Source organism: Nuphar pumila, chromosome 11 (assembly GCF_984573655.1).
Source record: "Nuphar pumila chromosome 11, dmNupPumi1.hap1.1, whole genome shotgun sequence".
Classification (NCBI taxonomy): domain Eukaryota; kingdom Viridiplantae; phylum Streptophyta; class Magnoliopsida; order Nymphaeales; family Nymphaeaceae; genus Nuphar; species Nuphar pumila.
Genome location: NC_143259.1, coordinates 88833405 through 88977583, shown reverse-complemented (window position 1 = coordinate 88977583; position 144179 = coordinate 88833405). Strand labels below are relative to the sequence as shown.

The following is a 144179-nucleotide window of genomic DNA, read 5'->3' as shown; positions in this document are numbered from 1 at the left end:
TATATATATATGTGTGTGTGTGTGTATGTGTGTGTGTGTGTGTGTGTGTGTGCACATCCGGCATACGATCCTACATTGCTCCATGAAGCACCGGCTGACCTGCACACTGACTGTAGCATAGTTCAACTTGATGAGTTGTGAAGCCTGATTCAGAGTTTTTGCCCTTACAGTAGGGGGTCCGGGGGCTCCCCAGGTGCGGGTCCCAAGTATAAATTATTTCTTTTCTTTCCCTTTTGTAACTGTCGAAAAAGAGCAATAAAGTTTTTCCTCTGGGCGGCCATGGTTTTTTACTCCCTCTCGGATTTGAGGGAAGGTTTTTCCACGTAAAGCTGTGTGTTGTTGTGTTTTGTTTGATCATTGTTGTTTATTGTTTCCTTCGGTTGTTCCTTGCTCACGGTTTTCGTAACACCCTTTCCTGCGATTTTATGTTTCGCTACATGATTTTCGTAAATCGCTACTTGATTTAGTGATTTTTTATTGTTTTTTTTTTTTGCTACGCGATTTTCGTAAATCGCTACTCAATTTAGCGATTTGTCATTTTTTTTGCTACACGATTTTTATAAATCGCTACTCGATTTAGTGATTTGCCATTTTTTTTTGCTACACGATTTTCGTAAATCGCAACTCGATATAGCGATTTACAAAAATCGCGTAGCGATTTACAAAAATCGCGTAGCGATTTACAAAAATCGCGTAACGATTTGCCAAATTTTTTTTTCGCTACTCGATTTAGCAATTTGCCATTTTTTTTGCTACGCGATTTTTGTAAATCGTTACTGTGTGTAAATCATAAATCGTGATGCCAAACTCCATCCCCTTGAACACGATCTTCGCTGTGATCAGGACGTAATCGCCAGCTGTTCTGATGGCAATCTTGAGGTTCATGATGGGGAAGCCAAAGAGGAACGTGCCATTCTCGACGTTGGCAGGGAGGTGGGTAATGTCGGAGAGCACCACACCAGAGGTCAAGATGAGGACCTCGCGATGCCAAAACTCGACGAATGCTCGCCAGGACTTGAGGGTGCGAACGCCCGTATTAAGCAGCATCACTATGGTCGGGAAGGCATAGCCCTTATCAGAAGTATTGCCGATGTAGGGGTAGACGGATTGTACTTTGGAACACTTTGTTGTAGATGTACTGGAGGAAGATTCTGTTGTAGGTGTCCCTCAAAGCGGCGGAGGGGCCGCCGTAGTCGGTTGCCTGCTGGACGAGGACAAGATTTTGGCCACTGCTAGCAGAAACAGGACAATGATCGCCATCGAATCGCTGGCTCTTTGCCCCCCTTAATTTCTTCTCTAGAGACAGAGAGAGGGTTTTACAGTGTTTCACGGAGAAGGAAAAAGAAGATGATGACGATGAAAAGTTCAAACGAAAAAGAAAGAGAGAGTGCTTCAGGTTCGTTTCTTTGTTTGGACTTTGAAGAGTTAACATCATTCTCGATTTTCTGGATGGAGGATATTTTTGTGCTTTTTTCGAATCGTTGTTTCCCTTTTTTGAATGGAAGACGTTTTTTTCATTTTCTCGAACCGTCGTTTCATGGCGAGAATAGCAAGAAAGGGTACTTAAGTCTTTGCAACTGCACCAGACTCCGATGCTAAGTGATGCTGACACATACAAGAATATGAGCCTCATGTGCTTATATACGTGGTGCTCATTTAGACCCCCGAACACACACAGTAGCAAACAATGCATCTTCGGAGGAGAACACACAACACCCTCTCGTCTTCGAGGGGAACATATAACCTGCTTTGATCTATTGGTTCATATAATGTTACCAGTATCCAGAGCTATCAATGAGTTGGGTATGGCCTAATCCTAATGTGGATCAGATCTAAGTTAGGAACATTGTAAACAAGGGCGAAGTTAGAAATTTAAGCCAAGGTGGGCACAAATGCACAAGCTTCTGGATGTTGTAGTCGGTCAAGGTGCAGCCATCCTTGAGCTTTTTTTCGGCAAAGATCAGACGTTGCTGGTCTCAGGAGATGCCCTCCTTATCCTGAATTTTGGGTATGAAATTGTCGATCATGTAGGTACTCTCAACCTCGAGAGTGATCATCTTTTCAGTGAGTGTCTTAAAGAAGATCTGCATATGTTGATCACAACAAAAACAGCGATACACAAGACACTAAAATGGGTTGGGCATTTAAAAAGAAAAAAAAAGGATCAAAACAAAATATGGTGGTGGCGAATAAATAGAACAACAAATCGAAGATCAAGTAACAAAAGCCATGTTCATGTGAAACTAAAAAATCTAGAAGTTTGGTTGTTTCAAAGAAGAAGAAGAAACACTATTTAGAAAAGGAAATGCTAATCTACCCAAAAGAGAAACATCAATGAAATCCCAGCTCTGACAAGGAAATGAAAAAAGGCATAAGAAAGAACCAATAAATATCTGGTTGATTACATAAAAACAACCAGATTGGCATCTAGAAGATGAATTCTTTTGAAATAAAAAACTCTAATTAAACCAAATCATAAATCTACCTTTCAACCAAAACCACAAGAAAAAAGTGCAAAAAAAAAATAATGAAATATTCACCTACACCTAAAACCAAAAAAAAAAAACTGGGTAAACCTTTCAAGATCAGATCAACATTTCACAATATGGTAAAAGAAACTAGATTTCAGATCAACCTTTCAAGATCAGGTCAGGCTATCCCAAAATTTAAAGAAATTGATTGCTTGTCCACAAAACAAGTCACGTCACGCAGTTCTCAGACCTCACCGAGGTGGAGTTTCAGTAGAGGTACTTGGGTCTCTTGTCGTCAAACCCGTTAGGAGGCTTGGGCAAAGGTGAACAAGGCATTGATCCCCTCAATGAATAGCCTGCCAAAGGACTTCGACTGAACAAAAAAAATAGAACATGTTGATCCTCCCGACGAACGAACTTGCGAGATTATTCCTATGGAGGAAGCATTGTCACATGTTGGTTGTTGAAAGTAAGCAACGATATGATAAAGATAAGGATCAACAGTATAGGCACCCATGCGCAGCTCACGTCCAACTATGCAAATATAAAGTTTCAAAACAAGAAAATTATGTAAACGATTGTTAACAAAAACCAGAAAATCAGCAGCTGCCTAAAATCATGTTATCAGATCCTAAAATCATGGATCTAAAATTGTATCGGTGATTATATTTAGTGGAAGAACTATTCTCTCAGAAGATAGAGAGAATTGGTTAAAGAGTGGACGTAGACCATTGGTTGAACGACTATACACTGCGTGTCAACTTAATTTACATGATATCAGAGCCAGGTTGGCCTGATCTAGTGTTATTCCTTTAGTGTGGATTTCTGCTATCTATCTCCATGACCTCTTCAGCATCACAATCGTCATCAAGCTTGGCAAATGTCATGACTTCACTCATAACTCCTATCATGCAATGGAATACTTTTTCTAGTCGTGTTTCTATCAAGCTTGATGGGAACAACTATTTTCTCTGACGATCTCAAATATAATCGATAATGTTTTCTCAAGATCTTCTTAAATATGTTGATGGATCTTCCGTTCAGCCAGAAAGGTCTGAAACTCAAGGAACCAATGACTATATGCTATGGAATCATGTTAACCAACTCGCATTGAGTTGGATTAAGGTGACAGTCACAGAATTTGTTCTTAGTCGAATCATGTAAGCTCAGTCTGCTCGTGAAGCTTGGCTCAACCTTGAGCAGTCGTATGGGTCATCCTCAAGTATGAGGATTCTGCAAATGAAGAATTATCTTCAAAACATCAAGAAAAATGAGCGGTTAATGCTGAAATATCTAATTGAAATAAAGTTCTTGGCTGACTCCTTATGTGTTGTTAAAGAACCTATTGCAGATGGAGATCATGTCATGTTTGCTCTTAATGGTCTTCCCTCTCAATATGAGAGTTTTGTCACTACAGTTACTGCATTTAAATCGTTGCCTACATTTTCTGAATTATATGATTTACTCTTGAATAAAGAGAAACAAATTGAAATGTTCAAAGCTAAAGATATTTAGCAGAATGAAAATAATTTTGTAGCCTTTATAGCCCAACGTGCGCATGGTTAATAGAATTTTAATAGAGGTCATGGCAGAGGAAGATTCAACAATAATCAAAATTTTCAGAATACTTTTAAATCAGGAAATCAAAACAGTGCTTATGAAGAAAATTAAGTCATTTGTCAATTTTGTGGCCGAAAAAATCACACAGCCAAAACATGCTTTGATATACCTAAGGTGTTTGCTGCCTGAGCTTTAAATTTAAATCATTAGGATGCTTGGTATCTCGACACATGAAACTACCCATCACATGATGCCATAAGATTGAGGTATGATAAACAAATCTGAATATGAGAGAAATGAGAAGATAACGGTTGGTAATGGTGTTGCTCTTCCCATAGTGGGAACAGGTAATATCAAGTTGAATGCTTTTAATCAAAAAAAAAATTAAGGATGTGCTTCACATGCCTCTTATTAAAAAGAATTTGATATATGTTGCTAAGTTTGGGTCGTGATAATCATTGTTACTTTGAATTATATTCTCATTTATTTGTTGTTAAGGATATTCAGACAGGGACATATCGCATCAAGGAAAGATGTGCTTCACCGATCTTGCCAGATTATTTCCTACGGAGGAAGCACTGTCATGTGTTGGTCAAGGTCGTGGAGAAGTGGGTGAGGCAGATCCTGTTGGGCCTCCAATACCAGTACACCCACAAGCCCTACATCATCCACTAGGACCTTAACTGAAAAAACATCTTCGTCAACAAAAATGTCGACAAGGTCCCTTTATTTCTCGCCTTTCTTTATTTTGTTTTTTTTTCTTTTTCGAATTTGAGCATCCTCCTCAACTTCCGCCTCTCACAGCAGCACAAGGTGCAACAGACGAGCAACACTTCTCTGCGCACACAGAATTAGGCAATGATACCACTGATGAGTTCTAGACTGAGGTGTGCTCAATGAAGAAGAAGAACTAGAGAGAGGAGAAGAATGACAGAGAGGGAAATGGTCTGCTTCATGGGGGAATCAACTTTGATACAGTGATCGATGTCCACTCATGAGAGCAGGAAACTGAGAATTTAACCTTCCCTAAGTAATTGTTTCGCAGCCTAACTAACCCCTTGGATACACAGATGTTTGGGTATTCAATTACGAGCCCACCACATTCTTTAACCTACCAATGATGAATATGGTGGTTGTAACCTCTCATAACTCTAATGCATTTAGTGAGTCCTCCTAACTGTTGTGGCTCTTGGGTTCTTTTTGTGAAACCCTATAGCCACATTGGATCCAAATCCAAGATCCAACAGGTTCATCGGCAAAGCCAAGGCATCCCACCAAAAAAGTGACTATTTTTTGTGTTTGGAGGAAGCTCCCCGTAAAAAAAAATTGAGGATCTTCAACACCTCCTTCTCCATCTTACTCGGGATCAAGAAAACACTCATGAAATAAGATGAGATTGATGTAAGCACAAACCTGATCATTATGATCCAGCTTGATGACAATAAACTGCACATGAATCAAATCTAAGATTGGCTGCAATGCATTGATGAGCATGCACACATTGTCTGTCTAGGTAGGAGACTGGAAGGGAGATCACACATCCAAAAATAGTGGAGGTCATGGCTGTCATATACTACCTATTGACATTGAAGCTCTGAACCAAGCACTCAAGATCGTTAACACGAAGCCCGACCGGAGGTGAGAGCAAAGCACTTTATAAGAAAAGCAATGCACGCCATCTATTGCTAGATGGAAGCAACCACAATCACCAAAAGATCTTCGGCATGCTAAATCAGAGAAATGTTTTGTCCGTGAAGGGTCAAATTTTGCAGAAAACTCATATTCCGCTCTCTTAAAAAAAGATAGGGAATTCAATTAGTCCACCTTGTAGAGAAATGAGGGTAAAAAAAATTCGCGCGGAAGCAATATAAGATCTAACAAAGGCACAATCAAATTACAACATAAGGGTTTACGTGGTTCAATCAACATGACGTACATCCATGGGGCACAGAGAGAATAATTTACTATAATAAGAGTAGAGAGTACAATGTCCAATAGCTTGCCCAAAACTAAAGAGAATAACAACAAATGAATCACAAGAAGAGAGGGATACAAGATTACCTCTCGGGTGCACAACCCGAGTCAAAACCCACACCACACACTATAACAAATCAGTGGATTAGCGATGACTTAATTCCGTCGCAAACCGGCTTAGTGATGGATTAGCGACAGATATCTTTTATCGCGAATTTTTTGACGCTAATAAGCGATGGCGTATATCTGTCGCCAGTTCCGTTGCTAAGTTGTGACGGAATAACAAACGGCAAAGTCCATCGTTACTAAATGGTGACCTCAATTTGGCGACGGCTTTACAACTGTCGCTAATCCGTCGCTAACTTATACATCTAGCGACGGATATATACGTCACTAATCTGTCTCAAACAAGGAAAAAATTTTAAAAATATATTTGAAAATTAAATATCGAGAAAAAAAATTTCGCGCTACAATTTATATTTCCTGTGAATAAAAAACAAAGTACACATAAAAATACATATAAAAGGAAACTAAAATAATTAATCGTTCCACTTTAAAATTCATAAGTTTTAATTATTTACAATTCAACAATTACATTTTTTAAACAAAAAAAAAGTAAAACAAATTCAACACATTAATCTAATCATCGTCAAGATTTTGTGCGTCTTCTTGTTCATTGCCTAGATATGTCCCTTCAGCTCCGTTACGCTGATTATCGCCAACAACTTACATAAGAAAAGAAATGTCAGTATTGATAAACAAAATATATTGAAATGAAAAAAAACTCTATATGTGATTCTATCATGCTCATATGTGCTCTAAGGCAGGCAAAAAACTGTATATGTGATTCTATCATGAATGATGTGTTCTAAGGCAGTCAAAAAACTAAATATGTGATTATAGCATGCTCATATGTGTTCTAAGGCAGTCAGAAAAACTCTATATGTGATTCTACCATGCTCATATGTGCTTTAAGGCAGGCAAAAAGTTGTATATGTGATTTTATCATGCTCATATGTGTTCTAAGGCAGTCAAAAAACTGAATATGTGATTATAGCATGCTCATATGCATTCTAAAGCCGTCAAAAAAACTTTATATGTGATTCTATCATGCTCATATGTGTTCTAAGGTAGGCAAAAAACTTTATATGTGATTCTATCATGCTCATATGTGTTCTAAGGCAGTTAGAAAAACTCTATATGTGATATTACCATGCTCATATGTGCTCTAAGGCAGACAAAAAACTTTATATGTGATTATATCATGCTCATATGTGTTATAAGGCAGTCAGAAAAACTCTATATGTGATTCTACCATGCTCATATGTGCTCTAAGGCAGGCAAAAAACTTTATATGTGATTCTATCATGATCATATGTGTTCTAAGGCAGTCAGAAAAATTGAATATGTGATTATAGCATGCTCATATGTGTTCTAAGGCAGTCAAAAAACTTAATATGTGATTATAGCATGCTCATATGTGTTCTAAAGCAGTCAAAAAAACTCTATATGTGATTCTATTATGCTCATATGTGCTCTAAGGCAGGCCAAAAACTTTATATGTGATTCTATCATGCTCATATGTGTTCTAAGGCAGTCAGAAAAAACTCTATATGTGATTCTACCATGATCATATGTGTTCTAAGGCAGTCAGAAAAACTCTATATGTGATTCTATCATGCTCATATGTGTTCTAAGGCAGTTAAAAAACTGAATATGTGATTCTATCATGCTCATATGTGTTCTAAGGCAGTAAAAAAAATGTATATGTGATTCTATCATGCTCATATGTGCTCTAAGGCAGGCAAGAAACTCTATATGTGATTCTATCATGAATGATATGTGCTCTAAGGCAGGCAAAAAACTCTATATGTGATTCTATCATGAATGATATGTGTTCTAAGGCAGACAAAAAACTCTATATGTGATTATCATGCTCATATGTGTTCTAAGGCAGTCAGAAAAACTCTATATGTGATTCTACCATGCTCATATGTGCTCTAAGGCAGGCAAAAAACTGTATATGTGACTCTATCATGCTCATATGTGTTCTAAGGCAGTAAAAATATGATACTGAAATATTATATAAAAAGTCAGTAATGATAAACAAAATATACTGAAATAAATTATATCCAATGCACCTAAGTTAAAGCAATCCAAGTTATATGAAATCTAACGACATGCAATATATTACATGAAACTTTCATATCTGAGAGGCACCTGCAATCGAAGTTCCCATGTTCAGCAAAAAACTGTTGAACTTAGATCAGAGAACATTGGCGATGGTTTCATGGAAGTAGTCACGCATTGTGTCCTTAACGATGTGGCGTACATCATTACCGAAAAAAATAGGATGCTGCTTGGAGCTTATGTCAACGGAAGAAGTCTGTGAGTTGTGACTGAAGGAAGCAATGACAAGTGAGGTGTTCATATTACTCCCAAACCTGAACACACAACCCTTTTTTAGTTTATCTGCTGCAGTCATCCATACTGCAGGATCAAATGATGTGAGTAGAGTCATCAGCATATCGCTCTACCATTTGTTGCTCATATGCCTCCTACAAAATAATGTTTACAGTATACATTAATAATTAAGAATTACAAAGAAAATAGTAACTTGTATATTGCAATGATTATTAATAGATAAAATACATATCGTTGTCGTTCTCGACTTCTCTAATACGAAGTCTTTCGTGGTCTTCCGTTAATGTGTTTCAACAAACACATCCTTAAATGGTACAATGTCTCCTTTTCCTGCTTCCTGCGAAGTTAAATGATAAAAGATTTAGTTAACAGGTTTGCAACAATACTTATAAAATTGATATTATATATTAATGAGTTACCATTTTCTTCAGGTGGCTCCCAAAAGTCTTAGATCCACCTGTGTGTAGATGGGCTTCGGGCATTTTTGCTTGATTTTATGCAACCTTCACAGAGCGATTTTGAAATACATCCTTCGCCCATTTGACGTACATTCCCTCCCAATAATTTCTCCTGATAATAATAGGGTCATGGCCCTTCCACTATAGTGGATCATCTATTCCGTCAGATACTTTTTTTGCTGCAGTCTTCATATTGTGCAGCATGTCTGTAAATTGATTGACAGCCAACTTCTGTCACACATTCCTTGCATCATGTTCCTCCTCTGTAATCGCGAAGCAATTCAAAGCCTATATATATTTTCAAAAAGTTAGTAGACATGACTATAAAAAAAATTTAAATATGAAATACATTAACTATGACAAACAACTATATACCGTGAATAAGGACCAGAATTTGTATATCACCTCTTTTGGATACTCTTTCCATTGAGCGACCGGTCCTGGTAGATGTTGAAGAAGTGAATTCTTAATCTCGCGTACTACTTCTTGTGGCTCAAACCTCGTGTTGCACATGAATTGGTACACAGTAAATATCAATATAAAATATTTATAAGATATGCAATAAGTGAAAACGAAATACTTACGGTCGATTATCGATATACACTATTCGAATGAGTCTTCTTGTGCCAGACTAAGAAGACCTTGCATCCTGTGTTGGCTCCTGACTTGTATGATCAACTGGTGTAGGTGGGTCATGTACAGACAAAACATCATCTGTAAAAAAATACGTCAGAAATTCTCAGAATGCGCATTTCAACTAATCAAGCATCCAACTAGTTAAATGATATACCTATCACAGGAGCCCGTGAAGATAAAGGTTGGTCCTGGCTACTACTGGATGAACGACCATTGTAAGCTCCACGAACCATATTCTAACAAATAAAAAATGGCATACAATACATTCAAATAATTTGAATCAAGCATTACAATACATTCAAATAATTTAAATCATTCACATCAAGTATTGCAATACATTCAAATCATTCGCATCAAGTATTACAATATATTCAAATAATTCAAATCATTCACATCAAGTAATGCAATACATTCAAATCATTCGCATCAAGTATTACAATACATTCAAATCATTCGCATCAAGTATTGCAATACATTCAAATCATTCGCATCAAGTATTACAATACATTCAAATAATTCAAATCATTCACATCAAGTATTGTAATACATTCAAATCATTCGCATCAAGTATTACAATATATTCAAATAATTCAAATCATTCACAACAAGTATTGCAATACATTCAAATCATTCGCATCAGGTATTACGATATATTCAAATAATTCAAATCTTTCACAACAAGTATTGTAATATATTCAAATAGAGGTTTGTATTACAAGATTTTGCTCACTAGCTTGAGAATTCTTCCTCATCACTTGTTTGACTTTCATATTCTTCTTCTTCTTCTTCTTCATTGTTTGCCCATTCACTTGGTATATCATTTGGATCACAATCACAAGAATTATGAGGCATGCATTGATAACTTAATATTTTCATGTGCAAACTATTCATGACACAATACATTCATTTGAAGCATGCTTTCATTATACAATTTCACATGGAAGCCATAATTAAATTGAAAGTAACTACATGCAAGCATGGATACAATCACATCAAACATTGCAATACATCGAAATTATTCATATCAAACAAATGTCAAACATGTACCTGCAGCAAACACACTTCAATATCCCGCTAACTACTACCATGCCTAGCATGAAATCCGTACTCAAAAAATAAGAACACTTCTATTCTCATACATTAAAATCATGCTCAGCATGATTTTCAAACTCCAACAAAGTAGTCCTACATATCAACAATTAAGTGAGTGTGTGAACAATAAAGTGTTATATCCAATAAATTAAATAACATGCGATGCGCTTGCATCACTTACTCACCATGGGTATTTACCCGATTTGCATTGTTTTTGTCACTTACTTACTACGGGTGGCGGGGCACAAGCGAGTTTCGTTAAGAAATCTACATAAAGCATTGTGTTAAAATGAAGTCACCACCTGCCGAAAAAAAAAACTGAGGCAAATGAAAAAATCTTGCGTAGGCTTTTTATCTAAAAAATGTGGCCCTTCCAGAAGTCGGGCTTTGGTGCACGTATTAGCTCTAGCTTTACTAGAGTTATCCGAGTAGCAGGAACCATTAAACAAACTATAATTGATTTAATAAGTCATTCGCAGTTTCACAGAACGATGCAGTTTCACAAAACGCAACGGGCGACCCCCTACCGAAAATGCAGGGGGGCGACCCTCTGCCTGCCGGAAACGCAAAGGGGCGACCCCCTGCCTGCCGGAAACACAGGGGGCGGCCCCCTGCCGGAAATGCAGGGGGGTCAACCACCTGCCTGTCGAAAACATAGAGGGGCGACCCCCTGCCTGCCGAAAACGCAGGGGGGGCGACCCCTTGAGCCCTGCTGCAGGAAACGCAGAGGGTCGACCCCTGCCTGTCGGACCCCCTTGCCTACCGGAAACGCAAAGGGGGCGACCCTCTGCCTGCCGAAAACACAAAGGGGCGACCCCCTGCCTACCGAAAACGCAGAGGGGGCGACGCTCTGCTGCCGGAAATGCAGAGGGCGACCCCCTGCGCCCTGCTGCCGGAAACGCAGGGGGGTCAACCCTCTGTTGCCGGAAACGCAGGGGGTCGAGCCCCTGTCGGAAACGAGGGGGGTCGACCCCTTGCCGATGGAAATGCAGGGGGGTCAACCCCCTACCGAAAACACAGAGGGGTCGATCCCCTGCCAACGGAAAGGTTTACCTGCGCGTTGTCGAGCGGCGGTGGAAGGCTGACGGGGAGCGGTGGACGGTGGGGGTCGGAGAGAGAGGGCGGCAGACAGGAGCAGTGGAAGAGGCAACAAAATAGGAAAAGAGAAAGAGGGCTGAGATTAGGGATTTACGCGACATTTAGCGACAGAATAATTCTTTCGCTAAGCCGTCGTAAATCAAAAATATGAAAATAGCGACGAAATCTATTCTGTCGCCAAATTCATCATTGAATGGCGTGACTATTACGACAAAATACGAAAATAACAATGAAATCTATTCTGCCACCACATCCATCGCTAAATAGCGATGGCGTTTGCGACAGAACCTATGTCGTCGCTATTTTCGTAAATAGTATTCATTTTAGCGACGAATTTGTTTCTCTCGTTAATTCGTCGCTAACTTTCGTCGCTAATTCCATATTTTCTTGTAGTGACAACCAACACCTCTCTCTGAGGATCAATTCTTGGTGATGAACCTTCTTTCTTCATCTTCTTCTCTCCACTCTCTTTATTACTTTTTCTCTCTCTGCACGATGCACACAACCACTCTGCTCACAACACTCTGCTCTTCTCCCACCAGCACACAACCTCTGCACGCTTATTTATAGATGGTATAGAGTCTTCTAGACTCATTCCAGAAATCAAAGGGGTTTTTGTCCTTCAACTTCCTTTGCATTAATGGGAAGTGGGTTGCTATTTTACTTCCCCACATCATTAATAGAGGGATAGGTTTGGCCCTTTAACTTCTCCTGCATTAATGAGAAGTAGTGGGTGGCTATTCTACTTCCCCACATCATTAAAGAGGTATAGGGCTGAACCCAACAATCTTCCCCTCTAGCCCAAGGGGATACTCTAATTCAACTAATCAACTGAAGTCCATGTCGGCCAGATGTCGACATGTATTTTGTTTTTCCATCGATAAGGCCTTTGTTAGCATATCTGCACCATTATCATTTATGGAGATCTTTGCAAGATAAAGTAAATTTTTCTCAAACACATCTTCGATCCAACGGTACCTGATATCTATATGCTTTGAATTAAGTGAAAACTCATATTCTTAGCGAGATGGATGGCACTCTGACTGTCGCAGTACATCAAGTACTTGTCTTGCTCTAAACCCAACTCCTTCAAGAATCTTTTTATCCATAACATCTCTTTGCAAGCTTCTATAAGAGCAATGTACTCTGCCTCAGTAGTAGACAAAACAATACACCTTTACAATTTTGACTGTCATGATACAGCTCCCCCTGCAAAAGTGAGTACAAAACCTGATGTGGACTTTCTTGTATCAATATCTCCAGTCATATATGCATTTGTGTAACTTGTCAAGACAGGTGGTCCACCCCCAAAGCTTAAACAAATTTTGGATCTCCCTCTGAGATATCTAAAGATCCACTTTTCTACTGTCCAATGCTCTTTTTCTGGATTTGCAAGAAATCTGTTAGCAACACCTACTGCATATGCGATGTCTAGTCTCGTATATACCATCGTGTACATCAAGCTTTTGACTGCTAAAGCATAAGGAACTTTCTTCATTTTCTCCTTCTCCTCGTCACTTGATGGACTCTGCTCTGAGTTCAGCTTAAAGTGACCTGCAAAAGGAGAACCAACTGACTTTGCATTGTTTATATTGAACCTGTCCAACACCTTCTCGATGTACTTCTCCTGTGATTACCATAACTTCTTTGTTTTTCTATCACGAGAGGTCTGCATGCCTAATATTTTCTTTGTTGGCCCCATGTCCTTCATTACAAATTGTTGCTCATCTGCTGCATCGTCGTAGCTTGCTGGCCTACTACCTCGGCCAGGTTATTTAGCGTCTCCATAATGTCGTTGCAGCGGTTTGCCCAAGCCATCTATTTGAGCAATTAAAATCCATTATAACCTTAGCTATAATTTTGTGAAAGAATCGTACATACTTATATGTTTTTTATCTCTATATTACAAAAACCACATTCCTACATACTTACAGAGTCATCGCGGTCGTTGGAAGAGCCAAGATCTCAAATAATTCAGTTCGGCTCTGATACCAAAGCTGTAACGCCCCAACTTTTATAGTAAAAAATTTGGAGTAAATTTTTTTTTTAATAGCGAAAGTATGAAAACAAGAGGTGGGCGCATTATAGGGTAAAACAGAGAAGTACTAAAAGCATACCATTCATTAATTAAAGCATTAATGTCATTAATTATATCTCATAACAGAAATGTAAATCTACTAATCAGAGTTCAAACAGGAAACACTGAAAAACTTAGATCTCTTGACTACTTCCATACGCGCGACGCCCACGATGCTCTGATTTAGTTGCTTCTTGAAAAAGATTTAAAGCAGAAGGGTCAGACTCCCCTGTCTGCGTAAGAAGCATTATATTTATATGTGGTGCTCAGTGTCCTGTGTACAAATATGTGCAACAACTACAGATATAACTAGCATGGGAATTTCTATTATTCTAAGAAAATAATCATGCTTTCTAATTCGTGATACAGTGCAAAAAATAACTGAACTAAAATATATTAGCAGAAGCTGTAGATTCCACAAGTTTTACGAAAGTCATATCAACAATACACCTTTCTTCAGAATTAAATTTTCAGTCAACTTAAATTATCAAATGTTTATCTTACTCTTTCCCTGTTGGTACGCACAGGCATAGACCTCGTAGCGGACTGAGACCATACGGGGGTCTATTATTTAACAACCCGTATGACTAGCCGTATGGATATCCAAAGGGGATGGCCCGTGATCGAGAGAGAACTCCCCAGTGGCTAGAACAAGAAATTAGGATGCACCCTATGACACTTCTGCAGAAGACTTGGATCTACCACCTAGGACATACTGGTAGTCCTGGTCCCCTAACTTCGTGGACTGGGGACCCGATGAGACGCCTAGCTCTCACGAACACAAGAATGTCCACGAAACATGTACCACCTACCCTATCCAAGGTAGACCATGGGTCCAGTAACATACACCATATTTCAGGTGTACCCAAAGCCCGAAGAATCCGGTAACATACACCGTCTTTCAGGTGTACCAAGAATCTCGAATATTTTATGTTTTATGTTTCATTTCCCCTTTTCTGTATAACCATGTACGATCCATCGTACCATCTGGGGTCCGGTATCATACACCATGTTTCAGGCGTACCCAGAGCCTCACATCTTTATGATTTTACATACATTTTTACTCTTTGTCTATTTTTCGGTGTAAGTCATCGCACCTGAGGGGATTTCCAAAATACTGAACCCGACTCTGGGTTCACACCAATAATATGTATTTTTTTTTTTGAGCAGGGTTCTTTAAGCACCATCACAAAGTAACATTTCTCAAAATATGGCCTGACTCGAAACCCATATTTTAACATTTGTTTCCAGCTATGGTGTACGCATTTGCACCCATGAATTTTGGCCATTTACGTGATGTACAGTCTTGGTCCCTTACCGAAATGTATCTTTAAAAGACTCACCTCATGGTTTGGTGAAAGCACGTAATATGGGTATGAAACTAATATGCCATTTCAAAATTATTTTAGGCAAACTAATGAGACCATATTTCATCAAGACTTAAATAAAAACCAAAATCCATTTATAAACGACACCACTTTCTAAACCCATATATAATTGAAAACACATACGACTAATGTTGCTAATTTTTTTTTTTATATTTTTATTTTAACTCAAATTGGATTACTAGATAAACACAACATATAGGTTCTAATTTACCAAATTTTGTCATGATGCTTTTCATAAACAAATACTTAAATCGCAGATTCCAAATCTTGACAAGTGTGTCATGATTTATTTTACTTAAAAAAAACAATACCTTGGCTTAATTTACTAATTTCAAATAAACATTTGAATCCAAATCAGACTTCACGAATTGTGGCATTTTTTTTTTAGCCCATTTCAGAAATCTTGAATGTTTACACTTTTCTGTGTGACCCAGCCAACACCGACTGAACCATTCCATTGGAAATCCATATTCTAAAAAACTCATCTTATACTCTCGTTTCAAGTAAATCTGGCTTTTTTTTTTGAACTGTGAAATGGAACTAAGACCTACAGGCTTAAAAAAAAACACAAAACAAAATCCCAGCAAGGTAGATTAATGTATAGCTATGTTTTTTTTTCTACGTGAATCATTGTCCTCCAGCTGAAATCTAAATGAATCCCTGTGTGCTTACATTCAGCACAACCATACATATTTTTTTAAAGTACCCGTATAACTGAATTCATCACATAGTAATCACTTACCCGATTTCAATATGTTTGGATTATTATATAACGACTAACCAATGTAATTATCATTTTGTATATCTGATTTCACTTAAATAACCTAAGAGCCAATGCCCCAAATCATGTGTATATTCACTTACATACCTGGTACGGCTGTGACCGAATATAGCATAGGTTTCAATTCATATTTTTTTCTTTTTCTCATGTTACAGAGTCCTCAAAACGTTGCAAGCCATTTATAAACAGGAATCTATTACAGCCTGCCATTACTAAAAAAAAAAAAACTCCTAATCATGACTTGACAATGCAAATGAAGGCTAAGTTAATAAAATTTAGTATATGTTACTTAACAGGAACAAAAGGATATGAACGAATCAATTTTTCTAATGATGAACCAGACCCCCAACCAAAGATAGATCAAATAGTTAAATATTGTTTCATAATAGAGACCCATCAAATATATATATATATATATTTTTTCATAACCACTAACTGACTTATGCACTACATGCCAATAGTGTATATATATGCTTGGAAAAAAATATAACTTTGGTAAGTTGCTGCCTCACGATCACAGCATTTTCCATTTTTTTTTGTGTGTGTGTAGTTCCACAACATGCTGTGTACATGTTTGTAGCAGCGAGAGTGCGATCCCTACATCAATCACGAAGGGGTTGTTGACTGAGCCTCCATTGATCGTCATTGTCTAGATGAAGGGACGGTTCAGCCCATCACCGAGCATACCTCATAACACCAACTACCAATAAGGGTAGATGGTGTCGTCCATGACGAAGTCTATACCGCTGTAACATATTTGCGCAACAGAGCATCGATCACGTACATATAAACTACAACACCCCTTACCTCTTGTTGGAGCTTCAAGCGAGTGAGGCGACGTTTCTTCTTCGCGAAGGAGTTGCACGCCGTTGCGAGGAGAAGTAGCCACACCTTTCCAGCAATGGCAGCTGATCACCAAAGAGAGAGAGAGAGAGAAACATCTAGTGTGGTTGCATGTTTTTTTTTTATTCTTGAGCCCCTCATGTGACTCCTCTTAATTAAGGGGGTTACAATTTTTTTTAAACTTTCAAGCCCCACCAACATCCATGATTTTTTTATGGGTGGTCATGCTTCCACAATTGCCCTCTTTCTCCCATGACTAGAATCTCTCTAACTTCCATTTTCAGTTTACTTTATGGGTACCCCTTTTCCATGTCACATGGGATTCCCCTTATTTTTTGGAAAAGAGGAAAAAGTAGCCAAAAATGTAGGCTTAACCCAACTCCCACGTTTTTACCATTCCTATATATATTATTTATTTATTTAATTTTTTTTTAAATCCCCATCATCCTCTTTTTGTGCAAAAAGGAAAAAACCATGCACAAGGGGTTTTAAACTTGGGTTGTGGCTCCACACAACCATGCATCCTACCACTACACCACACCATCACTTGGTGTTTACTTTTGCAAGAAAATTTTATTTATGTCATATTTGGACGTTTTTCCTTGTTGATGGATTTCTTCCATTTTCAAGTGGATTTTTCACCCGTTGGTTTTAAACTTGCACTCTCTTACCTTAAATGTGTTTTGGATCTCACGCTATTTATCCGAAACCATTTAATTTACCATTGGGTCCCGTGAATTGGGTCGGATTATCGGATCTTGCCAAGATTCAGATCCAAATACCACTTTTGAGGGTTTGTTACTGGTTTCGTTTTAGAAACCCCAAATCATCAAAAATTGTATTGCTTAGCATAAAATCTCACTATTTCACATAAATGCTCCACTTTTATTCATTTAGAATTTTGTAAATTTCACGGATTTTACAAAAGTAGTCTTTACATCTAGCTGCTCAATCTCTAAGTCCAGACTAGTAGCAATACCTAGAGCAATACAAATATAAGATATTTTAACAACAGGAGAGAAAATCTCTTCAAAGTCAATACCTTGCTTTTGACCAAAGCCTTTCACAACCAATCTGGCTTTGTACTTTTGTTGAGAACATTGTTCTTGAGTCTTCAACCTGAAAACCCACTTGTTCTTCAAGGTCTTTCTGCCTTCTGATAGTTTCACCAAGTCATAAGTGTGGTTCTTTTGCAATGCATCAATCTCATCATGTATAGTTATTAGCCACTGGTCTTTCTACTCACACTCTTGTGCTTCCTGGTAACTCTCGGGTTCACCTACAACAGTAAGCATCACATACTCATGTAGAGAATACCTTATGGAAGGTTGCGGCTCTCTAAAAGATCTTCTCAGCTGGGGTTCTAAAGAAAGTTGTTTTTCAACTTCTTCCTACTCAACATGGCCTGCAAGTAAATCAACATCAGCATCTTCTTGCACTGTTCTTCCTTTAACTTGTACCACTGAAGGAGTAACTGGATCCAAGTGGATAGATCCACTTGCAGAAGTCTGAATTGGCACATCTTTCTTGATATCTTCAAGTGTCTGGTCTTCAAAGAATACCACATCTTTGGATCCGAATACCTTCTGCTTCTTTGGATCCCATAGCCTGTAGCCAAATCAGCATCACCATATCTTAGAAAAATGCATTGCCTCATCTTATCATCAAGCTTGGACCTCTCCTCATTGGGGATATGTGCAAATACTCTGCATCCAAATACCCTCAGGTACTTGTAGGACACATCCTTTACAGACCACACCCTATCTGCAACATCATTTACTAAGGCATGAGCAAGAGACAAGTTGATCACATCAACTGTTGTCCTTAAAGCCTCGCCCCATAATTTCTTTGGTAGCTTGGAATGCGCAAGCATACACCTGATTCTTTTTGCAATTGTACGGTTCATCCTTTCTGCAACTGCATTATGCTGAGGGGTATCTGGAACTGTCAACTCATAGTGAATTCCATGAATTTTATAATATTTATAAAATAGACCTGTGTACTCGCCACCATTATCTGACTTGATGCATTTCAACTGTTTTCCTATTTTTCTCTCAACCATGGCATGGAATTGCTTGAATATATTAAGAACCTGATCTTTGGTTTTCAGAGGGTATGCCCAAATTTTTCTGGAGAAGTCATCTATAAAAGTAACAAAATAAAGTGCACCACTGAAATTTTCACATCAGTAAAATCATTAACAATTTTTGTTCTCAGAGGACCACAAACATCAGTATAAACTCGCTCTAGAATGTGAGATTTTATATGAAAGGCATTTCTAACGAAAGATACTATATGTTGCTTATCAGCTAAGCAATAAACACACAAGTTTAGATATGTACCTTTTAACTCTAGAAGTTGCTCCCCCTTAGCAAGAATCTGCAAGCCTTTCTCACTCATGTGGCTTAATCGACTGTGCCACAAATCAATAGAAGAGTCCTCAGCCTTAGCCTCAGCTATATTCAATTATCTCTTGCATACCTTGCCTTGCATCTTATAAAAAGTACAACATCTCTTTCCTCTGGCCTGAACCAATGACCCGTTGCTAAGTTTCGACTATCCTTAGCTAAAAACATTGTTTCTGCTCTCTTCATCAAGCTTTTTTACTGAAAGCAAATTCAACCTTAAGTCTGGAAGATGCCTGACATCCTTGAGCAACAACATGTACCCAAGACTGGTCTGGAGATGAAAATCTTTAATCCCTACAATTTCTGATGTTCCTGTGTTTCCCATTTGGACAACACCAAAATTTATCGGTCATGTATGTACTGAAATACTCTCTCTGTGGTGTGGCATGATACGAGGCTCTTATGTCTATGACCCAATCTGTATCCTGACACACACAGATACATGGATCATTGGTAGTAGACAAAATCACAAGCTCACCTTCAACTGTGGTTGTGGTATCTTCTTTGGTTTTTGATGATTCTGTCTCTTTCTCTTTTTTCTGATTTTTCTTTGGCTCTTTGCACTGATTCTGGAAGTGCTCTTTCTTTCCACAATTGTAGCAAGTGATGTCCTTCATTGATCTGGACTTGCTCCTATATCTGCGGTCATTTTTTCTGTCCTTTGATCGACCCCTGCCTTTGGATGAACTCACCATCAATCATTCACTAGAATCCTTATTTGGTGATGGTCTTCTCCTAATTTTATTTGAAATTAACGTACCTGTGACCTCTTCCATATCCAATATTTTTTTTCATAAATTATGGTTGTCACAAGATACTCATAGGACGGGGACAATGAAGTTAGTAACAACAAAGCTTTATCCTCATCTTCAAGTTTAACATCCAAACTAAACAGATCAGCAATAATCTTATTAAACACACTAAGATGGTCAGGAATGAGAGTTTCTTCCTTCATACAAAGACTATAAAGTTTTTTCTTGAGGTGTAACTTGTTGGACAAGTTCTTGGTCATATAGAGGTTCTCTAGCCGCAACCACAATTTTGTCGTTGTCCTCTCTTCCATCACGTTACACATGACTTCATCTGATAGACACAACTCAATCGCACCAGCAGCCCTCAAGTCAAAATCATTACATTCATCATCGGTCATGGTCTTTGGCTTATTCGCCTTCCCGACAATGCCTTATGCAACCCTTGTTGTGCAAGTAGAGCTTTCACCATTTTTTGCCATAAGGAGAAGTTTCTTTTACCATCAAACATCTTCACCTCAAATTTAGAGTTAACTGACTTAGGAGACATGACTTTCCACGAACCTAGCTCTGATACCACTTGTAGAGAAATGATGGTAACAAAAATTCGTGCGGAAGCAATATAGGATCTAACAAAGACACAATCAAATCACAACACAGGGGTTTACGTGGTTCGGTCAACACGACCTACATCCAAGGGGCACGAAGAGAATAATCCACTATAATAAGAGTAGAGAGTACAATGTATATAGTACAACATCCAATAATTTGCCCAAAGCTAAAGAGAATAACAACAAAGAAATCACAGGAAGAGAGGGATACAAGATTACCTCTCAGGTGCACAACCCGAGTCAAAACTCACACCACAACCAACACCTCTCTCTGAGGATCAATGCTTGGTGACAAACCTTCTTTTTTCCTCTTCTTCTCTCAACTCTCTCTCTTACTTTTTCTCTCTTTGCATGATGCACACAACCACTTTGCTCACAACACTTTGCTCTTCTCCCACCAGCACACAGCCTCTGCACGCCTATATATAGATGGCATAGAGTCTTTTATACTCATTTCAGAAACCGAAGATGTTTTGACCCTTCAACTTTCTCTGCATTAATGGGAAGTGAGTTGCTATTTTACTTCCTCACATCATTAATAGAGGGATAGGGCCGACCCTTCAACTTCTTTTGCATTAATGTGAAGTAGTGGGTGGCTATTTAACTTACCCGCATCATTAATGAGGGATAGAGCTGGACCCAAGACACCTTTCTCCGAAACCCATGTCTTTAGAGAGTCAAAAATGAACTTGTGAGACACCCAATAGAAAGCCTGTGAGAAATCCATCCACCTTGAGCAAAAATGCAAGAGATCTTGAGGTGGAAATGCTCTGTACAACCTCAGAGGTCATGCCCACACAAGATTAAAACCAACCATTAATTTCTCAAAAAGCTGGAACTTTATTCAGTTAAACTCGATCGTATTAATTCTGGGCCTTGAATATTTAACGACAAGCTAAAAATGGGGGTTCTAGTTTGTTATTCAAAATAGGTAGCTTGTCGTTAAACCGACCTATCTTATTAATATGTTTTGATATTTTAGCCCTTTTGAACTTGATTTAAGCCTAAATCAATACACAAAAACTTGTTTCTAACATAGTTTCTTTAAAATATTTTATTATTTCGCACCCTTTTAGGTTATTTTTGAAATCAAACGGGTTGAGCAGTGGCAAAAGCAAGATTTTTGTCGTTTGTGGATAACTCTGATAAATGCAGTAACCCCCGAGAATGGGGTAACCTATAATTGATTAATACACAGATCTGCGCAAGGGGCAGCTCCATCTTAATCATAAAATATTTCCACACTTAGTATCAACACTCACCTGGATGGGCCATTGTTTTTGCTCATTTAGTCCAAATTGGTCCATTAGGAGTGGACTCACTCTCTACAAGCCATTTTATCTCATTTAAGAGCAAGTCATTTTTAACTCATTTAGCTACGTCAATGAATCAGATTTCATCTGATATCTGACCAAAGACAATCCCATTTAGTTGCATTTGGTAATCTGAAACCATATCAGCTTATAATTGGATGAGGATATGGATTTTAGTTTTTGACAAATATCCGAATTTGCCAGACATTTGAATCTGTTTGCATGTACAAACTGGATCTGGTATGAGCTTTTTACGATCCCAATCTGAATCAGAATTCAAATCCGTTTAGCTATTATCTGATTAGTCGGATATGGTATTGGCCACGTCTAATCCAAACTTTTACTCGTTTACATCCCTAAAACAAGCCACATTTAGCTTCTCTAATAAAAAAGACACATTTAGTAAGGAGCGAGCAGTTTTGACTCGTTTCCTATTGCGTAGTAGATAGACGTGCCCCATCAAGTGAGATTTAGGCATCTACAAGGGCTAGTTTTAGTGGTGTCGATGGTCGGACCTTCACCAGACCCATACCAAGAACCAACTCTAAGGTGCTGGTACTGGGTTCATTCCCAGGTCTGATTGAGTCTACCATGAGCAAAATCATACCCAGATCCTACAAGGATAAACATAAATGGGATTCAGACCAAACCCGTTAGAGTATTGAACTTTTTTGTATCTTAACATTAAAAATGTTGCAGATCTTAATCAAAACTAAGGTCGAACCTGGGTCTGGTATGAAATTTCATAAACTTCTTTTGCTAATCAGACTCTAAGGGTTTGCCAAGTAGTTTTTTTTTTTTGAAAGAAAAGGTAATTAATTAATGAATAGGGAAATGAGTTAATCGGGTCTTTTTATTTATTACTAAACTTGAATCCTAGCAAATCAGATACAGGTCGAGATTAGGTCATAGGTAACCAATTGACCGCCCTAGCTAGTGAGAATGAAATAGTGAGGCATGAAGCAATTCCGATAAGTCGCAGGGTTCAAGGAAGAGAAACTTTGACGAGAACCCGAAGCAGGGACATGCAAAGGCAGTAGATAGGGATACTGATAGGCAGGTATGGTTGGATATCCTATCCAAATCCAACAATGTTAATTCTGGATTGGGTCCTCAAAGTAAGATTAATATGTGAAATCAAATTGGCTTCGGATTTGATAAATCAAATTATTTTTATATTCAAAAAAATATTTTAGTAGGATCTAGTTAGATTATGATAAAAAACTAATCTGATTGGATTATTTTCAAGGAGCTTATTATTATTATTATTATTACTATTATTATTTGGCTTGACCCAAGGAAAACCCTGCCATCACCACCCAGTTGAGATGCTAAGTGTCATGATTATGTGACACTAGCCAATCACATGTCAGCATTGCATGGGGCCCACACGGTTACATAGTAGACATGTGAACACTTAGCCGCTCTCTCGATCCCAGATCGTCATCACCAGCTGAACGTTGACAGACCACTTGTTAAAATCCTTGAGGTTTCCCAAGACTAGAGGGGATTTCACCTATCTTTGGCACAACAAGAAATCCCTCCATGGGTTTTGTGATGTCCTGTCAACTTAGTGAGGAACTATGAGATGCTCTTATTTATAGAGCATGACATATGGGTTTTTTTTTTACAACAATACATATTTCCTTAATACAGTAAGGAAACTAACATACTAAGGCATATTTCCTTATACAAGAAAGAAATTGAAAAATAAAAGAAACATTAATAATTAATAATAAGGAAACTATACAAATTAGGAAACAACAATAACAAGGAGACTACACAAACTACGAAACATGATTTTTTATTCATGCTGGATCTGAGTATTGGATTTGGATCTAATCTGAATTTGTATCCAATATCCAGACCCAAACATTATCTTTTGTTAATATATATATATATATATATATATATATATATATATATATATATATATATATAATCTATTTTATTTTTATTCTGCTACGACAATATCTCTGTGTTGACTGACTAGAGCGGGGTCTCGCTTGGATTTGGGTCATTCTCTCTCGAATCATGACCCAAAAGAGGAAGAAGGCAGAAATCCTAAGTTTTCAGGGCAATAATCCATACTCGGGGCAAAAATCTAATTTGAGATCCATATTTGGGGCAAAAAATCATATTTGAGGCAAAAAATCAATTTGAGATCCATATTCAGAGCAAAAATCCATATTCAGGGCAAAAATCCAATTCGAGATCTATATTCAGAGTAAAAATCCAATTCTAAATCCATATTCAAGGCAAAAAAATCATGATTTTAGACATAATTTTGTAATTTGATCTATATCCAAGCAAAGAATTATAATAAAAATGTTAAAACATGTAAAATGGTGGGCGGATCGGGTCATACGATCCAAAACAAAGTAATTTGACCCATTATCCATGACTGTCCAAGTTGTCCACACATCGTCATCAAACAATGAACATTTAGAACAGAGCAACGGAACAGTTGTTACGGAACAAACATAACCAATGTTTTGTTTTGTTTTTTTGTTCATTTCGTCCAACCCTCGACAAGCCATCAAGCATACCCTTATAATCATCCCTACCAGATGATTGGAACCTTTATGGGATTTTAATCACTTTTTTACTAGATCCAATGTTAAAACACATATTTTGGATCTGCATTCATCCCTAATTCCTTGAAATTGTTTGGAACCAAACTCAGATTCTGATCTACTGATTGAATTTTGACTTAGATTCAGATTCATGCACATAAATCACTTTATTTGGACCAATATCCATGTGCTTCTGACATTTGAATTAGGATATATTTTATCCAAGTCAAAATTAATTCAAATTATAAGTTAGCTCTAACAAAAGTTTTTATTGGATTTATCAATATGGTGTGTTGGCACTAGATTATATTGCCCAATAACAACTCTGACTAAGAGAGCTTTTTATGCAATTACGAACTTGTGAGTTTTACAGTGGTCTACTGCATAATAAAAAGGGTCTCATTCATGTGCACAACTTCTTGGCTTTTGGTCCATTGCATGTCTAAGGCCCATTTAATTTGGATATACTTGTTCAGAAATCAGGTTATTCATGCATGAACATTATGCCCAACTCTACATTCGCAGTCTCCTTGAATCAACTTCTCAACAAACCTACAAAAAGACCTCCTTATTGTTATAAAGACGGTCAACTTATTGGTAAAAAAAAAATTAATGACATGTGACACTAATTTTTGGCATTGACAGCAAATTAAAAAATGTGACAGACATGAGCAAATTATTTTTTGCTTGATAGTTTTGCCTTTTGGTCACCTGAAAAGTAAGGCACCTTAGTCAAAATCAGTGCTTGATTTTTCTTCATATGACAATTTACATGGTGCCTAATTTTTCAGGTAATAACTTACATATTGCTTGATTTTTTCATGCAAGAAATAACTTACACAAGTGGTTTTGATCTAAGGTGCCTAATTTTTTAGGTGATAAAAAAGAAAGTTCATAAAAAAAAGCATCAATTATCTAAATTTGTTGTAACGACCCCAAATGACTCCTAAAAAACAATAAATTTTGTTTTTTTAAACAATTGCAGAAAACCTCCCAAAGACCCAGGTACATCATAGATTTAACATAACCAAACCACGAGCCATTTCATGCAATGAATCAATTTAAAGTAATAAATTGAACTTCATATGATTAATCAATAAGTAGAATGTCAAAATATAAAAATTGACTTTCTCAAAAATCCTGCGCACAATTCAGAACCCAAGCACCAAGTCACAAGCCTTGAGTCCTGCAATCAGTCAGTCCTACGCATCATTGAGCACCTGTGTGTGTAAAATAGTTTTAGAAAATGGGTAAGAACCAAAGTTTTTGTACGAATTCTTCTAAAAACTTAATGGTAAAGGAAATAACATACGTTAACTCATGCATAAATTTAAGAGAAAATTACAAGCAATAACTTATCACAATTAACTTACCATTCAAGCATTCAACAAATATCATTTCAAATTAAATATACAGAAATGCATGAAACTAATGTTGAACAGTAAAATATGCATAATTCAATGAACATGAACTTATTAAGTTATTTATTAAAGTTGTTTTTGCATGCATATCTCTATTAAATGCATACCAATTTAATTTCCATCTTTCCTTAAACCTGTTCATACTCAAAACGGGCACAATTCAAAAAGTTCAAGTTAGTTTCCAAATATAACTTAACACAATTTGTATTTTAATTATTAGGTTCCACAGTTGTTTCTTGACCAAAACCAAGAATCAACACCGTTAATTGGAACATTAGAAATCAACACCTAGTGCTGAGACGTCAAGAAAATCAATATTCATTGATGTCATTTTATTGGTATACCAATAACTACAATTGAGTCAACAACACCATCCACAGGCAAAGTGACTGAAAGCTTCCTAAAACCATAGTAAAAAAGTAAACCTCACATCGGGTTCTGGGAACACAATTGCACACAGAGTTTTAGAATCCTTACGATCTCCTATAGCCGTCATCCAAGATTTTTTACACTTTTGAAATGACATCAAAGAAAAGCTTAATTACATCGTTTTGGACTTTTTTTATTATTTAATTCAATTTCAAGTTCCTTATACGAGAACTATTTTATAAATCAACATGCAATAATAATTTTGAACCTCGGCCCTCACAATTTAACAATGTAATTAATTTTGAAAAACTAATAATGTTTATAAATCAGTTTGCAATGCATAAATAATTCAATAACACGTGAGCAACACATGCCCCTAGCTTACATAGGACCACAATGGTTCATATACAACCACTTACATATTGTCAAAAAGTGATTCATGTTATTGTAAAATCATAGTGAACATAAAATACACACAACTTCACAATTTATGTTCACAATGCACATTCACAAAAAAAAATGCACATTTAGCCAACCACATACACATGCATATAGAAAGCTTGCAAATTACACTATTCAAGATCAAATTTATGCATATGATCACAATTATGCAAACATTTAATTATATTTATATTCATGTGTATGTTAAAAAAATTACAAACTGGTCTATATAGGATTAGATTCATATGCCATTTCGGCTAACAAGAATTCAGTTGACAACAAATATATATACCGATCAGATTCATGTTCATGATCAGTTGACTGCAAACTGCACATGATCAACTTCATGAACATGAGTCAGCTGACAAAAATAAGCAGATATTTTCTGAATAGATTCATGTTACACATGATCAGCTTCATGTACATGAATTGGCTAACAAAGATATTGATATAAATTTGATCAAATTCATGTACATGATTAGCTAAATGCAAATTGTATAAGATCAGCTTCAAAAACATGCTCAACTAGCTGAAATTTAACATATGCATGATCATATTTAAATAGAGGAATCAATTAACAAGAAATACATATATGTACAAATCAGATTCATATACATGATCAACCTCATGTACATGAATCAGATTACTGAAAAATATGTATATATTGATCAGATTCATATACATGATCAACTTCATGTGCATGAATCAGCTAATCAGAAAAACATGAGTGCTAATCAAATCCATGCACATGATCAAATTCATGTACATGAATCGGCTAATATAAAAATATAAATGTGTTGATCAGATTCATGTACATGATCAACTAACATGGAAATGAAAATGTGTTGATCAGCTTCATGTACATGATCAGCTATAAAAAAAAATACAAGTGCTTATAAGATTCATGTACATGAATCGGTTAAGCAAGAAATGTATAATTGTTGATCAGATTCATGTACATAACTAGCTTCATGTACGTGAATCGACTACTCATAAAATACTTATGTGTGCTGGTCATATTCATGTACATGATCAACTTCATATACATTAATCGACTGACACAAAAATGCATGTGCTGATCAGATTCATATGCAAGATCAACTTCCTTTACATGAATCAGTTGATCAGAAAAATATGTATATTCATTAATCATGATCGACAAACAAGTAAAACACAAACTCATTATCATCACACGTATAGAGCCAATCTATCCAGATTACGTACATGATCAGTAGACATCTAGAATATGTTTGTCCATATCATATATATAGTCTGCAGCCTGATATATATACATATATCATATTCCAATGTTTGATTTGAAATATATATCATATTCAAAAACAGGATCTCATACATATATGTAGATCATATTCATCATTGAATCAGCTGTCTGAAACACACACACACACACACACACACACACACATATATATATATAATCTAAATTCATGAAATCGACACACTGAAATTTAAATACATAAAGGATTCATGCTTATAAAATCAACATAACAAAAAATGATAATATCATGTTTATGCAATGAAATCAGCAGACTAAAATACATGTTTCAAATGCATATAATTGGCAGAATATATATATATATATATATATATATATATATATATATATATATATATATATATATATATATATATATATATTGGATGCATGAGCATGAAATTGGCAAATGAGAAATACATATATATACTTTAGATACACGTGCATGAAATTGGCAAATAAAAAATACATATACATGAACATGAAATCGATAAAAACTAATATATATATATTTTTATTTATTAGATTCATATAATTGGCAAACCTGAACATATATATATATATATATATATATATTAGATTTCTCGTTTTTTCCCTATAAACCCCTATTTGAATTGATTTATACAAGTCCTTTCCTGTGTGGATCAAGAGATAAACCTGTACCTTGATTCGAAGATTGAAAACAAATAGAAGAATAATGAAAAATCATAGGTGAGGCTCCTCTTCTTCTTCTTCTTCTCTTTTTCTTTATTTTTTTTCATTATCCAAACCTTATGATTTTCTATCTCCTATATTTATTTCTCAACTCTCTCTCTCTTTAGAAGTCGACTTTTAGAGAGAGAGAGAGTTCTAAGCCTCTTTTGTAATTTTTAAAAGTTTCTAGAGAGGGGTGACGCCCCCTTCTAGTCTACTTTTGAGGTAGAGTTCTACTATGTATAGAACTCTACTTCCAAGTCCCTTATCTCATTTAGATTTTTTTTAATTTTATTTTATTATTTGTATATTTCAAAGAAATATTATAGGTTCTAGGTGTTTATATAGGGTATAACTCTACCTCATCCTTAGTCCTAATTTAAAAGTTTATTTTTAAAACTTTAAATTCATTTTAGTTTTAAAATTGATATGGGTGGATTATGAATTCATGATTAAAATCTACATTCAATCCAAATGGATCTCAACTTGGACTATATCTTAGTCAATATGGATTCTGAACTGAGTTCAGATCCATACTAACATGGGTCCAACAGAGCAGGTTAAGTTCGATCCAAACCCCAAAAAGGCTAAAAAACAGAGGCTGGTTATTTTAGAAAAATACATTCTTTGGGTCAACTGTAATATGATTTTGAGAAAACAGATATCCTATAAGATCTACGTTTCGAGATGGATCTAATGATGGTCTTAGTTGAATTTTGCTTGAATTTAACCTGAATTTAATTTGAATTTTGCTTAAATTTAAAGGTTAAAAACAATAAATTTCAGAAATTTTACTTAACAAAATTAGATCTTGTCAATGGGTTTTGAACCAAGTCGAGACCGTGTCACCCCATATATCAATATTTCCATGATTTTTATCAATTAAATATAAATATTTAATTAAAAAATTATATATTTAAGCTTAGAAATCATGAAAAATTTACTAGATATTACATTTGTCATATTTGCTATTTTATGGTCACTATCCGTATTAGGGATGGCAGTGGACCGGGGGAAAGCGGGGCCCCGCCCTGCCTTGCCTCGCCCCGTTTGGACCGGGGATGAAGGTTATGAAACGGGGATGGAGGCGAGGATGAAGGTTAAAATCCATCCCCGTCCGGGGGTGGAGGCGGGGATGGACGTGCACTTTTCTCCGCCCCGCCCCGTCCCCACCACGATCCCCGCCTCATCCCGGCCCCAACCACTTTTCCCCGCAATATCCCCGCCCCGCCTCATCCCCGTTTAAACCGGGGATGGAGGACATGAAACCGGGATGAAGGCGGGGGTGGAGGATAAAATCTTGAGGCGGGGCGGGGGTGGAGACCTTGTCCCCCCCCCCCACTGCCATCCCTAAACCGTATTGTGCTTAGAAGCTAGTACCACGTGCGTCTTTATTGAAAAAAGTTAACACAGAGTCAAGAATTGGGTGAAGTGAAACAAAACCTTAAAGTAACTTGTATGGTCATACGAGGAATTTTATAAATAATGGCCCTTACCGAAATATCTGAATCGGAGGCGTTTCAAGAAAATTCGTCATACCTCGGACGCTACGGTCCCTCTTTATCCCCTTCCGTTTTTTAACGCATTTTTTGTTGGGCAAGACGATTCCAATGGCCTAAGCCTCAGGCTGTTGAGTTCTCCCAGTGAACGAGAGAGAGAGAGACGCCATCATCATGCCAGCGAGCGCTTCATTGGTGTTTCTGTGCACCCGCGTGTCCTTATTCCCTTCGCTGGGGCGCGGCCTTCTCTCTTTCTTCCACGCCCGTCGTGGCGACCGACGCGTGCGCCCTCTCTGTCTCTTCTCTTCCAACTCCCAACAAGGTAAACTAACGCCTTCCCGTTTTCCCATCTGGTTTGGTTTCCTGTTTCACGGGGATGATCTAATCCCTGCTTGCCCACAAGACATCATCTTCACTACTCATCGGTGCTCCTAATTACAACAACTAGTAGAACTGTTTTTCTCTTTTTTTTTGTTATTTTTTTCGATACCGTGGGGAAAGCACCGGTTTTGTTTGGACCTCCCATTGCCGTGATGACTACAAGCGTGGAAAGACCAAGTTCAGTGACTACGTCACTTCAATTTTAGAATTACAATAATGGGCTGCTTTTGAAATGGCGGAAGATGGAGAGTCAGTCCTCTAGATCACTTTGTGTGGTGGAGTGTGAGCGTTGAAATTCCTTGTACCAACCACTCGTTGTTCGTAGAATTATGAGATGTGATGGGTCTGCTTAAACATCATTGATTTTGTATCCGACTGGCGATCCTTAAAGGCCTGTTTGGAATGGATAAATCATAAGACAATTCTTTCTGTCCCATAAGTTTGACAATCTTTATGCTTAAAAGTTCTCTGCGGAGATTTCATTTCACCTTAATAGCATCTTGAGGACCAGAAGTTCGTAAACAAGTATCTAACTTCATGGGAATGATGCTTGAACTTACAATGCCAACACAGATGCAGAATATAAATCTGGACATCTTTCAATAAAGAGAAGAAACAGAAAATGATAAATTCCTAAATGGAATTTCGGTTTTGTTTTTGTATCCATCTGATGCTGCCCCATTTCTGCACTCAGTGAGGGCACACGACAATGTTAGCTAACAAACAGAATATTATATTGATTGCGTTGAGCTGCATCCTGCGGTCAATCGACTAAAAAGAGGATGCAACTGTTCAAATAAAAGATCGTAGTAATGAGCATGACAACATACTAATCTAATAGTGGTGGAGTAGCGATACTTAATACCAAACATCATGTCTCCATCATTTCATTCTGCGAAGTTTACAAACATCGGGGTACTATTCTTATTAGAGAACGCCGAGGTGATTTTAGAACAAAATTTCTTACACTGCATGTGGCAGCAGTCAGCTTCAGGACTTCCAACAGCTGGGTCAAGCTCACTTTAATAGCTCGAATTCGAAACTGAGTTTTTTAAGAACAATTAAAAGTAGGAAATGAGAAACAATCATTGTTAACGTAATCCAACTTTTCTAAGAATACTCTTGGATTTATGGAATCCAAAGGAACATGTTTATCTAAAAAAACTGAAGAACATTATGAAAATACTAGATTTATTGAACACGTAGAGTTGTGTTTGAACCTTGAAGGCAAGCTTATGTCACATCAAGACCTTGTGTTTATTCAACGTGAGCTGTCTATCCACATTGTACATATATTATTGCTTCAAAAAAAATCATAAACATTTCTTGAATCTTTCGGTGTTATGTTGTTCCCATGGTGATTGTTAACTTATTTCAGCTTTGCCACAGATACAGCCCTATGTAATTCCAGTTCTTACAGTGATGGAGGTGCTTCAATCATCGATATAGAAAATGTAAGGCGAGGAGACTCAGTCCCACCTACTACAGAGAATCTTACAATTGATGTTAATCCACCACGTGGGACCCGGGATTTTCCTCCAGAAGAAATGCGCATCCACAGCTGGCTTTTTCAAAATTTCCGGGAGGTAGGTAATCTTATCAGTTTCTTTCTAAAACTTGATTCGTGTTATTCATCTTTGCACTCATTCATTGATTGTTCTTCGGGCAGGTTTCTAGGCTCTTTGCATTTGAAGAAGTTGATTTTCCTGTTCTGGAGTCTGAAGCCCTTTTCATTAGAAAGGCAGGAGAGGAGATCACTGAACAGGTATTATTTGACTACCTAGAGGAGGTTGCTGATCTTATGGAAAGTAATAAACTTTCAGCTGAACCTTAACGCAATTTAGTGTACAATGATGTACTATGACTGTGCATATGCTTAGATCAGCTTATTTTGTGGATAAGGTTATTACTTACAGTACATGTTCCAATCTAATGTTATATATATTTTTAAAGTAAAAAAGTGCCAAGCTGTCACCTCAAAAGAAGTAATCAATAGAAAATAAGAAATACAAAGGATCAAGAGATCTATAGAAAATCACAAACACGAGGAGGAAGCTGGTTCACACTAAGCATGATCTAGTCTTGAGTCTTATCATCTCCTGGCCTCTTCATCTCTACCTAGGTCTCCATTTTTTGGAGAAAGAACGGTTAGAGGCTATGTGCTTGCATTTTCCTTCAAGATATTCTTCTCCTTCTACTCTTCTAGACTTCCCACCAGCCAAGAATTGGCATTTGGATCTCTTGTGATCATTTCTCTACATCCATTCATATGGATTAGAAAGTTTGCACAAAAAAGAAAAAGTGGTATCAAAAGATCGCTGTAACAAATTATAAGAGAGGAAAGCCACATAGCTATTAAAATGATATTCATCTCCCCTATATTTGGATATCAACTACAAAGTCCTACTGCTTCTTTACCTTCATGAAATGCCTCTCCGCCTCAACTTTGCCAAATATAACATCTGCAAATCCCATCGTGGCTTCTTATGAAACTTCATATCCTCCTTTCTCTTTATGGACACAACTGATTGACTCCATTCAAATGACATTGCCGTTTAGGGAGTTTGTGTCACCAATGATTCTTGCATGCTCATCTACATGTCCATTGATGTGTTGATCACCATAACACACTTTCTTTTTGACAAACTAAAAGTCATGGTTTTGCTTCTTCGCAAAGTTTGAGGTTGGAGAATACCTTGTTCTTGTATTCCTTTCATGTTAATGTAGATATCCATTTGTTGGCACCCTTCTGGTACAATGTAGTTAGATTTACCAATATAAGGATTTTGTCTATATTAATGCTCAGTTCAATGTTTGAGGAGCTTTGGTGTCACTTACCAAGTTTGAGGTTGGGAAAGAGATTTTATGGATACCTTGTTCTTGTATTCCTTTTATGTTAACGTCGATCTCCAATTCTCCATTTGTTGGCGCCCTTCTGGTACAATGGAGTTAGATTTACCCATATAAGGATTTTGTCTATGTTAATGTTCAGTCCAAGGGTTGAGGAGTTTTGGTGTCACTTTCCAAGACTGAGGTTGGGAGTTGAAGTGCGTTCTCCTGCACATTATATGCCATAAATTTCAGAAGTTATTTTAAGTACATGTGATCCTATTCTATGACTTGAGTCAGACTACTGTATACTTAAGTGTGTAAACTAGTTCAGTGGCACTGTAATGGTTGAAAAATATGATTGTGGAGGCCATGAGCATGCATGGAATATGAGATAATCATCGAGCACTTACTACTCTAGCTCCATTTTAGCATCTGACAGGGGTTCATTTTGTCTTTCGATTTGTTTTTTTGTATCAAATAACAAGGAAAAACGGCTAGTGGAACAGGTGGCTGCTGTTTTATTGATCCTACATGTTTGTCACACAGAGCTGAGCACTTATCTGTAGAAAGTAGAAATCTTTCCACCCTGGGTTTTTGTTACAAATGATGGATTAGTATGTGTCACATGCAATTTACTGGCTGGTTGCTTAGTGTTATCTCGGTATACTTAAAGAGTTAGACTTTATATGTTCAGGTCTGGGATTACTTTTTTATATTGTCTATTGAACTCTCCATGTAGATCATCTTGTAATATTTCTTGGATCATCAGCTATAGCTTATTATTATGTTTTTGAAGTTCGTGCAAACTTCAAATGTGGTAGCAAAATTTCTTGCTTATTTTCAAAGAAATCACGTAAATAACATTCAACTAATAAGTATGCAGAATGAATAATATTTAATGCCACAGTTATCTTGTAGCTACTTGTCAGCATGTTTACTGAGCTTTTTAAGCATGCAAATCACACTAAAAGTTGCTAAACTTTTAGTGCCACAATTATTTTGTAGCTTATTATGGTTATCACATTTTTAGCTTGAAATGGGGATATATCTTTTAGATTTTCAATTTCTTTTATCAACAGAACTAGAAAATCCGTAAAGGAATTTTGATATGAACTTTTAGAAGTCGCTTGCATTTGTTCCTTTGCAGCTGTACAGTTTTGAGGACAAGGGTGGCCGCCGTGTTGCCTTGAGGCCTGAGCTCACTCCTTCTTTGGCACGCCTTGTCATACAAAAGGGGTATCTATTAATAGTGTTGTTTTTGCCTTTTCTATATTGTTAGGGATCTAAAAATCAATTATATTTTCCTTTTCTTCTTTATTTATTTCAACTTTGCTTCCAGGAAATCAGTCTCATATCCCTTAAAATGGTTTACCATAGGGCAGTGTTGGCGTTATGAACGCATGACCAGAGGACGACGTCGTGAGCACTACCAATGGAATATGGACATCATTGGGATATCTGAAGTCACGGTAAGCTTCTAGTAAATGATGCATTATTAAATATCATAAAAAGGTCAATATTGCCATTTCTCTTCCATTCCACGGTCGTCATTCAATACATTGAAACACCTACTTGGGCCATCTTTTAGTTAAGATTACTGATGATTCACAATGATACAGGATTTATGTATATTCTACCTATTTCATGTAGTTGTTCAGGATCCTATTTTTCTATTCATGAGCTTTGTTATTTTGTGAGTTCTGCAGCCAATACCTTCTCTAGTTGAGAATGGCTCTTAATCAAGTAGGGGCCATGGCATCTATGTTAAGGCAGTCATTCTTCATAACTATTCCTGAAACATAGAACTGTAGTTAATTTGTTAGATGATCAGTGTTTTAAATTTTTAAATGTTTGCGATTTAAGGTAAAAAATGTTTATCCTTCGCACACGTTTGCCAATTAATTGTGTTTTGTTTCCTGATTTTTTACCACTTCTCATTTCACATGGGCTTAAGGCGCATCATTGCATTAACAACTTTCCAAAGGAGAAAATTGTCTAACACTTTTCTCGTTAGTCTTTTTTCTTCTAGAAAAATTCATCAGGGAATGGATATCATAATTGCTGAATAACAGTACCATCATAATGTATCAAAAAATTGACAAATTTAAACTGAAAAAACTTCAATGATTTCATATTCTAAGAGTTTTTTGTAGGCAAGTTGGGGGATAATCCTCGTGGAATTGAAATCCTGTCAAATATGATAGTATGACCTAACCACCCAATTCGATCCATTTTGCGCTACTAACTACAAGATAAATATATTTTGATAGCAATAATTTTTTATGAAGTGAAACAGTGGCAAGTTATCACCAGATACAACAACAGAGGAGGGCTATATATGTTTCCAATCCTAGGTTTTCTTAGCTAAGATAGGTCCTTTGGAGGCCAGTTCCTTACAGCATACACATGGATTTTTTTTGAGTAGCACAATGTATGATTTTCAGTTTCGAATACTTACCTCTAAACACCCTATTGTTCTGTTCTATATGTTTCCAATCCTAGGTTTTCCTAACCAAGGTAGGTCCTTTGGAGGCCAGTTCCTTACAGCATACACATGGATTTTTTTTTGAGTAGCACAATGTATGATTTTCAGTTTCGAATACTTACCTCTAAATACCCTATTGTTCTGTTCTAGCCATATATACTACCAAGTGTTGAGCAGCCACTATTTCTAGATGAATTTCTGTTCTCTACTCATGCATGGACCTCGGGCCAATCAACAACTCAAGTAGACAACTTTCATGGTATAAGGTAAGAGTTTGTCCCAGCCAAGCAGTCTTAAACAACCATTGAAGCTGTGGCAGTTTTGTAGTAGGTGCTCTGAGGGTTCCTCATTGTTATGACACTGGAAGCATATACTTGCTAGTTGAAACCCAATATTTTCCAAATTGTTTTGGGTGCTGATCTTGTCAGTGAACACTAGCAAAGCAAAAAATTTTGCTCTAGGTGAACGCCTGAATTTTCAAATAGGGTATTTTGAGACAACGCAATACCTGATGGATCAAATGCATGGTAGAAAGTAGTAAACAGCTCAGACTTATCATATGCCCAAACAAATGTGCCAACCTTCTTAGGTTTCCAATTGGCTAACCTGTTTACTAGATGCAATTAGTCATCAAGCTCTGAATCTTCAAAATTTCTTCTGAATTTCAAGCGCCATCCTTCATTTTCTTGCCAGCTATGTCATACTGATACTCCATTTTGGCCAATGTATCATGTCCCCTTACATAGTAGTCATATTGAAAACTTCATAAAAATGACCGTATCCTTGTGTCGGCAGCTGTATCCATGTGACATAGCTTATCTGCAGTCCCAAATCAACAGCTGTTCATGTTTGATGATAGTGAAAAAGGCTGGGTAAGGCTCAAAATGAGGAGCCCAATCATACCATTGGTCCAACCAGAAGACTGCTTTATCAATTATCACACTTTCATAACTTGATGTCCACAAAAGAGAGAAAATCACTGAAAATAGTCAACCAGCCTTTCCGCGATGCAATATGTGTTTCTTCATTTTGTATGAATCTTCCATATCCAAGGGATGGCACTAAAGGCCAGTGAATATGTGGGGATAGTTGTGATCACGTACTTGGTTAGCGTGATTCTTCCCACCAAGGAAAGTAACGACTTGTCCATCTTTGAACTTGTATTGTGAGTCTGTGACATAGTCTTCAACCCTTTTCCATAAGCCTTCTTTGCCACCAGAGGTAAACAAAAACATGGCATGCTAAAGAATGGGCTGCTGCTCTTGTTTACAGCCAAACATGCATTCAGGTACACTGCTTATGCTGGGATCAGTGTTTAATAGAACTAAACTGAACTTGTACTCATTGACCACCATTCCTGAAATAGTGGAGAATGCTTTGAGAATGAGTCATGTTTCACATATTTGCACAGTACATATGGCGCAAGGCGATTCCACAGTTCTAGGTAATGGGGGTCATGTTAAATCCCAATGTCATCTGTGTTGCAAAATCATCACTGATTCGGAACCTTTACTTTAATGTCTTCAATAAATCCTTTGGCTTCTGCTTTCTTCAGAATCATAATTACTCCTTTGTTGGCAAGGCACTAACTACAAGATAGATTTAAAAAATGATGAATGACAAAAAATAATCAACACATAAAACATCAATATCCAAGGATCAAGATAAGATTCATGACTAAAAATATCCAAGTGACAAAACAAATAAGGCAAATTCATAATTCACAGGTTACATATCTAAATACAAAGAGCCTAGTACCTAAGTTAATTAGAATCTATATTTTTAAATAAAAGAAAATGCTTTATCATATCATATTAATTATTGTCATCATCGTCACCATCATCATTTTCACCTTCTTTACGTTCATATATATTGTATTTTGTGTAACACAAACTCTTCTAACAGGGCATCACATCCGTGTCACACCCGCACTCATGCGGGTGCGATATTTAGACACGGCTTCCTTTGTGTCAGGTGAAGTCAACCACACTGAGGTCCATTTCTGTCCAAAAGTATGTTCATTTAACCCTAACCAAGTCCAGTTTTATCTATATTATATATAAATACATAAATGCACACACATACACGTAGTGTTAACTTAATACTGTTAAAATTTTTATATGTATATACCCTCTCCGCACCCCCGCGCCCAAGTTTCTTTAAAGTGCTGTATCGCCACATCCGCAACCGTATCCGCATCCGCATCCGCACCTATGTGACATAGATTGTACTCATCAACATCATGACGTACATATTGGGCCTCTTCATTATCAACCTCTATAGTTTTTCCTACATTAATTCACTGCACATCTTCTTTAGTCAACAAACTAGAGTCTTCTTGAGCCCATTCATGTAATATATTAAAATCTTTTAAGGTAATGGGATCAAACTGTTTCTTATGCCTTCATGCTAATATACTTATTGAGTTGAAGTTTCTCCTCACTCTTTAAGCATTGTGATGTTTGAACGACCCATAAATCTTCCCAAAACAGTTCCTTTGCTTTATGCATTTTGATCTAGGCTTTTCCTTTCTGTTTCTCTTCACAAACAATAAAGCTATTAGTATAGGTGACATGTTACTATAGTGTTAATGAACAATTTTCCAATAACCAATTTACTGTCTATTTTACAATATCTCACATGGGCTTTGGGTGTGCATAATTTCTCCAGCAAGTTGTGTTTCTATTGCTCATGCATCTTGATATTATTTTCCAGCAAACTCCAAAATTGTGAATCAACTAGTGTTTCGAAACATTGTCATATTTTCATGAGTTGCCCAACTTATGCTCTTGTTTCACTAGCAGGCTGAAGCAGAACTCATTTTTGCCATTGTGACTTTATTCAAGCAGCTCAGAATAACATCATCACATGTTGGATTCAAAGTCTCCAGTCGCAAGGTATACATTCTAATGTCTTTACCTATGATTTAGGCTGAATACACTTGTCATGTGCACATGCTACAGAGTGTGCATGTGTGTGTGTGTGTGCATATTTGCATAAAGCATCAATGAACAGGTGATTATCAGTCTATGCAGGGAGTCACTATTTGTTTTGATTTGTTAAAGATAAAAGATATTTTGCATTCTAGTGAAAGTCATTGATGGTTTTGGAAAGTGTCAATATGGAGATAAAAACTATACATGTAACATGCATTGATATTTGTTCATGCATCATATATGCCTTGATACATGCATTGTGCATGCATTGATTATGCAAGTATGTTGAATACATTGTATGCAAGTATATCTGGATTGTTATGTCATATCTGAATTGTTATGTATACGTAACTGTTTTTTGAATTACATGTTTGGTTGAATTATGCTTTATCCTTTACTATTGGATAATTTAAAATTTCGTACGAGAACTGTGAGTTCTCACCCGTTATATTTAACATTTTCAGATAATGAGGCTCAGGTTTAGCCTAGCGGCGTGATGGCGAAACTGGTTTGCTGGGAGTGGCGATGTTTATGAATTAGTAGTTGAGTTCTAAACGTTTGTGATGAATTGAATTTTAAACTAGTGAATTTAAAGTTTAAGTTAATTATGGTTTGAATCATTTCATTTTAAATTATGGTTTGAAATGTATAGTTGGTGTGGTAGATATTAATCTCTGATGGACCTAAGATCCGTGGGATGATTTCTGCATTTAATTAAAAAGTTGTATTTCTGTTTTTGACAAAGAGTTCTTGTCTTTGGTAGTTCCGTACTAGACCTGGTACTTGGAGGCTAAGACATGCTCGCGCTTGCGCTCAAGCTGGTCGTCTAGTACTTGGTATGGTTGGAGTAGGACCATAGATTAGTTTTGGAGTCGGTTCACTTCCTTTAAAAACAATTTATGTATTTTCTAGGGTGAATTTGGGGTCAATATAGAGTTGGTATCAGAGCAAGGTTTAGAAACAACCTTGTGATTCATAAATTCGTACTTCATAAGCAGTTTTTGCATCACCATTAAGAGGTATTTTGTGACTTATATACTTGCAATTGTGTCCTTGTTGATATACTATACGTAGTGTAACCTATTCGTAGATTTGATTTTCAATATGGGATCAAGCCTAAGGGGCTAGGTTTGACTCAATGATATATCGTAATAAACTGTTTGCTAGGTTGATCTGTAGATGTCGTGTCGTGTGAATGCGGATCCATGGTAGAAACAGAGGGACTTCATAATGAATACCCTCAACACCCTGGCTCAAACGGTCAATACTCATATACAAAACCAGAATGGCTAACACTTGCCTGCAAGTGTGAACCATAACCCTAGTGTAGCGACCTATAAGAACTTTTTGAAACTTGACCCACCGACATTTTTTGGGAAGGTTGACCCTGAAGCCACAGAAAGCTGGATCAAAGAGATCGAGCGTGCTTTTTGATTGTTGCCCATACCCGAGGAGAGGCAAACTGATTTTGACACCTACCGCCTGAAAGGGGATGCCAAAAAGTGGTGGGATACTGTTCGGGAGGTGAGATTCACCGGGGTTGATCACATTACTTGGGAAGCCTTTCGAGAAGTATTTTTAGAGACATATTTGAAATGAAACAAGGAGTGCACAGTCACAATGCCAACAAAGGGCTACACAAGTGCACAATCACAATATGGCCTCTAATGGACTATACAATCCCACAAAGAGAATAAATCTCACAAGAATACAAGAAAAATAAGTCTTTTTATATACACAACTCATATGCTAAAAAGCATACTTTACACTTTACAAACATGCTCTATTTATAGAGCAATCCATACAACATAAAGGAGGAAACAAGGAGGCTGTAACGCTCCAAAAATCCAGGACTTGTAACTTTTTATGAAAAGTTTGGAAGCTTTGTAATCAATCATTAATCAAAGTTTTTAAATAATAATTCAGCAAAAAATAGTGTTTGAAATAGCAAGTCAATGGACCTTCGCCGCATTACAACGCAAACTTTACTTGAGAAATAGATTTGAAACTTCGTAGATTTTAAGAAACCAAAGAGATTATGAAAATGCAGTTTAAGACTTGTACAAAAGAGAGATTTCTAGGAAAACCTTTATGCAAATTTATCGAAATATCCTCGGGAGCGAAACGTCAGAGAAAGAGTCTCATCTTGATTTCATCATGCTATCGTGCCATCGCATGCTGTATTACCTGTACACCACCTGTCTATGAAATGGGTCAGTTTCATGAAAACAGGTAGTTACGCAAGAGAGTCAATATAGAACTAATATAAGTCATGAGTTATATTTAACATATGCAATAGACTATGCAAATGAGTAAGCATTTTTAACATGAACAATCGAGTATGCAAACAAATAAAGGTTTACAAGGTGAGCAATTATCCATAAAATCAAGTGAGCTACACAAGGTATACACGATTTTATGATAAGTAACTACCTAACTCATAAGGTGTAAGCAATTGCACAACAAGCAGTTTATAAGTTGCACGCGGTAAGCAATCATACGACAACATTTATACTAATCAAAAGATGTAAGCAACTTATAAGACAAGCAGCTACATTAGTCCTAGTTGTAAACAGTTCATGGATTACGAGCTGTAAGCAGTCACATTAGTCTTAAGATGCAACCAGTTCATAGATTACGAGCTGTAAGCAATCACATGACAAGCCAAAATAGTTCGACCAAGTAGTAAAGCATGTCACATGTGTCATATTGTCACCAGCATAATGCCATTATCATAAACATTTAACTAGTACGAGCAACCAGTTATTACTAGCAAAGAACTAGTGTAACGCTACAACAAGCGTGCATAATTCAACGAGTAGTATGCTGAACTAAGCAAGTCATGTCATAGCACACATATCTCAATAAAGTGAATAGTTTAACTTATGTTTCGATATTAGCTGGCCAGGCGGGAACGTGCAAGACACGAATCATAGAAACAACTGAGACTAGTTCGGGGATCTATTATGCCATGTATTTCAATACCCTGAATAGCTAGTTGAGTCCGCTCCTAAGGGGACGGTCGGTGACCGAGAGAGAATTTTCCAAAGGCCACTCGTTCCACTTGTTCCAAAGGATGCATCCAACTTCTGCAGAAGTGCTTGAAAGCTATCTTTTGTAGCCCTTTTCCCCTAACTCCGATGACTGGGGAAACCGAGTTTTTTGCCAGTAATTGCCATTAATGGCCTGTCCATAAGAGTTTTGTACCATCCATCCCCTCTTTTGACAAACCGTGTCGAACGAGTATGACGAAGGTTTCTTAACTGTCGTCTCGTTTTACATGCTCTGGTCTTTCGACCCACTCGAGCATCTTGCCTGTGAAGGCAAAACCATCACCATTATGTGAGTTATACGCGCTATTGCACGTTTAAGGTAAACGTGAACCTCTCATCTTACTCATCGTAAGACGTAACGTACCTGTTCAAAAGTACAACCACGATGAGAGAATAATGGATTTCTCATATGAAATCCCCAATACATCTGCTTTGTAAAAGTATACAATGCAATTATTCAAGTTCATATTTGTCATGCTTTGGTCCCTTAAGACCCTCACGAGCCTCTTGCCTGTTAGGCGATCATCAACATTACATGATTACAATAAGGTGACAAAACACGTTTCGAGGTTACCACAGACCTCTCATCCGATCATCGTAACACCAATGTGACGTACCTGTCCAAACTTGTGTGGCACTTGCAAGAAACTTGTGTGGCACGTTTCCCAATGCACCAAAATAACTTATCTTAATTGTTTCAACCTTACTTTGATACCATATAAGAAAATGAAATCCTCAAACAGACTTCAAATGCTTCCTCACGAATAAACTCTCTCAAGAACCATAAAGGTTAACACACAAGGCAAACACTTAAAGAACCACTAGGGTTCACACACAAAATACTCAAAAGAGAGATTCCAAATGAAAAAGTGAAGAATTGATTTCATTTAAGCGGGACAAAACTCACATACACAAGATGAAATACAATGGGGTAACTCCCCATATATATACACAAAAAGAGAGGGCAAGAGAGAGTTGTTGGACATTCCAACAGCTCTAAATAGAGCCGTTGGAGTGTCCAACCACTCTCACAACTTTTGCTTTTTGACTTGGTCAAAAAGCAAAAGGTTTATATTATGTCCAGTTTTTGCTTTTTGACTTAGTCAAAAAGCAAAAGCTGTATATTATGTCCAAAAATGAAAAATAAACTAAAAAGTAAAAACCTAACTAATCTATGCTATTGTAACTAAACTAAAAAAAAGATTACATATTATGGGATATTTACATATGAGATTATCTATGGGATTACAATTTTTAACCCTCTATACAATGTGTTGGTAGAGGGAAGAAGACCACTTTGCATTTCATTCTTTTTTTTGTTGATTGGTTGACAAGGTAAGGTCCTTTACCACTTCCATAGGAATTGCTTACTTAGAACATTCATCAAAAAAAATAAAATTTGTTTAATCATGCTGTCGTTGTTTAGTGCTATTATGATTTGAAATTTTTTCTTTTATGTATGTTGGTTGAATCGGAAATAATATGCATAGTTTTCCACCTATGTTTTCTTTTTAATAGTTTCCATTTGAGAGCTGGACGTTGAGACCTACTCAAAGCTGTCGTTATTTTTATTTTCCATAAATGTGAGACCTACCCAAGGTCTGTTATTGACTTATTTTCAACCACGTTGATATTATTTTATTTATTTTCAACACTCTTAGCCCAAGCACTTTGACTAGCCATGAGTCACTCACGGGCTTTATATCCCTAACCATAACATGGGGTTTTATATTTTTTTAGACATTTATTTTTGCAGGCACGTTGATGTTATTCTATGTCGTTTTAACATTCTAACCTAAGCACCATGACTTTCTTTTTTTTGCCATGACTCTTACTTTTAACTCCCTAACCGTTACATGTGTTTTTTAGCCATGTATTTGCAACCATAATGTGAGTTTGGCAATGTATATGGCAGCCAGCGCACATAATGTGAGTTTGGCAATGTATATGGCACCCAGCGCCATATGCAGTTTGCATTTTATGCGCAGACTGCATAGGTGCAAGTCCACCGCTTGGGCACTCAAGTTTGGGTGGTGGGGTTCTATATTACCGCCTAGGCTGCGACCGCCTAAGTTTTTATTTTTTTTTTTGAAGACATCATTTGTTTTCTTCTTCGAGGAGAAGAAGAAGAAGAAGAAGAAGGAGGAGAAAACATGTTATTTGTTCATTACTTGTATTATATCTATTGTTGAGAAGAAGAAGAAGAAGACATATTATGTGTCTATTGCTTGTATTATATCTATTGTTGAGAAGAAGAAGAAGAAGAAGAAGAAGAAGAAGAAGAAGAAGAAGACTTTACATTGTTAGTTGTATTGTTTGTTTATTCAATTGTTAATTTATTCTTAATTTGTTTGAGCAAGTTAAGGTTATCTAATATAATTGCTTTATAGTGTTCAACAACATATTATGTCTATTGTTTATTGTTGATTGATTTTTTGTTGTATACATGTTTCTTATTATGTTTTTTATGTTTTTTTTATTTGGGGTATCACCCTGTTAAAAATAAAATTGTATTCAAATACCCGATAAGGGTATTTCTATCTTTTATCATATAGTACAATCCACTAGGGATTGAAATATAATTTAGCATTGTAATAAATCACCTTAGGCACAACAGTCATAATATAATTGTTGGGCACAACAGTCATGACTGTTGGGAGGCAGTCATAATAATGACTGTTGGAAGGCGGTCCAAAGAGCTGGACTGCTCCCTTGTTATTCTTTAATGCTCTTAGAAGCATTTGAGGGTTTTCTCTAGAGTTCTTTTCCATCTTATAGGCTTGTATGCCTCTTGTGTTGTTTGCTATGTTTATCTCTTTTAAGATAGTATGTGTTTGTTTCACTATTGTTTCATTGTACCTTGTTTCATTACGTATAAGAGCTAGGCTCTTGAAAGAAGGAGAATCTCACGAGGGAGGTGTTCTTTGATCATTGATCATTCCCTATCTCCTCTATTCTAAACTCAAGCATTCATTATGGGGGAAAGAGAGTCCGCCATCGTCATCACCTACAATGTAACGCCCCAAAATTTCGACTTGTGATTTCGAAAACATTATCGAAAAACCTTTCAAAGATTTAAAGTTTTCACTTTTAAAAGCGACAGCGGAAGATATTTAGAAAGAAGCACAAGTCAACAATCCTGGGTACGTTAGCTGAAAAACCATCATTCACATGAACAACAACTTAAAGAGATTGAGGAAATAAGACAATAGATTAAAAATCTGTAGTTTATTACAAAATGAGCATTTTCCCAAAGTTCAATAATCTAAAGAAAACCTGAAAAAGACTCAGAGCCAAGCCCCCAGTAGAAAGAAAATAAATCTTGAGCCATGTTGCACCACGCCATCGGCCGCTTGAGAAGTCCTACTCATCACCTGCCCATGAAATGGGCAGTTTCATAACAAACCAGTAGGTGCACGAATAGATAAGTAGAATGAAAATAAACAGGACATTCATGAGATAAGAGTTGTTATATTAAAACAATAAATACAGTTGTAATATATTCTAACAAGTGTAATATGTGCAAAGAGCTATTGTTTGAAACATTTCAAGCAATGCAAGTCTCAATTAGCTACAACTATTCAAAAAGATATTCTTTAAATTCTGATATTAACTGGCTTGTGGGTACGCACAGACGCGAAACGTAGAAACAACCGAGACCGATCCGGGGGTTTGTTATGTCAGGTGTTTTCATTAACCCGGATGGCTGACTGAGTCCGCTCCTAAGGGGATGGTCAGTGACCAAGAGAGTAAATCCCTAAAGGCTTTCGTGGCCCATGGATGCATCCAACTTCTGCAGAAGTACCTGCGAGTTACCACCTAGGATAATTTATGATAATCCCAATTCCCCTAACTCCGATGACTGGGGAAGCCGAGTCTTTTGCCCGTGGAGTGGTTGTTAACAACCTGTCCATCGGAGTTTTTGTACCATCCATCATCTCCCTTGATGAACCGTGAAGGTCGAATGGGTACGATATGGGTTTTTTAACCGCCTCCTCATTCTACATGCTCTGGTCTATTAGACCCACTCGAGCATCTTGCCTATGAAGGCGAGTTGTCACCATTTATGTGATCTCAGCATTGTGCTAAATGCACGCATCGAGGTTGCTACAACCTCATCACTCAACCATCGTAACACACATGGGATGTACTTGTCCAAAAGTTCGATCGTACCCACCTAGAGGTACGACTACGATGAGAGGGCAACATATCATGTTTTATGATTCTTTTGGTTCATACATGACATGTATTGCTCTTTGAGCAATTGGCTTGTGGAGGCCGGTATTATCTCATTGATATCAATAAAGTGTTGATGGTTCACTTCGAGGTACTCAATGACCTCCCATACTATTTGTATCATACCTGTCTTAAGGTCTGATTACGATAGTAAGTTCGTGGGTTTCTCGATAGATAACCCATCACAGTGTTTCATAAAATCAGTATTATACTTGGCATGCTCGAATACTAAGAAGCAAGAAGTCTCATACAAGATTCATCAGGCTATGACCAGTAAGGCATCTACAGTAACTTACAACAGTGAGCAAGGCGGAAATACAGTAATAAGATATTTCTAGCAACGAGTCTACTCGTAGAGCTCACAATAAGCATGTAATTTCAAAAGAATACGGATGCGGAAACACAACACAGACAATCACCAGTTAAGTAATCCTATAGGTAAGCATGTATGCCAAAATAAACCATTCGATCATAAAATCCTTATATCTTATTTCATTTATACAAACTGTTCGTGCGACTTTCCCCTACCTTGGGATGTCGTGCAGCTGCGTGCGTCTACGGGTGTAGATGACACGAGACTCAGGCCGCGGAGCGAGAGCGGGGTTCGATGCGAAGTCTGCAAAAGTGTGAGTATTCAGCGCTACATTATTTATCATGCGGAGAAATAAAAAGTCAGGCCGTCGATCAAAAAAGAGAGAGGCAACAGGGGTGTGCCCCTGGTGGCCGAAATCAGGAAGGCGACAGGGGGCGAGCCCCTGCCTGCCGACAACAGCGGGGCGATAGGGGATGAGCCCTTGTCGAAAACAGCTAGGCGGCAGGGGGGCCAGCCCCTGTCGACAGCAGCGAAGCGGCAAGGGGCCAACCCCTGCCGACAACAATGAAGCGACAGGAGTTGAGCCCCTGCCAACAGCTGAGAGGCGGCAAGGGCCAACCCCTGCCGAGAGAGAGAGAGAGAGAGAGAGAGAGAGAGAGAGAGAGAGAGAGAGAGAGAGAGAGAGAGAGAGAGAGAGAGATCGGGATGGGTTGACAGGGGGGCAAGCCCCTGCGTCGGGACGGGGTGACAGGGGGGCAAGCCCCTGCGTGCCGAGAACCAAGGGGGCAACAGGGGGATATTCCCTGTCTTCCCAGAAACCAAGAGGCGGCATGGGGCGGGCCCCTGCCTACCCAACAAAACAAAGGACAACATGGGGCATCGCCCCTGCCAGCCGAGATAGGAAGGCGGCAGGGGCATTACCCCTACGTGCCAAAACCCTAGAGGCAGCGGGGGGGGGGGGGGGGGGGGGGAGGGGGGGGGAGCCCCTGCCTGCCGGGGAAACAGGAAGCGGCAGGGGCACTGCCCCTGCCTACCGGAGATCGAGAGGCGGCAGGGGGACTAACCCCTGCCAGAGAGAGAGAGACCGGGGCGACAGGAGCCACCAACCTCCTGCCGACCCCTTCGCAGGCCGCAGAGGAGAGGGGTGGGGGGGGGGCAGGGGCTGTTCGCCGCTTGTCGGTCTCCCGGCGAGGTGACAGAGAAGGGGGGGGGGGGAAGACAGAGAAGAAGAGGGAGGAGAACGGCGTACCTGGGAATAGGATCGCCGACGTTGTCGGTCGGCAGTGGTTGTCGCTGCGGCGGCGACGTCGGCGGCGTGCGCAGCAAAGGAGGAGGGGGGTCGTCGCGAGGGGAGCGAAGGGCTTCGAGAGGGAGGCGTGCCTCCCCTCACCCTCCCTACAGTGCTCTTAAAGAGCTCGAGGGGCGAAAAATCGGGGAATCCTCGTTTGGCTTCCCTTATCGGGTCGCAGGCGCGGGAGGGGTTGCGGCGCACAGTGGAAAGGGTTTTCTCAAAACCCTTTCTCCTGTGTCGGGTTATTAAAACCCTATTGATGACGGGCCCAGCTCGGGTCTGGACCCGACCCGGCTCCAGTCCGATACAATTAAATTTTAAAAAAAAAACTGTGGGTTTTACATCCTATCCCTCTTAAAAGAATTTCGTCCGCGAAATATTTATTGCCTTGAAGAGTCAAAATACAGGTCATGATATTTTTCCCTGATATCGCTCTCAGGATCCCAAGTACATTCGTCAATTCCATGATGTTGCCACCGAACCTTTACAAAGGAAATGGTCTTTGATCTTAGCACTTGGTCACGACGATCGACGATCTCCATAGGTCTTTCTTCGAATGTAAAGTCCCCTCTAATGTCCACATCATCATAATGAATGATGTGCGAAGGATCGTGAACGTACTTCCACAACATGGATACGTGAAAAACGTTATGGATCTGAGCATACTGAGGAGGTAACGCCACGCGATAAGCTGCTTCTCCAATTCGCTCCAGGATTTCGAACGGTCCGACGTATCTAGGACTTAGCTTTCCCTTCTTCCCGAACCGAAATACACTCTTCGTTGGGGATACCTTAACAAAAACCATCTCGCCAATTTCGAAGGTAAGCTCTCGTCGGCGTCTATCTGCATAACTTTTCTGCCGACTCTGAGCGGTACAGAGTCGTTCACAAATCATTTGCACTTGTTGAGTATAGTGTTGCAAAACTATAGGTGCCTCCAATATTCGTTCGCCAACCTCGTCCCAGTAGACAGGTGATCGGCACGACCTCCCATACAAAGCTTCGTATGGGGCCATCCCGATGCTCGCATGATAGCTGTTGTTATACGCGAATTCCGCCAGACTGAGGTGAGAATCCCACTCCCCCTTCCAGTCCATCATACAAGCTCGAAGCATGTCTTCCAAGGTCTGAATCGTACGTTCCGACTGCCCGTCAGTCTGAGGGTGAAATGCGGTACTGAACTTCAACTTTGTGCCCAAAACCAGCTGAAGTTCTCCCCAAAACCTTGAAGTGAATCTAGGATCACGATTGGAGATAATCGAGACCGGAACACCGTGCAGTCTCACAATCTTTCTAACATAGAGATCAACGAGACTATCTAACGATTGGTTGAGGCGGATAGGTAGGAAGTGAGTAGACTTGGTGAGTCTATCGACGATCACCCAAATCGCATCATGCTTCCTCCACGTCCTCAGTAGGTCAACTATGAAGTCCATAGTAACATCTTCTCACTTCCATAGAGGGATCTCTATCTGCTGCATGACCCCACCGGGTCACTGGTGCTCGATCTTGATCTGCTGACACGTCAAACACTTCGAGACATACTCAGCCACGTCTCGCTTCATACCGTTCCACCAATAACTCCGCTGTAGGTCCTTGAACATCTTCGTGCCGCCAGGGTGAATGGTGTATCTAGACTTGTGGGCTTCCGCAAGAATTTCATTTCGTAAGACCGGGTCATCAGGAACCCAAAGGCGCTCCTTCAACCATATACTTCCATCCTTCTTCAGACGAAAATGTGTATCTGCCAGTATCGCTTGAGCCTTCAACTTCTCGTAGCGTGCATCCGTTTTCTGCCCATTGATGATCCTCGCTAGTAGCTCAGGTTGAGCAACAAGGTGGGATAAACCGATTGAACCTTGAGTGATTGCGAAAGGTTCCCAAGAGGCTAGGTCTTCGACCAACCTCCATCCAGCAAATAAGACATTAATCGAAACTTTCGGTGCTTTGCGGCTGAGTGCGTCAGCCACGACGTTCGCCTTTCCTAGGTGGTAGGAGAGGGTGAAGTCGTAATCTTTGAGGAATTCTAGCCAACGCCGCTGCCTCATGTTCAATTCTTTCTGCGAAAATAGATACTTAAGGCTCTTATGATCGGTGAATGCTTCAAACTGCTCCCCATACAAGTAGTGTCGCCATATCTTTAGTGCGAACACCACCGCAGCTAACTCTAAATCGTGAGTTGGGTAGTTCTTCTCGTGAATTTTAAGTTGCCGAGAGGCGTAAGCGATCACTTTCTCATTCTGCATCAGCACGACCCCTAGGCTTGACCCAGAAGCATCAGTATAAATCACAAATCCGCTTTTACCAGAAGGTAAGGTCAAAATAGGAGCACTGGTAAGTCGCTCCTTCAATAAATGAAAACTCGCCTCGCACTTCTCGTCCCATAAGAATCTAGCCTCTTTCTTCAGCAACTTCGTCAGGGGTAACACAATTTTTGAAAAATCCTGAATGAATCTTCTGTAGTAACCCGCTAGTCCAAGAAAACTCCTGATATCACGTGCATTCTTTGGTTGCTGCCAATTGAGTACAGCCTCAACCTTTGCAGGGTCCACAGACACTCCTTCCTTAGAAATAACGTGTCCCAGAAACACGACTTCCTCGAGCCAGAATTCACATTTAGTGAACTTGGCATACAAACGTTCCTTTCGCAGGGTCTCCAACACGATGGTTAGATGTTCCCGATGTTGCTCTCGACTTTCTGAGTACACTAAGATGTCGTCGATGAACACGATCACGAAGGTGTCCAAAAATGACTTGAACACCCTATTCATTAAGTCCATGAAAGTTGCTGGGGCATTGGTCAATCCGAACGGCATGACTATGAACTCGTAATGTCCGTATCTCGTCCGAAAAGCAGTCTTAGGGATATCATCATTTCTAATTCTGAGTTGATGGTATCCAGATCTAAGGTCGATCTTCGAGAAAACCTTAGCCTTCTGTAACTGATCGAACAAGTCTTCGATACGCGACAATGGTTACTTGTTTTTTATTGTGGCCTGGTTGAGTATTCGATAGTCGATGCACAGACGCAAGGTCCCGTCCTTCTTCACGAAAAGCACAGGAGCTCCCCAAGGAGATACGCTGGGGCGAATGAATCCCTGTTCCAACAACTCCTGCAACTGCTTCTTCAGCTCCTCAAGCTCAGCTGACGCCATTCTGTAAGGTGCTTTAGAGATTGACGTCGTACCTGGTAGCAATTCAATATTGAATTCTACCTCACGAGACGGTGGAAGTCCTGACAGCTCTTTAGGAAGAACGTCAGGATAATCACGAACAACATCTAGCTCACCAATGGGAATAGGCATTGGATCTGATTGGATAACACTAACCAAAAAGGCAGTGTATCCCTTCCGCAAGAAGTTTTGCGCCTTAAGCGCCGAGATCATCCGGCTTGCTAGTACATGTCTGGGAATTCTGAATTCTACTCTCGGAGAGCCTGGAGGTGATAAAACGATCTTGCCATCATGGCAAAATATCTTGGCATGATACTTGTGCAACCAATCCATGCCTAGGATGACGTCAAATTCTGTCATCTCAAGCAAGATAGCACAAGCAGGCAAGTGCCGCTCTGCCACAACTACGTCCAATTCGAGTATGCAAGCGGTGTAAACTGTGTTCTTCCCAATGGGGTTATACACGTCTAAAACGTTGTCAAGTGGTTTTACAGTTATATGCAATTGTTTTACGATTTTTTCTGAAACAAACGAGTGTGTAGCACCACAATCAAAGAGTGCAAAAGCTGCTTGACTAGCAACAAGAATGGTACCTTGAACGAGATCCCCTTTTGTCAATTGATCGACCGTGGCTGCATAAACTCGACCCGGCTCCCTGACACTGCTTGGTTGTGCTCGCTGTTGTTGCTGATGAGGTGGTCGAGGAGGCTGAGATACGTTGCCGGTTCGCTTAAGGTCGTCTGCTGCTTTCTTTCGGCAGTCACGTATGAAATGACCCATCTTGCCACAGTACAGGCATCCGCCAGTGTCCCGCGGACAAGATTGTCCTACGTGAGGCCTCTTGCACTTGGGGCAGTTATCCCCAGACGGCTGTCTGGGCGGTGGATGGCCCTGCTGTCGTTGGCGCTTTGCCGGAGGGAACTGTTTCTTCCCTCCCTCAGTCTTCACGGGTAGTGGTCGCCGCTGCCCTGGGCCGCCGGAATAGGTCCTCTTTTGATCACCACTTGTCACAGGTGGCTTTTTCGCCTGAACACTCTTTGAACGCTCCCAATCTTCGTTCAGTAGGGTGGCTGCTGCTACAGCCGCAAAAAAAGTCGCGGGCATGCTGGTGAGAACCCTATGCCTGAGTCCCTCCTTCAAACCACGAATGAACTTCCCAGCCCGCTCATGATCATCCTCGAACAGGTGAGGACAGTAGCGCTCCAACCGTTGAAATTTGGAAATATACTCATTCAAACTTAAGCTGCCTTGGCACAGCTCCAGAAATTCCACTTTCTTCTTTTCCCTCGCATGAGGAGGAAAATAGTTTCCGAGAAAAATTCTCCGAAAGGCCTCCCAAGGAATCACCTCAGCACCTGGGAACTAAACCTCTCGGGTAGTGTCCCACCACTCGCGAGCGTCTTCCTTTAATCGAAAGGACCCGAACATCGTCTTCTTATCATCTGGAACAGACAACACTTGGAACACCCGTTCCACCTCTTTGACCCAACTCTTCGCCAAGTCAGGGTCAACCTTGTCAGAGAAGGTAGGAGGGTCAAGCTTCAGAAATTTTTCATATGTAGCGGTTGTTGTATTCCCAACAAGAGAAATCGGATCCTGCTGGGGGCTACCCTGGTTACGAATTGCCTCTACCAAGGAGTTGAGGGTATCCATCATGAATCTCCTCTGCTCACGCAACTCATCAGCCATGCTGTTGCTTGAGTTTCCCGTCATCCTTAAAAAGCAATCAAGGTTAAGAGTAAAAAATACAGAAGAAGTACAAGAAGACATAAGTATAGGAGCAAAGGTAAAAATATAGATCTTTATTACGAAAGTCATTTATTTTGAATCCAGCCGTGCTGGTACATAAACCAAAAGTTCTATTCGTGTAATGATAAATGCGTTCACAGACTCCAACAAAACGTGTTAAGTGCTATCTCCTCTTAGGGACGGCTAGATTACTTCCTAAGATATTCCCTTCTATTGCCTGTGCGCCTGAATCTGCGCTTAGGGGTGAAGGGAAGTGGCTACCCGTAGGAGGTCTCCTGCCCGTAGAGGGGCGTCGCCGGAGTATATTCCGGTGAGCCAAGACTATAACTTGACGAATCAGTTGCAGGCGTGTATGTGGGTGATACACCGCCCACTGGGTCAGCTGGAGGTGGTGGTTGCTCGCCTGCAGTCGAAATTGCGATCCTGCCATCATGCTCGGCCTTGCGGAGGCAAGCATCCATGGTGTGTCCTGATTCTCCGCAGAATACACACTCCTCTGCTAACTCAGGGGGAACAAAATCTCTCGATGACTCCTGTGGTGTTTGATGGTGCATCCGAACATGCGAAGGCGAGAATCCACCTTCTCGAACATACACCTCAGCCCACGTTGCTGCCAAGGGTATTTGGTAAGCGATCGGTAGTGGGGAGCCTTGCTCATCCGTAAAAATGGGTAGAGGAGGGCGGTTAGCCCAGTAACCAACCTTGAACATCCCATGTCCGCCCCACTCCCTTACGGAACGGCCACGCACCCTACGCGTGCCCTTACGGTGACTACCACTATAACCAGCAAACGGATCCATCTTTCGAACGATACTACGAATAGAAGCAAGAATATAATCTAGTCTAAACATGCTATAAAATATCAAAGACTTACTTACAGCGCGATGGGGTGCTCAATAGTCAAGATTCACCTCTTTCTGATCTGGCTATGATACCAAGTTGTAACGCCCCAAAATTTCGACTTGTGATTTCGAAAACATTATCGAAAAACCTTTCAAAGATTTAAAGTTTTCACTTTTAAAAGCGACAGCGGAAGATATTTAGAAATGAGCACAAGTCAACAATCCTGGGTACGTTAGCTGAAAAACCATCATTCACATGAACAACAACTTAAAGAGATTGAGGAAATAAGACAATAGATTAAAAATTTGCAGTTTATTACAAAATGAGCATTTTCCCAAAGTTCAATAATCTAAAGAAAACCTGAAAAAGACTCAGAGCCAAGCGCCCAGTAGAAAGAAAATAAATCTTGAGCCATGTTGCACCACGCCATCGGCCGCTTGAGAAGTCCTACTCATCACCTGCCCATGAAATGGGCAGTTTCATAACAAACCAGTAGGTGCACGAATAGATAAGTAAAATGAAAATAAACAGGACATTCATGAGATAAGAGTTGTTATATTAAAATAATCAATACAGTTGTAATATATTCTAACAAGTGTAATATGTGCAAAGGGCTATTGTTTGAAACATTTCAAGCAGTGCAAGTCTCAATTAGCTACAACTATTCAAAAAGATATTCTTTAAATTCTGATATTAACTAGCTTGTGGGTACGCATAGACGCGAAACGTAGAAACAACCGAGACCGATCCGGGGGTTTGTTATGTCAGGTGTTTTCATTAACCCGGATGGCTGACTGAGTCCGCTCCTAAGGGGACGGTCAGTGACCAAGAGAGTAAATCCCTAAAGGCATTCGTGGCCCATGGATGCATCCAACTTCTGCAGAAGTACCTGGGAGCAAGGTTTTAAAACCCGTGACTCGGAACTCGACTCGTTCTTTATTGACTCATGACTCGGCGGGTCAACTCGGTGACTCGGACCGAGTTTTGTTAACTTTTGATTTTAAAACAAAGACAATATATAAATTGTCATTTAAACATATAAAAGTTTGTAGAATGACTTAATTACTAGTTTAATTGATTAATAAGTAAAATAACATCAAGTAAATATGCTCTTAATTCAAATCTCACATTTACTTAAGAAACTACACAAGCAGGAGCAAGTCTTTAAGACAATATATAAAGAATGACTTAATTACTAGCTTCAAGAACTTTAATAGCCATGCTCGATCATGGTTTACATCCTGAATATATGGACATAGCTGTTGTGTTGCAGGGCCTCAGAAAATCCTTGCAAATTTTTGGGGCCTCAGAAAATCCTTGCAAATTTTTGGGAACATCGAACTTGATCTTGATATTTGTAAGTGTGTTTCTGATGTAGAGTTGATTGGACCATGCCTTATATATCTGCACATAAATGCATATAAGCTTTGGATAATGAGAATGCTATGATGTATATATATTATAATGATAAATGTGGGCATTTTATGCTGTTGGTTTTGAATAGGCTGACTGCCAACTATTGTGTAGGTCTCAGAGATGGTTGCATGAGGGATCAATTATGTTAGCTGGATTAGTGGATTCACTCTATGTTCATTGAGGGGTGCTGGGTTTGATTCCTTACCTGGAGCTACCAAAAGGAATGAGATGGACATGCGAAATTTGATTGACTTTTACTAATTTTGTGATTTTATATTAAGTTGGTAAGCCTATTGTTATTATGCTATTTGTTCATTGAAAAATGAACACTTACCTATGAAAAAAATGCCCATAGCCTTTGAAAAATGAAAAAAGTGTCCAAAACTCGCCCGAGTCAACCCGAGTCAGCCAGAGTCAAGGCCGAGTTTTCGCAGAACAAGTTTAGCTTGCCGAGTTGACTCGTTGGAGGGCCGAGCCGAGCCGAGTCAGCCGAGTCACCGAGTTGACTCGACGAGTTTTAAAACCATGCCTCGGAGTTACCACCTAGGATAATTTATGGTAATCCCAATTCTCCTAACTCCGATGACTGGGGAAGCCGAGTCTTTTGCCCGTGGGGTGGTTGTTAATAACCTGTCCATCAGAGTTTTTGTACCATCCATCATCTCTCTTGATGAACCGTGAAGGTCGAATGGGTACGACGGGGGTTTCTTAACCGCCGCCCCATCCTACATGCTCTGGTCTATTAGACCCACTTGATCATCTTGCCTGTGAAGGCGAATTGTCACCATTTATGTGATCTCAGCATTGTGCTAAATGCACGCATCGAGGTTGCTACAACCTCATCACTCAACCATCGTAACACACATGGGACATACTTGTCCAAAAGTACGATCGTACCCACCTAGAGGTACGACTACGATGAGAGGGCAACATATAATGTTTTATGATTCTTTTGGTTCATACATGACATGTATTGCTCTTTGAGCAATTGGCTTGTGGAGGCCAGTATTATCTCATTGATATCAATAAAGTGTTGATGGTTCACTTCGAGGTACTCAATGACCTCCCGTACTATTTGTATCATACCTGTCTTAAGGTCTGATTACGATAGTAAGTTCTTGTGTTTCTCGATAGATAACCCATCACAGTGTTTCATAAAATCAGTATTATACTTGGCATGGTCGAATACTAAGAAGCAAGAAGTTTCATACAAGATTCATCAGGCAATAACCAGTAAGGCATCTACAGTAACTTACAACAGTGAGCAAGGCGGAAATACAGTAATAATATCTTTCTAGCAACGAGTCTACTCGTAGAGCTCACAATAAGCATGTAATTTCAAAAGAATACGGATGCGGAAACACAACACAGACAATTACCAGTTAAGTAATCCTATAGGTAAGCATGTATGCCAAAATAAACCATTCGATCATAAAATCCTTATATCTTATTTCATTCATACAAACTCTTCGTGCGACTTTCCCCTACCTTGGGATGTCGTGCAGCTGCGTGCGTCTACGGGTGTAGATGACACGAGACTCAGGCCGCGGAGCGAGAGCGGGGTTCGATGCGAAGTCTGCAAAAGTGTGAGTATTCAACGCTACATTATTTATCATACGGAGAAATAGAAAGTCAGGCCGTCGATCGAAAAAGAGAGAGGCAACAGGGGTGTGCCCCTGGTAGCCGAAATCAGGAAGGCGACAGGGGGCGAGCCCCTGCCTGCCGACAACAGCGGCGTGACAGGGGATGAGCCCCTGTCGAAAACAGCTAGGCGGCAGGGGGCCAGCCCCTGCCGACAGCAGCGAAGCGGCAGGGGGCTAGCCCCTGCCGACAGCAACGAAGCGGCAGGGGGGGCAGCCCCTGCCGACAGCAGCAAAGCGGCAGGGGGCCAGCCTCTGCCGACAACAGCGAAGCGGCAAGGGGCCAGCCCCTGCCGACAGCAATGAAGCGGCAGGAGCTGAGCCCCTGCCGACAACCACAAGATGGCAGGGGGCCAGCCCCTGCCGACAACAGCGAGGCGGCAGGGGCTGAGCCCTTGCCGACAGCAACGAAGCGGTAGGGGGCCAGCCCCTGTCGACAACACCGAAGCGGCAGGGGGCCAGCCCCTGCCGACAACAACGAAGCGGCAGGAGCTGAGCCCCTGCCGACAGCAACAAGGTGGCAGGGGCCAACCTCTGCCAATAGCCGAGAGGAAACAGGAAGCGGTAGGGGCACTGCCCCTGCCTACCGGAGATCGAGAGGCGGCAGGGGGACGAACCCCTGCCAGAGAGAGAGAGAGAGACCGGGGTGACAGGAGCCACCAACCTCCTGCCGACCCCTTCGCAGGCCGTAGAGGAGAGGGGGGGGGCAGGGGCCGTGCGCCGCCTGTCGGTCTCCCGGCGAGGTGACAGAGAAGGGGGGGGGGGGGGGAAGAGAGCGAAGAAGAGGGAGGAGAATGGCGTACCTGGGAATAGGATCGCCGACGTTGTCGGTCGGCAGTGGTTGTCGCTGCGGCGGCGACGTCGGCGGCGTGCACATCAAAGGAGGAGGGGGGTCGTCGCGAGGGGAGCGAAGGGCTTCGAGAGGGAGGCGTGCCTCCCCTCGCCCTCCCTACAGTGCTCTTAAAGCGCTCGCGGGGCGAAAAATCGGGGAAGCCTCGATTGGCTTCCCTTATCGAGTCGCAGGCGCGGGAGGGGTTGCGACGCACAGGGGAAAGGGTTTTCTCAAAACCCTTTCTCCTGTGTCGGGTTATTAAAACTCTATTGATGACGGGCCCGACCCGACCCGGCCCTGGTCCGATACAATTAAATTTTTAAAAAAAAAAAAAATTATGGGTTTGACATACAAACTCAATGAAAACAACTACTTGATGTGGGCGACGACTATAAATAATCATATCAAAGGAAAAAAACTGTAGGGTTTTGTTAGTGGTTCTATTAGTGAACCACAACTCAAATTGACTAAAAGAGAAGGAGATCAAGTCAAAGCCTTCTCCGAAGAAGAAAAAAAAAGCCTTGAAAGAATACCAAAATAAATTGAAAGATTGAGAGGCAAGTAATGCACAAATACTCTCATGGTTTATGAATACCATGGAGTTCAAGATTGCTACCAATATCATCAAATTCAAGAAGGCATGTGACACATGGAGCTTTCTAAGAAGTACCTTTATCCGAAAGGATATGGCTAGACTTTATTATCTCCAAGATAAGGTACGTAATTCAAAACAAGGAGATAAAAGTGTAAGAGATTTTTACGGTATTTTATCTCTTATTTGGGACGAATTAGCCATGTTGGAATCAAAATGGGAATGTTCAACTATTGATACGAGAATGACCCAAATCGAAAGAGAAAATCTTTTCTCCTTTCTTTATGACCTTCAACCGAAATTTGAGCAAGTAAGATCTTCCTTACTTCATAGGACCACTTCTCCTTCTATAAGTGAGGCCCTTGCTCAAATTTGTTAAGAAGAGACAAGACTTATGCAAAAGTCTAATGATGAGGTCCTTGCCATGGCAAGACCTGGAAATTTTGTAAAAACATATAAACCATGGTTGCCAGTTGAGGAAGCGGGAATGGCAAGCGATACGGGAAGCGAAAGTGGGAAGAGAGGCACTTTCAAAATTTTAGGAAGCGGGAAGCGTGGGATGATTTAGGAGCGAATCAAAATTCGTCTTGGAAACGACCTAGGAAGCGAACCGGAAGCGACCTAGGAAGCGAGGGGGAAGTGAAAAAAGAGAGAGAAAAAATAAATAAAAAATAAAAAATGGAAAAATGAGGGAAGCGAGGGGGGAAGCACGGGGAAGCGAGGAGGAAGCGTGATGGGAAGCACGCTTTCCATTAAAAAAACGGTGCTTCCTCACGCGTTTCGGAAGTGCGTTTTGGGGAAGCACGCTTCTCCACTTACCTAGGCATATAAGTAACTCTGATATAAACCACCTCACTTTGAAAAGAAGTTCAATGGGGAAGGCACAAGGGAGGATACAAAGGTAAAATTATTTGTCATTATTGTAAGAAACCCGGACATATAAGATCAGAATGCCCCAAATTTAAAAAGGTGGCCGCCTTAAGTGAAGAACCTCAAGAATCAAGAAAAGGGGGCAACTTCAATAAATTAAATCTTGCTCAAATAGCAGAAGTCGTCTCACGACTTCTCAAGGCTACACCTTCTACATCCAGGCTTGCCATCTCTTCTTCGTCTCCTCCAGGTAAGACGTCTTGGATTCTAGACTCGGGTGCTTCCTTCCACATGACTCATAATGAGTCTCTATTATCCGATTGTACTAAATCATATTTCTCATGTGTGTCAACTGTCGATGGTACCTCTTTAAAGACAAAAGCTTAGGAAACCTTGATGATATTTCAAAAAAATTCTTTGTTCCAAAAGTGAGTCATTCCCAAACTGGATTTAAATCTTTTTTTGGTCTCAAATTGCTGACTATGGTTGTAAAGTATTCTTCTCATCTAAGGCGTGTTGGGTGCAAGATTTCCAGTCAGGGAAGCTGATTGGGCAAGGCCATAGACGAGGAAATCTTTACTACATGGATTTTCCGTGTTTACCAAAATACTCGTTTTGTAATCATATCAAAGACATTAATGTAGATCTTTGGCATAAAAGATTAGGACACCCAAGTATGTCCAAATTATCTCTTTTTCCATTTTTAAATTTTTTTTGTAAAGATAAAAATTTTGTATGTGAAGATTGTATACTTGGAAAAATGCAAATGATACCTTTTGGGTCTAGAACCTCTGTGACACATAAATTTTTTGACTTAGTGCATTCGGATGTGTGGATCCCGCTCCTGTTATGTCAAAAGGTGGTTATTCGTACTATGTTACATTTATAGATGATTTTAGTAGACATACTTGGATTTACTTTCTAAAACTCAAATCCGAAGTCTTTTCATGTTTTAAAAACTTTCATAATCTAGTTAAAAATCAATTTAAAACAAACATTAAAGTCTTCCGCTCCGACTTTGGGGGAGAGTTTCTTTCAAATGAATTTCAATTATATCTAAAAAATCATGGAATTGTGCATAAAAATCATGCCCTACGACACCTAAAAAAAATAGGATTTTTGAAAGAAAACATCGTCACATCATTGAAACTACTAGAACCCTACTTATTTCAAAAGAAATTCCTAAGCGATTTTGGGCTGAAGCTGCCATAACCGCAGTCTATCTAATAAATAGAATGCCTTCTCAAACTTTGGGAAACAAGTCTCCTATTGAAAAACTCTTTAAAATTTTTCTGATTTAAAAAGGCTAAGGGTATTTGGCTGTAAATGCTTCGTGCTTCTTGAAAAACATAGCAAACTCTCTCCTAAAGCCATAAAATGTGTCTTTCTTGGTTATGTTGATAATAAAAACGGATATTGATGTTATGATAAAACAAATGATAAACTCTATGTTTCTAGAAATGTTACCTTTCTAGAAAATGATAATGAATTTGTGTTTAAAGTTCCTAAGGAAGAATCCGAGTATGCTTTCTTATTTGATTTGTTACCCAATAAAGGTATTAGTAATGATATTGAAACCTTCGAGTCTATTAATGACTCAAGTAGCGAACCATCTCAAGATCTTCTTCAATACTCTAGACGAAATACTTGGGAGCATCCATGTGCCCTTGACAGATATAATCAATTAACAAATACTGAAGAAACTAGTGTTAGAAGGTTAGAACGAACACATAGGCCTCCAAGTAGGTTTGTCTCCTACAAATCCTTCTTACCAAACTACAGGGCATGTCTTCTAGCCATTCATTCCTATCATGAACCATCCAACTATAACGAGCCCAAAAATATAAACGAATGGGTTGAAGCTATGAAAATTGAATTAGATGCATTACACACGGCTCACACTTGGGCAATTCAACCTCTTCCTATAGGAAAGAAGACAATAGGGTGTAGATGAGTGTTTAAAATTAAAACAAAAAGTGACGGGTCTCTTGAGAGATATAAAGCAAGACTTGTTGCAAAAGGATATTCTCAAGAATATGGTATAGATTATGAAGAGACCTTTGCTCCAGTAGCTCATATGACTAGAGTTAAAACTCTAGTTGATATAGTATCCATTTGAAAATGACCGATATATCAGTTAGATTAAAAATGCATTCTTGAATAAAAACTTAAATAAAGAAGTATACATGGATCCTCCTCCTGGTCTGTCTATTGAAAAAGGCACGGTCTTTCGTCTTCAAAAAGCCCTGTACGGGCTTAAACAAGCCCCTAAAGCATGGTATGATCGGTTCAGTGATATGATATTAAAACTTGGATTTAAATCTTGTAACACTAACACTACTCTTTTTGTGAGATTTACAGGTATCTCATTGATCATTCTTCTTTTGTATGTTAATGATATGATTATCATAGGGAATGATCAAAAGGAAATTGAAGATATTAAAATTTTGTTTAAAAAATCCTTTGATATGTCTGATCTTGGTTTTTTGAGATACTTTTTAGGAATTGAAGTAGCCTACTCACCAAGAAGATACATTTTATCTCAAATCAAATTTGCAGCTGATATTGTTGAGCGTTCATGAATCACTTACACAAAATATGTTGATACTCCTGAAGTAATAAATGCGAAAATGCGAGCTGAAGATGGAGTATTATTAGATGATCCAACCCCTTATCGACAACTTATTGGATCGTTGATGTACCTGTCCATTACAAGGCAGATTGCGCATGTCGTACATTCTGCAAGTCAATTTCAACATGCACCCACAACCGTTCACATGAGTGCAGTATTAAGAATAGTTTGATACATCAAGAAAACCATATCTAAAAGACTATTCTTATCCTCTTTCTTATCCTTAAGTCTTATTTCTTACACTAATTCTGACTGGGGAGGAGATCTCAATAACCGTCACTCAACTACTGGCTTTTGTTTATTTTTAGGTGATTCTCTCATTTCTTGGCGATGCAAAAAACAACAGAAAGTGTCTTTATCCTTTACGGAAGCTGAGTACAGGGCAATGCCTACCACAACCACTGAAGTTGTGTGGATGATAACACTACTTTCCGATATGGGTGTTGATGTCTCAGAACCTTCAAAGTTATGCTGTGATAATAAAAGTACTATCTATATAGCCAACAATCACACATTTCACGAGCGAACAAAACACATTGAGATGAATTGTCACTATGTTCGCGAAGAATATTTGAATGAGACTATTACATTGCCATATGTCCAGTTCGAATTTCAGATTGCAGACTTCTTCACCAAAGCTCTTCCACTACCTCAATTTTTGTATCTTCTTAGCAAACTTTCAGTGATTTCTCCATAAGTTTGAGGAGTGTTAAAAATAAATTTGTATTCAAATACTCGATAAGGGTATTTTTGTCTTTTATCATATAGTACAATCCACTAGGGACTGAAATATAATTTAGCATTGTAATAAATCACTTTCCCAACAGTCATATTATGACTGCTAGGCACAACAGTCATAATATGACTGTTGGGCACAATAGTGAAAATATCCCATCTTATAGGTTTGTATGCCTCTTGTGCTGTTTGCTATTTTTATCTCTTTTGAAATTGTATTTGGTCCATTAGTGACCAACCTTTAAGTGAGTTTATTAAAACCCTTTGTTGGCATTGTGTTTGTTTCACTATTGTTTCATTGTACCTTGTTTCATTACACGCCTAAGCCCGCCTAGGCCTTTTTAGGGGCTCATCGCCTAGGCTCCACCTAGCGCCTATGACAACTAAGCTCTCAGTCTCTGGTGCCACTGAACAAACTCCCATACCAACTCCACGTCTTCTGATCATTCATGTCTAACTAATCCAAATAATACAAGTCCCCTTTCCTATGGACAAATCCAATTTTTCTCCCTCATTGTTGGTCCTGCATAACACAATATACAATTGATCTTAGTTATTTAACCAACAAAAATGAGATTCATAGCTAAGGAAGAAACATGATAATCTTGTGAGATATTGAGTTTACTCCCAGGAAAAGAACTAGATGAGATGAAACCAACTTTTAAGATTGACATATATGACCCATATGCAGTGCGAAAAACACCCCTGCATGGATGATAATTGGTTAAGATAGACTCATGTTCTATTATATGAAAAGTGCTCTTGATTATATTAACCAACGTTGGGGACTATTTGAGATACTTGCATCGGCAGTACCAGAGGAAGAACAGGGACCAGAGGAAGAGGGGGCAATGGCAGACTGCGTAAGAAACTGTAGCTGTTGCATCTGCTGCACCTGTTCCAACAACTGAAGTTGAGTATTTCTCACATGTTCAGCTGAACTGGACATAGAGGGGAACATTGGTCTGAACCAATGTTGTTCACATCAGATGGAACAACCTTAGGCTTAGAGCCTTCTTCCTCAGTAGAAGCAGCAACCACTCCACCTTTTTAGGCTTAGACTTGGTACCCTTTAGATACTCAGTATATCCAAATGCCCTGTTCACAGTTCACATAAATTTTGCCCAATATGCGAAATTAGTTTCATCGAATTTTATAGGTATGATCTGCACACAAAACCAACAGCAAACACAATGCCAAATATACAAAAAAAAGAGATAAGCACTACGACACAAAGCAACTATCACAATATGTAGGTGTCAATCACAATAGGAAAAGCATGCCACCGGAACACAAGATTCCAACAAAGACACCCACAATCACACTCCAGGATTTCAATATACTCAACCGAGACTGATTTCTACCAGATTCAACACAATGATCAGCCAAGCATACAAAAAACTAAAACCCAACAGCCCATTACATAGCTATCGTCCCTTATGAGCACCCAAAAACACAATACAAGTCATCAAAAGCACCAAATCTTCTACCCAACAAACTTCCGACACAATCATCAGTCAAAAACGACCCACAAACATCAAACCCATGCCATCTAAACCCACTGATTAGATCAAAATGGGTCAAAAGCTCGAAACAGATCACTGCTCACGCCCTTTTCAGAAATTCAAAGAAAAATGCACTTAAAATTAAATATTACTCCAATAACCACGATTCTTGATTTAGAGGCTTTCTAAAATTAGATGACCCAAACCTCGATGTTCGTACAATCATTGACTATGTCACACAGACTCGGCTAGGGAGGAGCCGCACCCGAGTTGACACGCACCGACACGGGTGCGGCCTCGAACACGACCCGGACTCGATCAACGCCGAGTCGGACTTGGTCAACGAGTCGAAGCCGAGTCCGTCCTTATTTTGGACTCGGTCAACATTGACTGAGTCAAAAAATGTCTATTTTTAGGGCAAAAAACCAAAAAAAGATCTTTTTATATATTTTTTTAATATATATATATATATATATATATATATATATATATAGCATGAGTCTCAAACATAAGCCCCAGAAAAAAAATTTATTCTTAAATACTATCATTTAATTCTCTCTCTCAATCTTAAAAGCTAATAAATTCTCATCCACGAGTAGCAACACTTTCTCATCCATTGAGATCTTTCTCTCTCTCTCTCTCTCTCCCTTTTTCAAATCTAGCTTTGAAAAATTAAAAGCTTTTAATGCTTTTAATTAATCTTATGAATTTTAGCAAAACTACAAAAGATGTTTAATGCATTTACCAGAACATGCTTTTAGTTAATGCTTTTAATTAATACCTTGATGATGTTTTATTTCCATGGTAGCTAAGACTCGGCCGAGTCAATGATAAACTCAACCGAGTTTGGTTCTAACCCAGTTATACTACTATTTTAACTCGGTTAGTTAGGATCTGAGACAACTCGGAAGAGTCACGAGCCGAGTCCCCGTGTCCAAAATTTATATAGATATATGCACACACTGGATATATATATATATATATATATATATATATATATATATATATATATATATATATATATATATATATATATATATATAGCTGAGTCCCCGTGTCCAAAATTTTTAAAATTGCGCCGCACCTGTGTCGCACCCGCACCCGCACCCATGTGACATAGGTCATTGATGACATCAGCACTTTCTGGCGAGACCCCCGAAACCGAGCCTCGTGAATGATGAATGAAGCTTGCTCCTCCTCTAAAGTACAGCTCTCACTCCCTTCTTTGATTTTGATATGATTCCGATGCCGTATCAAAGAATCAAATGCACATTAGGGTTTCACCAAGAGAGGCACCAAAGAAAGAAGTGAAGAAAAATTTCATTAAAGTGAAAAGAAAGAAGCGTTACAACATATAAGGGTGAACCCCCTTCGGATGCACTACAGGAAAAAATTGCTTGACTCTCTAACAGCTTGAAAAATCACAAGAATATTCTGCATCATTAATCCTATATACACCAAAGAAGGGTAGCAGCAGAACTAGTAATACATATGATACAGTGATACAATTATGCATATTACACTGTTCAACATAGGGCAGGGAAAATTTTAAAAGTGTGGTTACGTGCATACAACTGTATATATCTATACAAATTATGGATCTGAATCATATTAAGATCCATATCCATGTTTATGAAAAGAAAGTGTGTATATCAGTGTTGTAAGTATCATTACTTTTGGGTTTTGTGATATGATAGACACTCGTATCGTGATACAAGTGTGTATCGTACCCGTATCATATGATACTGGGTGAAAGTTAGTCTTTTCATTTTGATTTTTAAATACCTTTTGATGGCCCACTTCTCCATTTGTCTAAAGGCCATTAGAAATGCATTTCCACAGTTTTAACCCAAAGAAGTGGGTTAAGGTAAAAAAAGAATATTTTCAGCAATTTTTCACTTAAGAAAATGGATTAAGGTAAAAAATCTTTATTATAAGTAAAATTACAAAGCTATTAAAGATTTATATCAAGGTAGAAATCTGACTCCACACTCCTCCAACAAAGATGACATAAGATGATCCGACATGTAAATTGGGCACTCAAGTAATGAGTGAAAAGAAAACCGATTGAAAATCAAGTGCAACTATTGCCATAATATTTTTGTTTATGTAATATGAAAGTATGAGTCTTATGGCATGTTCTTAATTGCAAGATATTTAATATTTTGCATTGTTTTTGTGAGATAGTTGATGTTTGATGATGTCTTATGCAGCTCATAGAGACATAAATGCTTCATATGTGATTTTATGGTTGTATTTTGTGCAATTCACCATTGTTTTATGTAATATGATTTTTTTTAGAAAATTTGCAACTTTTTTCTGATTTTTTTTTAGATTTTTGGATTTTTTTTGTTAAAAATTTATGATATTTACAATACGGTCTTAATTTGTGCCCAACCGATATGGGTTACTATATGATACTTACAACCTTGGTGTTAGGGGTGTCAACGGGTCGGGCTTGAAAAATCACAAGAATATTCTGCATCATTAATCCTATATACACCAAAGAAAGGTAGCAGCAGAACTAGTAATACATATGATACAGTGATACAATTATGCATATTACACTGTTCAACATAGGGCAGGGAAAATTTTAAAAGTGTGGTTACGTGCATACAACTGTATATATCTATACAAATTATGGATTTGAATCATATTAAGATCCATATCCATGTTTATGAAAAGAAAGTGTGTATATCAGTGTTGTAAGTATCATTACTTTTGGGTTTTGTGATATGATAGACACTCGTATCGTGATACAAGTGTGTATCGTACCCGTATCATATGATACTGGGTGAAAGTTAGTCTTTTCATTTTGATTTTTAAATACCTTTTGATGGCCCACTTCTCCATTTGTCTAAAGGCCATTAGAAGTGCATTTCCACTGTTTTAACCCAAAGAAGTGGGTTAAGATAAAAAAAGAATATTTTCAGCAATTTTTCACTTAAGAAAATGGATCAAGGTAAAAAATCTTTATTATAAGTAAAATTACAAAGCTATTAAAGATTTATATCAAGGTAGAAATGTGGCTCCACACTCCTCCAACAAAGATGGCATAAGATGATCCGACATGTAAATTGGGCACTCAAGTAATGAGTGAAAAGAAAACCGATTGAAAATCAAGTGCAACTATTGCCATAATATTTTTGTTTATGTAATATGAAAGTATGAGTCTTTGGCATGTTCTTAATTGCAAGATATTTAATATTTTGCATTGTTCTTGTGAGATAGTTGATGTTTGATGATGTCTTATGCAACTCATAGAGACATAAATGCTTCATATGTGATTTTATGGTTGTATTTTGTGCAATTCACCATTGTTTTATGTAATATGTTTTTTTTTAGAAATTTTACCACTTTTTTCTGATTTTTTTTATTTTCTTGATTTTTTTTAGATTTTTGGAAATTTTTGTTAAAAGTTTATGATATTTACAATACGGTCTTAATTTGTGCCCAACCGATACGGGTTACTATATGATACTTACAACCTTGGTGTTAGGGGTGTCAACGGGTCGGGTTTGGTTCAGACTCAGGTTGAATCAGACCTGGATTTTCCGATATGGTGTCGGGTGTGAACCTGTGTCTAATTGGACCCACCATAAGAGAAACCATACCCGGATCCGATAAGAACTACGTGAACCAAACCCGGGCCATACCTGATAAAATACTATTTTTTGTCATTTTTACATTGAAAAATTGCGGGTCTTAATCGAAACTCAGGTCGGGGCCGGGTCTGGTATAAAATTTCACAAAGAATACCCAGCTGCATGTATTAATCGGACCTTTGGGTCCGGACCCAGGTCTTAATCGGGTCTTCTTATTTATCACCATACCCGGACCCTATAGGGTTTGTTACGGGCATGAAAAATCCATATCCAAATTTTAATAAAAGAAAGAGACTTTATGATTGAAAACTTTGACAACTTGGTATTGTGCCTCATTGCTTAAAGCCATTTATCAGGGATTATTATTCATAGTTACAAAAGCTTACCTTCTTATCTGGGATTACTACACATACATCCTCTTTTACAACTATAGCATCTTTTTTTGCCAACATGACAATGGGTTTAGGGCTTTTAGGCCATAGTTACAAATATCGGTCTCAGCTATATCTCTGCAATGTAATTTCTTGCGATGATATAGATTTAGTTGATAAATCTCAGGAAAAACTTGGTGCTCAAAAACATTAGAAAATACAAAAAATATAAAATAGCAGAAATAAGAAAATACCATGTTTTGATAATAAAACACATAATAAAATAAATAAGTAGAAAATACAAAAGAAAGAAGAAAAACTTATTTATGCTATAGAAAATAAGTACTAAAAAAGTAAAAGTAACTGATAATATAGTGTATATTATCACGATAATATCACAACATACATAAATTTCTGATGTTTTCGAAGTATCATGAGATTTTGCCTTTATCGTTTTATGAATTTACAGTGATATTATCACAATATTTGCAAAATATCGGCTATATATGTGACTATGCTTTAGGCGTATATTCAAAATTTGCTCTCTTTCATAGGATTCTTAATTTTTTAAAGCACCTCATCTACTGATCTTTTAATTTTATCTGTGATGGACATTGATCCAAGTATAACATAATTTATATTATGTCGTAGCTAGAATTGTGATATTCCTGTTTTGGTGCATGTCCTTTTTAAGCTATCTTTGTTTATATCTGTTTGAACTTGCCATATTGCTTTTGATTAACTTGATTGCACAGTCATTCTGAAGAGCTTGATTTATCTTGAGATTATGACTGCTTATCATTTGCTTCTACAAGAGTCATTCAGTTATAGGACCATCTATGTTGCTGATGGAAATGTTGCATGGATCTTATTGCATTATTCTTCCTATCTTGCTCTTCAAAACTTCTGGTAAATCTACTAACTTTCTGAAGATTTTCTCCTAATTATTTGTTTTACTGTCCCCCTCTTATAGGTTCTGCAAGCGGCATTGCAACAGTGTTCAATATCTGAACATTTATTTGCTAAAGTTTGCATTGTTATTGATAAGGTTTGTTTATTTATTCACTATCTCATTATGTTCTAAATGTCTTTTTCTTGGAAAGGTACCATGGGCTAACTTTTAAAATAACTAGAAATATCCTTCAACTGCTGATATGTTTGCTCAGTTGGGAAATGTTTCTCATTTCTGAGTTTATCTATATTGACATAAAACTGATTATTTTCTTGACTTCTTTCTATTGACCACTGAATCTGTTTGAAAGTCATATTTCCTATCAGCTTGGTGGATCTCAAGGTTAATATTATCACATTTCCTGTCTCTCTCTCTCTCTCTCTCTATGTCTCTCCTTCTCTCGATGTCTCCCTCTCTCGCTGCACAAACACATGCTCTGTCCTACTTGTTAGTCGACCAACATTATTGTTCATCAAGTTGAAAATTAACACAGATCAGATGCCTGATATATTTGCACCAATAATACTGGGCCCCACTAATTACTGGACCAGGTGATAAATGGTCCTTTCTTTTAATGCATATCATAAGTTATGCTTTCCAAAACTTGTAGTTGTGTATGTAATACTGAAAAATTCTAGAAAATGTTGGATATGTGCTGATGAAGTGTAGCAGGCTATGTCACCTAGGTACGGGTGTGGAGGGTATGACACGCAATTCCCAAAAATGTGGGTACGGGGACACTGCTATATATATATTAAATATCACATAAACACAAAATAAATTCAAAATAAACTGAATAGTCTAAATATATATGCTATATCTAAAATATATATTATATACTGAAAATATAAAGTTATAAACTGAAAATATAATTATAAATTATAAATTGAATACAAACTTGTATGTGCGGAGGGTAAAATGGCGTGTCGAGGTGTTGACACATGTCGACATGGGGACACATGTCGACATGGGGACACATGTGTTGACATGGGTACGGAGGGCAAAATGGAGTGTCCGTGTGACATAGGTAGCAGGAGAGAAAAGAAAACCCAGTGTGAGAGGCATTAAATGATTTTTTTAACAGAGCGAGAGAGAGAGAGAGAGAGAGAGAGAGAGAGAGAGAGAGAGAGAGAGAGAGAGAGAGAGAGAGAGAGAGAGGCATTAAAGGGTTGGCATCGTAAATGTCCAAAGAATGCAAAAAAAGTCAAATATTTTGCATTTTCAAAACTGTTAATGCATGGTGCACCAACGGGGCTCCACTTGTGTGGTACGAGCAGTTTGTGCACGTCATCTTGTGTTGGGGACATTGCAAGTTCAAAACCCAATGGTACGATGTACAACTGGTGGGGGTCTGCCTAACCCCAGCTTGCCTATGAAAAAAAACCTGGATTGAAAAGCCAGCTGGCCTTACCCTCATAAATGAGGTTCAGGCTGGACAACTGTCTAAGAAACAAGAGCGGTCGCTGGATCCAAGATAATCCAACAGCTAATGAATTGGTACCACCATAATATGGTGGTACGGAACCACAATATATTCTCCCTATATATATTGTATTGTTTCTTTGAAAAGGCTTTTTCATTTAATACTTATGAAAGCATATTGATATTTAATAAAAAATAATAATATAATAAATATAAAATATTTTATATCACCTACTTAAAAGGCATTTTTGTAATATTTATTGAGATGACTCTTTCTTCTCATAAATCATAGTGTAGATTATGTGATGGATAAAAAACATAAGTGAAAAGAATGACATCATTTACTTTTTTGACTCTCTCTCTCTCTCTCCATGTCATCTCACTCTCTTAAATAAAAAAAATAAGTGAAAAGAATGATGTCATTTCTGACATGTCATCTACTTTTTTTACTCTCTCTCTTCCCACATCATTTCCCTTTTTACTCTCTCTCTCTCTCCAAGTATCACAGTAGACCTTTTTCTTTTCAAAAAATCTATTTTTAAACTGCAGTGCTTAAGACACGAGTCTGACACATTTTGGAGCGTGTCATTAACGTGTTGGACATTGTGTCCACATGTGTCATCCGTGACACAGACCCATTTGGGCATGACACTGTGACATAGTCCTTCACGTGAAGTTTTAAACAGAGCATACCTTTTAGTTTTGTAGTACAAGCCCTGTCACTTCCCATAATGATGATGTCATCAACTTACACCAAGACTATAGTGATATCTAGATCATAATGAAGGAAAGAGAATAATCACATTGACTTTGAGAAAAACAGAGTGCAAAGAGCCTTACTAAAGGTTTCAAACCATCCTCTAGATGCTTGCTTTAATCTGTATAATGTGTTATTCAAACAAAGCACAGTGGTTTGAGGATCTGCTTCCAAATACCAAGATGGATGCTCCATATAAACCTCCTCATGAAACACCCCATCAAGAAAGGCGTTCTTCACACCCATTTGACTCAATTCCCAGCTATACATGGTTGTGAGAGAAACAGCTCTAATGCTACCCACTCGTACTATAGGATTGACTATTTCATTGAAGTCGAGACCATGCTCCTGGGTATACCCTTTGCTACAAGCTGTGCTTTGTAGCGTTCTATGCTGCCATTAGCCGTATATTTAATTTTGTATACCCAGTGACATCTCAATATATTCTTGTCAGGTTGCTGCAGGACAATCTCCGAGGTGTTGCATTCATGTAGTGCTGAAATTTCCTCATTCATGGCCTCAATCCATCACTTATCTTGACATTCTTCGTGATAGAATTTGGGCTCACTTTCGTTCATAACATTGGCTGCAAACATCTGAAATTCCATTGAAAAGGTATCATAACTCATCCATCTTTCAGGTGGATGTTTTACATGTAACGACCTCCTAAGAGAAACCGATGACTCTGTTGTTCTTCCTTCTATATCACTCTCTTGCCCTTTGTTTAATACTGATTCTGTTGCTGAAGAATCAGACGGTTGCTGCAACTCATTTGTCAATGACTGCTGCTGACATAAATGCTGCAGTCCATTGATTATTAATGGCTGATTATAGGACACAGCTTGATACTGATGTTGCTGTTGATTGGCTGCATCTAACTGCCCTCCTATTTTCTTCTTTCGTGCATAACACATGAGAAAAACTGAAAATATGCTGGTTGTTTATGACACCGAATAGTAACTGATTCTTGGCCAGAATTATCAACATCCGGAGACTGTGGATCTTCTGGTACCGCAACATCACGGTTATGCTGAACTTCATTGGCTGTCATTGGCATAGTAGTCAGCCAAAAGTAATTAAAGTTTTCCTTTGCCCTGCATATTCACTTGACACATAACCATGCTCATGAAAAATAACATGCTTAGAGATGACTATCTTCTGGGTTACAAGATTGAAGCATCAATATCCCAAGTACTCATCACCATAATCCATAAATAGACATTCCTGTGCCTTGGGAGCCAGTTTGTTACGTATTGAGCTATCAATATGCACAAAGCATTTCCTTCCAACAGTACACATGATAGAATAATCTGGGTGCTTATTAACCAACAATAAATATGGTGTTTTACCTTCTAAATTAGACAATGACATGCAATTAATGCAATAAACAGTTGTATGAAGGGCTTTTCCCCATAAATCTTTCCTGATCTTAGACTCAATCAACATGGTTATGGCAGTCTCGACTATGTGTCGATGCCTTATTTCTACCACTCCATTATGTTGGGATGTCTTCGGTCACGACAACTCGTGTATTATGCCATTTTCATGCAATAAAGTAGTAAAGGCCATAGACACATATTCACCACCACCATCACTACAAAAGCGAAGAATTTTATACTCAAACTGAGTTTCAACATAAGTCTTAAACCTTTGAAAGACTTGGAACACTTGATCTTTATGTTTTAAGAAATAGATCCAAGTGTATTTGGTAAAGTCGTCAACAAAAATAACATAGTAACAAATTTAGACATGGACGAAATTAGAGTTGGTCTCCACACATTAGAATGAATTAATTCAAAAGGAAACAACTCTTTTATTAGAAGAATCAAATGAAAGTGCAGGACTCTTACATAAATGACAACTAGAACACAAGGACAATTAGGGAACCATACCCCGTAAGGTGATAAGACCTTTATTACATAGAGTCTGAATAAAAATCGAATTACAATGACCAAGTCTTCAATGCCAAAGCTCAATTTCTTTATCAATGTAATTGAATTCAAATACAAACAATGAAAAAATATAACCCAAACTATGAACATGACTTTTTTGAGCTTTGTTTATCACATAAAGACCTCCATCTCTTTCTTCTTCAGCGAGGATCTCCTTTGTAAGAGGGTCCTTCACATAAATAGAAAGGGAAGAAAAGACCAATGTTGTACGTATCGTATCGTATGATACGGTACAATATATATCGTTACTATAAAGAATAACGATACAATACACACTTGTATCGCGATACGAGTGCGTATACGATACAAGCCCATATCGTACGATACAATCAACACGCTAAAAAATGGCCAAATCATAATTTTAAAGACCTCTTGAGGGCTGACTCTCTCATTTGTGTAGAAGCCATTAGAGAAGTATCCACACACCCTAGCACTCGTGAGAGCGATTTGGGGGCTGATCCGTGTGCAAGAGAGAGGGCTTTTGCTGTTTGCTAAAGTAAAAGTGCATTTCCACCATTTTTCACTCATGAAAGTGGGTTAAGGTAAAAAATCTTTATTATGAATAAAATTATAAAGCTACCCTCCAAATATTTTTTTGCCTCCACCATTTTTTCACTCGAGGAAGTTGTATTTGCGAAAATTAGAGATTTATATCAAGGTAGAATTCATGCTCCACACTCCAACAAAGATGACATCAGATGATCCAGCATGGCAATGAGACACTCAAGTAATGAGTGAAAACCGATTGAAAATCAAGTGCAACTATTTCCATAATATTTTTCTTTATGTAATATGAAAGTATAAGTCTTTTGGCATGTTTTGAATTGCAAGATATTTAATATCTTACATTGTTCTTGTGAGATAGCTGATGTTCTATGTCACATGGGTGCGGGTGCGGGGATGCGGCACTTCCAAAAAACCCGGGTGCGGGGGTTCGGCAAAAATAAATAAATAAATAAATATATATATATATATATATATATATATATATATATATATATATATATATATGACTTATAACCAGTTTTTTTTTGCTGGTGTGTTTGTTTGAAGACTTGTAACCCACGTTCTGCTTTTTGTGTACTTTGGCGCAACAGAACAAAATTGATGAACCGAAAGGATTGGCAATCTGATCGACCCAGCCTGCTGCGTTCTGCTGACTATCATGATTCAATCATGTCTGAAACTCCTTGGTCTTCACAAAAAAAAATATAAGCGAAAGGTTTGATGTGGTTTGTTGGAGAGAGAGTCTTCACGAGGCCTACGACTCCACCGCCACTGCCACGCCATTGCCTAGGGTTCTTCAAATTTCAGTTTATATACAGTTGCACACAGATCTCCAGTCTGGGCTCTGTATGACAACTAAAAGAAATTTATTGGATTTGACATGTGGAAAAGAGAGGTCTACACCAGGCTACGGCTAGAGCACCCATCTCAGATCTCCACTCTAGACTTTGGATGACAACTAAAAGAAATTTATTGGATTTGACATGTGGAAAAGAGAGGTCTACACCAGGCTACAGCTAGAGCATCCATCTCGTAAGGAGAAAAGGGAATACTAATAGCCACCAAGGCTACCACCACCATTATCATTTATTATGGAGAGAGAAAATCCTTGAGGAAGAAAGATCTAGATGGTTGAAGGATAAAGACTTCATAAGGCTCTTGAATTTTGGTTTTAATTTTTGAGGAAGATGGATCATCATTTCCAAGTTAACCAACACTGCAAATTCATTGTTTGGAAGCAGGAATAGCATGGGATGCCAACAAAGCTCGTCAGATGTTGTGGACACAAGTGCCCTCTTTATAAAATAAGAGCAGCAACAACAAGCAGGCATCGTCTGTTCCGTCCTTTCATTCTCTCATCACTACCTGCAGGGATCCAACAAGGGGTGGGGAGAGGTGAAGAATCTGGAAGTCCTCGTCAGGGAATAGGCAACTCTAAAGAGACCAAAGCTATCAAGGCCAAAATCAAAATCCAGCAAGGGGCGGGTCCCGCTGCGCGGTCAGCTGTCAGCAGAATTTTTTTTTTTAAAATTCCGCAGCCCATTTCACAGGGCAAAACTTAAAAAAAAAATCAAAAAATTGGACCAGAATGACCCTGGGTGCGGTCAACGCACCCAGGGTCGGGTTGACCGCATCCGGTGCCGCACCCGCATCGCGTCGACGCGGGTGCGGCACCTGTCTGGCCGAATCCCTGTGACATAGCTGATGTTTGATGATGTCTTATGCAACTCATAGAGACATAAATGCTTCATATGTGATTTTCTTGTTGTATTTTATGCAATTCATCATTGTTTCATGCTATGTCACATGGGTGCGGGTGCGGGAGCGGGAGCGGGTGCGGGTGCGGGTGCGGGTGCGGGGATTCGGCACTTCCAAAAAACCCAGGTGCGGGGGTGCGGCAGGGGCAAAAATGTAAAAAAAAATTATATATATATATATATATATATATAATTTTGAAGTTTTAACAGTTTAACATTTAACAGTAAACATTGTCATAAACTCATAATATGATTCATCATGCATGCAGTATATCAACCTAAATATCAAATTATCAATCAATGCAATCAATGTTACGTGAGGCATCATAATCAAGCAAGCAATGCATTATTTTTTTTTCTTTTATTAGATAACTGATATAATGCTTCTCTAAATATCACTTCTTGATGTTGATAATGTTGCCTTTATGAAACTATGAGAAATTTTCAGTGCCTCAGTATTATGTTTGGATGTTCAGTGTTTTTCTTCATGAAAGAGATTTTCAACTGAGTTTGTTATTGGAATTTTTGTGCTCATCAAGATAATTGTGGCACAGGATGCGATAGCAATTCAGGGAAACTTCCAAATAATATACAGTTTAGAATTAATTCCAGTAATTTTCAGTGTAGTGATGCATTTTGGTATTATTCTTTTCAATTTCTATGGTGTTGTTAACTAGTAATCTGGTATGTGCTCAATTAGGGAGTGGTAGGATTCAGAGCAGAGGTAGCAAAGAGAATGCCAGCAGGGGAGCTACAGAGGGTAGCAGAGGAAGATATGGTACACAAGAATTGGGTTAGAAGAGAGTATCTGGGTGTTCACCCCCAGAAGCAGAAAGGGCTTAACTTTGTTGGTCTCCATGTGCTAGTGGGCCGCCTCCAGGCCGACGACATGCTTGAGCTAGCTCGCTCAGACACCTATGGAACAGGGAATCTCAGGCTCACAGTGGAGCAGAACATCATACTCCCCAATGTTCAGGACTCTCTAGTTGATTCTCTGCTGCAAGAAAGGCTCTTAAAGGAGAGGCTATCTCCATTCCTCGGTTCACTAATAAGTACACTGGTAGCATGCATTGGAAGCCAATTCCGTGGCCAAGCAATCATCGAGACCAAAGGGTAGGCATTGAAGGTGACAGAGGAGCTCGGCCCCTCCCCTATCGACCCAAAAAAAAAAAAAAGATGGGGGAGGGGCTCGGCCCCTCCCCTGTCGACCCAAAAAAAAAAAAAATAGATGGGGGAGGGGCTCGGCCCCTCCCCTGTCGACCCAAAAAAAAAAAACTGATGGGAGAGGGGCTCGGCCCCTCCCCTGTCGACCCAAAAAAAAGAGGTAGATGGGGGAGGGGCTCGGCCCCTCCTGTGCCGAAAAATGAGGGAGCAGGGGAGGCTCAGCCCCTCCCCTGCCGACCCAACAAGAGACCGAGAGAGGGGTGGTGGTGCTCGGCCCCTCCCCAGCCGACCCAAGAAGACAGTGAGAGACATACCTGCGAGCCGAGAGGAGGAGCCGAGAGGAGGAGTCTGGGAGGCGGAGCTGGGGGCGGCGGCGCTGGGGGCGGCGGAGCTGGGGCGGCGATGGGAGAGCTCGAGCTCAGGGGGAGAGAGAGGAGAGATTAGGGCAAAAAATTTTTTTTGCCCTAATCCTCCTCCTTTTCATCGGGGGGGGGGGGGGGAATTTTTTTTCGCCCAAAAATTTGGACAAAAATGACCCTGGGTGCGTTGACCGCACCTAGGGTTGTGTTGACCGCACCCGGTGCCGCACCCGCACGTGATCCCGCGTCGCGTCGCGTCGACGCGGGTGCGGCACCTATTTTGCCGAGTCCCTGTGACATAGGTTTCATGTTTTATGATTTTTGTAGAATTTTTGCTATTTTTTCTGATTTTCATGATTTTTTTTTGGAATTTTTGAAAAAATGTATTAAAAAATTATGATTTTTTGAGATACGATACGTTGAGCCCGATCGATACAGGTAATGATATGATACAACCTTGGAAAAGATAATATTAGACTTTGATTGATCTATTAATTGATACAAAGAAATAAGATTATGACGAATGTTCAAAGCAGGAAATGTATCAGGTAGATATAGACACCCATTACTAGTAGGAATAATGTCGGTTCCTACGTGCGTGATGGGATAATGTTTTCCATCACCAGTAACTATACTATCATTGACATGATAGGGCACAATATTAAAGAGCTTGCTAGAATCACATGTAAGATGTAACATGGTGAGCTGCTTCATAATCAACCAACCATGTATTTTGAGGGGTCCCTTGCACACTTGAAGATGTTGCCCATGTCTGAATGAGCTCGTGATACTATAAATGCTTGGTTGATGGCCAGTGTAAAAGAATAATTGTTTTCTTTACCTGTCTTTATGATTTTTTTCATTTTAGTTGGTAACCTTGTGTGTCTCATCACGATTCACAATTTTATGTTTATTCTTCACATATTTTCTTTCATTATTGACTAAATTTACTCTCTTAATTCTAGTTAGGAAAGATATCCGTGGATGAGATAGAAAAGGAACTAGCTTCAATTGGGATACCAATGGAATCAGTTAAAGCACTTCTGCATATCGTGTCTCTGAAGTCATTACCTGAGTTGGAAGGTTTGCTACAGTATTTCTCTACCTTAAATTTAGTTTTTATTAACAACGAGCCTATACTATTCAAAATTTCATGTCCCTCTGTAAGGGTTTCTGTTATTTTTTTTGCTTGTCTATGAGAATATATGAATATGATAGTAGTAAATGGGGATAAGCTAGATAAAAGCACATCAAATGTTTTTTGTTTGATGAAAAATGTGTTTGCAGTGTGCTATATGATCTTCAAGAGAGAAATTACATGATCACTTTTATCATTTAATGCAGGGCAACTCTATAAAAAATGTTAGAAAGAGTTTCTGCCTGGACTGTTTGATCATCAAAAAAGCTAGTCTCCTAGATACTGATTTACATGGCTTTTGCTCACTCTAAGGAAAATTGTTTATCATGTTTCAAGAAATATGCCCTGGGCATTTTGTTTAAGTGAGAAAAAGTCTAAAAAGTATTAACTTTTTAATTCGTGAAGCATACAACAATGACTCAAGAAGATATTTTATGCTGCGGACAACCAAACCTATCGGAAATGTTTTTGTATGAAAAGTCTATACGAGGTTTAAAGCTATAGCAAAATGATAGGCTTCAAGAATTGTGGTAAAATTATGTTTCATGGATTAAGTTAAAGATAAGCCAAAACATTTGATTGGTAATAGAAAGGCAGTAGGATAAGTTCTAGGATATGCATTATTTTTAATATCCAAAATAACTTGATCAAAACCATTAAAGGCTTGTATCGTGTTGTTGAAACTCATGGTAGAATTATGTATGACCACATGTGCCTTAGTCAGGTTGCATCAATCCCTATTTGTTTCATTCATTATTAAATGATATCATCTAAGATGAAATGATATCATGGTCCTGAGGAGTACGTTGTTTGCATATGATATCTGCATATTTGTTTAATAGCAGAGAAGAGGTTTGAGAAAGAAAGGAAGTGGCTCCTAGCGACCTCATGCTTGAGGGGTGGCACACATTGCTTTTATTCATAGATTATAAAGGATTATGATGGTTGCATAATCTTAATCTATAAGAGTTGCTCATCTAATGTACATTCTTAACCTAATTCAATCAATCTAAGCTTAATCCATGGCATTTATATCACAATTATGCTAGCTCACAAGGTTGCACTACAGATGTATATCCAGTTGTGCAACAAATGTGAACCCTCTTCTAAATAAATATTTTACTTAAAAAAAAGAGAATCCTCATATGAGTCCAGTCTAGATTTACATTCGGATATAGATCTTTAAATTGGCTTTGGATCTAAATTTGAGTCTAGGGTCCGAATACCCAAATACATCATTGGTTGATAGCAAGGTTGTCAAGCTAGGAAGCGGAAGCAGGAAACAATACAGGAAGTGGAAGCGATGCATTTTAAAATGTATAGGAATCGGGAAGCAAGAAATAAAAAAAAACAATATAAGAATTGAATGGGTCGAAATGTAACACAAATAAAAAGTAAAATAAAAGTGACTATTCTTAAATTTCATGATTTTTTAGTGTAAGAATTAGTTTTTAACAAAATCTAAAAATGTTGACTGCCAATTTAGAGAAAGCACATGAAAGTGAGTGAGAAGCGTGAGGGAAAATACATAAAAAAACATGAAAAGTAGAGTGAAAGAACATATAAGAAGAATAGATGAAGCGTGAAAAGCATAGGAGAAGCGTGGGAGAATCGAGATTCTTATCAAGTTTCTAAAATGAGTATTGCGCTTCCGAAGCGAGTTTCTCGAAAGCGAGCTTCCCACCTATCTAAGAAGCTTCCGGTAACTCTGGTTGATAGTATCATACTTATCAAAAATATTAGAAAGATGGACGGTGTAAATAAAAGAAATTAGTAAAAGTGGAAGACCATGCTTGGGTTGCGTTTCAAGTTTTTATCCTTACTATCTCATTTGCTCCACCAGGAGGGAGGCAGTGAGAGGTGATATGAAAAATTGTAAGGTGATCAAGATTGTATCTCTAGATAGGAAGAAAAGCAGAAAGAAGACTTGTAAAGGCATCCCATATAGTTGCAATATGGTGATAAGGCTTCATGTCGATGATGACCAATGCTATCAATATTGTAATATAATATTGTGTGTTTTCTTTCATGTTAAATTCTGAGATTTCTGAAAATTTGGCTATTTTATAAAATTGATAAAATCTTTGATTTTAGGTGCCGTCAGTTGAGTCTGGGCATGGACCATGACCCAAATAAGATTTTGTAATTTTTTTTTGTTTTTGACCTTTAAAATCGAGTGAAATTTGAGCGAAATTCAAGCAAAATTCGGAGGCAAAAATTAGGTAATATTATCATTAGATGCGTCTCAAAATTTTAAAAACATTTATATTTTGTTTTTCTGAATTCAGGCTATGGTTGGCCCAAAAATCACATTTTTAAAAAATAACCCGCCTCGATGTGACTAGTTCTGAATTGGATCGGATCGGATCTGTTTGATCCAAGTTGATATGGATCTAGACCCAATCCAAGACCCATATTAATTGGGATCTAATCCAGGATGAAATCCATATGGATATTGGATATAGATTTAGTTCTTAGATCCATATCTGAAATCCAATTTCAACCAATTTAAAGGTTTAAATTCAATATAAAAATTAAATTGAGTGAAATTCTACGTGAAAAAGACTCTAAGAGGGAGAAGATACCCTCTGAAATTTTATTATTTAATAAATAATTAATTACATATAAAAAATTAACAAATTTTGAAAATTTATTTTGGATATGACTCTACCTATTATGTAGGTTTGATCGTTGTAAAATTTTTCCTTTTCTTTTTAGGGAAAGCGAAAACTCTCGCAAGGTCCACTTGACCTTTTGAAAAGATTTTAAAAAATAACTCGCCTCCGTTTTTAGAAATTACGGGTAAACTGGAAGATGGGGGTCACTTGTTGGTATGAGGTTCAACCGTTCGTGACGCCTTTACTAGGGGTAATAAAACCAAAGATCGAATTTATACCTTTACTTTGCCTAAATTTGTCTAAAAAATTATTCTAAGTCCTAAAATGCACATAGAATCATGCTTGTGCTATGATTTTGAACTTTGAAAATATGTATGCTTTTGGAAAGATTTCATAAATCCAAGTGATTTTGAAATGGAATTGAAAATATCCTTTAAGAAATGGAAGAATTGAACTTGAATTGAAAAGTTTAAATTGTAAATGAATTTGGAAGTTGAAATCGAAATTTGAAATTTGAAACTTGAAATCTAAATTGAAAATGAAATTTGAAATCGAAATTTGAAATCGAAAAATGGAATTGAAAAAAATTGAAATTGAAATTGAAATTGAAATTGAAATTGAAATTGAAATTGAAATTGAAATTGAGATTTTGAAAGATTGAAATTGAGAATGAAATTGCAAGTTGAAGTCGAATTTGGATTTGAAAGTTGAAAGGGAAATTTAACTTGAAATTGAACTTCTGAAATCGAAAATGAAATTAAAGTTTAGAGTGAAGAATTGAGTTTGAAATTTTAAGTTTGAAAATGGAAATCAAAATTGAATTTTAAATTGAATTTTACTTTGAATTTTGAGATTTGAAAATCAAATTTGAATTTGAGGTTTATTTTAAAAATTGAGTTTGGAATTTAAGATTTAAATTGAAATTGGAATTGAAATTTGAAAATCAAAATTTGGAATTGAAGTGGAAAATTGAAATTGAAAATTAAAATTATTTTGAAAAGAGGATTTTTAGAAGATTCGAAAGTTTGAAAATACTTTGAATAAACTTGAAAATATTTCGAAAATGAATTGGAATAAACTTGAATTTATCTTGAAAATGTTTTGAACTAAAAATTGAAAATGTTTTAAAAGTGATTTGAAATAAACTTGAAAAATGATTTAAAAATGAATCGGAATAAAATCGAAAATGTTTTGATAATAAATTAGAATAAAGAATTTCGAAAATCACTTGAAAAATATTTTGGAATTGAGAATATGTTGAATGATTTTGAAAATGGAAAATAATGATGCAATTTTACCTTAAATGGTGAATATATTAAAAGGAGTTTTGAAAGAATTCAATTGAGAGTTATTTGAAATTTGAATTAAAAGCGAATTTCATGCTTTTATAGAATTAAAATAAGATTAAATTTTTATATATTCATGACTATTGCCATAATTATATTTTGATTTAATCTTTATTTGAATTCCAATAAAGAATGAAATAAATTTTGTGCCTTTATAGAATTAAAACAAGATTAAATTTTTATATATTCATGACTATGGCCACAAATACACTTTGAATTAATCTTTATTTGAATTCTAATAAAGGAAGAAAATGAACTCTTGAAATATAATGATTTTTTGAAAATTGACCTAAGAGTATAGGTCGATTTTTTATTTAATAAAGAATAATAATTTTAAGTATTATTCGTATTGTAACTATGACCGTAAATACAAATTTTACTTAGTTTTATTTATCTTTTATTAAAATGATGCACGTGCCATTCGTGTTTTCCATAGTGTATTTAAAATAAAAGACAAAATACAACAATCAATTATGAGAAATTAAAATTAATCTATATGCTCATTCATTCTAAACTAGGCATAAAGTAAATTTCCAATTAATGAAATTATTACAACCTTTGAATTAATTACAATAATTGAAAAGGAAATAAAATGTAAATTCTTGTAAAATTAGCAAACATATTAGAAATAAATGTAGGCATTTATGGATTTCTTCAATTATTGAAAAATATATCCAAATTAGCCTTTTATGTAAAAAAAAAGAAAAAGAAAAATTAAACAAAATAAAAAGCAAATGATGCATGACTTTACAAAATATTTGAAAATGATGTTTTGGAGTTTCAATTTTTGAAATTTAGGTTTGAAATGGGTAAATACACTTTAACATTTGAATTTAAAATGAATTTAACCTTGAAATTGAGGTTTTCATGAAAATATCTTGAAAATGATTGAAATAAAAGACAAATAAGCTCTAAAATTTGTTTAAAATGAAGTTAAGGCATTCTAAGTTGATAAAAGATATTTTTAATTCATGAAATACATGAATTGTATTTGAAAATTGAATTTAAAATTGTTAAAATGCCCAATTTAACAAAATAATGCCTTTTACAAAATTGGTTTTGAAAAATGCAATGGATGAATGGTCAAATGATTAAAAATTTATAAATTTTATATAGATAGACTCGACTTAAAATGAAAGAAAACCTTTTTTATAAATTTTGAAAATGAGTTTTCATTAGAGATGACACATCTAAACAAGTTGATAAAATTTAAGAAATGCTTAATGAAATAAAATGATAAGGTTTTGATTTTTGATCAGAATAAAAATCTATAGAAATTGCTGAAAATTTACAGATATAAACTAGACATGCAAAGGAGAAAGCTCCAATTTACAAATCTAGAAAATGATCTCCCATTGGGGAGATCCAATCCAATCAAATTGACCAAAAACCTGTAAAAGCATGTGAAAGAAAATCAACATGGTTATGGTTTTTTATCCGAATGACAAATGAAAAGTTGCTGAAAGTTTATGAAAATTAACATGCATAAACTAGACATTCTAAGGAGAAATTTTCTTTTTACAGATTTGAAAAATGATCTCCCATTGGAGAGATATGAATGCAACAAGTTGATCTTGGGCCTGAGCAATGCCTGCGATTGCAAACATACAGGGTCCTGACTTAAAATGTAAAAGAAATAGAAATCCTTCATAGAAATGGATGAAAATTTACAGATATAAAATAAACATTCAAATGAAAAAAATCCCTTTACAGATTTAAAAAATGATCTCCCATTAGGGAGATATGACTCTGACAAAATGGGCTAAAAACCGGACCATAAAAGTGACACAGTATAACAGGGTTGCGGTTTTTAACCAAAATCGGGTTTGAAAACACCATAGAAATTGATGAAAATTGACATAGACAAACTAGAGTCAATGCTAGAGACATCCCTTTTTACAGATTTGAAAGATCATTTCTCGTTAGAGAGAAATCACTCCAACAAGTTGGTTCAATTTCAGGGAAAATTCGGACGACCCAAAATGATAGGATCCGAATCCCGATTTTTTTGAGGGATCAAACCCACTCAGAATGATCTGATTTTTGGTGGATATCCCGAAAATATATGCATGAAGATGCAATAAAAAAACCAGATCAAAATAACATCTAATTATATGCGAATTGATGAGATAAAAAATAGACCAGAATGAAAAATAGCATCTAAACATGATTGAGTAGAATAAAACCTCATTAATGAATTGATCTAAGGATCAAACATGAGATCTATTATTTCAAATAATAAAAGATGATGAAAATGATGCAAAAACATAATCAAAACATTTAAGAATGAAATTAAAAGCATTGGGGCATAAATTGAAATTGATTTAACCCATTGAATATGAGATTCGATTATTGAAGATCAAATCCCAATTCCAAATGGCTAGAATGAAAATGCACAAAGTAAATATCAAATTGAATGAATCAAAAGCATGAAATGAAAATTAACATGGAACTAAGATAGATCTACATTCTATCTTTTGAAATTAGCAAGAAATTGAGAAAAGATCTAATTTACAAAAAAAATTGCAAAAGAAAAGAAGAGAGAAGAAAAGAAAAAAAATCAAAAGAGGGGAGAATGAGGCCTACCTTGGGCTGAAGAAGGCTTGGAGCTTCTAAAAAATGGCGTTAACTTTAAGGATGACGGAAGGAAGGAGAGAGAGAGAGAGAAGAGGAGAAAGAGAGAATTCTTTTTTATTCTATCAATTTTTCAACTTATGAAAGGAGAGACCCCAATGGGTCAATTTATAGCTTGAAATGGGGGCATTTTGGGCATCAAATTTTAAGATATTTTCTCAAAGTTGGCGCCAACCCCATGTGGGTATTTCCTCTTTTTGCAAATGGGCAAAAGAGTGATTTTGGCAAAAGATGCACATGTGGCACCCCTTTTGCAAGTGGGTGCCCACGTGGGTCTTTTTGAAGTTTTGTAAATGGGTAGAAGGGGAATTTGATGAAAATTTTGATACATGGCATCACTTGGCAAATGATGCCCATGTGTGTTTTTAAAAGCAAGAAGGGTTTTTAAAGGTGGATTTTAAAAACAACTTTGGTTTGTTTTTGAAAATACCAAGTGATGCCCCTTTGAAAATATATTTTTTGATTTTTGATTTTAAAATCAAGATGAAAAGTGAAATAAAATATGAGAAATAAAAAGGAAAACTTGGAAATAATTGGATTCAAAAATCCAATTTTGATTCTTGAAAATCCAAATTGGGTTAAAACCGGATCCAGATTGAATTTTTAGATTTTTTTGCAAAAATATTGAATTTGGATTTGAATTTCAAAGATTATTTTTGAAATTGGGGATAAAAATTGGATTTTGATTTTGAATTTGAAATCCCCAAATTGATTTTGATTAAAAATTGGATTTTGAAATTGAATTTGGATCCATTTTGATATTTCGAAATCCCAATTGAATTATGAACTGGATCTAGGGTATTTTTCAAAGGATTTTTATAAAATGATGGATTTTGAATTTTGAAATTCAAGGATTGATTTTGAAATTAGGATAAAAAATGAATTTTGAAAATGATCTTTATCCGAGGTTTTGAAAAATATTGGATCTGGATCTCGATTTGAAGGAAATTGGTTCGAAATGGGAATCAAACCCTGAATATGGATTTCTGAAGAATTTGAAAATGAAAAACCCCAAATTCATAATGAAAATTGGGATTTTCGATTTGGATCTTGGATCCAACTCAGAGAATGAAATTGGATCTTGGACCTGGATCAGAATCCAAGAAGTAAAAATTGGATCTCAGATATTAGGTGAATCCGAGTTCAAATTGGTTCATCTAACCTTCTCAATGGACCAGAAGGTGAATCTAGACTGAAATGGATCAGAAATGATTAATTGGATCCTGGATATTTGATGGGATATTGCATGTTAAAAGGGAAAATTGGACTCTGAATATGGATTATAGAATGAATCTGATGAAAAATCCAGATCCGGGATGAAAATTGGACACCAGATCCAGTATTGGATCCACTATCCGAATAAAAAATGAATTGGATCTCGAATATTGATGAAATATCAGATAAAGAAATTGATCCGAGTCCGAATTTGGGACTTGTTCCAGTTCAAAAATTGTTGGAAACGATTTTCTGAAGGAATTTTTATTTTTTGGTTTTTGTCTTGCAGGGGCAGAAACACGGTACTAGATTGATTTAAACTAATTTGAATTGGACAAGGTTAAAATGAACTGAATCAGAAGCCAGTTATACTCAGGTGAACTAAATCTTAAGCTAGAACACTAGCTCAACCAGTTGGGGTTAGCTCAATTTGGACTGAATTGAGCTGAAATGAGTTAAAACGAAGGTCCGAGTGTGTAAGAAGTGACTTTAAACTGGAACTAGACCATTCAAACTCTTGAGAAACTTAGATTAGACTCTTGGGGATAGGATCTACTGGATTTGGCTGACTCGGGGACAGTCTGGCTAAAATTCGAGCTAAAAATGAGCTTATTTCGCAAGAAATAAACTAATTTTAGCTGAAATGGTCAGAAATGATCAGGATTCACTCATCGTGAGCTCAGGGGAGCTAGAAATGACAGACATTCTAACTGTTATGAACTTAGAAATGAGCTTGACTAGGTTTAACTGACAAAAAGGATAAGGGTGACTCAGGGGTAAAATGATAATTTTATCGATGAAATGAGGGTAAAAGTTGGCCTCTAGACTAGGATGAACCTAAGGGTGAGACTCTATACTGCCCTGTAGGGGTTTAACATCTACGAAAAGGAATGTCCGGAATGAACTTGAAAAATTTGGGGTGTTTACAGTAGGGATTCTAGAAGGGAGCGTCACCCTCTAAAAGAGCCCACATGTAGTTAAAGTAAAATAATAAAAATAATAAAATAATGAGAAAGTTAGAAAAATGGAAAAGAAGGTCAGTAGAACTCTATCCCTAACCAAATGGGAATCCCTAGAGGGGCGTCACCTTCTAGAGGAGCCCATAACTATTTAAGACTCAAAAAGGAAAATTTCAAGAATGAAAGAGAGAAAAAAGGAGAGAGAGAGAGAGAGAGAGAGAGAGAGAGAGAGAAGGAAAGAAGGAAAAAAAAGGAGGAAGGAGGAAGGAGGAAGGAGGAAGGAGGAAAAAGATCTTTCGTTTTGAGCATCTGACAAAATTTTTTCGCTCTTTTTTCATCTTCGATCGAAGGTTCTGGTTCTTATATTGATTCAAACGGGGAGAAATAACCTAAATCAAGTTTATGTGATGTTTTTGGTGGAAAAAGAAGAAAAGTAAATCTGATTATATATATATATATATTTATATGCAGATGTATTTTTTATGAAGGATGATTTTCACTATGTATAAAAAATCTGATTTTATACCTGTCGTTCTATTGAAATCATGCAATGAACATGTAGAGGCTATTTCATGTTTTGATAGGCATGTCGAATTTTCTGTACATGCATTGCAAAAATACAAATGAATGCAATAAAATCAGATTTGTTGAACTCGTGTGCATACTATATATATATTCATCAGTTCAGACCTGCCATGTGTACCTGTGGACAGATCTACCAACAGTATATGTGGACAGATCTGGACAAATCTGTCGATTTTCATAGGTGCGTAAATCTGGTCTAGATCTGCTGAATTTTTTATTATGCGAATCTGACCAGACCGTATTCAAGCACATCCGATTTGAATCAGATCTGCCGAGTGAAAGAACTAGGCAGATCTGGTTTGGATCTGTTGAATATATATATATATATATATATATATATATATATTTATTTATTTATTTTCTGGACTTCGATTCAGATATGTCCAGTTGTATGCACCTGCATTCAAATGTGTTTTGATGTCTTATTGAACATGTTCTTAAGAGTTGTCTATTGAATGTGTTTTTTTTTGAGATGTCATATTGAATGTCCTTTTTTTAGGAACTGTGCATGATGTTATAGGGTTCTGATCAGACCCGAGAGTATACTGTTTTGGGTACTGATCAGACCTAAAATATGTGCAGAACTGGGTGCTGATTATACCCGAAAGTATATTATTTTCGGGTACTGATCAGACCCAAAATATGTGTGGAACTGGGTGCTGATCAGACCCGAAAATTTATTGTTTTCAGGTACTGATCAGACCCAGAATACATGCAGAATTGGGCGCTGATCAAACCCGAAAATATATTGTTTTCGAGTACTGGTCAGACCCAAAACACAGGTAGTATTGGCGTCTGATCAGACCTGAAACTACCTAGTTTTTTGGTACTGCTCAAACCCAAACACATGCGGTATTGGGTGCTGACCATACCCAAAACAGATGCAGTTTTTGGGTGACTGATCAGACCCAAATACATGCTGATCGGACTGGTTTACATGAGGATGTTGATAACTATGTTTGCAAGATTGTTACCAAGATGTGTTTATATATGTGCAGAAAATCAGTGATGGTTTAAAATGGTTTCGGAAATAACTATGTTTGAATAGTTGTATGCGTGTATGTTATTTCTCTGCATAGATATAAAATAGCGTATGTTATTTCTCTGCATAGATATAAAATAGCCATGTATTTTTTCAGCATGATGTGCTCTGCATAATCATGCATCAGGAGATTATTTCCAGCATGTTATTTCTCTGCATAAATATGCTTCAGCAGAGTATTTTCAGCATGTTATTTCTTTGCATAAATATGCATTAGCAGAGTATTTTCAGCATGTTATTTTTCTCTCTCTATATATGCATTAAACATGTGATTTGTTCGGCTTTCGGTGGGCTATTGTAGGGCAGACCAATGCTGCACGTTTATGTGCTGCATTGTTTGTTGTCTACCGCCTTTGGGCTGCATGTTTTCTGCATGAGATGTCCTGTGCATCGTAGCAACATAGGAATGACTCGGTGGTTATGTTCTATATTTCGAGTATGCTCAAATTGGTTACATGAATGACAAAAATGTTCATTGGTTATGTATGATCATGCAAATAAATATTTTGTTGCCATAGATGTGAATATCATGAACACAAAATTTCTTAAGTTATTTTGATGTTGCACTAAAATGATAATGTTAGCTATTAAGGTTAAAAGAGAGTGTTATAGAAATCTAAGTAAGAGTCGTGATAATGAGAATTTGGAGAAGTATATGATAGCAAAGAAGGAAGCTAAAAAAGTTGTTCGAAACGCGAGGGCTAAGGTATATAAGGAGGTTTATGACAAGTTGGGTACCAAAGAAGGCGAGAAGGATATTTATAGGCTTGCAAAGATGAGAGATAGGAAATCGAAGGATTTGGGTATGGTTAGATGTATCAAAGATGAAACGCAAAGGGTTTTAGTCAAAGATGAGGAGATTAAGGAGAGATGGAAAGATTATTTTGATAAGCTATTTAATGATAGTCATGCTCAAGATCTTGGAGACTTCTCCATTCCTTTTCATGAGATAAATCGTGACTTCATGTGCAAGATTCAAAAGAAAGAAATTGCAGAGGCTTTGAAGAAAATGAAATCAAGAAGGGCAGTTGGCCCAGATGGTATACCTATCGAGGCTTGGAAATGCTTGGGAGAGAAAGGTTTAGAATGGTTGACAAATCTTTTTAACTTGATTTGGCGAACAAATAAGATGCCTAATGAGTGGAGGAAGAGTACTTTGGTGCCTTTATATAAGAATAAGGGTGATATACAAGATTGCACAAACTATCGTGGTATAAAACTCATGAGTCATACTATGAAACTTTGGGAGAGGGTGATTGAGTCTAGGTTGAGGAAGGTTGTCATGATATCGGAGAATCAATTTGGTTTTATGCCTGGAAGATCAACTATGGAAGCTATACATCTTCTTAGACAACTTATTGAAAGATATAGAGAGAGGAACAAAGATTTGCATATGGTTTTTATTGATTTAGAGAAGGCATACGATAGAGTACCTAGGGACGTTCTCTGGTGGACAATGATGAAGAAAGGTGTTTCTCTCAAGTACATTAGTATAATTAAAGATATGTATGAAGGAGTAGTAACCAATGTCCGCACTTGTGGAGGGGTGACAACCAATTTTCCGATAACGGTTGGGTTACATCAAGGATCTGCTTTAAGCCCTTTCCTATTTGCGATAGTGATGGATGAGCTTACGAGATCAATTCAAGAAAATGTACCGTGGTGTATGTTGTTTGCTGATGATATTGTTTTGATTGATGAGTCTAGAGCTGGGGTTAATGCTAAGTTAGAATTATGGAGACAGACATTGGAAGCTAGAGGTTTTAAGTTGAGTAAGAGTAAGACTGAATATATGGAATGTCGGTTTAGTAAGCAACGAAGTAGTGATGGGAGTGTAGTGAAGCTTGGTGAGCAAGATATACCGGTGAATGATTATTTCAAATATTTGGGATCCATCATTCAAAAGTATGGAGAAATTGATGGAGATGTAAATCATAGGATAAAGGTTGGGTGGATGAAATGGAAAAGTGCTACTGGAGTGCTGTGCGATCGTAGAATGCCATTGCGGTTGAAGGGAAAGTTTTATAGGACGACTATTAGACCCGCTTTACTATATGGTACGGAATGTTGGGCTGCCAAGAGACATCATATTCAAAAAATGAGTGTAGCTGAGATGCGGATGCTTAGATGGATGTGTGGAAATACAATAAAAGATAAGATTCGGAACGAAGAGATACGTAAGAAGGTAGGTGTTGCACCCATTGAAAATAAGATGCGAGAGAATCATTTACGGTGGTTTGGACATATTCGGCGAAGGCCTAATGATGCTCCAGTTAGAAGGTTGGAGAAATGGGAAAATATATTAGTTAAAAGAGGTCGGGGTAGGCCTAGGAAGACTTGGATGGAAATGATAGGAAAGGATATGAATGCTTTGAACCTCACCGAGGACATGGCGTTGGATAGAAATGATTGGAGGAAAAGGATTCATGTGGAAGACCCAAAATGAATTTCTTTTTTGGTTCATATCGCTGACCCCAATTGTTTTGGGATGAAGGCGTAGTTGTTGTTGTTGTTGTTACTAAAATGATAATGTACATGTTGGGATGTTATGCATACAATGAATCATGAAAAGTGCATATTGCAAGCATTTGTTTATATGCATAGGCAAATTGTTTATATGTATATTCTTGTTGTGTGTGAATGAATGTGCATTGTGGACATGTTTGAATAACTGTGTGCGTGTATGTTCAATGAGGATTTTGCATAAGATGCATCAATGGTCAGATGTGAACCACTCTAAGCCGTGTAGGCCAAGAGCATGTGTTGCTCTAAGATTTGTTTTTGTTACGACAATGAAGCCATACATGATACTTCAAGTACAAGGTTTTGATGATGAGCAAGTGGAATCAACTGCATTTCAGCTAAGGCTATGAAGAAATTGAAGAATTCGATGAAGAATCTTTGAAGACTAGTGTGCAAATGTTTAATTCATTAAAATTGTTAGATTCTTGTAAGAGCCTTACTTAGAGTGCATATTTAGGTTGCATTTCCCCTTAAAAATCTTTAGAAAAACTTTTCTAAAAGAAACCCTCTTGAATTACTTTGGACCCCACCAATACGGGTAACCATTCGATACTTACAACCTTGGTAAAAGATTTTGGGGGTCTGTTTGGACCCTTAAAATGTGTTCTAAAAAAACTCTTATAAAATTTACCATGTTTTGCAAGTTTCACCTATTTAATAAGTTGTTGCCAACTCATGTATATGTGAATTTTCATGTTTCTTGGGAGTCAAATGTGGGGGAAACACGAGTAGGATTTATCTATTTCTATAAAAAATGTATTGTACCTAAAATCCATTAAATTGTGCAACTATAAACAATTGTGTTGTGATAGGAAAGGGCATATTTGTCCTATTTGTGGTTGACTAGGTTTGACCACCAGATCTGGAGTTGACTGGGAAGAACTCTGTGTTATAGTGGCTAGGGGTGGGCTGAATAGTGGCCCAACCCGCTAATGGATTGGGCCGGGCGCGGTCAACCCCAGCCGGTCAATTGACGGGCCAGGCCAAAGGCCCGGATTCGGGCCAGCCCATTAGGAAAAACCTTGGCCCACGGCCCGCCCATTATGCTCGTGGGCCTAAACGGGTCGGGCTTGGCTGAATATATATATATATATATATATATATATATATATATATATATATATATATATATATATATATATATATATATATATATATATATATATTAGGGCTGGGCCAGGCCAGTGCCCGCCTCTAGTAGTTGCACTTTTGTAATACTTTACCATGTAAAGGAATAAAGGATAGAGGGGTCAATAGAAACTCCTATTCTCATTGCCCTAAACCCTTCTCTCTCAGTGGCTTCTCACCCGATTCTTCTCTCCACATTTCTTCACCCATTTTTAGTAAAATGTAGCTCACCAACATTTAATATAGAAATCGTGTTGTGAAAAGCGTTGAGGCGTAGCGAGACGCTCCACCAAAATCTGAGGCGAGGCGTAAAGTGTAAGCCTCAATTTTTTTTTAAATAAAAAAACTATAAAAATTATTTAAAATTATAAACAAATAAAAATTGCTTTATTGATAAAGCAACAACCATCGTAAAATCAGTAATTTCACTGGTGACAAAATAATATACATGAAAAACATGATGCATCTTTCCTGCACCAACACCCATACCAAACCCTATAGGGTCAACGTATGGTGATAAACAAGGAGGTCCGATTAGAACCTGGGTCAAATTCAAAAGCACTGACTAATATATGGAGCTGGGTATGGTTTATAAAATTTCATGGGGCCCGACCCCAGTTTTGACTAAGATCCACAACTTTTCAATGTAAAAAATATAAATGATATTATTTTACTGGTTATGGTTAGAGTTTGGTTATGCAATTCCTATATGGTTATGTAATACCTATAAGAAAACATTTCTTCACCTGAACTTGTCTTCAGCTTGTATAATAGAGATTTTTGCATTAAAACTTAAATGTCACCTAAGGTATCTGATGCTTGAAACTAGAACACAATCTAGATAAGGTCAAATTGTTAAACACATCATTATATAAATATGTGCACATCATATAAACCTATAGTAAACGCCAAACAGCCAATACAAACATCCAAATAACGACATTGCTTTCTATGTCAATTTCAGCAGGTATAAATCCAAAGAAAAGAGAACCTCATCAACCTACTCATAGAAACAATTCGTTAAACAATAACAGCATGCAAATCTCTTACCCAGGAAAACTGTCCTCCATGGAACTTGTTGTTCTGGTCTGCCAAATGTGAATCAAGAGGGGTCAGCTTCAGCAACCCCGGAGCGGCAATCTTATTACCCATACGGCCAGCGAAGCCAGTCTTCGTCTTCCCATCTTTGTCAGTGAACAATGTGCAAATCAGGATCAAATACGTATCTGTTGTTCCCAATATCCATTTCCCATCATAAGTTACATCAACATGAGTAATCGGAGACCCAAGTCCTGGAAATGCCGTCTTAGCCATCCTCATCGAACGATCTGAGTACAGACGGATCTTGCCATCAGCCGAACCAACCACAATGCACCCATCACCAGTGGTGGCAAAACACAGGAATTTGGTATTACTAGCAAATTGATGCCCATCTGCCCAGTGTAGAACAGGACCATCTAGTTGCTGGACCACCCCGTTGCGATCACGCATATCCCACCTACAAAGCCTCCTATCATCTAGACCCTGAAAAGAAGTCGTCGTTATGTATATGCAGGACCCGACCCGATTCATATACTGGATCGGGTCCAGACCCAATCAATGTATAATGTATATTAGCATGTTGTTAAGGGGTATTTCAGTACCCTAGTATTATATACTCATCATATAAATAGAATGAAGGGCACAACTACAGATGAGTGACGCACTTTCTCTGGAATCTCTCTCTCTCTCTCTCCATGATAGGTCTGAAGACAGATCAAGGACTCCCTTCTTACATGGTATCAGAGCAGCGTGACGTCTGGGAGTGAAGAGCTGCCTCGTCTTTATCCTATCAACATGACAGTCGACAGGCGCGTGGATCTAACCACGTTTGGATGTAGAAGGCTTGATCTCGGTTTCACGGTGACATCTCTCGTTTTGGTTTCACGATGACAGGCACGTGAATCTGTGTTTCTCGTCATAGGTTCCTCTCTCTTAACTCGACCCCTTGTGTTTCTCGTCACAGGTTCTTCCCTTGTGTTTCTCGTCATAAGTTACAGGTTCCTCTCTCTTAACTCGACTCCTGTGTTTCTCGTCACAGGTTCCTCTTTTTTAATCTGAAACCATACTTCTGGTTTTATTTCAGATCACTATGGTTTTTCTGTTTCAATACATTATTTGCTGTTTTCAATACATTATTCTATGCTGAGTACAGAGAATAAAACCTCTGTTGTTTCATGGGTTCTGAACCTATTTTATCCTTTCTCTTTCTGTTTGCCGAGTACAATCACGTGAAATTGATCAAACACGTGAACTTGTTTTCCCTGTTTTTCTATTAGCCGAGACCTCCTTCTACCATCTGTTAGCCGAGTGCCCTGTTTTCCCTGTTTTTCTGTTAGCCGAGACCTCCTTCTACCATCTGTTAGCCGAGTGCCCTGTTAGTTGAGTCTAGCCACGTGTTTTTGACCAAACACGTGAAGCTGATTAGCCGAGCCCTCTATTTTGTCTCTCATACCTAAGTGTCAGTTCAAGATTTCTCTCGAATGGATTTTACTCATACGCAGTCATGCCTGTCCTCAAGTTTTCTCGGTCAACTAGTCTCTGAAAAACTGAATAACTCAAATTTCTTAACCTGGAAAAGACAGATCATCCCATTTATAAAGAGTCAGGACCTCTCTGGTCATCTGGATGGATCGGTTCCACCGCCTCAAGAATTCATTTCGCAGGAAAATGGGGACGATAAAAGGTGAACAGTCTATTGTTCTTCACAAGAATCCAGAATATGTTGCTTGGATGAAGAGGGATCAATCGCTAGTGGCATACATCACTTCAACTCTCTCACAGGAGGTCCTTGTTGCCCTTCCTGATGATTGTTTGACCAAAGAACTGTGGGATAAGTTAGTTCAAACATATTCTCAAATTTCTGAGGCAAGAATCATGTTTCTTAAGCGAGAGTTTCAAATGCTGAGGAAAGATTTCATGTCTATTATGGAATACCTGAACAAAATGAAAGGCATCACAGACCAACTGGCTATTGTTGGGTGTCTTGTCAGTGAAAAAGATAAGGTGCAACAAACCTTGAGCGGATTGGGGCCAGACTATCATGTTATGACGACAACCTTACTATGTTTACCAGAACTGCCAAAGTTTGAAGATCTTCGCGCGAAATTATTGCAATATGAAATGACTCTGAAAGGATCTTCTGAAGATTCTCATGGATATTCAGGAACCCAAGATGTGCTAGCTATGGGAATGAGTTATGGTCGAGGAAGAGGAAGTTCTTTTCGAGGAAAGGGAGGCCAAGAGAGAAATACCTATGGAGGTTGTAGTATACTTCCAACACCCAATATACAAGGACAGAGATCCATTCCCACCTGTTTTCTATGCAACAAAAAAGGGCACATTAAAGCAAATTATTGGTTTAATCCTCAAAACAAAGGGAAAGCTCCACAAGCAGAGGCTAGGAAAGATAGAGAAATAAAGGAGTTGCTGTTGATAGCCTTGGCAGGATTGAATATGAAGCAAAATGACAAAGGCATTTGGTATGTCGATTCCGGAGCAGCTACTCATGTCACGGGTGATGTAGGTAAACTCTTGACTCTTACACCTTATGTTGGTAAGAATAGCATAGTCACAGGAGATAGATCTCATCACTCAATCTCACATATTGGAAATGCCATTATACCCATGTCAAAGTCCTCTCTTAAACTTCCAAGTGTCATTCATGCACCTAATATTCAAAAGAACATTGTTTCTGTCTCAAAACTCGTTGATGATGCTAATGCTTCAGTTGAATTTACTCCCTCTTCTGTTTATGTCAACGATCTTCGCACGAGGAAGACATTCGCTGAAGGAAAACGATGGGGCAACATGTACGTCTTTCAAGAAGATCCTTCCTCCATTCATTCTGACTATTCATCCTTGAAGCCTCACCAACGTCAATTTTTTGATCCTGATTTTATATTTACTATTTCTGAATATAATAAGCCAAGACTTTGGCATAGTCGTCTTGGCTATTGTGGTCGTCATTTTATTGAAAAACTTGTCTTAAATAATCTCGTTCCTAAGTCACGTCTGAGTTCAGAGATCGTTGATACAAAGTGTTCTAGATGTCATTTATATAAGAGTCATATTTTACCATTCGCTTTCATTAATAAAAGAGCTTCAAGGCCATTTGAGGTCATTTGTTCAGATGTCTGGGGTCCTGCCCCAATTACTTCTCTTTCTGGCAGTAAATACTATCTTATTTTCATTGATAGTTACTTGCGTTATACTTGGATATTTTTTATGAAACACAAATCTTTTTGGATTGTTCCAGAGATTTCATTCTTTTGTTCAAAATCATTTCTCTACCAACATTCTCAATTTCCAGTGTGATGGAGGAGGTGAATTCTCCTCGAGTGATTTTGTTAGTTTCCTTCAACATAATGGGATAAAGAGAAGAGTGTCTTGCCCGCATACGCCTCAACAAAATGGGATTGCTGAGAGGAAGCATCGACATATTGTTGAGACTGCAATGAGCATGATGCACGGGAGCAATCTCCCTGTATCATTATGGACTGAGGCTTTTCACTTCACAGTTCATGTGATAAATCGACTGCCCATGAGTATCTTAGAGAATAAGTCACCATATTTCTCTCTATTTGGCATATAACCTGATTATCATGAATTACGTGTGTTTGGGTCTGTTTGCTATGTTCACATTGACTACTCACTAAGGTACAAGTTCCAAGATAAAGCCTTAAAATGCAGGTTTATAGGATATGCAGAAGACTACAAAGGGTACAGGTGCTATGATCCCCTGAGTAAGCGTGTCAAAATATTAAGGAATGTAGTTTTCGATGAAATGAACTTTGATGATCAGACTACTAATTCAACCCTTCATGTTGATAACTCAAGCCCCAACGTTGAGGTATACTACCCATGGTTAAATTCAGAACTCTTTTCTAATGGTAAAGTAGATTGTCCAACAAATTGTAGTCAGAAGGAGACCCATGAGGAATCAACCAATAAAACTCAAACGGAAGAGACTGTTACACATGACTTGGAGCCAACAAGGTATAAGGGTGTTGTGTACACCCGGCGAGAGAAAGAGCCCCCATTCATTCCTTGTACAAGTACACACCCATCTGATCCCGCTTCACAGATGATGGATATCAGAAGATCCTCACGGATTCGACATCCGCTTGACAGGTGGGTAAGTTATAAAAATTTTTCATTGGGTTTTCAATTGTTTTTGACATCCATAAGTAAAGAGGATGAGCCCCTCATGTTCTATCAAGCTGCGAGCTCTAGAAGATGGGTAGAAGCAATGAATGAAGAAATGGAGGCCTTACATGAATGTGGGACATGGGAAATTGTACCTAGACCACTAAACAAAAATGTTGTTGGGTCAAAATGGGTGTACAAGATAAAGTATAAACCAGATGGGAGCATCGAAAGGTACAAGGCTAGACTTGTAGCCAAGGGATTCACACAAGAGGAATGACAAGACTTCGATGAAACCTTTAGTTCTGTAGTTAAAATGAGGACCATTCGCATTATGTTGAGTCTAGCCATTAAACATGGATGGACATTGAGCCAGCTGGATGTAAAAAATGCTTTTCTGCACGGGGATTTAAAAGAGGAGGTCTACGTGGAACAACCCACTGGATATGCAGAACGAGACGCCAAAAAATATGTATGCAAGTTAAAGAGAGCACTCTATGGTTTGAAACAAGCTTCTCGTTCCTGGTTCGACAGTTTTTCTCTAGAGATACAAAGGCATGACTTCTCTCGGTCCCTTCTAGATCACTCATTTATTCACAATGAACAAGGTATCACTACTCTTCTATTGATATATGTAGATGACATCATCATTACAGGGAACTGTAAAAGTCACATTGAGCGGGTGAAGAAGTTATTAAATCAGAGATTTAAGATAAAAGATTTGGGAGAGCTGCGATATTTTCTTGGGGTAGAAGTTGATAAAAGAAGTGATTCACTCACCCTTACTCAACACAAATACACGTTGGACATTCTCAGCAGAGCGAGCATGACAGATTGTAAGCCGTTAACAACTCCAAGTGTCATCCATCAGAAACTGAGTTCAAAGGAAGGGGACATATATGGAGATCCCACTAAGTATCGCAGCTTAGTTGGCATGTTGCAATACCTGACTTTTACTAGACCTGACATAGTATACTCGGTTAATCAGGTATCCCAGTTTATGGATGAACCTCGTATGTCACATATGGAGGCAGTCAAACGTATACTTCGTTACCTGAAGGGTACAGTTGGTGATGGGCTGGTATACAACAAAATAGAATTAGATCCAGGCGGGGGCCATGAGATCATCATTTATGCTGATGCTGATTGGGCGGGTGATCCAGATGAACGACGATCAGTATCCGGTTATTGCAGCTTCATTGAACCAAACTTGATATCCTGGAGCAGTAGAAAACAAAAGGCGGTTGCTAGGTCAAGCACTGAGGCGGAATACAGATTGATGGCTGCTGCCACGGCTGAGGCTACATGGATAAGACATCTCCTGACAGAAATGGGAGAACCGATTGCTCGGTCACTGCTACTGTGTGACAATCAAAGTGCCATCAACATGTCCTTCAATCCCATCCACCATAGTCGAGCAAAGCATATTGAAATAGATCAACATTTTATTAGGAAAAAGGTTGAAGATAAAGAGATTGAGCCCATGCATGTGCCAACTGAAGAACAAGTTGCTGACATTCTCACTAAAGGGTTGACAAAGGACAAATTTTGGTTTCTGAAGGGCAAGTTGTTCATGGTTCAGGACCATGCACAACTTGAGGGAGGCTGAAAAGAAGTCGTCGTTATGTATATGCAGGACCTGACCTGATTCATATACTGGATCGGGTCCAGACCCAATCGATGTATAATGTATACTAGCATGTTGTTAAGGGGTATTTCAGTACCCTAGTATTATATACTCATCATATAAATAGAATGAAGGGCACAACTACAGATGACTGACACACTTTCTCTGGAATCTCTCTCTCTCTCTCTTTCCATGACAGGTCTGAAGACAAATCAAGGACTCCCTTCTTACAGACCCAAGAATGTCGATCCAGACGGATCTAATTGCGCGCCCTTGTTGTCGTTGGTTATATCTCGCATCGTTATCTCGGTGTTATCCTTGGCAAACTTCCATTCCGTCACTACCTTCCCAGTCTCAATATCCAATTGATGAATCCAGTGGTTTCCCTTCTCCTACTGGACTCATTAGAAGCATATTCGTCTCTGCCTTTATTAACAAAGCCTTCTTAGGGGTTTCAAAGGAAGAAGAAGAACCCCAACCCTCAAACCTACCATTGCCACTATTAAATTTCACAGAGACCCCCTTGCCATGAATGCCATGACTCAAGTTCTTCATGGCTTCGATACCCGAATCGCTCACCAAAAAACTGTAATCAAACGCACCCATCGCGATACTATGGATCCCTCCGTTGGCAGCTTCCTCCAACTCTTCCAAGAGATCCTGCCTGTCTCTCACCGGCGTATAGGCCTCCTTGAAGCTCTCCTCCACGTCCTCCCACATCGAATCGTCGACCTCCTTCGGATCAAACCAACCTCTGAAGTCCTTCCCGTAGACATCCTCCTTGTTGGACGCCTTCATCTCGTGCAGATTCTCGAACGAACAGTTTTGAAACTCGGCAAGGAAGACCTTGTAATCCTCCGGCGTGAAGAACTTCAGCGCCCAGACACCATCGCACACGAAATCGACACGTCGCTGGTCGTCGAACATCTTCATCTGCAGTGCCGGCGACACTAGCCCTCGGACCTTGGAGCCCACCTTGAGAACCCACCTCCGCTGGAACTTGGGCTTGCCCTTGACCTTGATGGAGCCGTCGGCAGCATCTCCGTTCTCGTCGACGAAGGCGTAGGTCGTGAGCTTCTCAGAGATGATCCATTTGGCGCTGGGGGTGTTTCCGCCGATGTGCAGGTAGAGCTTCACGACGTTCGTAACGCGGGGCACGTTAGCGTACTTGAGCTTCAAGGCCTTGAGCGTGGCGTTGATCTCGTCGAGGGATGAAGGCGACGGGGAATTGGGGTCTGGGGTTCTAAAGGAAGCAGGGGTATCGAGTGGAGCCCCTCCCTGTACATAACGCTGGTGAGAGGGCTGCCAGGGACCCGAAAACTCCAACGACGGACCCTCGAGGCCCTCCGCCTCATGCAATGGAACACCCCTCCGTCCGCGGCATGCTTCAGCAGGTCTTTCTCTCTCTCTCTCTGAATGAATGAACGAATAAATAAGATTAAAAGTGAGAGGCGTATACGCCTCACCTTGAGGCGCGCCTCGCCCCAAGGCGTGCGCCTCAAGGCGTATGAGGCGCATGCCTTGGGGCATTTGCGCTTTATGCTTGCGCCTCAAGGCACAAAGGCCCTCGCCTTGAGGCAAGGCGCGCTTTTAATAATACTGATAGAAATGTTTTGAGAATTTTTCAAATACCCCTCAAACTTTTCGGCCTAATGCATTCACACATCAAACGTTTCAGAGTTTGCAAATGCACACCAAAGTTTTTACCTGGGTTAAACAAATGACCCCCAATTTAGTTACCCCTAATAAATTCTGCTTTAAATTTATTAAAATGACCATGCTACTTACATGCCCTTGCCATACGAGAATGCTTAGTTTTTAGGAAACTTTTTTTTTATTTAACACAAGGGGGGTGAGTTGTGTTCTCTCTCTCTCTCATATATATATAACGACTCCAACTCATACCCATGAAAAATTGACAATTTTTTTTTACAATTGCGGAAACATTTCTAGAAACCCGGAGCCTTTACAGTTTAAACACAACCACCACTACAAGGGATCTTATACTTGTCTTTCAAACCAAACCAACTTTATTAATTGAATTCAAATAGTCTAAAAGTCGTGTGCAAAAGAATGCAAATAAAGCAAAAACATAGAGCCACACTATCTCAAGAGAAGTCTGCCAAGTAGTCGCGTATCCCTCGTAGCTCCTCGCAAAGCAAATTCATTCATTGAGCCTCAGAGACTGTAAAAAGACAAAAGTAGGGGTGTCAGAATCCAAAGAATTTTGCGTATGAATCTCTCTAATGAAACAAATAAGTAAAAGAACATAAATAAGATTCATACAACATTTTAGAGGGATACAATTATCATAATTCAATTAACTATTCATGCAATGGAGAACAACTATTAAGCATGAGCGAACCACTAATAAACAACAGGACTATAAATTAAACAATAAAGACATTTAACATGCAATAGGGAACAAATACCATGCATTCACCCTCGACCGATATCAGGAATCCACACCATTCATCGAAACATTGGAAATCCACATCAAATATCGGGACACTAGGAAAATCTACATCCACTGATGCCACTTTCTTGGTATACCAAAACAACAACTGTATCTATACCAGAGTTACCAGAAGCGCCTATGTAAAAGGGGAAGCGCGAAACGTCGCGCTTCCGAAGCGTGAGGGGAAGCGTCTCCCTTTTTTGGGAAGCGCTCTTCCCTTTTATAGGAAGCGCGTTTCCCTTTTATGGGAAATGCGCTTCCCATTTATGGGAAGCGCACTTCCCCCACGCTTCCCCCTCACTTCCCCATTTTTTTCTATTTTTTTCGCTTCTGCCTCGCTTCCGGTTCGCTTCCTAGGTCGCTTCCGAGACGGTTCAGAATTTTCTTCTAAGTAGTCCCCCGCTTCCCCGCTTCCTAAATTTTTGAAAGTGCCTCGCTTTTCGCTTCCGCTTCCCGTATCGCTTCCCGCTCCCGCTTCCTCGACTGGTAACTCTGGTCTATACACCACCCTAAGGCAAAGTGACAGACTCTTTCTAAAATCGTGGCCAGAAGAAGAACCTCAATATCGGGTTCAGGGGCATAACAACGCACACAGAGTCTTAGTATCCTCACGGTTTTCCCAAACCGCAATGTCTAAGATTCTCATTCTATAGAAGGGACATCAAGGAAGCGTATATTACACTGTTCTTTTAATTTCTTTTATCTTGTTATTAATTCATCTTCTTTAATTTGCAATTCCACGTACAGAATTAATAACACAGGTTCGCAAATCCACATGCAAAACTCTTCATGGGACCACAACCCGTGACAACGTAGGACAGTGCAATAAGAAAAATAATATCACATTTGATTTTTGCAATGCATAAAACAACTAAAACAAAGAGCAACACATGATCAAGGCTCACACGTCCTACGATCATCCATTTTAATCATCGATGCATTCATATGCAAAAATCATAAAGAGCATGCCACTATGCATTCATTTCACATGTCTTTCAATGCACAATCATGTATGTAAATTTTGAGATGTACATTGAACAACAAGTCATATGCGTTCACATATTCATGCCTAATGCATGTTTCCATTCATGAATCATTTCAATTAAACATGCGAACATTCGTGCAATTATGTTCATGCAAAACATATCTATTTCATGTATGCACATCCACAATAAAGCAACCATGCAATAATATCTTGGTTCAACACAATATATCAAGTACGGGGCATATGAAACATACCATTCTTTTGAATGTTAACAGTCAAGTCTAATATAAATAACAGATCTGGAATTTTACATACAAATCTGAGTTTCTACTCAAGCTCAATTAGACATAAGCATATGCATAAATTACAAGATTTGACATGCGCTGACAATTCTGAGTTTCTGCACATCATTTGATAAAAATCTGTACATGTGCTGACATTTAAGATTTGACAAGCCAAGTAGTTTTCTTTTAAAAACAATTTCAGCAAGCACATGGCCCATCACTAGCCCAGCCGATTCGGCTGGGCCTGACAGGTGAGGCTGCCAACCGCAAACAGATGAACAAATTATTATTATTATTATTTTTTCACTGTCATACCCAGATCACATTTCCAGCCGGCTGACAGTTCGCTGGGGCTAAAGCCAAGACTGTACCCAACTGACTGACAGACGACTGGGGCTTCTGAAAATAAATTCTCTGTTTTTTTTCTTGAATGTACCTGGGCCCAGCCAACCCAATTGTCTAGGGCCAGTTGCCCAGCCAACAGTAGGTTGGCTGGGGCTCTTAGAGAACCAGATTTAAAAAATAAATAAATCTTATATATATATATATATATATATATATATATATATATATTTCATTACCCTTTTTTTTAAAATACCATGCCCAACCAACATATGGCTGGGCCAGAGAGAGGTGCCAAGGCCTGACAGGCCAGCCAAACCTAGTTCGACTGGGCTGCAAGCCGGCCCACAACAAAAAAGACATATATATACCCAGCCAACTGCCAGTTGGCTGGGTTTTCAAAACACAGTCACCGCTCTGCACAAGCCGAACCTGTGCAGGTCTGCCAGGGCCAGACAGGCCAGCCGAGCAGTCAGCCCAGCATGAGCACAAAAAAATAAAGCTTCCAATGTACAAGAAAACCAGTCAGGTTCAGCTTCGGATATGCAGGCTTAACACGTTAATATGGCCACTATTCATGTAGATTAGATTTTATGTCCATATAAACTTATGAATAACCATTCACAGTTTTACATGTGCAGATTTTTATTTTGGCAAGCACATATGAACAACTAAACTTGCAAATATGCATGCACATATTGATTTTACAATCCGCTTCTACATAACCCCATTACATAATCCCTTTGTCATGAAATATGCCATTAAACATACCGTCCTATCATGATAAAAATTCTGTTTTAATATAAAAATACTTCCATGTATAATTTGTTCCAAAATAACTTTCGAAAAGAATGGAATACTCAATCATGGATTTTAAAGTAAATATTCAGATTTACTCTGTTCTCATAGATTTTTACTAAAATCTTGTATGGAATACGAATCTATGCTCTTTTTCTCATTCGAAACAAGAGAAAAACCCGTACCTTAACCGTAGATCGAAAAATAAATATGAATCGATGGTGAAAAAGTTGAATGATTGAAGAAGAAAGCCCCTTCTTCCTCTTTCTCTCTTTCTTTCTCCCTTTTTCCTTCTCTTTCTCTCTCTTTTTTTTTATGTTTATATAGGCTTCTAGGGGGTAACGGCCCCCCTTCTCCAGCCCCTTCTAGATGGGATAGAGAAAGAGAGTCTTCCTTCTTTGGGACTCTTACTCTCTTTTTTCTAAAAATTTTAAAATTCCTTTATTTTGTTGGCTTTTCAAAGTTTTCATTTTAAATAGACTTTCTAAAACCTTCTTTAGCCTACTTAGGCATAAACAAGGACTCTATCAAGGAGTCCTAAACAACCTTCAAGATAAAAATTTGGAATTAATTAAAATTAATTAGTTAATTAAAATTAATTAAAATTAATTAATTAATTAATTAAAATTAATTAATTAATTAAAATTAATTAATTAATTAAAATTAATTAATTAATTAAAATTAATTAATTAATTAATAATAATTAAATACTTAGAAACTTTCAGAGGGTACCTTATCCCTCCGGGAGTCTTTTTAACTCCAAATTAACTTTAATTTAAACATAAAAGTGAATTTAAAGTTGGATTTTTGTTGGGTATGGGTTTTGGATCTGGATCCAAGATCCAAATCTATATCCAAACCCCAATTGGATCTTGGGTTGGATCAATTCCAGATTAATATGGGTCTTGGACAGAGTCCAGATCCATATTAATTTGGATCAAAAGCATTGGATCCAGTCCGATCCAAATCCGGATCCAGTCCGTCAAGGCGGTCTTTTTTTAAAAAAATGCGATTTTTGGGCCAACCGTAACATGAATTTAGAAAAGTAAAATATCGTTACACTCAGAATTTTGAGACGCATTCAATGGTATATGACTCGAATTTCGCTTGAATTTAAAGGTTAAAAATAAAACCTTTTCTTACCTTTCGATTGGCTCATCTCGACCTTGTCGATGAGACCTGGGTCAAGCCCATTCTCAAAAACCTCGACCTAAAATCGAGAATCCACCGATTTTTCTTCTATACTTAGTCAAATTTTTGAAAAATCTCAAAATAACTAAGTGTGAAAATACGCGATATTACAATATATATATATATATATATATATATATATATATATATATATATATATGAGAGAGAGAGAGAGAGAGAGAGAGAGAGAGAGAGAGAGAGAGAGAGTAACATGTAACAGTGGACGGGCAAAACGTCCATTATTGGTTAGACACGTGTGCGATCACCGGCGAGCATGCTTTCAAGGGCGGTTTTTTGCCCAGAACATTAGTTGCGGTCAAGGACCGCCGCTAATTCCTGTATATGCACATTGGACACGCATCCAATGTCTTGCCCATCCATTGGTACGGGTTTTTGTGTGTATATATAGTGCGCCGGTTTGACCCGAATCTAGACCCGGTGCCAGCATCTTAAATCTAATCTGGGTTTGGTCCCACCTAGGTCTGAACCAAACCTGACCCATTGACACCCTTAGGTGGGTTGATTGACTTGCTGCAATTTATACTGAATTATATAGAAAATTTTCTATAACTTGTCACCAATAAATTGTATGGTGTAGTGGTTATCTTGTTTCTTGTTTGAGAGGTCAAGAGTCAAGTATCATTGTAGTTAGTAATTTTTTTTTACATTAAATACATTTTGTTGACAGCCCTATGCATCTGGGGTTGAACTTACTTTGTTCATACTTCTAAAATAGGGGCAAGCTAGTAATTCTATTTCACCGGTTATAAACATAAAATGGTAACTTCAAAACATGAGTTAGTGTTAATCCAAGAACATCCAACGTCAGTTTATGATTGGGGTAATTTGATTAAACAATAAGAAAACTTTGGTGGGCATTTGCAAACTCTTAAACGTTTGGTGTGTGAATGAATTAGACCAAAAAGTTTAGGGGGCTTTTGAAAATTTCCCAAATATTTTGGTGTGGAAGTCTGTGGATGTGTTGTATCATTCAGTTCATCATACAAACACTTACCTTAAATAATATCATTATTGCCTCTTCAGTTTGAGTCACATTTTGCTAATGCTTGTAGATTGACAATGAGTTCTGCAAGATGGTGTTTGGTACCCTTCATGTCTGATGTATTAATAGTGTGTTATTCTCAATTTTGTGAAACAACATTAACTATTTGCTATTCTTTTCCATTTTGAGGAACTGCTATATACAGAATCACATTTGCAATAATCAATCTTCACTATATGTTTATATGCTTTACACGATAATGACTTTTGACTAATCCATGATTTTCAGAGGCACTTAATGGTGAAGGTGCCATTACTGAACTTAAGCAACTTTTCTTACTTGCTGAAAATTATGGTTATTCGCAATGGATTCATTTTGATGCATCAGTGGTCCGTGGGCTTGCATATTACACTGGAATAGTTTTTGAGGTCTGTATTTTATCCCTAACATTTTAAACTAGTTGTGTCGTAAATTATTTTTGTTGCTTTGTTCATATATCTTTGCTAGTAGAATTCATATCTCAACCTCTTATCTCAAAGTTACTTTTAGTTTTGTTATGAAGCTTGACAAACTGTGTACCAACATTTGTTGTCTTTGTCTCTGAGGAATATAATATGCAAAAATAAGGATAAAATGTCTATTTCTGGGGTCATTATGTCCTATTTGAAATTTATAATTTTATGCTTTGCCAATTGGCATGAATTTTTTACTAAATGAGTAGGTAAAGTAGGTCCCATACCATATCTTACTATCTTTTATCATATTGTGCTACATCTTCGAGAACAAATTGGAAGTCTGAGGTGCCTTGAACAGTACACCATCTCTTGCTCGTTTTGGAAGATTTTATTCTTCGTTCACTACCACACGGTTTGAAAGAATTGTTTACTAAATGAGTTTGAAATGCAAGTAGTTCAAAGACCATATCCTACTATCTTATTTTTTTCGCATTGTGTGATGTCTCAAAAAAGAAGGGGAAATCTGAGGTGGCTTGTACAGTACTACATATAATGTGTCTTCTGTAAACATCTTTGTATGCAGTACTGTGCTTATATGAGTGTGCTTTTATAAGCACCTTCGTACTATGAATGACTAGGGACCTTACAGGATGCAACAAAATTGCACGGTGCTGCATGCTCATGATGAATGACAAAACATTCCACTATAATATGAAGGCCATCAAATTCCTCACTGCATTCAACAAGGGTATAAAAGCATTCCAAAACAATGCGGGCTCATCCAAGGAAGCACCTTCATCTTATGGGAATTATTGGGTATCATTCAGCATGAGTCACCTTCATTTTATGGGAATTATTGGGTATCATTCAGCATGAGGATGAATGGAGCCATAGGCACCTTGGACAGATTTTACAGTCCCCAAGGAGCCTTGTTCTTGAACCATTTCCAAAATAAATGAGTATGAAAATTTGTCAGTTGGAAACTTTTATCTTTTAATATAACAATATAGTTTTCTCCATCAGGCCTTCGACCGAGATGGGAAGCTAAGAGCAATTTGTGGTGGTGGAAGGTACGACCGACTGCTTTCCACACTAGGGGGTGAAGATCTTCCAGCTTGTGGGTTCGGCTTTGGAGATGCGGTGATAGTTGAAGTATTGGTCCTTTCTACTTCATTGTTTAACTAAGTTTAGTTCTTAAAAAAAAAGTTCTGTTGCTATTCTGTTCTTTGTGAAGGAAAAAAAATGTGTGAATGAAGAAGCTGGAGATTTTTCAATGTTAACCAGACACCCATTGTTGAAATGCTTCAAACTCTCATCGTTGAAGTGTTGTGGGATAACGCTTATTTCACCAATTCCAGTTTTAATCATTATAAAACAATTAGAAAGAAATGATTTATTCATCTCCATAGCTGTGTTGTGCATATCTTTTCTTGAACTGTTTATTAGGTGGAAGTCTGAGCAGAAAAAAGTAATGACAATCAGTTTTTGGTCTTTTGATGGATCAGTTGCTCAAGGAAAAAGGGCTGTTGCCTGCTTTATCTCTGATGGTGGATGACATAGTCTTTGCCATTGATGAGGCCCTCCAGGGAGCTGCAGCCATGGTTGCGTCCACTCTAAGACAAAAAGGTCGAAGTGTTGACATTGTCCTCGAGAGGAAAAAACTCAAATGGTTGGTGACCCTTCTGATATGTGATTTCCACTCTGCTTCTTTTCTCTTTTGTAGAATGAAATTTTCCGTTCATGCAATATGATTCTGTTTTATTTTTAGGGTATTTAAGCATGCTGACCGGATTAATGCGAGAAGGCTTATACTTGTTGGGGATTCAGAGTGGCAACAAGGCATGGTTCGGGTGAAGGACCTCTCTACCCGTGAAGAATCAAATATCAAACTAGATGATTTGCGGTGACAATAAATTAAATAGCTTGATTGCTGCTGCCATTGGGATTTCCTGCACTCTTTATAGTTCATTTATTATTTTTTTGTGAAATAAGAATTGTTTTTCAATATTCGTAGATATCTTAGTTCTACCGTCTTTTTCCAACTTACGACTTTTGTTTAAGTTTGTTAGATTTCCTAATTTAGTAGTTCTATATTTTTCATGTTAGGGAAGTGTGCCTATGGTAACAATGCATTGGTATTATGATTGTGCTGTACCATTTCATTCATTGAGAGCCTTCTATTGTCAGTTAGTGACCCTACTATTGGAGTTGTCCGTCTCTGAATGGGCGTGGTCACTTGTGCATTACGCACGCCTGTCAAAATTACATGCCTCCGACCCTTTTTTTTGGAGTTCATGATGCATATGGCTGTGAAAGAAAGAAAGTGCCTGCAAAATAACACATTGAAAAAATGAATTTAATGGAGTAAGCATGTACCATTAAATGGCCAATAATAGACTAAAATTTTACAATAAAAACAAATTGTACATCGATATAATTAAAAGTTAAAGCATGTTTCTTAGCAAACAAAGATTGATAATAAAAAATGTGAAATACTGTTCTATTTGATTGAATCAATGACTCTTCATGATTTAATTTCATGTTGAATCAATCTCGTGTCCATGTCAAATTATAGGGAATCGTTTTATCGTAAGACCTTTTTGGGATGATATGGTAGTAAGGCAACATGCGACTGACTGACATCGCTGGGTTCGTGTGGCATCTCACCCCTGACCACAACTCATCCATTCATTCTTCAACATCAGTTCAAATCTACACTGAGCTTCATCCTAAACATTAAATTAGGTCCATAAGCAATGACAATTGCTCTATGAAGGCTTGATTTTCCTATTGTGCTGATGGGTTCTCTTAATCAAGCCATGGCTTCTGATTTAGGTCCCATTTTACTGCCCATAAGATAAGGATGATTGAATAATTACTTGCAAATTTAACTCTTTACTAGATAGTATTGTACATCTATATCCAACTAAATGGTGAACGAGATTTGAGAAAGTCTGAATTTTCTTTCTTTCTATATCTACTTTACTATCTCTTCTTCCCCTCACTAATGTGGCCTTTCTCTTTCTCACCTTATCTACATAAAGTGATTAATGAAAGAAAATAAAGTTTCTATGTGATCACTTAAAATCTCTGACAATGAAATATTAATGCCCATATGTTTTTTTAACAAAGAAATGTATTTTAAGCTCAGATTGGGTGTTCCAAGACACCAACAAAAAATAAGGATCCCATGCTTATTGCTTGGAAACCAGAGAATAAAATGTAATAGATTCATCATTGATCCAAATTAGGCTAAAGCTTTTAGTATAAGGGAGGAAAGGAAATTTAAAAAAAATATTTCTATGAATTGCATAATATCTCTTTTGATCCTTGTAGTGGTGGTACTAACACTGTTGAAGATCTAAAACCTTCAAAGAACTAAATGAAAAGCCATCTCCCAGCACATTTTCAACCAGTGTTTTTTTATGATGAATAGAGTATCATCATTTCAATTTGGAATAATTTCTGGCCATGGTCTTCTTTGTAATTCAAAATCCATGTTAGTTCTATACATCTACAAAGGGAAAAAAGGAAATAATGGCCTAATTCTTCATTGATCTTACACAGCTCTAGTGATTAACAAAATAAAACTCTCATTCTCCACACACGATCTTAAGTATATGACTTCTTTGAAATAACCCGAGCATCTCTTGGCATATGATTCCTACACCAAATAAACTTATGGCTAGGTTTTAAACGAAAAGCTCTTCTTCGCAACTACACATCTACAGCCTTGCAATAGTAAGATATAAATTGAGGACGTGGTTGAAATGGCATTCTGAATGTTTTATAGAAAATCAAGAGCACGGATATCTTGAAATAAACTAGGCTCATCAGCAGCACTAGATACAGAGTTAGATTTCTTTCTTTAGGGATCAGCTGATTAATAAGCACAAATCCATGTCAAAGGATGGTTAGAACTGATCATGAGGAGAATTTTCATTTCCAACTTTGCATGACATAGTGGATGATATATTTTTTCAGCTTTGCAGTATGCTTTTTCTTGTTACTTGATCCTCAAATAATCTTCTCAAGAGAAAACTTTTTTCTTTGGGAATAATTGACATTTGTATGAGAAGATCAAGCAGAATTAGAAGATACAGCATCCAAGCAAGTTTGATTAAATACCCTTGTTAGTCTTATCCAACCTTCTAGTTCCAACTTTCCAAAATTGAATTAGAAGATACAATATCCAAGCAATTGATTAAATATCCTTGTTAATCTTATCCAACCTTCAAGTTCCAACTTCCTCTAATTTTGGATGACAAAATAGCTTCCTATTCGATTAGGTGCATGTGATCCACCCAAATCCCCCAATTTCATAAAATACTACTAAAACAATTCAAATTAACAAGTAGAAATTTGAGAAAGAGAGAGAGTCTCATAAGAAAGTCTGAAACACCAATCACATGGCGACGATTTGAGTGGGGCCAGTAACACGTGTCATACAGTTAGGTGGGTTATTTCTTTTGTTTTTCCTTTTTTTTTTCTGTAAAATGTCTTTTTTTTATATATATTTTTTTTCTGTAAAATGCCATGACAGCTGATTGTCCTCTGGGCCTTGAGTAGTATGGCAGCAACTAATATCTCATGATGCCACCCAAAAGGGGTTTGACATAGTGGGATGGGCCTAGGCCACCAGGCAGGTGGTCTAGGTTCAAATCCTATGGGCATCCCCTTGCGCAAGCCGAAACACGACGACTATCTAGGGGCAAGGGGTAAGCCCACAGAGTTTTATGCTGTTAGGACAGTGATCATAAGTATGACACGCGGGGGACGGTTTCTCCGTGTAAATATCAAAGAAAGGGAAAACTATGCCTTAAACATGGCCATTGTGGTTTTCCAAAAGCATTTATTTGGCCAAAAGGTTAGGCCAGGAAAGATCACTAGTGCCACTACTATTTGAAATTAGTTCATGCAAGATTGTGGGTGTTTGCATAGTGACAAACGTTAAAAATGGCAAAAACTTGTTTTTAAAAACTCCTGAGAATTTGAAATTTTTTCATAAATCTTGCATTTTTTGGCAAAATCTTGACAATAAAAATTAAATTTAAAATATAAAAAACATTTTTTATAAGAAAATATTAATAAAAATTATTTAAAAATAAAAATACATGTTTTTTTTCATGATAAATAGCCATTTAAAACGTAAATATCATGTTTAAATAACGGTATTTATGCTTTTTCATAAACCTCATGATATTTTAAAAATCTCGCAAGAAATTGTCATTTTAAACTTTTAGGCAATTTCTCGCGACATTATCGCGAGATTTTCATAAATCTCGCAATATTTGTTACTATGGGTATTTGTACTTTACCAAGCTCACAAAGACATGCATTTGTTATAATGTATACTAGTCTCTAGGGGACAGAGCCCAGGAATTTAAGCTAGGGTGGGCACAAAATCATAGTGACTTGAGAATCAGTTCATCCAGTGACTCAAGCGGGTCAACTCCGTAACTTGTTCGGCTACATCTAGTATATTATTAACAAAAAATCAAAGTACCAAATAGTTAAATTAGTCTCTTCAATTATAGATTAGATGACATAGTTCAAGTAAGTAGTTTAACAACAAGAATAAAGTTCATTCTAACTTGGGTCTTGCTTTCAACATTAATAAATTCATTCAAATACATTCTAACATGTCCATCAAGCATTCAAACTAACTTCATAACCTTCTCATCGAATTTGTTATTTCTTCGTAAGTTCTTTCAATCATTCAAAGTTCAAACACAAACACATATCATTCAAAGAAAGTACATTCCATAAATAATGCAGTATGACTAATGACAAGCTTCAATTTTAAAATACATTTAGCAAGACATGTTAAAGAAACACAAATATCCTACAAATAAACAACAATTTAATCAGTTAATCTTTTAAAAAATCTACAAAGACTATCATAAATGTTTTATAAATAATTAAAAAATATAATCCACTCAAAACAAAGAGGAACATTCATAATTAAAAATAGTTACTCTAATTAATACATTTTATAATTGGCCTTGTCGATTTTCATATTTTGAAAACCATTTATAATTGATTCATTATTAACGGTGTCAAATATGTCCAAAAATACAAATACATCTTATTAACGAAACCTATTTAATTATTTTCTAGTCAAATCAATAACCAATCAAAGTTTTTCAAATAACTTCTAAAAAAATCGTATACTACTGATTATTTACAAGTAACAAATATTAATAAGTGAATAAGAATTGAATTAATTGAAACAAATGCATGCTAATTGAAACAAAAAACAAATACATGCTAATTGAAACAAATACATGTTGATTAAAAAAAACCTAAATTCTCATCTATGCTAATTGAAATAAGAAAAAAAGCCTTAAGTTCTAATATTCTATATAATCCAAATTCATGTCGTTTAAACAAATAAAAAATTGAAACCCAACTATTACAAGAACATGAGTACATCTCATTCTCAAATATCAAGAATACGAATACAATTTTTTTGACCCAATTGTTCAGTCTAATAATACAAAATTACAAATACATCTCATTTTCAAATTTCAACCAACAATTACACATAAACAAAGTAAGACCAACATATCCTCACAAAAAAAACTTGAAAAAACTATACAAAAACCCACAAAATGAAGAAAAAGAAGCAAGATGATGACTACGTTAGAACAAAATGGGTGCTTGTATCAATGAGGAGACATCTTTTATAGACAAAAAGAGAGAGATTGGAGTGGACGCAGCATTGCAGGGAGGGCAAAGGGCCACCTACCAGAGAGAGAGAGAGAGAGAGAGAGAGAGAGAGAGAGAGAGAGAGAGAGAGAGAGAGAGAGAGAGAGAGAGAGAGAGAGAGAGAGAGAGAGACGAACTATAACCATCAACATTACGAAATAGGTTCAACCAACATTGAACCTACCGAAAAGCCAAAAACAACCCAAGACATGCCAAGGAGCCCCCCCCCCCCAAAAGGATACATATACAGTTAGTCGACGAGCATCACCCTGGATCATGAGGGGGCCATGGAGGCAGATTGCGCTGAAGACCGGAGATGCTGATGCACATAATTTCATACATGTCTGCCAGAATAAGGTTCACCAGTTTATTGAACACTGCTAGAATATGCCTGAAAATAACATTGTTGTGGGTCATCCATACGACCCACCAGGACGAGAGAAGACAAGTTCACCAAATAATCCACCATTTGTTGCAATGACGAACTGGCTGGCGAGCCCACAACAAGTCGCTGACGAACGATTCCTGGCGCACGCTGACCTCCGGCTTATTCCAGATCACCTTAAAGATGTTTTGAAAAACAGTGCATTCCCCAAAAAGGTGAAACATAGATTCTTCGTCCGCCTCGCACAACATACATTTACTCAACAGATGAAATCCAATTGATTTGAGGAAGTTATCAGTCTGCACCCGATCGTGTAAGATTAGCCATGCCAGGAAACATGATCGAGGAGTCGGTCCCTTGCCCCAAGTTAGGCTCACCGAGAACCAGTCCACCCCCGAAGAAAGGAGAGCGAGGTAGCATTCTTTTGAGCGGAAAGATCCGTTCGAAGCAAAGTTGCGTCCAAAGAACTGTGACTGCAAGTCAACATTTCCATTATTTGAAAGAACCGCGGACCATGCTTGGATCCATGATCGACGAAGCTTTTACATTGTTCGCTGACGCACACTTGTAGCCCCCACCAACGATTCCACACCCCTGCATTTAGCTAAAAGAACGCTTACACACATGGACCCAGGTTGGTGCGCAAGCCAGTTTTGCTTCACGACGAGCATCATACTCCTCAGTCTGGGATCCTTGATTCCCAACCCCCCCTATATAGAGTAAGTCAAAGAGTGTCCCACCCTATCAGGTGATGCTTGTTGTTGGGGCCTCGCCCAAACCACAAGAAGTTCGCCAGTACCCGAGCTAGCTTCTTACTAACCCCCATAGGCATCAGAAATATAAACATAAAAAATTCTGGCATAGCATTTAGAACATGCTTGATGAGAGTCAATCTACCAGCGATGCTTGCTAGCCAGATATTTTATTCTGAATCCTTTGAAGAGTAGCGCTCCAGGCTGCCGTTGTTACATGACTGATCTGAAGCGGCAGACCCAGATAAGAAAAGAAGTTTTTCGATACCGAGCACCCGAATATCCGCTGGCTCATGGCCAACAAGGGGCATTTATTATGGATAGACAACACTTATCATAGTTTATGGATAGACCTGACATCGATAGGAAAAAAAGAAGGACAAGCTTGAATCTTAACATTTGTTGGATGGAAGCCCTTCCGAAGATAATTATGTCATTGACGTAGGTCAGGATCTGACTATGACATTCCTATATACCGAGAGGCTCAATTAGACCACACTCCACTGCCTCTTTAACCAAAACCACAAGGCCTTCAGAGACGATGTTGAAGAGTAAAGGAGACAGAGGACATCCTTGCCGAAGACTATGACCAAGTTTGAATTGTTTTCCCTTCACCCCATTGATTTGAATCTGTGACTGGGCATTGGTTATCAGCTCATGCACCCAGCTAGAGAAGCGCCTACCGAAGCCCAAGTTTGCCAACATGTTGAAAAGGAATGGCCAATGAACCGAGTCATAGGCTTTATGGAAGTCAAGCTTAGGAGTGAAAAAAGCCCCCCCACTGATCTTGAGAGAATGCAACACTTCAGTGGCCAAAATAAAGGAATATTGAATTCTTCTATTAAGAATGAAGGTGAACTGAGCCTTAAAAAAATCCTAAAAGCGACTGACTGCATCCTATTAGCCAAGACCATGGCGATAATGTGATATAAACCCCCTAACACTGATATAGAGTGGAACATCGAGATGTCCGATGCGGCTTCCTCCTTAGGAATAAGAGACACAATGGCTAGGTGAGAATGAACCAGCAATCGGCCGTTGCGATGAAACTCAGCGAAGACACTAATAATGTCACTCTTAACGCATTGCCAGAATATGCGAAAGAAATCCACCGGATACCCATCAAATCCTGGAGCCTTCCACCCGAAGAATCCCGCACCGCTGAGAGGATTTCTTCTTCGGTGAACAACACCTGAATCGACTTAGAGAGCGCCCGATCCATGGACAAAAATAATGTCGTACCCATATAGCCACCTGGAGTTTGGCTGCAAGAATACAGGTTAGAGAAATAGTTGGTGACAACATGGAGTACTTGATCGCCCGAGAAGGAGACACTGTTGATAGACATAGAATGAATCACATGTCTTCGATGCCTATGAGATGCTAAAGAATGAAAGAACCCTGTGTTCCCATCACCCGCTTTAAGCCAAGTCACCCTTGACCACTGCTTCAAGCGAATCTCATCCTTTAGACGCCAAGATTGCAATAGAAGAGTCAGCTCGACCGATCTAGCATTTAGGCTTTCAATATCTGATGCATTCATAGAGGTCATAGCCAAGATAGACTGATTGATAGACGACAGCTCGCGCTCCCAATCCCCCATATTTTGGAATTTGCTTATTTTATTGGAGATAAGCCAAGATTTGATGTTGCAGGATAAGCAAAAAAGCTTAACCATGCATTGTGTAGCCGTCCGATCCTCATAGCAAGGTCTACTCCATGATTGTTGGACTAATGACTCGAAACCTGCCTCCTTAAGCCATCATTGCTCAAATCTGAAGGATTTGTTGCCAGTGAAGCCTTAGCCTCATCGGATAACAATCTGACTATGGTCCAAGACGGATGGTGGAAGAAGGCAACATGAAATGTCATTAATAGAGCTCAGCAGATCTGACAAAATGAGCACCCTGTCTAGCAGACGAAAGCACGATCTAGATCGCCGATTGGTGTTATCATCGCAATTTCTTTTCCATCCCTCTGTGAGAGAGAGAAACGATTCTGCGAGTCAAATTCGACCAAAGTTTTTGAAATTTGGTTTTGAAAATTACTCGCCCCAATAATGCATGAATTACACATTTTCTTAATATATTTTCACTGTATAAATACATCATCTATTGGTTTAGAACCCACATATAGGTGCATAATGATGTTAGGAAGCTATGGTTCGAATTTCATCGAAATCGGACTTAAAATGAATAAATTATGGCATTTACAATGTGACAGGTCAAACCTTGGAGCAAATCTGGAGATTGAGGATCCAAACCGCCCATCTGAATCTTAGAATTGGGCCAAAACACATAGAGATCCACTCCAGCCCAGCCATTCACGTTTTTCATAAATTATTTTCTAAAAACCCCCTACAAAAAGAGGTGCCCAAGCATTATTTTGTTTTTAACACCTTTTCTGGAAATTTCAGAAAACAAGGCAATTCGTTTAAAAGAGAAGGTGACGCCCAAGTGGATTTTGTCTTTGCTTAGGTTTTCGTGCCCTAGGGGCACGAATATTGGTCCAGCCACCTTTCTTCTCCATCATCCCACGCCATCTCCATTGGAGCTTGAAGTTTTGCTTGAGATTCAAGCATTCTTTCTTGTCTTTCTTTCATATCTCTTCGTTTCTTTTACATCTTTGTTGGAGATTCACCATATTTGCTCTATTTTGCAGGTGTAGCAGAGGTTGAAAACACTTTCTCTTGCGTGGAAGTGCGAGACACTCCAACAAGAGGGATCAACTCTACCTCCATCCGATCTTCTAAGCCACTCGATCGAGAATCGGTTCCTCCTCCACCCTCGGTGGACTTCAAACGTGTTGCAGCTGCCTAATACAGTTCCATGGTGTTATTCCAGCATCAACGAGGTCTCTCGTGGTGCAAAATTTTAGCAAAGTCCACTCTTTTCCTTCCCCACAGTCGTCGGATTGCCCTTGAGGTTGATGAGTTAGACATAGATTTACAGGGTATTTCAAATATGAAGTGCAATTGCACATGTGGTGAAAAAACAGATTTACCCTATGCGATCTAGAGAAGACTTAGATACCTGTTCTAGTTTATTTTCATGTTTTTAGATTGTTATTTGATTCAAATTATAATACTAACATAGTTGTAAACTCTGTTATATTAATAAATTGTTATTTTAGAATTAGAACAGAATATATCCTATTCCCTGTGGATTCGACCCGTACTCGCCACTTCTGTGGAAAGTTGGTTTTTATTATCTTTGGTTGACGATTTTCCAATTGTTTTTATTGAAAATATTGTTTTAAAAATATCGTTTGCAAAAACACAATCAAATTTTGGCACCGTTGCCGGGGAATGACGATTATATCTTGAGTATTTCTGAGATATCAGTTTATTAATATGTGTTTAGTTAGTGTTTCTATTTGTTTTAGTTTGTAGGATTTAACATAGTTAGAGAACTTAGTGGTGATTTCCTGTATCTACTGATTTTGTGTTTTAGATTAAAATAGTCTTTTATTTCATAGATTAATTAGATTGTTTTAACATTGCTTATTAGTTGCTAAACTTGCTGATTTAGATGTAGATTGATTTTTATAGAATAATTCTGACATAGTTTAGTTGTTTAGTGTGTTAGAGCTTTTGTTTTATTAGTTAGATTTCTTTGTGTACCATATGTACACTAGAAATAAAGTAGTTAGTTGTTTATGTGTTCTGCTCTGAATTTTGTTTTGATTTCATTTTGGATTTCATTGTTGTCCTGCATGCATACCTGATTGTTCGATGCTTCAATGAATGAGTCCAAGTTACCAGATACCAAATAAGCCTTTAGGAGTAGAACATTGACCAAATCAGCAGAAAACTATGTATTTGTACATGCATAGTGGTGGTGCGAAGTCCAGTGAATTGCCAACTTCAGAGGCTCGAGCATACCAGGTTATATCTATCCTTGCTCCCGTAGTTATTTTATTATTCTGTAGTATGCATCTGCATTGCATGATTGCATATTTTGTATGCCACTAGGGACAGTGTCATTCAAGCATGGGGGGATGGTTTAGATGCACAAAATTTTCAATTTTTTTTTATGTCTGATAGCTGAAAACTCATAAAAGTAGGTCTTTAAGAATAAGTTGTAGCATATATGATTGTTTTTCTGCATAATCTGACAATTTAGAAATTTTTAAGCCCCATGTAATTTTTTTTTTCTGATCTGATCTAAATAGAATAGTATTTATGAAATAATTCAAAGAAAAGATAGTATATGAATGTTAGAAAGTTTTGCATCACTTTAGTATAAGTATGCACAATATCATTTTTGAAAAATGAAACAATTGAAAGATGTTTTGAAATATGAGCTTAATAGTATAGAGCTACGTTTAGTTGTTGATGTCTTCGCGAGTCCTAGTAGTGGAGTTAAAAAACAAGTTGAAGTGTTTGAGTCTCTTCACAAAATGGATAACGAAGGAGATCATCTTCTTATCTAGTCGATATCTGTGGCCTTTGTGGTTCGAGTAAGTAGAGTCTGAAGGGTGTTTTACACCTGGTGCCCTAAAGCCATCTGGTTTGGGAGCCACAGATTCGAAAGCTTGTTACATGAACTACATAGAAAGCCTAAGAGATAGAGACATTGCACATGATGAGAAGAAGACTATACGTAACTCATTCAAATAGAAGGGCTAGTGACTCGAGCAATTAAGTCCGAGGGATACTCTGTATCTGGTGCCCTAAGGTCGTCTGGCCTGGGAGTCACTGACCCAAAGCTCGCTACACGGGTCACAAGACTGGATATTTGAAGTAGTGCTCAAGTTAGAAGAATGCTCAAGAAAAAGAATTGAAAAAGGGTGAAAAGTTAAAAATCAAAAGAAAAAGAATGAGCTTTATGAGAAAAATTCATTGCTTAGGAATAATTGTGAATTACTGTGCAGAAAAGATACAAGTGAGGATAAATGAATAATAACATGATAATACTTGATTTTCTGAGAAAATTCATAGATAATTACAATTTTAGAAAAGTGAAAGAAAAGATTTTTACTGTGGTAGCATAAAAATTCTAAATCTGTTATGAGAATGTAGATTACATGAAATATTTGTTTACAATGAGTTCTTAATTGCCTAATATTTCTAAAAAATCATTCATGCATGATATTGATGTTTGTAGGTAGCATCTCTGCAAACCCTCACGAGACCTTACTCATCCACTGGGGTAACCCAGGGGTTTAAAGGGCTTGTTGCATATGCTAAATGCAACCGTGATTCCTATGAAAGTGAGTTTTTTTATAAGATCTTTCATGTTATTGGGTAGTCCATATTCTCATTGCAAAAGTAGGGTATATTGCTAGGGACTAGCAATTATTCTAGCATGGGGGTATTTGATGATGCATGAATTACATGTTTTCTTAATACATTTTCACTGCATAAATGCATCATCTATTGGTTTAGAACCCACACTTAGGTGCATAATGATGTTAGGAAGCTATGGTTAGAATTTCATCAAAATCGGACTTAAAATGAAGAAATTATGGCATTTACAGTGTAGCGGGTCAAACCTTGGAGCAAATCTGGAGATTCAGGATCCAAACCGCCCATCTGGATCTTGGATCTGGGCCAAAACACATAGAGATCCACTCCAGCCCAGCCATTCACGTTTTTCATAAATTATTTTCTAAAAACCCTCTACAAAAAGAGGCGCCCAAGCATTATTTTGTTTTTAACACCTTTTTTGGAAATTTCAGAAAACAAGGCAAATCGTTTAAAAGAGAAGGTGATGCCCAAGTGGAATTTGTCTTTGCTTAGGTTTTCATGCCCTAGGGGCACAAATCTTGGTCCAGCCACCTTTCTTCCCCATCATCCCACGCCATCTCCATTGGAGCTTGAAGTTTTGCTTGAGATTCAAGCATTCTTTCTTATCTTTCTTCCATATCTCTTCGTTTCTTTTACATTCCTGTTGAAGATTCACCATGTTTGCTGTATTTTGCAGGTGTAGCAGAGGTTGAAAACACTTTCTCTTGCATGGAAGTGCGAGACACTCCAAAATGAGGGATCGACTCTACCTCCATCCGATCTTCTAAGCCACCCGATCGAGAATCGGTTCCTCCTACGCCCTCGGTGGACTTCAAACGTGTTGCAGCTGCCTAATACAGTTCCATGATGTTATTCCAGCATCAACGAGGTTCCTCGTGGTGCGAAATCCTAGCAAATTCCACTCTTTTCCTTCCCCACAGTCGTCGGATCACCCTTGAGGTTGATGAGTTAGACATAGATTTACAGGGTATTTCAAATATGAAGTGCAACTGCACATGTGGTGAAAAGATAGATTTACCCCTGACGATCTGGAGAAGACTTAGATACCTGTTCTAGTTTATTTTCATGTTTTTAGATTGTTATTTGATTCAAATTGTAATAGTAACATAGTTGTAAACTCTGTTATATTAATAAATTGTTATTTTAGAATTAGAACAGAATATATCCTGTTCCCTGTGGATTCGACCCGTACTCGCCACTTCTGTGGAAAGTCGGTTTTTATTATCTTTGGTTGACGATTTTTCAATTGTTTTTATTGAAAATATTGCTTTAAAAATATTGTTTGCAAAAACACAATCATCCCCCATTTTAAAAATTTGCTAAAAAATTTTGTGGAATGAGATTCGCCTGTCGGTACGAGGTTCAACCGTTCCTTGCGCCTTTACCAGAGGTAATCGAACCAAGTATCAATTGTGCGCTTTAACTTGACTCAAATATCTAAATCATGTTCTATTTTCCTAGAATGCACATAGAATCATGCATGTGCTATCAAATTTTGAAAAGATGCAAGTTTGAGAAATATGATGTTTGCTTTGGAAAATTGAAATGTGCTTGGAAAAGTGTTTGAAAAGGGAATTCTTGAGAAAATATTTGAATTTCATTAGAAATTAGAAATTTGCATTGGAAACTGGATTCTCAAGAAAACTTAGACTTTGAGAAAATCGATTTTGAGATTTGGATTGCTTTTCTGAGGAAATGGATTTGAGAATTCTGAGAAAATCAGGAAGTTCATTGGAAAATGACTTTTGAAATGGAAAATGGATTCTCAAGAAAATCAGATCTTTGAGAAAATCAATTTTTGAACTTTGAAAATAATACTGAGAATGTTAAAACATTGGAAAATCATGATTTGAACTTGGGAAATACTTTGAAATACCATTTGAAAACCCATAATTGTTGAGAAAATCAAATCCTGAGAAAGACTTGGAAAGTTATGAGAAAATCGATTTCTCTGAAATGGAATTGGGAAATGAGTTTGAAAATGATGCGAATTGAATGAATGAATATGAATTTGAAAGAAAATTCATTGAGGAATTGAGAAAATCCTTTTGTATTTTTGAGAAATGTAGTGCATTTTGAAGTTAGCCTAAGAGTGTAGGCTGAATGTGGCTAATACGAAGATCACAAATCTGAGTTTCCTTCGTATTTTGACTATGACCAAAAATACGAATTCCACCAAGTTTGTCAACTCCCTAAGAGCTTGTGCACGTGCCATTCATGTCAACCATAGTTGATTTGGAAAAATGTGTATGAATGATACATCAGATATTAAAATTTATAGAAATTAAACTATATGCAATGCAGTCCTATTCTAAGCAAAAAATGTAACTCTTATTCCAAATTATTAGATCTGATATTACATTGAATTGAATAAAGTAAATAAATGAAAGTCTTCCTTTTGAATATTCATGCAAAACTAGAAAACATGTTAGCACAAAAATGTAGGTTTATCTTGATTTATCTGAAAATATTGGAAATTATCAGATATTATTCAGATATAAACCGAATTCATACCCCCTTTGATATAAACATGAGAAATAAGTAATCAAATTCAAAAATAAACTTGGAAATTCAAAATTAGAGTAAAAATGACCAAAATACCTCTGATGACCTTGAAATCAGGGTTTTATAAAAAAAATTTTGTAAAATTTGGAAATCAAATGAAACATAATTAAACATAAGATGATGTAACATGATAATATGAATGAAAGTATGAAAAATTAAAGTTTGAAATTTCGAAATTGAGGTCGAAATAACCAAAATGCCCCTCATAACAAGACTATGACCTTCAAAACCAGGGTTTTCTGAAATAAAATTTACAAAAAGTTGAAATGTGAAATTCAAATGATATTGAAATTAACCCTAATATGATACTATATGCTTATTCACATGATAAAAACCCTAAAATGGCAAAAAATATCACAAAATATCGAATTTAACTTGATTTTTGCCTTTTAATTTAAAAGTTAACTAACACACAAGACAAATGAACTTCAAATTACACCAAATTTGGCATGGACACCTAGACTAACTCTAAAAATAGAACGAAACTCAAAAAAAAATATTTTTAATATAGAAATTAATTAAAAATCTTAAAAATCTTAAAAATCTTAAAAATCAAGATTTTTGCCTAAAATTCTAAATTTAACCTAATGAAAACTGAATTTTGGGTACTAACCTATCATAGAAATTCCCCAAGTTTTATGTGGTGACAGAGGACAGTTAGGCAAAGATTTTTTCCTTTTACAGATTTTGGTTTTGACATATGGTCGGAGCTTGACAGCTTCGGCAAGTCGGATCGGAATCCAGCGACTAGAACTTAGGGCAGTCTGAAAGGTTTCAGGAAATATTATGGGAAAAATAGCAAACAGTAGAGAAAATGATTGACCTTTTGGGAAAATGGCTCTGACCAACAGAGAAATAATTTCTCTTTTGACTGTTTTGGTATTAGATGAACGGATTGGATGGACACAAAGGTTTATCAGACCTCTAATTCTGACAAAATCTAACTAACAGGGTTTTAGCTACTGAATTTGTAACATCTAGAAAACTAGGAATCTGAACCCTAAAAATTCTAAAATTATGGAAAATGACAGAGAAGTTCACTAAGAACAACTCCACTGTTGAAGGTTTTGACATCCGACCTACGAATTGAAGTGTCACGGCCGATTAGAGTCGGTCTAGACTCTCACAAGCAGAAATCAAGATTTTCCCAAAGGTCTGGAAAATTCGATTTTTTACAGGCATTAATTCATTTTGAAAACCCTCAGAAAAATTCATGAAAATAACAGAGTCTACCCTGATTCCACTGTATTTTTTAGAGCACGATTCAGATCTCCCATGAGGGAGATCTCAGACCGACAACCCTGCTAAAGGGAGATTTGGAATTTCCAAGGGGTTCAAAACCCGATTTAGGATTTTATCTATTTGATGGGGTTATGAAACCCAAATAAACTCAAATTTTGGTAGGAGATCAGCAACAAACGAAGGCACTCATAAATGAATTTTCAAGGATTTATTGACAAGAAAATAGACATGAAATAATAGCTGGATTAAACACCTAAACTAACAACATGATGAATTACCAATACCATTGTAATGAAACTAAATTACATGATATAAAATAATGGAGACAAAGCTAAATGCAAAGAAAAATAATGAAACCTATTTAAAATGATGAAAAAACATTCAAGGAGACATAATTTTAATTTGATATATGCTGTTAAAGAGGGGGGATTCGATCCATCTATCGGATGAATCACCCCTTTTACGTAGCATCACTATGAATAAACTAATGCTTCATATATATTTTGAAAACTCATGAGTGGGATTTTCTTTTCAATCCTATAAATCCAGTTTTGAACTGGTTTCAAACCACATAGTATAAGAATATCCCACGAAAACCTTGTCTCAATAGAGTCAAGATTAAAGATGGAGACTTTTACCTTGGGGGTCGGTTGGTAACCGTTGAAGTTTGCTGCAGCTGAAGCAAGAGGCAAGGCCTGCTCTGAAAGTCTGCTACACTGGCTACATATCTTGAAGGTTGGATCCGTGGGGGCTGCAACGTGAAGGTTGAATGAAGAAGATAACCACTTTAGTGATGGCGCTGGTGGCTGTGAGGAGTGGCTGCAGCCGTGGCTTGCAGCGATGGAGGTGGTAGTTGTGGCTGGCTATAGGGGCTGAGGAGGAGAGCTGGAAGTAAATGTTGTGATAATGGTGGCTGTGGCTACAAGAGAACTGGTGAAGCCACTAAGAGAGAGAGAGAGAGAGAGAGAGAGAGAGGAGCTTAGGGGGGTTCCAACGTATGATGCTTGAAGGAATAGAAAGAAGAAAGATATTTTAAGGGGCTGGACTATAGAGAAGGGAAAGAAAGAAAGGAGGGAAAAGAAGAAAGAAAGAAAAGGAAAAGAAGAAGGAAAGAAGGAAGAAAAGGGAAAGGGAAAGAAAGAAGAAAGAGAGGGAAGAAAGAAGTGGGGAAGAAGGAAAAGGTAAAGGGGGGTTGGTCGACCAAGGGGGAGAAGGAAGAATATCACTACAAGAAAATAGGGGATTAGCGACGGAATGTTTCCGTCACTAATTAGCGACGGATTAACGAGAGAAACAAATCCGTCGCTAAGAACCGTAATATTTACGAAAATATCGACGAAATAGCTTCCGTCGCACAATCCGTCGCAAATCAACGACGACTTAGCGACAGAATGTTTGGTCGTAATAACCGCGTATTTTAGCGACGAATTTGGCGAGGGAAAGTGTGCCATCGCTATTAAGCAACGAATTTAGCGACGGAATAATTTCGTCGCTACGTAGTTATATTCATTTACGACGGCTTTGCGACGGATTTAGGCCGCCGCTAAATTCGTCGCTAAATGCCGCGGAAATCCCTAATCAGAGCCCTCTTTCTCTTTTCTGTTCCGCTGTTCCCGCCGGCCGCCCTCTCCCTTCTGTCACCCCATATCTCGCCTATCGGCGTCTCCCCGGCCCCCACCGCCCGCCGCCCGTCGCTCCCCGGCCTGCCGCCCTGCTCGTTGCCCCCGGTCCGCCGCCCCCCGATCGACGTCTCCCAGGTTTTTCCGATAAAATACACATTTTTTTTCTGATAAAAGGGGCAGATGCCCCTTTTAGTTTTTTCGGTAGGGGGTCAGCCCCCCTGCCTCGTTACTATTTTCCGGCAGGAGGGCCGACCCCTTGCCACGTGTTGTGTTTTCCGGCAGGGGGGCGACCCCCCTGCCGCATTTTTTGTTTTTCGGTAGGGGGTCGCCCCCCCTGCCTCGTTAGTATTTTCTGACAGGGGGGCAACCCCCTGTCGCGTGTTCTGTTTTCCGGCAGAGGGGGCGACCCCCTGCCGCGTGTTGTGTTTTCCGGTAGGGGGGCGACCCCCCTGCCGCATTTTATATTTTTCGGCAAGGGGGGTGCCCCCCTGCCACATTTTTTGTTTTCCGGCAGGGGGGGCGCCCCCCTGCCGAAAAAAATAACCGAGGCAGGGGGGCGACCCCCTGCCGCATTTTCTGTTTTCCGGCAGGGGGGCGACCCTCTTGCCTCGTTGTTTTATTCTGGCAGGGGGTCGCCCCCCTGCCCCTTTTTTTGCCGTTTATTTTTTTTTCCGGTAGGGGGTCGCCCCTGCCCCTTTTTTTTCGGCATGTGGGGCGACCCCCTGCCTGTTTTTTTTTTCGGCAGGGGGGCGACCCCCTGCCTCTTTTTTTTTCAGGCAGGGGGTCGTCTCACTGGCGGAAAGGCTGGGGGTCGACCCCTTGCCAGAATAGTTTTTTTTTTTCGTGGTGACTTCATTTTAAAACAGTGTTTTTTTTGTGCAGATTTTTCAACGAAACCAGCTCGTGCTCAGCCACCTGTGGTAAGTAAGTGTAAAAAATAATGCAAATTGGGTAAATACCCGTGGTGAGTAAGTGATGCAAGCGTATCACATGTTATTTAATTTATTAGATGTAACACTTTATTGTTCACACACTCACTTAGGTGTTGATATTTAGGGTTGCTTCGTTAGAATTCGCAGATCATGCTGAGCATGATTTTAATGTATATTGAAGTGTTCTTATTTTTGGAGTACGGAGTCCATGCTAGGCATGATAGTAGTTAGTGAGATATTGAAGTGTGTTTGCTGCAGGTACATGTTTGCCATTTGTTTGATATGAATGATTACAATGTATTGCAATGTTTGATGTAATTGTGTCCATGCTTGCATGTAACTTTCAATTTGATTATGACTTCCATGTGAAATTGTATAATGAAAGCATGTTTCAAATTATTGTATCGTGTCATTAATAGTTTGCACATGAAAATATTAAGTTATCAATGCATGCATCAAAATTCTTGTTATTGTATGACATCATATATTGCATGATAAATTTGATATGTTTTTCATTGTAGCATTCTGATTGTTCTCTTTTAATTTGTTAGGCTATTATTCGTAACTTCATAAAAAAATGACTGCAAACCGTGAATGGAGGTACCGTAGGATAGTGGACAATGAGTTATCGCATGAATATATGGATGGTGTTGACAGTTTTATTGAATTTGCAACGGCAAGTGTCAGTACAGTGGATCCTACAAGTCAGATTAGGTGTCCCTGCAAGATTTGTAAGAATAATCGATTTGTAGAACCTCATAGCGTTAGACATCACCTATACAGGAAGGGTTTTGTGAGTGATTATCAGAACTGAATGTTTCATGGAGAAGAATTTAGAAACGATTTTGATGCACGGGTGAATGTGGTGCACGATAATCCATATACGGATTTGATATTTGATGCCGCAGAAACAGAACTGGGTTCTGCTATGAGTTCTAGTGATGTAAGAATTGCCGTAGATGAAGAATCACCAAACGATGCAGCTAGTAGATTTTATGATTTACTTAGAGATGCTGATGAGCCACTTTTGAACGGTTGTGAGAGTCACACTATCTTGTCTGCAGTTCTTCAACTAATGAATTTGAAGTCCGAGTATAATTTGAGTCAATCATGTTTTGACCGTTTGTGCATGATTGTGAAGAGTATGTTGCCCAAAGATGAGAAATTGCCACAAAATTTCTATCGTGCGAAAGTTATGGTCAACGCTCTAGGTATGGGTTACAAAACAATTGATGCTTGTCCAAATCACTGCATGTTGTATTTCAAGGAGCAGGAAAACAACATATCATGCCTGTCATGTGGGCATCCTCGGTTCAAGCCAAAGACAAGAGGCAATGGTAGCACGAGATCAAAGGAAGTTTCATACAAGTCGCTCTGCTACTTTCCTATCACTCCTAGATTGCAGCGATTGTATATGTCTTCAAGGACAACTAAACACATGAGATGGCATGCAAATAAAGTTCAACACGATGAAAACAAGATCACACATCCTGTTGACGCTGAAGCTTGAAAGCACTTTGATCGTACTCATCAGAACTTCGCAATGGAAGTGCGAAATGTTAGACTCGGTCTATGTACAAATGAATTTAATCCATTTGGGGGTAGATCAACTCCATACTCATGCTGGCCAATATTTGTAACTCCATACAACCTTCCACCAAGCTTGTGTATGAAACGTCCAAATCTTTTCTTGTCTCTGTTGATCCCTGGTCCGACCTCACCTGGCCAAAATCTTGATGTATATTTAAGGCCATTGATTGATGAACTAAAAGTATTGTGGGATGACGGTGTTACCACGTATGATGCCCACAAAAAACAAAATTTCAACATGAAGGCCGTTGTTCTATGGACAATCAGTGACTTCCCTGCATATGGTATGCTATCTGGTTGGAGCACACATGGGAGGTTGGCTTGTCCGTACTGCATGGAGGATTCCAAAGCTTTTAGATTGAGGCATGGAAGGAAACCTTGCTGGTTTGAGTGCCATCGTCGATTTCTACCCAGCGATCATCCGTTCCGACGACAAAAGAATGCGTTTAAAGCAGGCACAACTGAAACAGAAGGTCCATCCTCAAGATTGTCTGGCATAGAGATTCTAAGAAGATTGCGATACTTTCCAGATGTATTAACAGATGCCCGCAGTCCTACACCCTTCCGTGGATTTGAGAAGGATCACAATTGGACGAAGAAATCTATTTTTTGAGAACTACCGTATTGGTCGACCCTATTGATACGACATAATTTGGATGTGATGCATGTAGAGAAAAATGTGTTTGATAATGTGTTCAATACAGTAATGAATATTAAAGGAAAAATGAAGGATAATCCGAAGGCCCGTATGGATTTAAAATTAATATGTAAAAGACCAGAATTGGAACTCAAAGAGTATAATGGCAAAGTACTGAAACCAAAGGCAAAGTACGTGCTCAGACCTCATAAAAAAAAACATGTATGTCAATGGTTGAGACAACGGAGATTTCCAGATGGATATGTCTCTAACATTGCTCGGGCTGTGAAGATTGACGATGGACAGTTATATGGGTTGAAGAGCCATGATTGTCATATCTTTATGCAACGATTGATACCCCTAGCATTCCATGATATGTTAGACAAACCTATATGGGGGGTATTGTCTGAGTTGAGTGGATTTTTCAGAACATTGTGCGCATCGGAGGTCGTAGTATCATATGTAAAGAATCTCGAGGACTCTGCCATCACCACTGTTTGTCTGCTAAAAAAGATATTTCCGCCAGCATTTTTCGATGTTATGGAACATTTGATCATACATCTGCCATATGAACTAAGGGTTGGTAGCCCTGTGCAATATCGATGGATGTACCCATTTGAAAGGTATATGTTTTTTTATATTTGTTTCTTTAATGTCAGATATTTAAAATTTGAAATGTATATTCTTGTCAGATGCATGTTCGACTGTGAACACCCCAAATTTTTCAAATCTTTTAAATATTCCCTTATTGCCCCTAAATTCAGTTTTTTAGCAAATGGGTCATTTCAAATCGAAATTTCAGTACATTTCTCAAGCATTATTGAAATTAAATTCATTTCATATGTTTAAATTGATTTTGGATCTGGATCCATTGTCCAGATCCAAATTTGAATCTCCTTGTTCAAATTTTAAATTAAAAATTATAAGAAAATACCAAAAATAGCCTTTAAATAGCTCGGATAGTCCATTCGACATCCGTTTGGATCCATCACATTGAATTTCTCGATTCGAGTGTTAAAACTCGAACGTTTTCTCAAAATTTGGGTCCAGACCCACTTTTTAAAGAAATTTCTCCAAAATGGTCTGAAATTCTCGGAAAAACACTCTTTGTAAATATTTCTCAGAAAAATACAAAAAAAATTAGTGTTTAATCTTTGTTTTCATGTAAAAACTTAGATTTTGTTACAAAACTACAAAAAATGGAAAATGATGCAAAAATTAAAAAAATTGGGGAAAGCAAAAGGTTTTAAAACTTGAAAAATTGAATTTTTGCCAAAAACCTCTCTTAAAACCTCTTTTTGAAAATCATAAACCTTTTTTTTTTTTTAGAAAAATCTTAAAAGGGACCCCCCTTTTTTGGGAAATTGAAGAAACTCACAACGACCGCAGGCTCGTCTCCCCCAAGCTTCCACCCTTCGATCGATGAGCACCTTTATCTCCGCCATCGATGCTCAACCGATCGCCTCCATCCTCCTCCTTCGTTCATCACCTTCCTCCCCGCTGGGTGGCCCTCCATCTTCAACCAATTCCCTCTCTCGTTGCCTATATAAGCAGGCCCCCACTGCAGTGAAAAAAGGTGGGAAAAAAAGAACATCGATCGACGCCATCCATCCTTCACCTCTCCAGGTCTCTTCTTCGATCCCCTTTCTCCTCTGAAGTCTTCCTCTCAAGGGTCACAGAAGAAGCCTCTTTCCCCCTTTCTTCAGAACTTCTGCAAATCAGTACCCCTGCAGTATCGTGAAAATAAACTGCAACCATCATATATCTCTGCTAGAGTTTCAAGAGTACCATGTGTGGCTGCTCAAAGGTACAGATCAGTAAATAGCATTAACAATTGATAATTAGATGTACAGTAAATTATATAGAAAGATCGAACATCTGTCTCAATTTTTTTTTTCTTTCTTTTGAACCAGTTATATTTGTCTTTGTATGTCATGTTGTTTGTCTATCATTAAGGAAATTTGTTTGTCTATCAGTACAGAAAACTCCTGCTAGCTTATTAGTATGGATTTTAGAACCTGCGGATTCAAACCACATATGGCTGGAATCCAAGTCGGTAATCAGATGATCCAGATTCTAATGTCTGTCTTGCTTGAGCTTCAAGAGATCACCGACTATATTTCAAAGTTATCTGTTCAAAAGCTCAATCAGATGGTTCGTCTGGATTTCATATTTGCCCTTGTGTCAGTCTCTAGATCTACGAATTCCAGTTCACGCAACCTGCAAATAAGGTGATACATTCATTTTTTATTTTTATTTTCGCATCGCTCCTCACTTACACTCATCTGATTCATAGGCATCGATTCGGGTTATTCCATTCGTTTTCATATCATCCATGCTCATCATATTTATTATATCAATTCTTGCATTCATGATTCATAAACATAACATTAGCCTTTTTCTTTGAACTAATTTTCTGATTCAATCGTAATATATTGATCGATTGACCCAATTTAATTGCCATAGTATATCTAATTTTAACAACAGATTTGATCTATTGCCAGAGAAAATTTGGTTTGCTGAAAAATAAATTTGAAATTGAGTCAAACAGGTTTGAATAATAGGTTTGATCTGCTGTGAGAAAAAGTTGAGTAAAGAAAAAAGGGGGAAAGAAAAATCTCTGGTTTACTATAAAGATCCCCTGCTGTGTCACCTACAACAACTTTGAATCTCTCCATCCCTTACAACAATCTCTGTTGTGCCTCACCATCCATCTCTCCTGTATATCCCAACTCCTCTGTCTTGTTAAATGACAACCAAGGTCGTGATTCAATAGATCCATGTGAGATTTTACGTCGCAATTTAATGAAGGAGTCTTAGCCATAAGAGATTGATCCAGTTGTCGCCATGAAAATCTGTTTGCTAAAATCGATCTGCAGCTAGAAGCCTGGATTTTGCATAGTAGACAGTATGTTAATCTGCCAACATCCCCTTCTCCATTGTGAGTTTTCACTAGCTACACAGTATCACTTTACTGTTTTTCATTCATCCACCATGCACTTGCTTATGCATCTACACAGTGCATCATTACCCTTCATTTCTCCATTTGTATAAGTGTGACACCCCTTTTTTTTTTTTCTTCTCTCATAGTTTAGTGCACTGCTCATTTGCTGTTACTTCTAGCTTTTGTGCCTGCAGTTGTAGTCATTCACGCACTCACAGCAGCATTAGCATTGTTGTAGCTATTCTTATATTTGTAGCAATGCCTAGCATTACTGTCCCTGTATATTCATGTCCCCTTTAGTCCACCTTCATCATTGTGCATAAGACTCCATCTGTCATCATGCTAACTGCCTCCCTGCAGGCATCTTCAGTTTCACAGAAAGACCATCCCTTTCCTATATTATTACAGCCCCTTTGATAAACGGTTATTTCACTCAGTATTGTTGCTGTATACTACCAACCTGTCAGTTGTTCCCTGCAATTCCCCACTCCAGCATTTACCTTCTACATCCTGTCATACCTTTTTTGCATTACACAGTGAAGAAAATTGTTAAGACCCCATTACATCAGCATGAATATTTGTAAAGAGTCCACTCTTTATACCCTACCAATTGGTATTCATTACATTTTACTACATTTTGTATACTTGTTATCATGCCTACTATAACATATATATATAGATTTTTTTTTTTTTTTACCTTTTCCATCCTCATGTCAATACATCATCCGAAATATTTTCAGTTGCTATCACTCATGTACCATCGTAGGCATTTCATTTAAATATATATATATATATATATATATATATATATATACATTGCCTCATTTTAGTATAAATAAGCATATGTAGATATATATACAGGTTCGTTCAGTATATGATATATATGTGTAATTATATATGTATATATATATATATATATATATATATATATATATATATATATATATATATATATATATATATATATATACACACACACATATATATTCCATACTTACTTTCACTTGGCATACTATATGCCCATCTTAGTTCCAGCTCAATCCTTCAAATCTTCTTCCATGTTGATATTTGGCTTCATGCTAATTCCGTCTTTTGCAGGAAATATATAAAGAGTGTTATCTTCCCTCCTTTTTGAAGGTTGATGTAATTTCAATACTATCAGATGATGTAATAGCTAGATCATAGTAAGAATTTTATATTTCTTTCATTAGATTAGAATGAATGAGCATTGTAAATATCATGAATTACTTGTTTTCATGCATTTTTGCCTTTATTTCTCAAATTTTCACTAATGGCAACACGAATGGCACGTGCACCATTTTCGTAAGAGGTAATTGATCCTAAGTTGATGATCCACATCAATGGCCATAGTCAGGGTATGGACAAAACTTAGGATTTTTATCTTTTACGAAATAACACTGGATCCACACTGGATCCATTTTCAAAATTCATCATATCTTCCGTAAATATTTTCTTTTTTTATCAGAATTTAACTTAAAATTAATTCAAAATATATACCAATGGCCATAGTCAGGGTATATTGAGAGTTAATTTCATTTTTAAATTCTATAAAAACACCAAATGTGTCTTATTCTTCACCTGAATTTAAATATAGATTATTATATAATACCTTCAATGACCATAGTCAGGGATGTATTATATCTTCAATCTTATTCTAATTCAGTTCAAGAATAAGATAGCTTTTCAAAATTCAAAATCAAAATCTTTAAATTCATTCATCATTTAGGATAGAACTGCATCATATTTTCAAAATTACTTTTTCAAAACTCCAAGTGATGTAAATATCTTCTTCAATCAATCTTCAATCCTATTCATCTTTTTCAATCTATTTCATTTTCCATCTCAGAGTCCAATTTAACTTTGAGATTTCAATTTCATTTCATATTCAAAATTTCCAATTCAAATTCATTTTCAAAGTTCAATTTTACTTTGAAATTTCAAATTCATTTTCAAAAGCTCCAATCAAACTCAAAGTTCAATTTAACTTTGAGATTCTTGATTCATTTCAAGCTTCAAATCCCAGGTCTAAATTGACTTTAGGATTCATCTGTATATTCAAAATTCAATTTCTAAAATTCCTTTTCCCAAATTCAAATCAGACTTAGAAATTCTTGATTCCTCTTCTGAATTCAACTCCAAATCCATTTTAAGATCCAAAATTCAACATTGGATCTCAGACTTCAGATCCAATTTACTTATAGGATCCAGAACCAATTTCACTTTGGATCTCAGACTTCAGATCCAATTTTCCATTCTAGAATCCAGAATCTAATTCTACATTGGATCTCAAACTTCAGATCCAAATCCATCTTAAGATCCGGAACCCAATTCTACTTCGGATCTCAGACTTTAGATCCAAATCTATCTTAGGATCCAGAATCCAATTCTATATTTGGATCTCAGACTTCAGATCCACTCCATTTTAGGATCCAGAACCCAAGTCCATCTTGATTTCTAAATCTCGGATCCCATTCTGCCTAGGATCCGGAATCCAATTCTAAATCTAGATTTCAATTTCATCTAATCTGAATCTCTTAAATCCATTTCTATTCTTAAATACCATTTGATTATCTCAGATCCATTCCAAATTTAAAAATCCAAATTCAATTCTTTCTCAAATATTCATTTCCTTTTCTAAATCCAAATTCAAATTTCAAAGTCCATTTCTGGCTTTGAAACTTAATTTCCTTTCCTTTCAAAGCTTTAAATCATTCTTTCTCAAAATCAAGACTTATTCTTCCAACTCTGATTATTTCAAAGACTTAGAACTTCTCTGATCTATCTCAAGTTCCAAAGTTGGATTCAAATCATTTCTTCACTCCTTTACCAATTTTTCTCAGAATACTTGGAAATTTCTAAATCAAATTTTTCAAAAGAGCATACGTCCTTACATTGCACAAGCATGATTCTTTGTGCATTTAGAGTCAGGATAAATTCTTAGATTATATTTAGGCAAAGCAAAAGGCATAGATTCAATCATTGGTTTGATTACCCCTGGTAAAGGCGCCAGGAACGGTCGAACCTCGTACCGACGAGCGAATCCCGTCTCTCCATTTTCCTGCAATAATTTTCAAAACGGAGGCGAGTTAAATTTCTAAATATCTTTCAAATCAAGGTCAAGTGAAAACCCGCAAAAGAGTTCCTCTTCTCTCTCTCTCTTTCTTTCTTTTCTCTTCTGCCTTTTGTTTTCTTCCCTTCAAAAAGGAGGAGAATAGAGGTTAGAAAAGTAAAAGAGAAGGAAGAGAGAGAAAGCAACAAGAGAGAGGAAAAATTTTGCGATGATCACAGTTTTGGCGACCGTGATGGGACCTCGTCTTCGTCCGGTCGAATTTGTGCCTTTGCTTTGCTTTTATATAATCTAAGTCTTTATTCCAACATATGTCAGCTACATTTTCATGCAAACCTTAGGAGCCTAGACTATGGCCTAAAGCTGACATCATTGCATATAGGATCTAAGTATGGTTTGGTAGGACCATATTGAGGAGATTATACCCATGTTCACATTAGACTTAGGTCTTAAATACATCTCTCCTCAATTTTAGGGATTGAATGCAAACAATGTATGCAAGTGTATGCTTCTTCTCATTTAAATCTATCTCTTTAGGACTTGCATTAAAGCCTTTTGATTTTATTGCATAATCATATTTTGAAAACATCCCTACCTATATTTGTCCCGGTCTTCAAGTTGCTGGGCTGTCTCAGTGAACCATAGTTCGGGAGAGAGCCTCACAACTGAACTACTTATTTGGGTTCGCGCCCCCCTACCACGTACCTAAGGGCCATAGTTCGAGGTATATCGGTAGGTGCTCAAGGATGATGGGAAGCCTTTACCTTAGAACCGGAGAAATATCTTATATGCCACATACTTCGAGCTTCGGTTTGAGTATATCGGCATACCTTGATTGGAATCAGATGATATAAATCTTAGAGTTAGGATTAAGGTCCTATCAGCCATTTCAAATATTGCATATAAAGTCAGCTTTAGGGAATGCTGTTTGTATATCCTTGCTTGTATATATGTGATTATGTGATATTTTATATCTTCCTTATATTTTCCAAAACCCTGGGTATATGTTTCAAAATGTCCTCTTTATTTTTAAAACCCAGGTGTATTTTTCTTTATCCTTTTCTTCTTCTTCTTCTAAAAATTCTTCCAAATTCTTCTGATCCTGCCTGCAAGTTCTTCAAAAGTTTAAATCCTTACCATTTATTCTCAAAATTCCATTTTTCCTTTTATTTTTCTTCTGTTTTTATATTCTTGTTTATATTTTCATAAAAATCTCTTTCTATCAAGAGATATCCTTTTCAAAAATAATATTTTCTTTTTATATTTTCAGTTGGTTACTCTCCCTCGTAGAGTAAACAACGCAATTGTCACAAATTTGGTGGCGACTCAATCCCTAGTTATGGGATACAATTAAATTTTTAAACCTAAATCCTTCCTCTTTGTCAAAATATCTCCAAAAAGTTTCTTCGGTCTAAAAACCTCCATTTTTTTCCTCCACAGAGAGTTCTGATATTTCAAAAATGGTCACTACAAGAGGGGGAAAAGAAACAGTTCCTCAACTCAGCGACAGTGAGGCGGAAGAGATAAGCTCTCCGAAATCAGTCAGGGGACAGAGTCAGAGCAAGAAGGATGACATCGACCCCGCTATGTATGACATGTTCCAAAAGATGATGGCAAGGATGATGTCAGAGCAAGCCGATGCTATTCTGAAAGAGACTGTTCCTAAAAGCAAGCTGAGGAAGAAGCCTGTAAAGAAGCAAGTCAGAATCATCAGAAAGAAGGTGCAGCCAGACACTGCTTCTGAGGAATCAGAGTCAGTCGAGGAAGAGTCAGAAGAGGAAGAGCAGATTGTCTACAAGCAGAATCCTCCGAGACAGTCTGTAAAGATAGTTGCGGAAGAGCCCGAATCTGTCAACAAGCCCAAGTCTGGGGCTCCAGCAGAGGACCTGATGAGTAAACAGATGAAGGAGATGAATCGAGCGATTAAGGACATTCAAGCCAAGGGTAAGGGCAAGCAGACCTACACTGGCGAAGATTTTTACGATGGTCTAGATGGGGATGATAATCTAGAGAACCTTCCTCATAAATTTCTCAAGTTTGACGAAACTGGCAACCCTAAAGCCCATTTAGCCACCTTTTATGCAGAGTGTAGCCGCTTCAGAAAAGACAACCGAGCGTTGTTTATTTGCTTTCCCCGCAGTCTGGAGGGTGTAGCAGCCAGATGGTATGCTGATCATGTGAATCCTATCGAACTACGAGAGTTCGATAAGGTAGTAAATCTGTTCATCGAGCGCTTCTTATTCAACACTAAAGCCTCACCTACATTAAATCATCTTTACAACCTGAAGCAAGGAGAGAATGAAAGAGCAGGTGATTTCATTCACAGGTGGAGAAGCACCTGTAATAAGATGAAGGTACCCATTCCTGAGGAACATGCATTGCAGGTGATCCTCAATAATTTCTCTCAGCCCATAAGAAGCCTCATCGCCACTTCCCCGGCGAAATCCTTCATCAAGTTGATTGAGCAAGCCGAATGGCTCGAAGCAGAAATAAAAAGCGAACTTTACGAGGGCACGCCTCTAGTCAAGAATATCCAAGACCAGAAAAAGAAGGCGCAATTCGCTCATTCAGTTGAGGCCTCCTGCAATAATCTTGGCAATAGCAACAAAGGAAACAAGAACAACAATGACAGTGGTCCGAGAGTAGATCAGAACAAGGGGCAGAAGGAGAGAGCGTATAAGAACAATGACAAGCCGCTTCCAATTGGCATCCAACAGAAAGGGGATCTTCAAGAGAAGCCCAAGTACATCAAGTGGGAGAAAGATCGAGTCTTCACTCCTTTAGATCAAACTATGAAAGTAATTCTGGATTACCTGTTAAAGCACGGGATGATCAAACTCCCTAAGATAGCGGATCCTCTCGTAATCTTGGGAAAATTCAAAGATCAATTCTGCAAGTTCCATAGGGCAACAGGGCACGACACAGAGCACTGTTTCGTCCTAAAGCACATGATACAAGATTGCATTGATAGAAGTATTCTGATAGAGGACGAGGAAGAAAATCAGCCAGCAGTCCTGACAGAACCATTCCCGGACCACTCAAAGAATTGATAAAGCCAAAGTTTTTGTTTGCTTTCGTCTCTTTTTGTCAGTTGTCTTGTAGGGGCTAGTCAGCCCAGTCTTCTATGAGTCTTTTTCCTTTTTCAAGTTCTTGTAAATATTCAGTTGTTATCAAACCTTTGCTTAACAAATGAAATGTTAAATTTCTTTTATATCTTTTCATTTTGCCATACTGGGGCATTTAAATTCCTGTTCTTTTCAGAATGCGAGACAATCCTGACATCATTCATGAGAGAAATGATATTACCTATGAGGGCTTTTTAAAAAATCATGAAATTTTAAAAATCTTCGTTATGACCAAGGAGTTCAAATATTCCTTGGTCTAACCTTTGACAAAAAATCAACCCTCGTGTTGATCATGTCTTCAAAAATAAGTTTTTCAAACCATTATATTGAAAGATTAACCCTTGTGTTGGTCTTATCTTCCAAAATGAAATTTTAACTTTTATATTCAAAGTTCAATCCTTGTGTTGGTCTTATCTTCTGAAATGAATTTTAAACTTTTATATTCAAAGATCAATCCTTGTGTTGATCTTATCTTTCAAAATGGATTTTAAATCTTTATATTCAAAAATCAACCTTTGTGTTGGTCTTATCTTTCAAAATAGATTTCAAATCTTTTTAGATCAACCCTTATCTTTTAAAGTGGATTTCAAAACCTTTATATTCAAAGATCAATCCTTGTATTGATCTTATCTTCCAAAATGGATTTCAAATCTTTTTTTTCAAAAGATCAACCCTTGCGTTGGTCTTATCCTCCAAAATTGATCTCAGAACTTTTTAAAGATCAACCCTGGCGTTGTTCTTATCTTTTAAAAATGGGTTATAAATCATCATATTCAAAGATCAATCATTGCATTGGTCTTATCTTCCAAAAATAGGTTTTAAATCATTATATTCAAAGATCGACCCTGTGTTGGTCTTATCTTCCAAGATTGGTTTTTAAGCATTACCTTCAACGATCAACCCTTGTGTTGATCTTATTATCAATTTCGAGCTGTTATTTTTAGAAATCAGATCTATTGTTGATCTTCTTCAAAATTAGGTATTCAAAACCATTGCCTTCGAAAATTAACCCTCATGATGATCTCTCATGTTTGGTTTAAAGGATCAGATCTCGCGCTGATCATTCTTTTTGTGGTGGATTTTCTTCGCCCAAAATGGTTTCTCATTTATCTTTTAAATAAACATTTTCCTTCCAAGATCCCATATGCAGGCAGGATCAGAAAAACTCTTTTTTCTAAAATCTTGTAAATCTTCAGTTAATTTTGATATCTTTATCAGTTTCATTCATTTTTATTCATATTTTATCAAGTTTACATCAATTTTATCAAGTTTTATCAAGTTTATCAAATATTTTCTCAAAATTCCATTAAATTTTATCAATTCTATTACCCTTTCAGGTTAAGGGATAAACCTGATGCCTCTTTCCCATGAGGTATTCTTCTATTCTTTTTCCCACTCAGGTTAAGGGATAAACCTGACCCTCGTTGTCCAAGGTGTTCCCATTCAGGATAAGGGAAAATCCTGAGACCCCTTGTAGGAGCAACAATGCTACCTATGAGGATTCCTTTGTAAATACAAGTTTTTGTTAATCTTTATTGATTTTCTAGATTTATATCAATTTGCCTTCACTAAATTTTCTTAAATTCTATTCTTTTTTCCATTCAGGATAAGGGATAATCCTGAAACCCCTCGTAGGAGCCACAACGCTACCTATGAGGATTCTTTCGTAAATACAAGTTTTGTTAATCTTTGATGATTTTCTAGATTTATATCAATTTCCTTTCATTTAATCTCTTTAAATTCTATTCTTTTTTCCATTCAGGATAAGGGATAATCCTGAAACCCCTCGTAGGAGCCACAACGCTACCTATGAGGATTCTTTCGTAAATACAAGTTTTGTTAATCTTTGTTGATTTTCTAGATTTATATCAATTTCCTTTCATTTAATCTCTTTAAATTCTATTCTTTTTCCCATTCAGGATAAGAGAAAATCCTTAAACCCCTCGTAGGAGCAATAATGCTACCTACGAGAATTCTTTTGTAAATACAAGTTTTGTCAACCTTTATTGATTTTCTAAATTTATATCAATATCTCTTCACCTTCTTAAATTCTATTCTTTTCCCCATTTAGGATAAAGGATAATCCTGAGATCACTCATAGGGGCAACCATGTTACCTGTGAGAATTCTTTTTACAAAAATAAATCAATTTCCTCAAATGTTCTACATTTTCTTCAAAATTCTATATCCTTTTGTCTTCTCAAAGTTTATTCTTTTTACATTCCCCGTCACATACCTGGTCCATCTAAAAATCATAGATCATAAATTCTAAATTTTGTCATATTCCTTCTAAATTCAAGTCTCAGGTTACCTCTTCATAAAATCTTCTATTTCCCCTTCAGGTTAAGGGATAAACCTGAATCATTCTTTTCCTAAATTCTCATTAAATGTCTATTTCATTTCCCCTTCAGGTTAAGGGATAAACCTGAATCATTCTTTTTCTAAATTCTCTTCAAAAATGTCTATTCTATTTTCCCCTTCAGGATAAGGGATAATCCTGAAACCCCGGCCATTCTTCTTGCTTCAATCTCTAAATATCTTAAAATAGGCCGATCTCCTTCCCGACTCTCAGTTGGAAAACCTAGTGTTCGCATTGGGTATTTTGCTAAGTTTCCAAATCTAAAAATCAAGTTCATCAGTCCTCGTGTTGTTTGTCTCTCAGAAAGTCTCAATCTTAAATCAAGCCATTAAATAAAATGTCCTAGCTACTTCGCTGGTCGTTAAATGATTAAATGAAATGTCCCAGCTACTTCGTTGGTCGTTAAATGATTAAATGAAATGTCCCAGCTACTTCGCTGGTCGCTAAATGAAATGTCCCAGCTACTTCGCTGGCCATTAAATGAAATGTCCCAGCTACTTCGCTGGTCGTTAAATGAAATGTCCCAGCTACTTCGTTGGTCGTTAAATGATTAAATGAAATGTCCCAGCTACTTCGCTGGTCATTAAATGAAAGGTCCCAGCTACTTCGTTGGTCATTAAATGAAAGGTTCCAGCTACTTCGCTGGTCGTTAAATGAAAGGTCCCGGTTTTTACTGGTCATTAAATGAAATGTCCCAGCTACTTCGCTGGTCGTTAAATGAAATGTTCCAGCTACTTCGCTGGTCGCTAAATGAAATGTCCAAGCTACTTCGCTGGTCGCTAAATGAAATGTCCCAGCTACTTCGCTGGTCATTAAATGAAAGGTTCCAGCTACTTCGCTGGTCGTTAAATGAAAGGTCCCAGTTTTTTACTGGTCATTAAATGAAAGGTTCCAGCCCCTTCGCTGGTCATTAAATGAAAGGTCTCAGTTCACCGGTTAGAATATCCAAAATCATAAATTGCAACTAAAGGTCGCATCAAAATCTATATTGAGTAAAAATTTCACATAGAAGTCATGAAAATTTTGCCAATTTGCTAAAAATATTTGTTGATTCCAAATAAATCTTACTGCACAAAAGAATTACCTCAGATTACCTCTAGTATTTTCTTCATAAAAGGTGAAACTCTTTGTGAAAGAGAGGTAAAATTCAAATCTTTTTTCCTATTGATCAACCAAAAGGATGAAAGAAATATCCTCGGTATGATTAGTGAAATAAATATTCGATGACATTGAAAAGCCGGAAGCGAATTGATATTGATCATAGCTATGATGCATGTTTAAAGACGATTTCCTGGCAATTAGACAGTGGAAATATCCTGAGCCATAAAAGAATCCACTTAATCCATATCACCTTATCCAGTTTAAAGCTGCAATCAAATATCGGCAAAAGGGATCTCTCAATTATCATCAAGATGAAGGCGAATTAAGCGAGTAGACCCTCGGGGCCAAGGAAGATTTGGATCACCTACCAAGATGAAGGAAGTTTGTGAAGGATCCTTCCAGGGAAAGTTCAGATCATCGTCGAGATGAAGGCGAGTGTGATGGACCTACCGACAAACCCTAAATGATATTTGATTCCAGCTATCATCTAAAGACTTTTGAGCCAGTATCATATATAATCCCTGAGAAAATGAAGGATCGAAGCATCTCCGAGATGAAGGAGTTTGTGACGTACCCTTCCCTGAAAAAAGAGAGAAAAGTCAGGACATCTCCAGAATGAAGGATGATGTAAAAAGCCCGAAAAAGCCCAATGACTCAAAAAGAGTGCAAGAATATCATCATGAGAAAACACTCAGATATCAAGCTGCCTAAATTGCCAGAAGTCATCTTTCCTCATGCAAAATTCTTTTATCAATGTCTTTTCACTACTTGCTTTTATGAAATTGAGAATATTTCTTCTCTTCTCATATCCAGGAAATGGACAACTTCCTTGAAGAAAATCATCAGCGCTAAAATTTTGAATTTGACTCTTAAGACCGAGGAGTTAACCTCGTTGGAAGAAATACTCTAGTTAAAAGAGGGAATACCTTTGCACACATGCACACATTTTCAAGCGTTGAAGTCAACTATAAATTTATCTTATTGGCAGAATTTTTTAGATATTCTAAGATTGAAATAAATATTCAATATCCATTTTGATGCAACCTAGCGTTGTTTATATCTTCCAGAAGAGTTACCCCATTCAATTGAAGTATCTCTCCTGTCCCATCACGGTTTCGAGAAATCCGTATGGTTGTTCCCACTCAGGTTGAGGGTCAAAACCTGTACTTCCTGCGAGAGGTCATTAAATTCAAAAGTTGGTTTCAGTCTCAGCAATGAGACACCCAAGTTCATTCATTTTTCAAAGCCTTAGGGAACCCCATTTCCTTCCTCCTTTCGCAAACCCCTTTCGAATTTGTTCATCCAAACTCCGAATGTCTCATCATGGTCTCTTCACTCGAGATTCCATATGGTCGTCCCCTTCAGGTTGTGGTTAAACCTGAATCTCGTTCCAACGAGTTTCCCTCGTTTCGACGAGGTGTTTTCCTTCAGTCCCATCATGGTTCTTCCCATCGAGGAATTCATGCTTTGTATATCCATTCAGAAAAAAATCCTACTTGAACTTCATCTCGCGAGGCATTCTCTCATAAATGTCCCATCAAGGTCCTCGCATATTTCCTTTCCCCATTCAGGTTATCTTGATATATCTTTGTCCCATCCAGGTTAAGGGCTAAGCCTGAGTCATTCCAAAAAGCCGATTTTGTCTCACCCATGAGACTTGATCAAAATTCTTATCTTTCATCATTGCGGGACCTTCACCCAAAGTCCCATCACGATTTCCTCATCTCTATTATTCAGTCATATCATCTCCGAGGATTTCGTCTTCCCCAAGCCGTTCAAGGATAAAATTTTAAATCTGAAGAACCATGTCTTTTAAATCAAATTCTTCCACACCCAGTTCAGATCGGCTCATTGGGGCATTTTTTTTAAAAATTTGGAGTGTTTTCTTTGCCAGTAAGCTCGGCTTTCAACCGGCTTAGTAGCAAAGAGGGGCATCTGTGAACACCCCAAAATTTTCAAATCTTTTAAATATTCCCTTATTGCCCCTAAATTCAGTTTTTTAGCAAATGGGTCATTTCAAATCTAAATTTCAGTTCATTTCTCAAGTATTATTGAAATTAAATTCATTTCATATGTTTAAATTGATTTTGGATCTGGATCCATTGTCCAGATCTAAATCTGAATCTCCTTGTTCAAATTTTAAATTAAAAATTATAAGAAAATACCAAAAATAGCCTTTAAATAGCTCGAATAGTCCATTCAATATCCGTTTGGATCCATCACATTGAATTTCTCGATTCGAGTGTTAAAACTCGAACGTTTTCTCAAAATTTGGGTCCAAACCCACTTTTTGACGAAATTTCTCCAAAATGGTCTGAAATTCTCGGAAAAACACTCTTTGTAAATATTTCTCAGAAAAATACAAAAAAAATTAGTGTTTAATCTTTGTTTTCATGTAAAAACTTAGATTTTGTTACAAAACTACAAAAAATGGAAAATGATGCAAAAATTGAAAAAATTGGGGAAAGCAAAAGGTTTTAAAACTTGAAAAATTGAATTTTTGCCAAAAACCTCTCTTAAAACCTCTTTTTGAAAATCATAAACCTTTTTTTTTTTTTAGAAAAATCTTAAAAGGGACCCCCCTTTTTTGGGAAATTGAAGAAACTCACAACGACCGCAGGCTCGTCTCCCCCAAGCTTCCACCCTTCGATCGATGAGCACCTTTATCTCCGCCATCGATGCTCAACCGATCGCCTCCATCCTCCTCCTTCGTTCATCACCTTCCTCCCCGCTGGGTGGCCCTCCATCTTCAACCAATTCCCTCTCTCGTTGCCTATATAAGCAGGCCCCCACTGCAGTGAAAAAAGGTGGGAAAAAAAAGAACATCGATCGACGCCATCCATCCTTCACCTCTCCAGGTCTCTTCTCCGATCCCCTTTCTCCTCTGAAGTCTTCCTCTCAAGGGTCACAGAAGAAGCCTCTTTCCCCCTTTCTTCAGAACTTCTGCAAATCAGTACCCCTGCAGTATCGTGAAAATAAACTGCAACCATCATATATCTCTGCTAGAGTTTCAAGAGTACCATGTGTGGCTGCTCAAAGGTACAGATCAGTAAATAGCATTAACAATTGATAATTAGATGTACAGTAAATTATATAGAAAGATCGAACATCTGTCTCAAATTTTTTTTTCTTTCTTTTGAACCAGTTATATTTGTCTTTGTATGTCATGTTGTTTGTCTATCAGTACAGAAAACTCCTGCTAGCTTATTAGTATGGATTTTAGAACCTGCGGATTCAAACCACATATGGCTGGAATCCAAGTCGGTAATCAGATGATCCAGATTCTAATGTCTGTCCTGCTTGAGCTTCAAGAGATCACTGACTATATTTTAAAGTTATCTGTTCAAAAGCTCAATCAGATGGTTCGTCTGGATTTCATATTTGCCCTTGTGTCAGTCTCTAGATCTACGAATTCCAGTTCACGCAACCTGCAAATAAGGTGATACATTCATTTTTTATTTTTATTTTCGCATCGCTCCTCACTTACACTCATCTGATTCATAGGCATCGATTCGGGTTATTCCATTCGTTTTCATATCATCCATGCTCATCATATTTATTATATCAATTCTTGCATTCATGATTCATAAACATAACATTAGCCTTTTTCTTTGAACTAATTTTCTGATTCAATCGTAATATATTGATCGATTGACACAATTTAATTGCCATAGTATATCTAATTTTAACAGCAGATTTGATCTATTGCCAGAGAAAATTTGGTTTGCTGAAAAATAAATCTGAAATTGAGTCAAACAGGTTTGAATAATAGGTTTGATCCGCTGTGAGAAAAAGTTGAGTAAAGAAAAAAGGGGGAAAGAAAAATCTCTGGTTTACTAT

The 144179-nt window shown here is 37.8% G+C and overlaps 1 protein-coding gene across 3 annotated transcripts; it reads left to right on the top strand.

Annotated features, from left to right (window-relative positions):
- Positions 1-30197: 30197 nt before the first annotated feature.
- On the top strand, positions 30198-108226 carry LOC149822468 (histidine--tRNA ligase, chloroplastic/mitochondrial-like). Of its 3 annotated transcripts, none has more exons than XM_089981552.1 (12): positions 30201-30480; positions 31935-32125; positions 32209-32304; positions 34519-34607; positions 34711-34840; positions 38661-38753; positions 68622-68696; positions 77484-77601; positions 105870-106009; positions 107060-107188; positions 107542-107705; positions 107805-108226. In XM_089981552.1, the coding sequence occupies exons 1-12, from the start codon at positions 30333-30335 to the stop codon at positions 107941-107943; spliced, it is 1512 nt and encodes a 503-aa protein (XP_089837678.1). In that variant the 5' UTR covers positions 30201-30332; the 3' UTR covers positions 107944-108226. The 3 variants fall into 3 exon arrangements, with proteins under 3 accessions (XP_089837679.1, XP_089837678.1, XP_089837677.1); XM_089981551.1 differs by having other exon boundaries at positions 30202-30480; positions 31929-32125; XM_089981553.1 differs by lacking the exon at positions 107060-107188 and having other exon boundaries at positions 30198-30480; positions 31929-32125.
- Positions 108227-144179: the final 35953 nt, after the last annotated feature.

Coding starts and splice junctions, on each gene's coding strand:
- LOC149822468 (XM_089981551.1), top strand. CDS start 30,333: ATGCCAGCGAGCGCTTCATTGGTGTTTCTGTGCACCCGCGTGTCCTTA. Junction 34,841..38,660: donor TTGGGATATCTGAAGTCACG/GTAAGCTTCTAG, acceptor TTTCACTAGCAG/GCTGAAGCAGAACTCATTTT. Junction 107,189..107,541: donor GAGATGCGGTGATAGTTGAA/GTATTGGTCCTT, acceptor TTGATGGATCAG/TTGCTCAAGGAAAAAGGGCT.